Source organism: Pleurodeles waltl, chromosome 1_2 (assembly GCF_031143425.1).
Source record: "Pleurodeles waltl isolate 20211129_DDA chromosome 1_2, aPleWal1.hap1.20221129, whole genome shotgun sequence".
Taxonomy (NCBI): Eukaryota; Metazoa; Chordata; class Amphibia; order Caudata; family Salamandridae; genus Pleurodeles; species Pleurodeles waltl.
The window spans coordinates 1,233,677,290-1,233,821,468 of NC_090437.1; the positions used below are offsets into that span (position 1 = coordinate 1,233,677,290).

Below are 144,179 nucleotides of genomic sequence, written 5' to 3' on the forward strand. Positions count from 1 at the left end.
TTCGTCAATGAGTTGGGCAACTTTCATGAGGGTGTCTTGTGCCATGTGGTATTGTGGGGTCTGGGGAAAGGTTGCATTGGGCTTTACAGTCACTTTCACTGGTTCCACTCCTTTCATCAATCCCACCTCTTTCCCTGTCATATCCCACACTTCCTTTCCGACTGTTTCCCGTAATTCGGCTGGAATATCTTCTTCAGTTATCATCGGGAAAAGACAAATCAGAGGATACTCTTCATCAACAGTTTCCATCTCATCCCCCTCTACACTGTCCTCTTCTTCCCCATCACTGCTCGTCTGAATTTTAATTCCCTCGTTCGAACACATAATCGAACATCCCAACTTGCACAATAAGTCTCTCCCTAACAGTGCTATCGGGCTTGAGTCACATACCACAAATTTATGTAACCCTTGATAGTTACCGATGCTGACTGGTACCGGATCTGTAATTGGGTTTGTCAGGTGCCTGTTTGCTACTCCCACCACTTGAACTGTCCTTCCTGAGAGTGGCAAATTCGGTATTTCAATGCTCTTAACAGTTGAACGTGTGGCTCCTGTGTCAACCAAGAATGAGACACGATGACCCATTACTCTTCCTTCCACGTACGGACCCTTTTGATCAACTTCCAAGGATGCTGCAAGCACACAATCTCCTTCCTCACCTGAACTTTCACTCTCCCATACATTGTTTATTCCACTCTCACTGTGTAATGGGAACTGTTGTACGGTGCCATTTGTATTCATTACCTGACCCGAGACCTGTGGAGGAACCATCACTTGCTGCTGACTCATTGGTGCCAAAGGTATTTGCATTTGCTGATTAGGTACCATGGGAAACTGCTGTTGCATTGGCTGCATTTGCGTCATCTGCATACGGGGCATCTGCATCTGCTGCGGCTGCATAGGTTGTAATCCCTGCAACTGATTTATGGTCTGGAAATTTGGGTTTGGACCTCTCATTTTCGGTCCCCTCATTGTCTGAAATGCATTGACATCATTGTTTTGCTGACCAACACCTGCACCTTCCTGCACCACCATCGGGCACTCGCGTTTCCAATGACCGACAATTCCGCACACGTGACATGGCATCACCTTTTTCAATGCCTGCACACCATTCGGAGTCACAACAGTGTTCAAATCCGGACCATTATTCCCAAAACCTCCTCTGCCTCTGCCTCTCGCCTGTGGCTGAAACGCCATATTTCCCTGCAACTGCGGCTGCGGTTGCGGTACCTGCTGTTGGAACCCTTGCAAACCTTGCAAACCTTGCAGACCTGTCTGAGCTGCTTTAAGTTGCATCATCATCACCTTCTCTTTCAGCTTTTTCTGTTTCACTTCAATTTCGTCGCTACAGTATTTCGCATAATTCAACACCTCATCAATCGCTTTCGATTGCCAGCAAATCAAATGCGACTTTATCATCTGACTTATCTCTGGTCTCAGCCCTTCCACAAATCTAAACACAAAATGAAGCATGTCCTTCGCCTCTATTGTTTCCGTGCCACTGTAGTTCTTGAACGCCTTCAACAACCTCTCATAGTAACTATGAATCGACTCTTTAGCCTCTTGGGCAGTTCGATCAATCTTCTGCCAATCCACATTTTTCGCGGCAACCTTCGTCTTCAAATGCTCAATCACCTTATAGTACAAGCTCATCACCATAGGTGATGGTGCACCCGTATCCCTGTCTCTCTCTGGTTCACTTGTCTTCCAACCTACAGCTCTTTTGCATTCCTCCCACAAATCCGCCGGAACCACAATCTCAAAGAGGGTGTTCAGGTCTTCCCAAAGACATTTTGCAAGCTTCACAAACCTATCAGTCTGTTGATACCATTCAATCGGTTTCTCTCTCAGTTTGGGAAAATCATCCGTAAAGGATTGAATGTCGCTTCTGTGCCATGGTACATGTATTAATTTTCCCCCTGCTGTCTCCCTCATTGGTAACATGGTTACTGCATCACTACTCTGTGGTCTTTTCTCGTTGAGCTCTGGAACACTGTCTTTCCTCTTTTCCTTTCTCTTTACCCATCTGCTTTCCCATTTGTCTAAGCACCTCCACACTTGTGCACTCTGCAACAATTCTCTAAGGTGCGCCTTCATGCCTGCTGACCTCATGTGTTCAAAATCTGTGGTCCCGAAATCCAACCTATAGCTCCTGCTCAAGTGTTTCGTCTTGTCTATATCCACCCCGTTTTTGTCAGCTATTTCCTGCAAGCTTTTATGTACCTTATTCACTTCTTTCGCAATCCTTGGACATAGGTATCTCAGCTCTTCTTCCGAGTAGGACTCTAACCTATTCACACCCATAGTCCCTTCCACCAATTCTTGTGCTTCCATGTTCAACCTGACCCTATTCAGATAGTCTTCTCCCTTCCCACTGGCTGAGCTTTGTGTGGAATTCAGACTGTTGAACCACTGTGTCAGCTGTTGCGCATTCAACCCCATCAGTGTAGCGTTCACATCGACTGCCATTGATGGTTGCGGCAACTTTTCAGTATTCGATGACAGCGGTATCACCAGTGGGGGACTTGACCTCACCAGTGTTGACTGAGCACATATGGGACTAAACTCCATCAAGGACCCAGATCCATTTGGCTGAGCCGCTATCGGAGTTATCCCTGGAGTGTTTTCTATGCACCTCCTTTCTGTCCCATTCTGCAGCATTGATCCCTGACCACTCATACCTAAGTTAGGCTGACTGTACAAAGGTACCGGTGGACCTACAGTAATGGGTAGCGATATCGCATCTGGGTTCTGTCCATTTCCCATGTTCTGAGACATGTTCATTCCCAAACTATGGGTCATCATTGCCGGCATGCCCATCTGGCTCCCCGTCATCTGAGCATGTGCTGTCCCCCCCTGCATCTGCTTTTGAGGCATCAAAAACTGTGTTGATTCGGCTTGTGCCAATGTCGGGTTGTGACCATTCTGTCCTCCCATTGCGGCTGGATCTAGAATCATTCCCGTACTATTGTCACTGCTGTAGTACCTTGGGATCTGCGGCTGATAATTTTCTGCTTGTTTCAACATGGGCACATCTGGATATATTCTCCTAACCTGCGGTATCTGCGGGGTGAACAGCAAACTCGGGTCCTTAGACCCCGATGATGCTCCTGAACTCTGAGTTTCACTGTTCTGTACCGATGCCGGAGGGTACTTGGACCTTGTCTACTCTCCGCATAAGGTGGTGGACGGTCGTTCAGCAATTGCATTATTAACTCCTCATCCTCTAACTCCTCTTCTCTTCTCAACTTTTCCTCGTCCTCTCTATCCTTGGAACACCTCCTGTTTGTCTTACAGGTAGCTTTCTTACCTGTCTCCTCTTCTTCCTTAGTAATTGCGGGAAACAATTTTATCCCCTGCAATACATCTGACCTCCACACCTTCTGTGCATTATCCCACCTAGCGTCCGCTAGTGTCTTTTCTACCTTTCTTATCCTGGTCTCGAACTTATTTTGCTGTTGCTGTCTAGCCATTAGTTCCCAAATTGCTAGAGCCTCAAACTGTGCTGGCCTTGGAGGTACTTTCATGTCGTACATCGCAAATCTCAAATTCTCTAGGATCCTTATATTGAATGTCCCATGTATCGGGAACGCTACGCTCCCATGTTTCTCTGTCAGCTTGTGCCATTGCTTTAGCCAAAGGCACGGAGCTACCCCCTTTTCCTCCATTACAATGTAAGCGGGTGTGCCTTCGGGCGGCGTCTCCTCTCCTACTCTCGCTTTAATGTAAGACTCCCCCTTCATCGCACTCTTTAATGCTTTAAAAAATTTCATTTTTCTCGTCTTTTATTTCACAAAGTTTGTAATCAATAGGTGACTTTAATTCCCGGAATACTCTTCGCTTGCCTTTCCCCTTCCAATCGAGCCCCACGGACTGCGTCCAATCCGTGCGCGACCCTTCTCTGCAACCAACCTATCCCAGCGCGGCTCCTAGTGACGTCACACTCACACCCACTGCGGCTGACAAAGCCTCGCGGCTAGTCCTCCTTCACTCAGCTCCTCTCGTAACCACTTCTGGCATGTATCGCGAGCTACCAAAAATTATAAAACAGATCTGTCGGTTTACTACAGGAAGGGTAACACAATCGCTTCAGGACCTTAGGGATTTTTCACTAGCCTCGGCAGTTATTCCATCTTTCTCGGTCCCCACTTTCGCAAGTAAATCTGACCCGCAGACCTACTCTCAACTTGTCAATGATCTATTCTAGTGCACTTAGAATTTTGTCAAAGCCCGAAGTCGAAGTTTTCTTTCACTCTCTTAACACACGTACCGACTCGTTGACCACGCCCAATCAACCTACTAAACCGACCAGACCACAACATAAAACAACATACTCCGGAGTCTCTTGACCTCGCAGGGCCCGTCTCAACAACAACAACCACGTGGACCTTTTTATGCACGAAGCGCCACATGCACATGAAGTTCGACGACTTCCCTACTCTCACACTCGGAGTCGCACCTCCGCTATTTCTATGAAGTTCGACGACTTCCCTACTCCTACACTCGGAGTCGCACCTCCGCTATTCTCTAAAATCCTCGCAACCTTCTCACACAATCTGCGGCAATAAGCTGTGCAAGCGCAAAATCCTAACTTCACTCATACCATCACCAGTACCGCCAACGCCGATCTCACACCTCTATTCTCTTCATTCGCAAGCTCCGAGATCCCGGGAAAGTCGCGGTGGACTTAGCCCATCATCATTCTCTCAATCTGTTTTATCCAAGAAAAATCTAATTCAACTTCTCGAGTGGGGTCTCAAAGGGTGTAACCGTTAATTCAACACCATGTACTTTAAGAGTACGGGGTCCCAAAAGGCGAAACCGTCCTCTGCTACCATCTACTGATAGAGCGTTCCGTACTAATAGTTTACCTATTCTTTGAACGCTCTTTTGGCCGATGAATCTTTTGGCTAAGTGGGACCCTCTCCACCCTTAATCAGTCAATTTCATTAAATCAACAATCAATAACGAACATAAGCAATACCCTGATCAACATAACACTTAACAATTAATCCAGAATACATTTCGGCGAACCCTGACCTTTCAGTCAGGAATAACCACACCAGTTTATTCAAAGTTAGTGAATTTATTTCCCTATATTAACAAAGCTAGCACAATGTAGATGTGTCTCAACACCAAATGATAAACATAAATGAACATTAATAGCTGTCCATAACGGCGAAACAGGTGCAATCTATGCAGCATTTGAATAACAAGGCATTCGATAATAGCAATGCAAATCACTAATACTATAATCTGTAATGAACTAATTGCATACATTTAGTCAGCATAACAAGGTCTCAAATTGCATCGTGCAACAAAAAGAATCCTCATCTAACCACAAATTAGCATCAGCATGTGGGACTTCATGCAAAAACAATTTAGCAACATTAATTTGGAAAAACTCCTAACTAGGGATCTTATCAAAATCAGCAGTTGGTTACCTAAAAGAAACACAATGCAATTTTACAATTTCCTTTCATATTTACCAATTACGATCAGCATACAAGGAAGTCTTCGTCTCACAGGTACCGTTTCTCGATCAGCATGGGACGGGGCAAAGGGGCAGGGGTGGACGGGGCAATTGCCTCTCAGCGGCAAAAGGACAAAACTATTACTTCATGCAAAGGGACGAATCAAAGTTAAAGTCTCTAGGGCGAGAATTAATTAAAGTCTCTTTCTCTCGATTAGAGAAAGCATCAAAGTCTCTTTAAAAATGGCGTCGCAGCAAAGTGGGCCATAATAGCTGCAATGTCCTGCAAAATGGCGGGTATGGGCGATGTCCAATAATAGCTGCAATGGCTACTTTCCTCTCGTGCACCTGGTTTAAATAGACAACAGTTCAAATCCAGTAGGGTCTTCCATTGGAGGGTTCATAGGTTGGCTTCAAATTGTCCAATCAAAAACAACAGTTCTCAAGCTTTTACTTAAGCATACATTATCCTTGGAGACGGGTACGCAAGTTGCAACATTTTATACCAATTAACTCATTTTCAGAGCTTCCATTGTCCGCACCTGCAGATCGACCTTGGAGCAAAGAGAAAAATGCCAGGCTGGCACGAAACCTTAAGATAAGCATGTGAACGATCTCAGTGGAAAAGTACAGCTTCAAGCAAAAATACACGTTTATTAGCACATTGGAAAAATACGAGCATCTAAACCGTGAGACCAGGCAACTAGGCCAAAGCCTGCACTAAAGTAATGCTAAGCTAAAACATTTCAAACAAGCAAATCATAGCACATGTTTATGATTATGTCGGATTAGTGCAATTCTAATACATCACGTTATATAAAGCACGCTTATAAATATTGGCAAACTACTCTAAGGGCACATTTTGTCCCCGTACAATCTTTATTAGTTCGGTTAAAGTCACACATGATTATTTCACTCTACGTTTATGCGCTAATAAATGTAAAACCTTCATTTCAGCTTCATCACCTGCTTCAATTTATACCATCCTGCGCAGGCCGGCAGTCACCCAGCAGGGGTTCGTGTTTGTCAACTGCCGACCAGAGAAACGTACTGTGAACGTTCTTATCTCTCTTTTATATCTGTCTCTGGATAGGGCCTCGGCTGGATTTCTGCCCTACAAAATAAAGGGGGAGAAAAAAAACAGGATAAAGAACTTTATCGGATCCGGCACTCCGTAATACTGGGAGCTTTATTTTCAAGCGTCCGGACCATCCCAAAAGCCATTAAGTTGTACTATATCACCTAAGAGGTGCGACCGCGGCTTCTAGCAAGCGTGCGTGGCTCTGCATCTGATTTACATTACAACGGTAATCATTCACCACAGCGCCGCTCTGTGCTCTGGAAATTATCGTTGATCCGCACACTTTACCGGACTCTTTAATGTCTTATGGCATTGCGTGTCATTATAAAGATTGGTGACACCACACCTTTTCATCATTGGTCAGAGCGTTGTGAACCAAACAACAAATACCTTCGGTGTTCTTCGTTTATAACTCGGTCTCCACGTGTAAATAGAAATATGGAATGTAACAATATGGTGTAAACATCTAGTATTATGGCACCTTCTCTGCTAAGTGTATAGCCATAAATGAATCATCTAGGTTCCTGCTTAACATCGCCTCTCGGATCTCACAGAGAACTGTCAATACACACAACGTTATATGCAACACAAACTGTTATTGGTCCTGTAGTGCCACCTACTGTCAAATGAATGTATGTCAATGGTTAATAAGTAATGATGCAAAGTTTATATGTTTAACAAAACTAAAATAATTAGCCATGTCAAAATATGATGTCAAAATACAACTGTATTTTGCAAGTTTGCACCGCTTTTGCGTCAAAAGATGACGAAAATGTGGCGCTAAAAAAAGTATAAATATGGGCCTAAGGATGTCCAAGATACCCCACCCCAAGACCCTGGAAAGTAGGAGTAAAGTACTACTATTTCCCCAGCAACACACTAAAGTCGTGATAAAGGATTTTGCAAAGACCACAACAGATTGCAAAGCACTGAAGACGGATTCCTGGACCTGAGGACCTGCAAGGGAAGGAGACCAAGTCTAAGAGTCGTGAAAGTGTCCAGGGGGGTAGGAGCCCACTAAACACAGGATGAAGTTGCAAAATGGCTGCCTCTGGCTGGAAGAAGCTGAAGATTCTGCAACAACGAAAGGTGCTAGGAACTTCTCCTTCATGCAGAAGATGTCCAGTGGAGTGCTGGAGAATGTTTCCTTGGCAAAATACCGCAAACAAGCCTTGCTAGCTGCAAGAGTTGTGGTTGAAGAAAAAGGGTGCTGCCCGGGCCCAGGAAAGACCAGGATGTCGCCACTTGGGAGAGGAGACAGGGGGGGGGGAGGCCCTCAGCAATGTAGAGAGCCCATGCACAAGAAGGTAGCACCCGCAGAAGTCCTTGAACATGGGTTCAAGAAGTCTGAACACAGTGGTCATCTCAACACTGCACAAGAGGGTCCCACGACACCGGAGATCATCTCACGGAGCTGAGCATCGCAGGACAGAGTGCTGGGGACCTAGGCTTCGCTGTGCATGCAGGATTTTGTAGAAATGTGCATAGAAGCCCTTGTAGCTGCACTTCACGCGGTGCACAGTATTACTATCTGGAGAGGGCTTACCTCCTCCAAATTTGGACAGTTGGACCACTGGACAGTCTGGGTCACTTGGGTCTACCACCTGTGTTCCAGGGGCCACGCTCGTCAGGATGAGAGGGGTCCCAGAGTACTGGTGACGCTGAAGTTTGGTGCCTGCTGAAGCAGGGGGAAGATTCCGTCGACCCACGGGAGATTTCATCGTGGTTTCCAGTGCAGGATGAAGGCAGGCATCCCCCAAAGCATGCACGACCAGGAAACAGTTGAGAAAGCCGGCAGGATTAGGCACTACAATGTCACTGGTAGTCTTCTTGCTACTTTGTTGCAGTTTTTGCAGTCGTCCTGGAGCAGTCAGCAGTCGATCCTTGGCAGAAGTCAAAGAGAGAGGAGCAGCGGAAGTCTGGTGAATTCTTGCAAGTCGTTATCTGAGGAAAAGCCCACTGGAGAGACCCTAAATTGCCCTCAGAGGAGGATTGGCCACCTAGTCAGGTAAACACCTATCAGGAGGGGTCTCTGACGTCACCTGCTGGCACTGGCCACACAAAGTCCTCCAGAGTGCCCTCACACCTCTGGAAACAAGATGGCAGAGGTCTGGGACACACTGGAGGAGCTCTGGGCACCACCCCTGGGATGGTGATAGACAGGGGAGTGGTCACTCCCCTTTCCTTTGTCCAGTTTCGTGCCAGAGCACGGGTTCCCTAAACTGGTGTAGACTGACATATGCAAGGAGGGCACCATCTGTGCCCTTCAAAGCATTTCCACAGGCTGGGAGAGGCTACCCCTCCCCAGCCTTTAACACCTATTTCCAAAGGGATAGGGTATAACACCCTCTCTCAGAGGAAATTCTTTGTTCTGCTTTCCTGGGACTGGGCTGCCCAGACCCCAGGAGGGTAGAACCCTGTTTGTGGGGTGGCAGCAGCGGTAGCTGCAGAGAAAACCCCAGAGAGCTGGTTTGGCAGTACCCGGGTCCATAGTCCATTGGCTCCCCAATACCAGATATGGAATGGTGGGACAATTCCATGATCTTAGACATGTTACATGGCCATATTCGGAGTTACCATTGCGAAGCTACATATAGGTGTTGACCTATATGTAGTGCACACGTGTAATGGTGTGCCTGCACTCACAAAGTCCGGGGAAATGGCCCTGAACTATGTGGGGGCACCTTTGCTAGTGCAAGGGTGCCCTCACACTTAGTAACTTTGCACCTAACCTTCAGTAAATGAAGGTTAGACATATAGGTGACTTATAAGTTACTTAAGTGCAGTGAAAATTGCTGTGAAATAACATGTGCGTTATTTCACTCAGGCTGCAGTGGCAGTCCTGTGTAAAGATTTGTCTGAGCTCCCTATAGGTGGCAAATGAAATGCTGCATCCCATAGGGATCTCCTGGAACCCCAATACCCTGCATACCTAGGTACCATATTCTAGGGAATTATAAGGGTGTTCCAGTGTGCCAATTGAAATTGGTAAAAGTGGTCACTAGCCTATAGTGACAAATTTAAAGGCAGAAAGAGCATAAGCACTGAGGTTTTGGTTAGCAGAGCCTCAGTGACACAGTTAGTCACTACACAGGTATACACATTCAGGCCACAAACTATGAGCACTGGAGTCCTGGTTAGCATGATCCCAGTGAGACAGGCAAAAACAAACTGACATACATGTAAAAATGGGGGTAACATGCCAGGCAAGATGGTACTTTCCTACAACAAGGAAGAGGAATATGAAACGGTTGAATATCCCATCTTGGAAATAAACCTTTCAGCCATCTCTAACAAAGAATGGGAAGATAGCACAGCCATGGATGAGGTGTTACATCTCATAAAAAACTACATAGTGCAAGGTTGTCCTAAAAGTAATAATAACCTACACAAGGGTGTCAAACGATTTGGGGAAGTGCACCAGGAACTCAATATGAATAACAACTTGATAATGAGAAATGACAAAATAATCCCCCCAGATGCATTGAAGGAAAAAGTCATTAATCTTGTACATGAGGGCCATTTAGGCAGAAGCCTCACTAAAGCCAGACTAAGGGAGCATTATTGGTTTCCTGGCATGGACTCTGCCATCGAATATAGAGTAAAGAACTGTACCATTTGTGCTAACAGTGACAAATCCAAATCATGTCGTAAAACTCCCATATCTCCAGTGGCTGTTCCAGATAAGCCTTGGGAGAAAGTAGCCCTTGACATAATTGATCCAGTCAACCGTAAGGGGCTGTTAAAAAAATTAGCATTTGACTTAGTTGACTATCATTCTCATTGGGTAATGACAAGAATGATGAATCAGATTACCACGGACTCCCTTATATCGTTTTTGAAAGATGCGTTCACAATGCAAGGCATACCTTCAAATATTATTTCAGACAATGGAGTACAATTCACTTCCTTTGAAATGACAGAGTTTAAAAAAAAAACTTGGCATCAGGCACCTAAGGACAGCGCAGTACTGCCCCAGGGTCAATGGTATGGTGGAAAGAGTAAACAGGATGTTAAAAAAATGTATCCAATTAGCTTGCTCTAACCATATTCAAGTAGAGATTGCCATTCAAGATATGCTCTGGGCATATCACACCTCGCCCAACCAGACAACAGGGATATTCCCTTTCTCAGCTCTCAAGGGAAGAAAACCATGCACCAATTTTTTTCCCAGCTGGTTAGGAGGAGGTACAAAAGTGGGATTCAACGGAGAAGAAAGGGAGAATAAAGTCATTCAGCACCAGAACAAATACAAGGAACATTACGACATTAAACATGGAACTAAACAACAAAAATGGGAAGTTGAGTGGGTTTTGGTTAAAAAACCTCTGAAAAGAGGCAATGATGTCTCAAAGTTTTACGAACCCATGCACATTTTAAGAGTGAAACACAATGTAGTCGTAGTGGAAAATGGTCAAATGTGGAGTATGGACAGGTTGGTCAAGCAACAACTCAGGATGAACAACGCAAGTATGGACAACACACCGTCTTCCAACCAAAGATGCGGGAAGGGAAAGATCCACATCCCTCCCGTATGGCACAAGGACTATGCCATGAAATAAACTTTTATCTGTGATGTATCTAGGTGTTACATGATTTGGGGTTAAATATGAATATAGGTATATGTGTTTCTCTTTAATTAATCCTATGTTTTATTGTATGTGTATTATTCAAGGTTCGTCACATATATCAACTATCATTAAGGGGGGATGTGTTATAATCTGAATTTTATAATTAGTAGCTTTTTACATATGCCGTTTAGTCAGTTCATAAATTCATGGTAGAATAGTGGTACGACCCGTCCCACCTCCCATGTACACAGAATGGAACAATCTAAATACTTCTCACCTGAGTTGGGTTGTACGCCACGACATTGACATGTGGTCATGTTTAAAAAATAAATAAAATAAGGAGCATTTTCAATGGAAAAGAACACAGAGTTTCAGGCTAATAAAGCATGATAAACAAATCATTATAGCTGCATGGAGTATTTCCTCTAGCATGATGTTGTGTCATCATGGCATACATGACCCCATTCACCTGGAAACTCATGATTTTATAAGGCAAAAAAGACTTATTTTACCTGACTTCCTCCAGAATTTGCCTCTGCTTCCACAGAAGTCAATGGGGAAAAAACATTCCCCCCGTTTTTTTTTTTTTTACAAATTTTCTCACTTTCCTTTTATGAAATGTTGGCATGTATGCGATCGGAATTAGAGGGCCAAGTTAACTGTGGAGAAATCCATCACGAGTATTCTTTCTGTGAAACGCACACATTCTGAGGAATCAGCTGTACTTGACCTAACCATGGCTTTGGTTAAGCTACAGACCCTCACGCAGAAGTACTCCGTCTCTAAAAGCTCTTTTTCTGCGGACTACATTGTCAGTAAACATTATTTTGCTCTACTCTCCAATCCAGCCAGACCTAAAAGTCTCAGTGAAGCTGTAGATCTGCTGCACCTTTAAGAAGGGCCGAGTGTGCGGTCACGTGACACAGAGTGCAAGCAGCTGTTTCTTGCCGTGTGCTGCTTTCCTTCTGCACGGACGGTCCGGATTAAAGTAACATTAGTCTTCGTGTGCCGGTGAGTGAACAAAGCAAACTTTACGAGAAGGGTGAGAACTTCTACGACTTTTGAAGTGCGGTAAAGCTGATTGGCTAGTCGAAGAATCGTTTATACTGACGATTGTTGCTTTGGCGGTTCCCCCTTACTTTTCTTGCTTTCAGATTGTAGCTGTGGTTGGACTTTGAGAAAGCTTGAGCTTGCTGTGCACTTCGGCTACATGGAAAAGGCTTATTTTCCATGACCTTTTTTAAAACGGAGCTGGCTCAATCAGCAACTGTTTTTTGACATATTTTCTGCGGGGCAGTGCATCAACGTGACCTGATGCCAACTCGAGGAGTGCAGTGCTTTTGTTTAAAGCCTATCGAAAGCAACACTGTTTTAACTACATTGAAAACAAGCATTGCTAAAAACCAGTAGACCTATCTTTAATGTGAAAAGTTGGCAAACAGCATTAGTGAATGCCTGGGATTGGCATATTTTGATACGCTAAGGCCTATATTTATGAAAAATGGCGCACAACTGCACTAGTGCAGTTGTGCATCATTTTTTTTAACGTGAGCTAACGCCATTCCCTAATGCCATCCATGCACCATATTTAAGAAATGATGCACAATGGAGCTAAGGAGTGGCTAACGTCTCAAAAAATAGACACTAGCTGGGGAGGGATGGCTTAAGGGAAAATGGCCCTAGTGATTCCAAAATGACTGGAGGCTGATTAGTGGCAAAAAATCTGCCGCTAGTCAGCCTAGTGTCATTTTTTGACCCACAAGCAGCCAAAAAATGACTTCTGTGTAAGTATAGACAGGAGTCATTACAACTATTCCAATGCCCACCACAGTGGACCAGTGTCCCCAGGGCAAGCCCTACATACCCAGTGCCAGGCAGGGAGCCTCATGTAAGGGGCCCCCAGTGGCACATCACACACATACACAAAAACTTACCTGCAACTTACCTGGGATGGGCTCCCTTCTCCTGTAGTGTCCCTGTGGTGTGGGTGGTGGTTATGCTGGCGGTTGGGGTGGGCATCTTTGTGCCCATTCCATATGTTTCCCCATGGAAATAGACCTACCTGCACTTTTACGGCTGGTCTGACCAGGTGTTAAATATTGCCGCGAATCGGGCTTAGCGCCACTATTTAGGTACACCTCCTCATTGCGTGTGGTTTCTGCATTGGGAGTTAAATATGGCGCGGGGGAGCTAGCAACATTTTTAGGAAGGGGACGCCTACCTTGCATCTCATTGACGCAAGGTGGGTTGGCGCTACCTAGAAAGTCGCTAACTCCAATATTTTGATGCTAGATGGGTCTAGGGCCAAAATATGAATATGAAGTTAAGTTAGCGCCGCTTTAGTGTCAAAATAAATGATGGTAACCTTCCATAAATATGGGCCGCAGCTGCATTGATCTATCAACCCCTGGTACAGAATTTTGGTCAAGGTAGAGCACATATTGTGTGTGAGAGGACCTTGGCCTCTTGCAGGGTAATTTGGTCATGTTACTTCGGGAGGGGTGCACCAAACACCACCATCAAACTGGACGATGGCTATTGCCTTTGCTAAGAGTTAAGTGACAGAGGTGTGGTGGTACCAGTTTCATAAGAAACAGTAGTGTGAACTGGCCATTTTACCTTTGTCACTGGAGTGGCGCCTGCTGGCACGTTCACGTACAGTTCCGCTGCTATGCACTTAACTCACCCTTGGCCTACAAAATTACTATATGTAGTGCCAGGCAGTGAGTGATGCGTACATGTGTGTTTTGTGTTGTGTGTGTGTGTGCCTATATGTGGTACATAACATAGAGACCTGTGGTTTCCATGTTGGAAGCCAGCGCCTAGAAAGGCTGGTTCGAGATTAGGACTGCAACCCCAGACAGGTGATATGCATTGCTGACGTTCCTGGGAGTTTTGGGATGGGAAAACAAACACTGGAGATAGGGAGCAGGGTACCATCCGTTCACATTGAAGGTCTCTGATTCAAGTCCTTGGTCAGTGGGGTGTGGGCTCATTGTCAGACGAGATGGTGAGTCTGATTAGTCTGGCACTGTAAGACCAGGGAATCAATCATCTAAAGAGGAAGGCTTAGGCCTTTGAAACTTTGTGAGGCATATTGCAGTGAAGGCTGGCAGGTAGGGGTAATCCGGTTACTTCCTTGGCCTGAGTTGTGAGTCAGTCAGAATTACAGATGCTCCTGCGGTGGCAGACTGCCCCCTTGACACAGGACTGGGTCAGAGGAGTGAAGACCTCAAAGATGACACCCACAAAACTAATTTTAAACGCCCAAACTCTAAATCACATCTTTGTTTGGAAATGGGCTATAAAAGTGGGGGTATGAGTCCCACAAGCTGTTCATCAGCATGGAAAGAAGATCCACACAACCGTGAGCTGCAGCAACCAGGACTGGTGACCAATGTCTGCAAGTCTTCATGCTGGATGAGGGGCCACCACTCAGGAAATCAAGACTACTTGCCCTGAGCATGGAACAGCAGTCTTATGCCTCACTACGAATCAAATCAAATCAAAAACATTTATAAAGCGCGCTACTCACCCGTGAGGGTCTCAAGGCGCTAGGGGGAGGGGGTTACTGCTGCTCGAAGAGCCAGGTCTTGAGTTGCCTCCGGAATGCGAGGTGGTCCTGAGGTAGGTGGGGAGGGGATTCCATGTCTTGGCCGCCAGGTAGGAGAAGGATTTCCCACCTGCCGTGGTGCGGCGGATGCGAGGGACAGCGGCGAGTGCGAGGTTGGCGGAGCGAAGTTGACGGGTGGGCGTGTAGAAACTGAGGCGACGGTTGAGGTATTCGGGTCCCTTGTTGTGGAGGGCTTTGTGTGCGTGGGTGAGGAGCCGGAAGGTGATCCTTTTGTTGACAGGAAGCCAGTGCAGGTGTCTCAGGTGGGCGGAGATGTGGCTGTTGCGGGGTATGTCGATGACGAGGCGGGCGGAGGCGTTTTGTATTCGCTGCAGACGTTTCTGGAGTTTAGCGGTGGTTCCTGCGTATAGGGTGTTACCGTAGTCCAGGCGGCTCCTGACAAGGGCGTGGGTCACAGTCTTTCTGGTGTTGGCGGGGATCCAACGGAAGATCTTTCGGAGCATGCGGAGGGTGAGGAAGCAGGAGGATGATACAGCGTTGACTTGTTTGGTCATGGTGAGAAGTGGGTCCAGGATGAATCCGAGGTTGCGTGCGTGGTCTGAGGCGGTTGGTGCGGTGCCAAGGGCCGTGGGCCACCAGGAGTCGTCCCAGGCGGACGGGGTGTTTCCGACGATGAGGACTTCCGTTTTGTCTGAGTTCAGTTTCAGACGGCTGAGTTTCATCCATTCTGCGACGTCTTTCATTCCATCTTGCAGGTTGGTCTTGGAGCTGGTGGGGTCCTTGGTGAGGGAAAGTATCAGCTGAGTGTCGTCGGCGTAGGAGGTGATGTTGATGTTGTGTTTGCGTACGATGTCGGCGAGGGGGCTCATGTAGACATTGAAGAGAGTCGGGCTGAGCTAGGAGCCTTGTGGGACGCCGCAGATGATCTCGGTGGGGTCTGAGCGAAATGGTGGGAGGTAGACTCTTTGGGAGTGGTTGGAGAGGAAGGAGGTGATCCAGTCCAGGGCCTGTCCTTGGATACCGGTGGAGTGGAGGCGGGATATTAGGGTTCAGTGGCAGACGGTGTTGAAGGCAGCCGAGAGGTCGAGGAGGATGAGGGCGACTGTTTCTCCGTTGTCCATCAGAGTTCTGATGTCGCCTGTGACTGAGATGAGGGTGGTTTCTGTGCTGTGATTGGCTCGGAATCCGGACTGAGAGGGGTCGAGTAGGTTGTTGTCTTCAAGGAAGTTGGTAAGTTGCTTGTTGACGATCTTCTCTATGACTTTGGCAGGAAAGGGGAGGAGCGAGATGGGGCGGAAGTTCTTCAGGTCGCTGCGGTCCACCGTAGGTTTCTTCAGTAGGGCGTTAACTTCTGCGTGTTTCCAGCTCTCGGGGAAGGTGGCAGAAGCAAACGAGCTGTTGATGATGGTCTGGAGATGCGGGGCGATGATGTTGTCTGCTTTGTTGAAAATGAAGTGTGGGCAGGGGTCCGAGGGGGCACCGGAGTGGATAGAGTTCATGGTAGCTTTGGTCTCTTCTGTGCTGATGTGAGTCCAGGCGTTGAGGGTGATGGCTGGGGTTGTAGGTTGTGTGGTGGTTGGCTGGGTCTGGTGTCCGAAGCTGTCGTGTAGGTCGGTGATCTTACGATGGAAGAAGGTGGCGAGGGAGTTGCAGAGGTCTTGTGAGGGCGTGATGGCATTGGCGTTGGGATTGGAGAGCTCTTTGACAATGTTGAAGAGTTCTTTGCTGTTGTGAGTGTTCTTGTCCAGTCTGTCTGTGAAGGAAGTTCTTTTGGTGACGCGGATCAGTTGGTGGTGTTCGCGGGTGGCGTTTTTGAGGGCAGACATGTTTTCTGCGGTGTGGTCCTTGCACCAGGCATTCTCGAGGGTGCAGCATTTTTTTTTAGATTCCTTGAGGGTATCTGTGAACCAAAGAGGTTTCCTGGTATTGGTCTGTCTTGGAAGGCGTCTGAGTGGTGCGAGGTTGTCTGCGCAGTTGGTGATCCAATGCGTGAGGTGGAGGGCTGCGTCGTTGGGGTCAGTGGAGAAGGTGGGTTGGTTGTCGCTGAGAGTGGAGAGAAGCTGTTCCGTGGGGATTTTGTTCTAATGTCTGCGTGGGATGGATTGTGTGCGGGGGTGGCGAGTCTCGCGTCAGAAGGTGAAGTGGACACATCTGTGGTCGGTCCAGTGTATTACAGAGGAGTGGCTGAAGGATACGTGGTTGCTGGCGGAGAAGATGGGGTCGAGCGTGTGTCCGGCGATGTGGGTGGGGGTGTTCACTAGTTGCTTGAGACCGAGGTTGTCGAGCAGGGCGGTGGTGTTGGGGTCGTTGTTCTGTTCCAGGTGGAAGTTGAGGTCACCGAGGAGGATGTAGTCCGGCGAGGCAAGGGCGTGCGGGGAGATGAAGTCGCTGAAGAGGGCGCGTGGTCCAGGGGGTCTGTAGATGAGAGTTCCTCTGAGGGTGGTCCTGGGGTCGGTGTGGATCTGGAAGTGCAGGTGTTTGGCGGCGAGTGGGGTGTCTTCGGTGGAGGTGGTGACATTGATGGAGTCCTTGAAGACGATGGCGATTCCTCCACCGACATGGTTGGTGCGGTCTCTCCTGGAGATCTTGTAGCCGTCGGGGATGGCTATGGCGATGTTGGGGGCCGAAGAGGCGTTCATCCAGGTCTCAGTGATGAAGGCGACGTCCGGTGCGGTGGAGTCCAGGAGGTCCCATAGTTCAATGGCGTGCTTGTGGACGGAGCGTGCGTTGATCAGGATGCATTTGAGGTGGTTGTTGGCGCGTGGTCTGGCGGGAGGGGTGGTTACGCGGTGGAAGGTGAGTTTGCAGGTGAGGCATGCGAAGGGTCCATGGGTGCGTTTAGGGTTGGCTTGGAAGCAGGTACTGGAGCGCCCCGGGTTGAGGGCGTGGAGGGTGTTGAGGTCGTAGCGGTGCTGAGGGGTTTGGGAGTGCTGGGGGCCAGGGGTCGTGGCACTGGGCGCGGTCCAGGCGCGGACGAGCGCAGATGGGGTTGCCTTTGGCGCGCCAGCGGCGCGGGCGCGCAGCAGCTGCCATAAAAGGGAGGAGGGGGGGAGGGGTCCGCTGGGGGCGGGGGGCGGGAGGAGGGCGACGAATGGGATCAGGGAGGGTGGGCCGAGCAGGAGGTGGCGGCGGGAAAGCGGAGGGTGTGGGGGTCAGGTAGAGGGGAGGGGCGAAAAGATAGGGGAGGGGGGATTACAGAGGAGGAGGGGAGTCTGGAAGAACAGAAGAGGAGAAGAGAGAAGAGTCAAGAAGAAGAGTAAAGAAGAAGAGGAGAGAAGAGTCAAGAGAGAAGAGTCAAGAAGAAGAGGAGAAGAGTCAAGAAGAAGAGTAAAGAAGAAGAGGAGAGAAGAGTCAAGAGAGAAGAGAGAAGAGTCAAGAAGAAGAGTCAGGCAGAAGAGGAGAGACCTGAGAAGCAGAAGGGAAGCGTCCAGAAGATGAGGAGAGGCCACAGAGGAAGAAAAGGAACACGCAGAGAAAAGTACAGAAGAGGAGAAGGACACGCAGGTCGGGGTGCAGAGGAGAAAGAAGAACACAGATTAAGAAAGAAGAAAAGAACACGCAGGTCGGGGTGCAGAGGAGAAAGAAGAACACAGATGAAGAAAGAAGAAAAGGACACGCAGGTCAGGGTGCAGAGGAGACAAAAAAACACAGATGAAGAACACAGAAGAAGAAAGAACACACAGGTCGGGGTGCAGAGAAGAACACAGATGAAGAAAGAACACGCAGATCGGGGTGCAGAGGAGAAAGAAGAACACAGATGAAGAGCAAAGCAGGAAGAGAACGCGATGAGGAAGAGGAGATAGAAGAACACAGATGAAGAGCAAAGCAGGAAGAGAACGCGGTGAGGAAGAGAAGAAATGAAAAACACAGAAGAAGAACACAGAAGAAGAAAGAACACGCAGGACTGGGTGCAGAGGAGAAAGAAGAACACAGATGAAGAGAGAAGAAAGAACACGCAGGTCGGGGTGCAGAGGAGAAAGAAGAACACAGATGAAGAAAGAAGAAGGAACACGCAGCAAGTGGGCTGCAGAAGAGGAGCAGAGAGCGAAGGGAAATGGACAGCAGAGGTGCGGAGAGAGGTTGGAGGAGAGAGCGGAAGGCAGAAGACAGAAGTACAGGAAAAGAGAGGTGAGTAGTGCAGGGCTGGGCGAGGGGCGGGGCGGGGGGAGTACTTACTGTTTTAGCAGGTCTTGCTGGGAGGTGTCAGGATCCTGGGCTGGTGGAGCTGCAGCGGCAGGGGGAGTGACCTACCCTCGGGTCAAGGGTCGCTGACTCTGCCGCGCAGCGGCCGGCATAAGAGGGAGGAGGGGGGAGGAGGGGTCAGCTGGGGGCGTGGGGCGGGAGGGGGGCGACGAATGGGAGCAGGGGGGGGGGGGGCCGAGCAGGAGGTGGCAGTGGGAAAGCGGAGGGTGGGGGGGTGAGGTAGAGGGGAGGGGAGAAAGAATAGGGGAGGGGGGATTAAAGAGGAGGAGGGGAGTCTGTAAGAGGAGAAGAGAGAAGAGTCAAGAAGAAGAGTAGAGGAGAAGAGAGAAGAGTCAAGAAGAAGAGTAAAGAAGAAGAGGAGAGAAGAGTCAAGAGAGAAGAGTCGAGAGAAGAGAGAAGAGTCAAGAAGAAGAGGAGAAGAGTCAAGAAGAAGAGTAAAGAAGAAGAGGAGAGAAGAGTCAAGAGAGAAGAGTCAGGCAGAAGAGGAGAGACCTGAGAAGCAGAGGGGAAGCATCCAGAAGATGAGGAGAGGCCACAGAGGAAGAAAAGGAACACGCAGAGAAAAGTACAGAAGAGGAGAAGGACACGCAGGTCGGGGTGCAGAGGAGAAAGAAGAACACAGATGAAGAAAGAAGAAAAGAACACGCAGGTCGGGGTGCAGAGGAGAAAGAAGAACACAGATGAAGAAAGAAGAAAAGAACACGCAGGTCGGGGTGCAGAGGAGAAAGAAGAACACAGATGAAGAACACAGAAGAAGAAAGAACATGCAGGTCGGGTGCAGAGAAGAACACAGATGAAGAAATAAGAAAGAACACGCAGATCGGGGTGCAGAGGGGAAAGAAGAACACAGATGAAGAGCAAAGCAGGAAGAGAACGCGGTGAGGAAGAGGAGATAGAAGAACACAGATGAAGAGCAAAGCAGGAAGAGAACGCGGTGAGGAAGAGGAGAAATGAAGAACACAGAAGAAGAACACAGAAGAAGAAAGAACACGCAGGACGGGGTGCAGAGGAGAAAGAAGAACACAGATGAAGAGAGAAGAAAGAACACGCAGGTCGGGGTGCAGAGGAGAAAGAAGAACACAGATGAAGAAAGAAGAAGGAACACGCAGCAAGTGGGCTGCAGAAGAGGAGCAGAGTGCGAAGGGAAATGGACAGCAGAGGTGCGGAGAGAGGTTGGAGGAGAGAGCGGAAGGCAGAAGACAGAAGTACAGGAAAAGAGAGGTGAGTAGCGAGGGGCTGGGCGGGGGGAGTACTTACTGTTTTAGCAGGTCTTGCTGGGAGGTGTCAGGAGCCTGGGCTGGTGGAGCTGCAGCGGCAGGGGGAGCGACCTACCCTCGGGTCAGGGGTCTCAGCTTTCCCTGTGAGAAGGGCCCTGCTTGCCCTGTGAGAAGGAGGAGAGTGTCTGGAAGGAGAATGGCTCAGTGGGGATCCTGCTGAGTGGATCCCAATGAGTGAAATGTGAGGCATTTGGTCTGGTTGAGACCATTGCAACAGTGAGGGCTGTCTGCCCCGCTTGTGGAAAGTCAGTGACCCCCATATGCCAGTTAGGGACCATCGTGAAATTGAGCTCCAACTCCCTTCTTGTATTTAGTTGGCGACCCTTGTTTTTCATGTGGGGACCACCAAGAAGCTTTGGGCCATTGCCCTGAAACATCATACCAAGAGGATCCCTGCAGAATAATCAGTCAAGTGTGAACTATCTTGAGGCCAGTGCCTGTGGTAAAATTTACTGAATGCTGAGGAAGCTACAGAGGAGATACGTGACACTGCCGCAAACCATCCTTTAACTTTGGCGGCCTGACAAGTCATCCAGAGAAGACCTTAGTGGGCTGCAGGCCTCCTGACTGGAGAGGCTGGATGTCGAGAAGATGCACCTTGGTGCTCCTTGAACTCACTTACTGCCCTGGGACGGCTAAGTATGTCATAGGCTCTCTTGAGACTTGAATGAACTCACTACGCAGCACTGCCCCAATTGATTTTTAGGGCCAGGAGAAGACTTTATTGCATGGTGACTGCTGTGGGCTACGCATGAAAGTCGCCTCCATTATTGAATGGTAAATAACCAGCCCCTTTAGAAGGGAAGCGGAGGTCAATACCCAGGATGATGCCAGAGCACCAACCATAAGAAACTGTGGCTATAACTTAGTGTGCTGTTGATATACTTTGTTCGCTTGTATTAAATACTACTTTTATCTCAAAAATGAGTATTTGGCTGGACAATCAGCGTATTGGGTGTACTGTTTGTACTTTGAGTGTTGCGCCTGTGTATGCCTTGCACCTACCCAACACCCTCTACCACAGCTCAAGAAACCTTGGACTGCTCGACCTACGTTGCCACTAAGAGACAACTCCTGAAGGGGTAGTATTTGGCTTAGCTATCCAGAATCCATAGTTGGATACAGGACAGCAGATGGAAAAGGCCACACCCCCCACAGTTGCGCTAAGTAGCCCCAGCCTGTCTTTGGCCCCCTGAAAGGACTGACAGCATGTTAAAGCCAGACATATTGGTTTTGGCAACGCTTGTTTATCAGTGCTTATAGAACGCTCCAGTAGTCCAAATCTGAGTACTAACCAAAACAAATAACGAAAGCTGTGGCAGTTAAATTAAAAAAAAAACAATCAAGCATTGGGAGTGCTATTAGGTCTGGCTTACATTTTTAGTTCTGACTAAAACATTAAAAAATCCTGAGATAGTGAGAAACTAAACATACCAATTGACTTCTGTACACAATGCAATCAGGTACATTTAAAATGTAAAATAGGCTCCCATTCATTGCAGTGTCAGCAATTCTTTGGATGTGGAATAATAGACCATGTAGTCAATAACCTGAAGCAAAAGAAAAATACTCCTCTGCGAGGTCAATGGATTTATATTGTAAACCATTGGTAGCAATATCATTTTGCTTTCTGAGGCCTGGGGTTTCAATTTGTTTACATGACATGTAAGTGGCCATTTGTGTGTGCTTTTTCCTCCTTGTGGTGCACAGAGCTCTTCCTTCTGAAATCTGTTGAATCTGCCTTTTTTCATTCAGTGGGTTTATTGATATATTTGTTTCTTTTCTTTTGTTATAGCTTTTGCATAGCTTTATTTTTGGAGATGCTGCTGGACCATAAGCAGTCTAAAAACAATTGGCTAAAAGGAAAAATATGTTTGGTCTCAAAAGCACACTTTGACAGAGTGGTCCATCCCTGGCACTTAAGAGAACTACTAGTTATGTGGCTGTGCTCCTTGTGAAAGGACAGAGTGCTATCACACAGTTAAGGTAGCGAGTAGCTCATGTGGTTTGACACACTGCTGGAAGCTGAATGCTATAGTAGATGGAAGAAAAAATTAAATGAGACAATAACAGACCAATGAAGGAAAAGGGCTGGCTGAAAGTCCCTATAAATAAATATACTCTATATGTAGTTTTGGTAAATCAAAAGGCTTTGGCTATAGAGTTAGAGATGAGATCAGTGGGCCTAGCCTGTCATTGCCTATAGTCTCATTGAGACCTGGGCTCATATGTTTTTGTTGTGGCATGGGCCATTCACCATCCTAAAGCCACTGCTCTATCACACCCTGTCTGCCACCCTGAGCAGTGTTTCCCAGTCTCTAAGCCAGTACTCAGACCATTCAGGAAGTAGAGTTTAAATTGATACTCCTTTGGGTCATGACTCGCCTCAAGGGATGTAGTTGACTCAACAGCTAGTAGAGCGCCTGGGCTTTTGAACCAGTGGTGTCAGGGAATGTGACCTGATAGTCACAGAAGTCCTTTTATCTTTGTGGTGAGAACCATCTTCAGCATTGTGTTGTGCCTGCTCCTCAGAGGCCTTGGTTGGCCTTCTTCACCAGTGCTATCCCCTGCTCCAGGGCAAGTACCTACTGCCCTCGACCCTTGTCTTAGCTTCTCAGAACAGGTCTCTGCCCTGTCATATGCTGAATTCCGTACAGAAAACCCTGCTCAGGCATCCGCAGGAGTTGCAAAGGCTCCAGGTAGAAGCAGGAGCCCACAAAATCTCTTTCCAATCAGGATTTTGGAAGATCCTGGGTCTTGCAGGAGGATAGAGGCCATCTCATGAGTGATCTTCTGTTCAAGCTGTTCACAAGCCACAACTGCCTCTTCACTTACTAATCCTTATACGGTAGAAAGGATGTGTTGCCTCTTCTTTTTGGAGTTCCTTATTTTTGCCTCATACCAGATTTGAAGCTTTTTTGTTAACTGCTCCTCGTACACTGGTCACAGCTTTCAACAGCAAACCAACTCATCATCTCAGCATCCTGTATACACTGTTTGGGGGACAGACTACCGACCTTCCTTGTGAGAGTAAAGTCCACTTTGTGTGACACACATATCTTTGCTTGCACTTCATATGAAATGCCATACAATAGAGAAAAATATATGTAAATTATCTTATCAATGAGAACCTATATTAGTCACTGGGCAATAATCATTACTTCTGTCTGAAATACTTTCTACAATGTATTCTTGTCTCACACAATCCTACCCTTTAACCAGTATAAAATGACATATATAAAGCACAATACAATAAATAATCAACATACAAGGTATACACCTACATATAAAGACATACGTGTATATTTACAAAAAACTTATGACAAAAAAGTCCAAAGGAACAATATGGTGGAGTCACCACCGTACTCCAACCTTCCTGCGTTATTTTGCAGTATTATAAAGCACAGTTCACGTGATACTGACGTAGTTGGAACTGCAGATGGAAAAATATTCTTCCTCCGTAATCATTTGATGCGATTCAATCCCTTTTATTATGTACTATTTATTTATTACGTGGTGACTCCGCCACTTTGTTTCTTTGGACTTTTTTGTCATTAGTCATTATTTTGATATACACATATGTCTTTCTATGATGATGGATGGATACCTTGTATTCTATTCTTTATAAATTTATGTATATCGTGTATTGTGCCTTGCATGTGTAATTTTATGTAGGTTGAAGGTTAGAATTGTGTGAGACAAGAATACATTGTAGAAAGAATTCTAGACAGAAGTAATGATTATTTCCGTGTGACTAATTTAATTTCTCAATGATGTGATCATAATTTACATATATGTTTACCTATTGTATGCCATTTCATATGAAGTGTGGTTCATACCAATCCAATGTCTCTGGTGAAACTCCACATGGAATGCCTTGTTCTTTGGGGATTCGTGTTCTCGTTTACACCTGCCCTGAGAAGAGGAAGGTAGAGATGGCTGAGAGCAGGCTGTGGGCTGACAGGGGGAGCATTTCATGCTTCCTCCATGCCCAAAGGAGGGAGTTGGGCAATAGGGCCACAGGGCAGGGCAAGCTGCACTTGAAGCCCATTTTGCTGCTGTTTTTGGCTGGTAACATTGAGCTCAGTGCCCCTTTACCTGCAAGAATATGGGCCAGTCGTGATCAGACAGAGCAGTATTTCAGCAAGGAATATCGCTCTTCCTATCTCGTAACCAGTGCTTATATGGCACACATTTGCGGGAGGAGCGAAAAGTTCAGTTTTCCTGTTTCACCTCTGACTTCCATGATGCAGCAGGTCATAGTCAACTGAGAACCGTTGAAACTATTGGACCATGGCACACAGTTTCCAGATATTACATTTAGAAAAACCAGTTAGAGCATTCATTTAATCTACGTCGCCTTTGCCCCTGGAGGGTGCCAGCCAAGCCATTGTTACCAAACCCAACTGTTCTTTGAGACACAGGCCCCTAAAGTTTTGTGCCACCCATAGATGGCAACCAAATGGTCACATCCCATTTCTGAGGACCCCTTGCCACCCTATCGTTGTTGGAGACCATCTAACGCCCTACTTGGTTTCCAGGCTGTTGCTTCCATGTTCAGCACTGAAGCCCCATGGCTGCAGTACATCTTCCATACATTTCCAGCCTGTACATACCACCGGTTCATTTTACTCTGTGCTAAGCTGCAACTGTACTTTGTACTTAAATCTTCGCGAGGAAGTCTTGATGGCTCCTCCTGAAGGATGCCATTGCAGAGTCAGTTGAGCATAGGGAATACCTGGCTATTCAAGTGCAGTGCAGTACTGCCAGAGGCAGTGCAGTAACACAAAAGAGTGTGCAGTAGTACTTCAGGCAGTGCAGTAGTACTAAAGGCAGTGCAGTACTACTAAAGGCAGTGCAGTAATGCTAAAGGCAGTGCAGTAATGCTAAAGGCAGTTCAGTACTACTAAAGGCAGTGCAGTAGTGCTAAAGGCAGTGCAGTTGTGCTAAAGGCAGTGCAGTAGTGCTAGAGGCAGTGCAGTACTACAAAAGGAAGTGCAGTAGTACTTAAGGCAGTGCAATAGTACTAAAGGCAGTGCAGAAGTACAAAAGAGAGTGCAATAGTACTAAAGGTAGTGCAGTAATACTTAAGACAGTGTAATAATGCCAAAGGCAGTGCAGTTGTACTAAAGCCAATGCCATCGTGCTAAAACAGTGCAGTAGTAAAGGCAGTGCAGTAGAACTAAAGGCAGAGTAATAGTACTAAAGACAGTGCAATAGTACTAAAGATTATGCAGTAGTACTAAAGGCAGTACAGTAGTACTAAAGGTAGTGCAATAGTACAAAAGGCTGTGCAGCCATACTAAAGGCTGCACAGCCGCACTAAAGGCAGTGCAGTCGCACTAAAGGTAGTGCAATAGTGCAAAAGGCAGAGCAGTAGTACTAAAGGCAGTGCATTAGGAATAAAGGCAATGCACTAGTGCTAAAGGCGTTGTAATAGTATTCTAGGCTTTAGAGCAACCTCTGGCTGCTGTAAGATGTACAGGTAAGACCTCGCAGGTAAATGTAATGGTTCTTGGAAGCAGCTGCCACTTGAAAAAAATCACCAAAATTCTTGAGGCAGCGGAAGTTCCCTATGATCACCTGAACCCCCCAACCCCCGACCCCACCACATCAAACCGGATGTGGCACAGTAAGCACTTTGAATCCCAGTGACATCACAGGAAGGGTCTTATTGAGAGTGTCCGGTAACATGATGCAGTATTGTTGCAGAGGGGAATATTGTTGTGTTTCCTGCTGCCCATATCAAGGGGGTGGATGGGGGCAATGGCAGCAGTTGGGTTGCCACATATGACTGGGTCTATGTGCAGCGGCGAGAAAGAACCAGGCATGCACACTTGTTGGTAACTGGCCTGGAACTGCTTTTATGCAGCCCCATCCCTTTATGATATTCCCACCGCCATGTGACCTTGGGATGAACCACAACTCCATGACATCCCGGGGTCGTCGGGTTGCACACCTCTCGGTCATCGACATTACATTCCTCCTTTACTTGGAATGAAACAAAGAAAAACAAACGTTACTTAGCACTCAGACATTAAATTTTATATTGACTCTTTTTCCACAGTGGTGTAATTTGGGATGTCTCTCTCTCTCTCTAGTCACTCCATCACATTGTCCTGGAATTGCTGTGACAGAGTGGGGTTCCTCCTGATGTATTGTGGCAAACCTCGCCCTGATGCCTGCTGTGCAAGGGAATCTTATGCCTGTGGTCTGGGGATTGGTCACAGGTCTTGAGACACCTCTGGAGCTGAGAGGTGTGGGGCTCGGTTAGTTTGAGCTCTTCACCTGTCTCCTCTAGTTGTAGTTGACTCCTTTTGTGGCTGGTGGGAACGATGTAGGTGTCCTTTCTGGAAATATGAAACATTTCTAGTAACAGCTTCCTGACACCATGTAGCCGACACCATCATCCCTTTGTTGTTCGTGACTTGCCATGGTGAGCACTCAAAGGGCTGGATGGCAGTCTAGTATGAGCATCTAGTCTCTGACTTGGCTGTTCGAAACTGCGGCTCGCCTCTGTTGCAACACTTTTTGGTTTTGTCTTTGGGACGGGGCTAGGCTGTTGTGGACTGGGGCCTTCTCCCACTGAGGATAGTGTGGCATTGCATCTGCCACTCACCTCCGAAAACAGAGGATGCTGGGTGGTACTCTGGTGATGGTGTGAGGTTTTAGGCAGTAGTCCTTCAGAGAGGTATATATTGCTGTTTCAACATTTTTCTGCTCCGCTTGGCAATGTGTACTACCTTTTTGATCGTTTGCATTAACCGCTCAGCCTCCCCATTTGCCTGAAGCTAGTCCGGGTTGATTCTGTGATGCTTTGTGCTCCTTGACAGCAGTTATCTGGCAAAGTACTGGTCATTGAAGGTGTTGCTGTTGTCCTTGCATATTTCCCTAATTAGGCCATAGGTGGCCATGACCTTTTCAAGCTTTGGTATTGTTTCTTCTGCTGAAGTGGATTGCACAATTTTTACCGCTGGGTATTTCTGAAAAATCAATGATGATGACAAAGAGGTGTTGGTCATCTGGGAAGCTGCCAAAATTCATGCTGGCTTGGTGCCACAGGGTCTCTGGGATTGGCTTTGTGATGTTGGGTGGCGGGCATCTGGGCCACCGATGGTTTGTCATAACTCACACTGCCAGACGCTGCATTCAACCAGATTGTCCAGCCCAGGAAGCCTTGCTGCATAGCCTGTTCTTGGTTCTGGCGATTCCTCAGAGGGATCCATGGGTGAGATCTGCCATCTCCTGCATTAGTTGCATAAGTATTACCATCTGGGGTCTCCTTAGGAGACACTCCTCTTCAGTGACCGTGAGTTCATTCCTTACGTTGTGCAAGGATTGGAGTATGTTGTCTGCTGTTTTTTGTGCCAGGTCGGCGATTATGTTGATCTATTTCCCTGACTGGGTCGCAGTGATGGCGGAGAGGAAGCAGTCGTTGGTCCCTGTCACCTCTATGATATCTGCCAGGGAGACGGGAAGAGGGCCAGATCTTTCCATGACATTCTTGACATACTCCTCCTTATCCGCTGCTTCATGCTCTTTCTAGGGGTTGGATGGTCTTGGGTGCCATGACAGATAGTCAGCAGAATTGTGAGATCCTAGTTTATTCTCCACTGAGAAGTTATATTCTTGCAACTGGAGAATCCACTTCTCAATCAGAGGTGAGGCCTTTGTCGCGGACCATTTGAAAAGTAGCAGTAGCAGCTTGTGGTCGGTGTTCACCTGGACAGGATGACCATACAGGTACACATGGAAATGATGGCACCCCAATGGATCACAATTGCCTCTTTGTTGATGTGGAAATACCTCTGCTCAGTAGAGGTTAGTGCCCTGCTGGCATAGACAACAGTAGCTCACTCTCCACACTTGTTTCTGGGACAGGACAGCTCTGAGGCCTGTGGGTCTGGCATCCACTGAGAGTAGTGTCCTCTAGGAGTGCCTTTTTCATGATCTGGAAAGACCGGTCCTGCTCAGCAGCCATTGGCTGGTGGCCATTGCTTTAGTGAGTTCTTGGAGTGGTTCTCTGAGCTGTGAGAGGTTTGTCATGAAGCAACCACAGTAGGTTACCATCCCTAAGAAGCTCCTGACGCCACTAACTATGGTGGATGCCGGCGCTGCTTGTATGTCGCAGACTTTGGCCAAATCGGGGGTGACTCCCTTCATGGAAAAGCGGTAACTGAAGAAACAGGTTTCTTGTTGAGGAATTCTTACTTTTCTCAGTGGAGTGTGAGCCCACACTTCTTGAGGCACTTGAAGACCACTCTCAGCCTGCGGAAGTGCTCTTTGGTTGTGGGACCATGCACCAAGATATCATTGCTGACCTTTAAAACCCCTTGGAGCCCAACTAGCACCCCTCGGATGATATCCTAGAATAGCTTAGCTGAACTGGAAATGCCGAAATTGAGGCGTTTGTAACACCTTAAACCAAGGTGGGTCGAGAATGTTGTTACATGGCAGGACTCGGGTGCCAGGACAATTTGGTGGTAGCCCGACCTTAGGTCCATCTTCGAAAACCACTGGGAGTCCAATAGCTCTCCCACAGTGTTGTCGACTGTCTGAATTAGGTGTCAGTCTCTTCTTATGGCGGTGTTGGTTAGGGGCATATCTACACATATCCTCACTTCCTCCAGTTATTTGGGCTTCCTTGCAACCACAATGGGAGAGGCTCCTGGGGTTGGCCCCTCTGACTTTTTTCTATTATGCCTTCTGCTCCCAGCTTTCGAAGTTCGGCCTCGACCTTTGGACAAAGGTGGACCACCATTCCTTTGTGGATGAGCCGACTAGCTCTACGGACTGGTCAATGTGCAGGTGTACCTCTCGGTCTTTTAGATAACCTATCACTTTGAGCGGATGCTCAAACTCGCCAAGGAGGAAGTCTGTGTGCTGTCATGGATCCCAAAAGCAAAGTGGACTAACTGGAGGAATTCAGAAGTGTGGCAGCTGAGGAGCATGTTTGAACCGCACTTGGTGATGTAGATCTTTGCTTTGGTGGACCGGCTATGATGCTCAATGACAAATGTGAAGACTCCAGCAAGTAGGAGACAGGTGGAGGTGCTGAAAGCATATATCCTGAGGGTCATGGGGAGAGAGCGGGTGGTGTGAACATGGACTGGAGTATCATTAGGGGCAATACGTTGATGATGGCCACGGTATCTATGAGTGCCATGAGTGGCTTACTATCCACTGTGACTTGGCGTTGGGGCCTGAGGGGACCTCGTCTTTGGGCTGGTTTCACTGCATGCATCATGCCTTCTGGGGTGTCGTCATCCATATCGTCGTTATTGTCTGCTGGCACTGAGTTCGTGTCCACGCAGTTGGCTGCAATCTTTCTGGGATTTTTCTGAGGGGTGCAGACTTTGGCATAGTGATTCATCTTTCCATATGCTGAACACTGCTTCCCTCCACACCACTGACACGGCCTGTTGGGCTGGGACGTCTTTGGGCGATCTCGTCTGTTGTTGCTGGGCTTGTTTTTTTTCACTTGATTGACAGTCTTAGGGGGTGATTCTAAGTCTGGCGGGCGGCGGAGGCCGCCCGCCAGACTTCCCCCCTCCAGAATACCGCACCGCGGTCGGAAGACCGCTGCGGCTATTCTGTGTTTTACACTGGGCTGGCGGGCGACCGCCAAAAGGCCGCCCGCCAGCCCAGTGTAAAACTACCTTCCCACGAGGACGCCGGCTCAGAATTGAGCCGGCGGAGTGGGAAGGTGCGACGGGTGCAGTTGCACCCGTCGCGAATTTCAGTGTCTGCAAATATCATCATCCAAATTGGTTTACCTCCTTTTACGTTGTAAGTACGTCTAAGTGCACTGGCTGGAAAAATCTGCTTAATTTAATAATGAGTAAGGGGAGATTCTTATTTGAGACAGAGTGATTTGATGACAACATGGCACGTGTGATTGCAATTTCTATTTTCCATGTTAACCGAGGATGGCTGAATGAAAGGAAATCACCCGATAAATGCTGTAAAAATGCTAATGCGTGCACAAACTTTACAATCAGTCAAGGCTTTCAGCCTCTGAGCCTTACGACTCATCATTCATGACAAAAGGTTAACCCAATGATTCCTCCACTAAAATCACATTTTACTGAATACTATGGTGTCTGATCACAAGGGCACATTGGAGTGTGTAAAGTGGTCACCCTGGAGTACTGTTTTACACTCGCATACACCTTTGTGAATTAGTCGCAAATCATCTAAAATGGGAATAAAATTTGATTATTCAGGGAATATTCGTATACAGTTATCGCAATTGGAGTCGATTGTGTTCTCTTTTTACTAATAACGAGCTGGACATTTCAGGGACAGATCACAAAGGCATGTAAGAGTACATAAAAGAGTACTCCTACAGTACTATTTCCTGTACTCATAAGGCAGTATCAGACCTGCCAACTCACACCGTGCCACAGTGTGACACACAATATTGGCTCCCCTCACACGGTCTCCCGGTGAGAAGCCAATATCACAAAGCTCGTTTTTGGAGGCTTTTAACTGCAGATGTCCATTAATGGGTGTGAAAACACCCCAGGACATTGGCATCGGCAGTAGCCTCAGCAAGCTTTTTTTTTCTTTTCTTTTTTTTTAAGAGAGGCAGGAGTTTGGAACTGGGGTGGGGGTAAAAGTGCCTCTCAGGTGCTTCTCGGCATGAGACCATGCCCCCTCCCAGGCCCCGTCCCCTCCTCACATTGACATCTTTGGTAAAGTTGGCAGGGCTGCAGTATTTGTTTTCACTGTAAAATGCTGAATACATGCAACGCTGCATGATGCCCCATCACGGTTCCTGCCAGCTACTTACAAAGAGTATTTCTTAGTTCAGTTGCCACATGAGATATCCAATTTTTTAGTTTACCCCATGTTATTTTTACAACTTTTCAAAGGTTCTCAGTAGCTGGGGTAAACATTGATTGACAGCCAGCGGATGCCAGTGGTGGCTGGTGACTTTGAAAGTGATGGCGTGTAGCGTGGCGGTCCCAAATTGCACAGAGTGAGTGACTTCCCCTATGGGGGTACAGAGTGATCAACCTAAAGGACATTTTGAAGCAAATTGGGACAAATGGAACAATTCACAGCACACTTATTCAGTTACAGTTTAGTGGTAACTAAAAATCCTCCACTTTGTGTAGGCATCTGTATTTACAAAGTGGACTTCACCGTCTTTGTTTCCTCCGCCGTTCTAAGGTATGTTGAAGGAAATTCTCTTGGTGGATTCTATTATGTATGTAGAATTTCCTCTTTGAAAGTATCACTGAACTGTAATGCAGGGAACAATCACTTGACTAAGGCATGTCTGAAGGGGGCATATTATTCCAATAATCTCATGTTTGCCAGGGACTCTCAAATGGTCGTTGGAACCCATTCCCAAAAAAACCTTCAAAAACACTGTGAAAAACTGTGCATTTTTCAGCATAAGTTTCCTAGCTGTTGTTCAAATAGTCTAAGCTTGCAATATAACATGGCCTCTCACCATTTCCTAGATATAGAGGTAGGTGAGCAACTGAAAGCTTGAACCTGAAGCCTGACTCTGGCTCAGCTCGAGGTCCTGTTGGAACTTTGAGCCCATAACAAGTTGAACCTTCATGTGGCTTTTGCCTGCCTGCCTCCATCCCTCTACCCAGGATGTGACGTTACTGTCAGAGCTGCTGGCTATGTATCTGGGGAACAGGGCCAGCTTTAGGGCAGTGTGACCAGTGTAGCTGCATCTGACGCTGACTTTGGCGGGGGGAGCTGGGTTTAAAAATATCTTATAGGTTTAAAAGCACGTGACCTTCGTGAACTTTCTTTAGTGTCCAGCAGTTTTCAGGCAACAATACAAGATAACCTTGGTGATCAATGTACCTACTGGTGAAAGATTGGAATTTTGTCTAGTGGCAGTTTTGACTCATCATAAAGTAGGGGTAGGGCAGAGGGTTAATGTACCTGCTGCAAACAATGTGTACCAGGCTGTTTTGCTTGCCTTCTCTTATCTTATGACTGAGCTTACAAACCTTCTCTGGAATGCACTTCTTAGTTTAAAGAAGACATTTATTATTATTATTATTATTACTTCACCACGAGGTTCCTGAAAGACGAGATTAGTAGGTTGGAAGCACACGTTTAAAAGTAGTCGCAGCAATGAAAGCAAAATATATCAAAGTACTTCTCAGTTGCAATGTACACAGCAAATACATGTGATTATATTATAGCATAACTTCAAAGCAAAGAATAAAAGTCAAAATTGCTTCGCCGTAGGGCCTATCACTGCTTGTCAGCCTTCTCCTAGCTTCAAGTTGATGACTCCGGTTCAACTGCGAGAAAGAGACTTCCCACCCAAACGGGAGAAAGGCAGCTGATGTCTGCTCCTGCCCGAAGTCCTGAAAGAGCTCTCCTCGATGCTGCCCAGGGCCATCGTTCCAAAAACGTGCCCCTTCCTCTCAGACTCGGGAAATGAAAACAAGCCATTGGAGACAGGCCTGATCTCTTAGGCCCCTCCTCTTCCCAAGGCCGAGCAGAAAGGAAAACACAAAATATACGCTCTCTTATCACGTTAGGGTTCGTGTGAATTCAATTTGAAAAACACAGCTTGGTCAACCATGTGGAAAAACACAGCTTGGAAAAACACAACTCATCGTCAATGTCTCAACTGCAATGTCTAACTCCACGTTAAAGCCAATAGGCAGCTAACCTAAATACAGAATGTAATGTATAATGCCATGTTAATGCCAATAGGCAGCTGACCTACATACCAAATGTAATGTCTAATGCCATGTTAAAGCCAACAGGCAGCTAACCTAAATACAAATTGTAATGTCTAATGCCACGTTACAGCCAGTAGTCAGCTAAACTGAATACAACATGTAATGTGCTACTGGTGAACATTGAGCAACTAATATGCGCAGTGGTGAAACACAAAGTCATTGGTCAAACACAATTAATAGCATAACACTCCACCCTATGACCAATGAATTTTGTTTACATACCTCTTATTTCAAACAAAAACAAAAACAACAATACAAAACAAAACATTATAAGCAAATCAGATTTGAATGATAAAAGCAATCACTGTAAAGCAATGGAAGTGGATTAACATATTGATCTCATAACCTTTCACATCAGATACATCTACAATGAAAAGACTGAAGTTTATATACTCTGATTGGGATAATAACTGATTGAACAGTGTCTCAACAGCAAGTTGATGTAGCATGAGTTCTACTCATGTAAAGGTACACGGTCCACCTGAAAGGTTTGCTGGAATGTAAGTGAAAGTCAGAGTTCCACATGAAAAAACACAGACAGTTAACTGGTAAGGTTGCTTAGTTCCAGTGGAAGAATGTAACCAAACAAGTTGACAAACTTTATATTGATCCCATGTAGAACTGAAGGCGCCAGTTGCGCAAAATGGATTCATGGGGTTTGTACTTTAATTAATCAGGTTCAGGTTGGGGGGGCGGTCCCGCCCCGACCCCACACGCACACACCCAAAGGGAGACCACCCAGCACACTCATGGTCAGTGGCAAGTCGTGGTAGGATCTGCAAAAGAAAAAAGTATGACTTTTCTTCCAAATAACATTTGTCATCTGAAATGTGCCCTTCTTCTTCCTTTCCTTGTTTTATAATCAGCAGGACGTTATTGGGGCCCTTTGTTATGATTTCTGCAGGTTCTGGAGGGTCATTTGGAGATTCAACCCACACCTTAGCACTGAGGTTTTTATCTGCTGCACCACAGCTTCCCTTTCCTTGCACTGTCAGAAGTGCTGGGGCAGACTCCTTCCTTACCACACCTCCATTCACTGCACTTGTGACAAGTTGAGCAATTCTGTCTCCAATCTGTATGAATAAATCAGATTCTCTTCTAGTTATCAGAATAATTTTGATTTCTCCTTGGTAATCTGCAGCAATCAATACCCCTAAAACCTGATCAGTTTGCCATATCTGACCTGGTAACTTTTCTCTCCCCAACTGATCTTTGACTGTTTGTGGGACAGATCTCTGTTGTGCGTGCTGACAAATAGGACATTGCAAAATCACAGTTTTTATCAAATCTAAGCGAATGTGCATCTCTCTAATCTCTGCCCACCTGTAATTGGCTTTTTCTCCCAGATGTCCACATTTCTGGTGCACCCACTTAGCCATCTCCACTAAGTCAGAATTCTGGGTGGACACTTCTGTCTCTGAATTTTTCTCTTTAACATCTGCAAGGGAATTGAACCAGTTATGTACAAGCCATGTGGAAAACCAGACGGCTAATCCATTGGCAGTGAACCAAGAATCAGTATAAAAATGACACGTCTCAAGCAGATCTTGCTTTAAAGTCTGACACACATTGTACAATTCTGCATATTGGTTACTTTTTCCTTCTCCTGTGGTAGACAACAACTTTTCAATAACTGAATTGTATGACACTGCTTTCCATTGTCTGTTAGTACTCATGCATCTCAATGAATCATTAGTCAAACAAGCATGCTTTTTATCCTCCGGGGACACGAATTCAAATGGTGCACTCAATTTCACTGGTGACTCTTTTACCTGTGGTACTCCCTGCACCCTCTCCTCATCCTGTACAGGGGCTTGTGACCCCTGTTCATGTAGGGCTGCAGTGACTCTAGCCCTGTCTTGCATGTACCAGATCCAGTGTATGATACTAGCCTCCTGTGCCTGTCCTATACTGTGAGATTTAGGTGAACTCATCACCCACTGCATGCTTGATATTTCAGTTTTCAGAATTATATTATCATTTAATGTCATTTGCTCAGTATTCACTAGAGCCCAATAACAAGTCAAAAGCTTAATCCAAAGTTCCATGGGCACTTTTGTCCTCTCCTGTTTGTGCCACATATTTAAGTTGGTATATAGTCCCTGATTTACATGTAAATCAGTATTTCCCTCTTGCACTGCGCACAAATCTAAAGTCTGAATTATTTCATTTGCCAAATCAAAAGGACGCAGCTGCTCATGTTTTTTTCTAGTTACTTTGTACCAAAGTGTTAAGATTTCACTCAGATGAGGGCTATACTGTTTCCAAAAATCAAACAAGAAACTTGGTGTCTCTTGCTTAGTGCAAATAGTAAGAAACTCTAAAATCTTTTGTTTTACCTGTGACAACATCTGTCTATTTTCTGGATTCCAATGAATTCCCAAAAACTGCACATTTTGTGACAGTACTTCTGCCTTGTCTGAATTAATTTTAAACGTCGTACTTTGCAAAAGCGGTCTGAAAATAACATTCTTAACTTTGTTCTCAGTGTAATCTGTTAAGGAATGCACTCCAACTGCCAAAAACTGTGGGCTGCTCTGCGCTACGCTCTTCTCAAGCGGCTCAGACTGGCCCCCACATTTTTTAACCTTCTCATTACTGGAATGGGAAAAGCCAGAATCTTCTAAAACAGCTTTATAGATTTCAGCATTATCTTGCAATAATTTGTTATGGCTAATTTGCTCACGTAAATTCTTATTTTCATTTTCTAACTGCCTGCATCTCTCATGCATTTTTCTGTAAGCAGACAAAAGTATCCAAACCCTTCTGTCAAGAACAAAAGGAACATCATTTCTTTCAAAAGGCACATTTTCTAAATATGAAAACACTTTTGCTTTATCAAAGCACTCATCCCAAGACTCACAAAGTCCTCATAAACAAGAAAACATGTTTCTCACAGCACCATAAGGCAGTTTAACTTCACATGCATTTTCAAGCATGGTCTGCCGTGCTTCTTTAATTCTCTAAACAACAAAAACAATTACACTTTTAAATAGTGCACTTCCAATATATAATTCGACTCCCAGACTGCCGACTAACGCCAAAATGTTTTGCTTTCCTTCTCTTATCTTATGACCGAGCTTACAAAACTTCTCTGGAATGCACTTCTTAGTTTAAAGAAGACATTTATTATTATTATTACTTCAACACGAGGTTCCTGAAAGATGAGATTATTAGGTTGGAAGCACACGTTTAAAAGTAGTCGCAGCAATGAAAGCAAAATATATCAAAGTACTTCTCAGTTGCAATGTACACAGCAAATACATGTGAATATATTATAGCATAACTTCAAAGCAAAGAATAAAAGTCAAAATTGCATCACCGTAGGGCATATCACTGCTTGTCAGACTTCTCCTAGCTTCAAGTTCATGACTTAGGTTCAACTGCGAGAAAGAGACTTTCCACCCAAACGGGAGACAGACAGCTGGCGTCCGCTCCTGCCCGAAGTCCTGAAAGATCTCTCATCGCTGCTGCCCAGGGCCATCGTTCCAAAAACGTGCCCCTTCCTCTCAGACTCGGGAAATGAAAACAAGCCATTGGAGACTGGCCAGATCTCCTAGGCCCATCCTCTTCCCAAGGCTGAGCAGAAAGGAAAACACCAAATATATGCTCTCTTATCACGTTAGGGTTCGTGTGAATTCATTTTGAAAAACACAGCTTGGTCAACCATGTGGAAAAACACAGCTTGGAAAAACACAGCTCATCTGCAGTGTCTCAACTGCAATGTCTAACTCCACGTTAAAGCCAATAGGCAGCTAACCTAAATACAGAATGTAATGTATAATGCCATGTTAAAGCCAATAGGCAGCTGACCTACATACCAAATGTAATGTCTAATGCCATATCAAAGCCAATAGGCAGCTAACCTAAATACCAAATGTAATGTCTAATGCCACGTTAAAGCCAATAGGCAGCTAAACTGAATACAACATGAAATGTGCTACTGGTGAACATTGAGCAACTAATATGCGCAGTGGTGAAACACAAAGTCATTGGTCAAACACAATTAATAGCATAACACATGCTGGACCTGAGTTAGTGAATTAGGAGTAGCGAAATAAAAATGAAATGTATGTCACAGATGGTTTATGGAGTGATGAGCACTACTGGAGAGTTATAGTGAGGTAATACTTGGAGAAAAAGGTCCGGGGGGGGCCTAAAAAGACAGTCACACTGGGTGCCACCAGTGGTAAAGCCGACCCTCCTCGAAAACGAGGTTCAAGTCTCGGTGCCGGCTTAACAACCTGTGATTCTGGGCACATCACTTAATTTCTGTTGCCTATTAGCAATGTATGAGACCTTCTGTATTGTGTCTGGTGCTCATATGTTTAAAAAACTGCAGACAATGAAAAACAAAACAATATAAAGAAAGACAAATAGAGACCCATTTCCTGGCTAATTGGTACAAAGTGAAACCAGAAAACCTGGATGAATCGCAGCTTCTCCTGTTAAATTGTGTGATCTTAAGTGAATACTTAATTTCACCCAAACTCTTTTTTTCTCCATTATCACGTATGAAAGCTCTTTCAAAAATGTGAGTTTAGACTACCAGTTGTACAAAACTATCCCTTTTAATAAGTACTTCGCAGAGCAGTGCAATACTGTGCCTTATAGATGTGAAAGCTTTCACATGTTAAAGAAATACACTTTTTTGAATTTTAAGGATAATTTACAATTTTTTATGTGATGTTTGTTGTATGATTTACATAGCAAATATTTTCAGGTTGTATGATCGAACAACGCATGCTTTTACCATGCATGCCTTTACTCAGCGGTCATTACAATGACCGAAACACAACCAGGCATGTCTTTACAACAATAATTTTTACCACAAATATGTCTTTACCACGCATGCCTTAACAACAATAAATTTGTTGTAGAAGCATGTTGGGTAAAGGCATATATGTGGTAAAAGTTTAACTGTAAGTGTACTGTGTGTGTGTGTGTGTGTGTGTGTGTGTGTGTGTATATGTATATATATATATATATATATATATATATATTAGCCTAAACCCAAAACAAACTCTTACCACCCCTAAACACATACCCACCCTAAAAAACACTTACCATCCAAAGACCCATAACCACCCTAAAACCTAAAAATACCATTACCACCCAAAAACTCATACCCACCCTAAACCCTTAAAACTCAATACTTACCTGTAAAGCCTTTACAACGAATATGCCTTTAAAACGAAATTTGTTGTAATGGTATGCGTGGTAAAGGCATATTCATTGTAAAGACATGTGGTAAAGACGCCTTCATGGTTAAGCCATGCGGCGTTCAGCCTTTGTGGTAAAGACTGTCTCCCATATTTGCAGGGTTTGGCTCATGCACAGGCTCCAAGATCCGAGCCAGATCATTGGCTCTGCTCTGGCTCGGCTCTCCCTCTTAAGCGGTTGGCTTGCTCACCTCTACCTCGGTGTATAAAGCATCTTTATGCATGTTTACATTCTGTGTATTTTTATTTTTATAACTTGTTCCTTCTGTTGGGTGTTCTAAATCGGATTGTCTCAAAAAGAATCTCCCTGAACGGTGCAAGGAATGAAATGAAATGAAAAGTTAGATCACATTATCTCAGACCTCAGGGAATAGAATTATGCCTTGTTTTAGACAGATATCACAACTTGTGCTCTGGCAGCAGCAGAAACCTCACTGCTTCAGTAAGCAGGCATACTCCCTTGGGCCACACCAATCCTGCAGGCCCCAGATTAAGACAACAGTAATAATATCCTAAGCACTATGGGCCCGATTCACAAAGGTAATGTTGGACCAAAAGTCTAACTTATACCAAACATCTAACTTCACCACTTTTCGGTATTCACAAAGGTCAAGTTAGACAAAAAGTCTAACTTAGACCTGAAGTCTAAGGGCCTGATTCACAAAGGCAAACTTAGACCTGAAGCCTAACTTTAGACCTGACTTTTGGGTCTAAACTTAGACCTCAGGTCTAAACTTAGACTTTTGGTCTAAACGTAAAGACTAACTTTAGATCTGAAGTTTCAACTTAGACTTAGGGTCTAAACTTCAGGTTAAAAGTACTATATGGACATTACAAAGTACGATTCACTCATACAGAGAACATGTATAGGACTGATAGGAGCAGCACAAGCTTCACTCAAACACACTGCAGTTGCAAAAGTAGTGCATAGCACCCTCAGAAGCTGAATGCATGTATCATGTACGGCATATGTGCCAGCTCACACACTCGTGTGTGTACGTGAGAATCACCATCCTTTGGATGTATTTCACAATACTGCTGTTTTAATATCCGATTCCAACCTTATTTTATCAACGATATCAACTGCCGACATATCATCAAGGTAAGTACAAACAGGGAAGTATAGATTTACTGTTCTGAATTCCACGTCCGTGTACCTTGATAGTATATTGGTAGTCAATATTATGAATATTATATCTATAGTCATGAAACACTCTTCTATTGAATGTGGGGATTGTTACTGCGCCTCACTGACATATGTCTTATAAGTGATTCTTTCAACTGCTGGAAGTTGCAGGCAGGCAGCTGAACATAAAATGCTAAAATCCATACATTTCCACGCTGTTTTATACACCTTCCTCTCAATACTGGAGTGCACTACATTTTTTGCTGCCAAAGTTCATTACGATACAGTGCAGAAAATGTGCAGTTGTACAGTACAAAATAAAATGGTTTCGAGGCTTTAGAAATACATGAGACTTTGAAGACATGTTAAGGTTAAGTGCACTTCGGATTTGTATGAAAACGATATTGGGCCTCATTCACAAAGGTAAACTTACACCAAAAGTCTAAGTTTAGACAAAAAGTCTACACTTGAACCAAAATTCTAATTTTACTCGTAGTAAAGTTAGACTTTTGATCTAAGTTTATAATTTTGGTCTAAACTTGAACCTTAGTCAAAACTTAGACCAGAAGTCTAACTTTACTGTGAGTAAAGTTAGACTTTAAGTCTAAACTTAGACTTTTGGCCTAAACTTAGACTATTGATTTACCTTTGTGAATCGGGCCCATTAAAATTAGGTGATATAACATATAATGTTAAGGTATACACATACCATTGTGTCTTCATCATAAAGCACTAATATTAAAACACTAAATATATGATTCTGCTTTCCCTCCAGCTCAGTCGTGTTGATACTCACAGCTCATGTTGACCTATGCAGATTGGTTCATGTTGAATTGTAAATATACAGCTGCTATAAGGAAGAGACTCAGGCCCTCATTCTGACCCTGGCGGTCGGTGATAAAGCGGCGGCCAAGCCGCCAACAGGCCGGCGGTCTAAAATATGCAATTCTGACCCTGGCGGGAACCGCCAACACAGCCCGCCAACGTAACACTCCGACCGCCACAGCGGTACAAACAAACAGCGCGGCGGTTCCCGCCAACAGCCCGGCGGCAGACAATGTACCGCCCACCCTATTACGACCCACCAATCTGCCACCTTTTCCGGGGCGGGAGCACCGCCGATAAGAACACGGCGGAAACAGACTACGAACGGGAAAACGCTCACCTCTACGCACTCCACGCGAGATTCCGGCAGTATGGAGCCAGAGTTGCAGGTCATCCCCGCACTCCTATTCCTGCTCATATACCAGGAGCACGCCCGGCGGCGCGGAAGACATCGGTGAGTACTGCACCTACGACACAGGGGAGGGAAAAGATTACCGGCACACACCCACCCACCCACACCCACTACAACACACACATCAATGCATTCCCACAGATCACTGTCACAACCCACAAACCACCCCCCTCCGAAATAATGCAAAGACCAAAAGAAGAGATCATAAACGGGCAGATATATTGAAATATGGACACCAGTAATCCCAATAAATAAATAAACTATGTACAAAATATATACAGCTACTAAATGTAGTCCAACCACTGTCCGTGGATCACAGGGGTCCTGTGCAAAGGGGCAAGGCCCAGTCCCACGACAAGAACTCCACGGAGAGAACACTGCAGGGGCATCAGAAAGAAAATAGGACAGGCACCTCAGGGGGAAGGGAAGGGGGGGCACCTCAGCCACTTGAGTACACGACGCCAGATCCACGAGGGGACTCCATGACCACTGGCCCATCCTGGGGAGAGCAAAGCCACAGTCCAAACAGTCCATACAGTGGGTGGCCTGCCCACTGGGCCATCCTGGGGAGAGCAAAGCCACAGTCCAAACAGTCCATACAGTGGGTGGCCTGCCCACTGGGCCATCCGGGGGAGAGCAAAGCCACAGTCCAAACAGTCCATACAGTGGGTGGCCTGCCCACTGGGCCATCCTGGGGAGAGCAAAGCCACAGTCCAAACAGTCCATACAGTGGGTGGCCTGCCCACTGGGCCATCCTGGGGAGAGCAAAGCCACAGTCCATACAGTCCATACAGTGGGTGGCCTGCCCACTGGGCCATCCTGGGGAGAGCAAAGCCACAGTCCATACAGTCCATACAGTGGGTGGCCTGCCCACTGGGCCATCCTGGGGAGAGCAAAGCCACAGTCCATACAGTCCATACAGTGGGTGGCCTGCCCACTGGGCCATCCTGGGGAGAGCAAAGCCACAGTCCATACAGTCCATACAGTGGGTGGCCTGCCCACTGGGCCATCCTGGGGAGAGCAAAGCCACAGTCCATACAGTCCATACAGTGGGTGGCCTGCCCACTGGGCCATCCTGGGGAGAGCAAAGCCACAGTCCATACAGTGGGTGGCCTGCCCACTGGGCCATCCTGGGGAGAGCAAAGCCACAGTCCATACAGTCCATACAGTGGGTGGCCTGCCCACTGGGCCATCCTGGGGAGAGCAAAGCCACAGTCCATACAGTCCATAACAGACCCCACTGCCACTGGAGGAGGCAAGTTGGCCAGAGGACATCCTGCAGCCCTGCCCGAGATAGATCCTGCCCTGCCACGTCTGCCAAAGGGCCAGCGGTTCTTGCCCTGAAGGGCCCAGTTCAGCGGTTCTTGAGACGGCGGGGCCCAGTTCAGCGCTCCTTGCCTTGAAGGGCCCAGTTCAGCGCTCCTTGCCTTGTAGGGCCCAGTTCAGCGCTCCTTGCCTTGTAGGGCCCAGTTCAGCGGTCCTTGCCCTGAAGGGCCCAGTTCAGCGGTTCTTGAGACGGCGGGGCCCAGTTCAGCGCTCCTTGCCTTGAAGGGCCCAGTTCAGCGGTTCTTGAGACGGCGGGGCCCAGCGGAGCGGTGCGTGAGACGGCGGGGCCCAGCGGAGCGGTGCTTGAGACGGCGGGGCCCAGTTCAGCGGTTCTTGCCCTGAAGGGCCCAGTTCAGCGGTTCTTGCCCTGAAGGGCCCAGTTCAGCGGTTCTTGAGACGGCGGGGCCCAGTTCAGCGGTTCTTGCCCTGAAGGGCCCAGTTCAGCGGTTCTTGCCCTGAAGGGCCCAGTTCAGCGGTTCTCGAGACGGCGGGGCCCAGTTCAGCGCTCCTTGCCTTGAAGGGCCCAGTTCAGCGGTTCTTGAGACGGCGGGGCCCAGCGGAGCGGTGCGTGAGACGGCGGGGCCCAGCGGAGCGGTGCTTGAGACGGCGGGGCCCAGTTCAGCGGTTCTTGCCCTGAAGGGCCCAGTTCAGCGGTTCTTGCCCTGAAGGGCCCAGTTCAGCGGTTCTTGAGACGGCGGGGCCCAGTTCAGCGGTTCTTGCCCTGAAGGGCCCAGTTCAGCGGTTCTTGCCCTGAAGGGCCCAGTTCAGCGGTGCTTGAGACGGCGGGGCCCAGTTCAGCGGTTCTTGAGACGGCGGACGGTCTATGGCCAACTGCTAATTGCCTGGTGGTGCCCTCCTGGGCAGCGGGGATGGTGCTCCTTCACTGCCCACCTGGGCTGTGGGTGGTGGGGCCCTCCTGGCTAGCTGGGCTGGGTCCTCCCTGGGCAGCGGCTATGGGGGTGGTGGGCTCTCCCGGGGCAGCTGTGCCGGTTCCTCCCGGGGCAGCGGCTATGGGGGTTGTGGGCTCCTCCTGGGCAGCAGGCCTGCTGCCTGACCTCTCCGACTTGCTTCCCTTGCCCTCCTTAGTCGTGGGCCTGTGGCCCTTTCCTCCCTTTGGAGCTGTGGCTGGTGACTGTCTCTGGGTGGTGTCCGGGGGGATGTAGAAGGCGGGCTCCTGCGGCGACCCTTCCGCCTTCTGCTCCTCTTCCCAGGTGGTGGGCTGGCTGTCCCCTTGCTGCTGGGCGAAGATCCAGACATGCGGGCTGGCGGGCTCCAATACCCCTGCACCCTTGTCAAGGGGGCTGCAGGGCTGGTGGTGGCTGAGGTGCTCTTCTTACCCCGACGAGAAGGAGGGGGGGGCTCAGGGTCAGGAAAGAAGTTAGTAGTGGCGAGGAAGAGCTTCTTGGGACAATGGAGAGTGGTAGGTACAGTGGGAATGGGAGTGGAGGGAGAGGATGTGGTTGTAGGTGAGTCACGTTTGCTGTCTTTGGGTGCAGGTGCAGGAGGGATAGGCTGTCGTGAGGTGGATGGCTGTTGGGTGGGTGGGTGGCTGCGTTTGTGTGGTGTGGAAGAGGGGGTGACAGACACAGTGGGAGAGGACACAGGGGACGTGTAAATGGCAGTGGGGGTGGTGACTGCACGTGTGCGGACTGGAGTGGAGGGTGTGCTGGTGATGGAAACACTGGCTGATGGTGAGGTGAATGGAGGTGTGAGTGTAGACGTCACAGGGAGGGAGGAGGGAGACGAGGAGGTGGGGGTCACAGAGGTGGTAGTGACTGTTGGCATGTCTGCATCGGAATGTTGCGTGTGTGAATGTCTGCGTGATCTGTGGTGCTTATGTTTGGATGAGCTTCTCTTGGGTGTTGAGGTGTGTGCAGGCTGGTCTGATGGTGTGGGTGGGACAGGCAGAGGAACAGGAGACTGGGAGGAGGGAGTTAGTAGAGGCAGGCAGGAGACAGGGACAATGGCTGCCGTCAGTGCTGAGGCCAAAGCCTGGAACGATCGCTGATGGGCAGCCTGACCCGAATGAATGCCCTCCAGGTACGCATTGCTGCGATGAACCTCCCTCTCCACCCCCTGGATGGCATTCAAAAGGGTAGTCTGCCCAACAATGAGCGTCCTCACGAGGTCAATGAGCTCCGCACTGAGGGCAGCGGGGTAACAGGGGCAGGGCCTGAGGTGCCTGGGGCGAAGGAGATGCCCGGCTTCCTGGCAGAGCGGGCACGGGGCGAACGCTGAGGGGCTGCTGGGAGGGCGGAGATGGTGCGCTGGGTGGCGGCTGTACCTGTAATGGCGGGGGGCACGGATGGTGCCACCCCCGCAAGGGAGCCCCCTTCCGAGGACGTGTCCGTGTCGCTGCAGGGTCCAGTCGTCCCCGTCGTGGTGCTCCCCTCGCCCTCCGTCTCACTGGTCCAGTCTGACTCTGTGGCATGGCCCTCCTGGGCCATGTGAGATGCAGCTCCCTCCTGCCCCGATGCCACTTCTCCTCCGCCTGATGATGCTGATGCACACAAGCACAGAAAGACAAACAAAAAGGGGGGGGAGAGAGAAATAAAGGGATATTGAGTACATGGATCTCCGGTACAGTTAGCGGACATGACAGACACAGATGCCCCCTGCACTAAGTTGCGCACTTGGGGTCCGCTACGCATTCCGTGAAACATGCCCTACACGCCTAGAGTTGACAACTGCACCCATGGATGACACGGCCCAGGGATGGCTGTACTGACAAACTACTGAGGGTGGTGGCTGGGGACACAGGGGCTTACGGGGGTGCCCAGCCTACAGATATCGCCCTGGCCTAGGGGGACCCCCAGCCCTCCTCCCCCACCCAGACACCTCCACTGCGCGACAACAGAGTAGATAATGCTTGTACTCACCCCCTTGTGTCTGCTGTGCTGCCCTCACGCGCCCATCCAATTCAGGGTAGGCCACCGCCAGGATCCGGAACATCAGGGGGCTCAGTTGACGGCAGGCACCCCGCCTACGTTGGGAGGCCATCCCCAGCAGAGACTCGGCGGTCTTCTTGGTCCCGCGGCGGATGTCCTCCCACCTCTTGCGGCAGTGGGTGCCCCGTCGATGGTGGACCCCCAGGGTCCGGACTTCCTTGGCGATGGCACGCCAAATCCCGATCTTCTCATGGGCGCGGACCTATGTGACACGTACAGGGAGGGAGAAATACCACGTTCAAGTTTCTCAGCATTTTCCTTTCCAGTGGCCCAACGCCCCCCATCCCCGCCAGGCCCCCCGCCAGGCCCAACATGCCCCCCATCCCCGCCATGCCCCCCGCCAGGCCCAACATGCCCCCCATCCCCGCCAGGCCCCCCGCCATGCCCCCGCCAGGCCCAACATGCCCCCCATCCCCGCCAGGCCCCCCGCCATGCCCCCCGCCAGGCCCAACATGCCCCCCATCCCCGCCAGGTCCCCCGCCATGCCCCCCGCCAGGCCCAACATGCCCCCCATCCCCGCCAGGCCCCCCGCCATGCCCCCCGCCAGGGCCAACATGCCCCCCATCCCCGCCAGGCCCCCCGCCATGCCCCCCGCCAGGCCCCCAAGCCAGCCAGTGGCCCCAAATCCATATTGAATTAAACTCACTTGTTGGTCTGGAGGACCGTAGAGTAGGGCATACTGGGGGAGGACCCCATCCACAAGTTTCTCCAACTCCTCTCCAGTGAAGGCAGGGGCCCTTTCCCCAGCCGCAGCAGCCATTGTCCCTTCCAGACCGAGGTCACAGCAACACTTGCAGTATAGGTCCTCTCCTGTGAAAGTTCAAGTCGCAAGTGGATAAGTAGATAGAAAATGGCGGTGACGTCCGCGGCGGTGCGTACCGCGGCGGTGCGTCCCGCCACCGCCGGCGCCCTTCGCCATTGGCTCCTGAAACCCATAGGCTTCAATGTTAACCAATGCGGCTTTGCGCCGCGGTCTTCGCCCGCCGCGGTGTGCCACGCCAGCGCATTGACCTCACATCCCATTGTCACACTTCACAGGTCAGGCAGCCGCCATTTCCAGGGCCCACATGGCTCAATTTCAACAGCGTCACACAGGCCTAGGCCTTGCATAGCCACTCAGACACGCCATTCACTGCATAGAGAATCGTTTACTGTGCTAGCTGTGAGTACGTACCTGTGGGTTGCTTGACTGTGTGCTCCATGTTGTCCTTCCTAGGCACCGTCCGCTGGGTTGGGCGAGGAGACGGATGAATCCTCCCGTGTACCGACCGCTGGTGGACCTGTCGACAATGGAAGAACGCCACATTATCCTGACCTACCGTCTTAACCGTGCCACTATCCATGAACTGTGTGCCCAGCTGGAGCCCGACCTGATGTCCCCCATCCGCCAACCCACAGGGATTCCCCCTCTGGTGCAGGTCATGTCAGTACTCCATTTCTTGGCAAGTGGGTCATTTCAGACAACCGTGGGAATTGCTTCTGGGATGTCTCAGCCCATGTTTTCGAAGGTGTTATCCAGAGTGTTGTCTGCCCTGATGAAATCCGTGAGGAGCTACATCATTTTCCCTGAGGTGGGCGAATTGGCTACAGTGAAGGGTGATTTCTACGCCCTTGGACATATTCCCAACGTAATTGGTGCCATTGATGGGACCCATGTGGCTTTGGTTCCCCCAAGAGACAGGGAGCAGGTGTACAGGAACAGAAAAAATTACCATTCAATGAACATCCAGGTGGTGTGTTTGGCTGACCAGTACATCTCGCATGTAAATGCCAAATTCCCAGGGTCAGTGCATGACGCCTACATCCTCAGGAATAGCAGCGTCCCTTACGTGATGGAACAGCTACAGAGACACCGTGTATGGCTAGTGGGGGACTCTGGGTACCCCAACCTGTCGTGGCTACTGACCCCAGTAAGGAATCCCCGGACCAGGGCAGAGGAACGGTACAATGAGGCCCATGGGCGTACTAGGAGGGTGATCGAACGCACCTTTGGCCTCCTAAAGGCCAGGTTTCGGTGCCTGCATATGACAGGTGGATCCCTAATGTACTCACCTAAGAAGGTGTGTCACATCATCGTGGCCTGCTGCATGCTTCACAACCTGGCTTTGCGCCGCCAGGTGCCTTTCCTGCAGGAGGATGGTCGAGACGGTGGTGTTGTGGCAGCGGTGGAACCTGAGGAGAGTGACGAGGAGGAAGACGACGGGGCTGAAACAGACAACAGGGACAGAATCATTGAACAGTACTTCCAATAGGACACAGGTAACATTTCAAAGATAATTTAGTAAATGTTAACTACTCTCCAGCATCTCTGCTGCCTGTCTATTTCCCCCAGTGTATGATGACTGAGTTTTGGCTTTTCCCTCCCTATTTCAGATCTGGGGTCCCCACTACGAGTCCTGTGCTTCGTTTCCCCATGGACTACAGCTTTGTGGCAGCTGTTTGTTGACTTCACCATGTACAAGGACATATTTGCACTGTCATGTCAATTACAATCTATTGAAATCACAGCCAGACTCCAGATATTTTGGTGCAAAATAGGTGTTTATTTAAGTGCTCAAAATGGGATGGGTGGTTTCAAGTGGGTGGGGGCTATGGTGAAGGAATGTCCATGGCAGAGTCCAGAGTAACAGTCACACAGGTGCATTGTCCAGAGGCCTGTGGAGAGATGGAGCATGGGCAGTTCAAGGATGGACAGGGTGACAATGTGGGACAGTGGGATGACATCAGGTGGTATCCGTTGCTGGCGGGGGTCTTGACATCCTACTCTGTCTTCTTGCGAGATCTCAGGGCCCTCTTGCGGGGTGGTTCTTCTCCTGCAGGAGGTGGGGGTCTGGTGGGCTGCTGCTGTGCGGGGGCCTCCTGTCCACTAGCGCCGGCGGAGGTGGTTGGCTGTTCTTGGTCCAGGCTAGTGGCAGGGGCCCTTGGGTGTTGTTCAGTGTCCGCCCTGTTGTTGACGAGGTCCTGCAGCAGCCCTACCATGGTAACCAGGGTGGTGTTGATGGCTCTGATGTCCTCCCTGTACCCCCGATAGTGTTCCTCCTGCAGCACCTGGATCTCCTGGAACCGGGCCAGTACCGTCGCCATCGTCTCCTGGGAGCGGTTGTATGCTCCCATGATGGTGGTGAGGACCTCGTGGAGAGTGGGTTCCCTGGGCCTCTCCTCCCCCCCCTGTCGCACAGCTGCCCTCCGAGTTCCCCTGTTTCCCTGGGCCTCTGCCCCCTGGCCGGTGTGCCCACTACCACTGCCCCCAGGTCCCTGTTGTTGTTGGGGTGGTGGGTTATCCTGGGTGCCCTGTAGTGGTAGACACACCGCAGATTGACGCGCCCTGGAGATAGAGGCATGGGCCCGCTGGGTGGGAGCTGTGCTGGTGTTCCCAGAGGGGTTTGGGTCTGTAGTGGCCTGGGCCTGTGTGAGGGGAACCGACTGTCCAGAGGTCCCCGATGGTCCGGGCTGGTCATCGGTGTCCAGGTCGACAGAGCTGCTGTCATCGCTGACGGCCTCTTGGGTGGGGGGTGTGGAGAATTCTGGCCCCTCCGCCGCGGTGTGTTGACGGTCGGGTCCTGCAGGGGTATAGAGGTATGGTTATAGTTTCAATGTGTGGCATATGGGTGTATCTGTGGGTTCTCGTGTCCCCAAGTGCTGGCATTCGTGTGTGGGGGCTTTGGTGAGGGTGGCTTGTGGGGGGGATGTGTATATGCATTGGGCATGCTTTGGTGATGGGTGTCCATGCTTAGTGGACGCATGCAGGCCTAGGTTTTGGGATGTGTGGGTTGTGATGGTGAGACATTGGCGGGGAATAGGTGTGCTGGGGGTGGGGGTGAGGATGGTGGTGGGGGTGAGGATGGTGGTGGGGGTGAGGGTGGGGGTGAGGATGGGGGTGGGGGTGAGGGTGGGGTTCGAGGATGGGGGTGAGGGTTGGGGTCTGATTTGGCATGCAGGTGGGGGGGAAGCAGTATTGAAGCTTCAACTTACCAGTATCCATTCCTCCGCCGACTCCTGCGAGGCCGTCAGGATGCAGGATGTTCAAGACTTCCTCCTCCCATGATGTGAATTGTGGGGGTTGAGGTGGGGGTCCTCCGCCAGTCTTCTGCACGGCGATGTTGTGCCTGGATACCATGGAACGCACCTTCCCCCGTAGGTCGTTCCATCGCTTCCTGATGTCTTCCCGATTTCTGGGGTGCTGTCCCACTGCGTTCACCCTGTCGACAATCCTCTGCCATAGCTCCGTCCTCCGGGCAATGCTGGTGTATTGTATCTGTGTGCCGAACAGCTGGGGCTCTACCCGAACGATTTCCTCCACCATGACCCTGAGTTCTTCATCTGTGAAGCGGGGTTGTCTTTGGGGTGCCATGGGGTGGTGTGTATGATGTGTGGGGTGGAGTATGTGTATTTAAGTGAGTTGAGTGTGGTGGTGTGTGTTGTTTTGTGTGTGGATAGTGTGTGGGTGATGGTGTTGAGTGGCTGTGGCTGTTATTTTTTGGATGCTGGTGTCTCGCTCTTGCCTTCTTGACGAATTTTTTAGCGTAGGGGTTTGTGGGTGATGTGGGTGTGTGTTTTATATTGTATTGTGTGTGTGGGAGTGGTGTGTGTATGTGTATCAGGTGTGTGGGATTCAAATCGTCCAATGTGGCTGAGTTTTGTTCGTTTGTGTGTATTCTGACCGCGGCGGTGTGTCCCGCCAATGGAATACCGCGTTTGAATGACCGCCGCGTGGATTCGTGGGTCGTAATGGGATGGGCGTATTTCTGTTGGCGTGACGGTGGAGGTTTGGTCACCTCCACCTTTCCGCCGACCGCTGGTCTGGCGGTCTGTTGTGGCGGTCGGATTTTCGGAGGTTTGCCTTCTGCGGGTCAGAATGACCGTGGCGGGTTTCCGCGACCGCGGCGGGATTATGGAGGATTTCTGACCGGCGGTAGGCGCCTTTTACCGCCGAGGTCAGAATGACCCCCTCAGTGTCTCGATCCATCTCACATCTTCTTCCACCTTTGAGATGCGTACATTGAGTCAAAACCTTTAAATTAGCAGAACAGGTTCAGGAGCAATGTATAATGTATAACACTGTCTCACTCAATTGCACATGTTGACTTCAAATTGTTTTAAAGCAATGCTACGAATCCCATACAGATCATTCCCTGCCATATTCATAATAAATGTCTTATTACCTAAGAAGTGTGCTTTTAACACAGAGAATGTCAAACATTGAATATCTTATTTTCTTTACAGCACATTTGGCGCCATGAAGTATACCAGCACCCAGGGAGGAGTCAGTGGGGTGGACTTTGAGGCGGTCCTTTTTTCTGGATTCGCTCCAGATGGCGGCCTCTTCATGCCTGAAGATATCCCTAAACTGGACAGCCCCACTCTGCAGAAATGGAGCAGCTTTTCCTACACAGAGCTGGTGAAGGAAGTGTGTGCAGTCTTCATCCCTCCTGAGATCATTCCAAGGCAAGAGCTGAACGGTACAATCTGCGGCAAAAACCCTGACAGAGAGTATCACTGTTTGAATGTATGAAACTCCAGGAGTTTTATCTAGCGATTCCCAATGGCCCGCAAATCAACCTACCTCATTAATATTCATGTGGTAGGTTGCAATTTGCGACCCACTGTGAATGGCTACAATCACAGGGATGGTGGCCTGCTGGGCTCAGGAGACCACCATCTCTGCGAATCTTTTTTTTAAATGCAGTCCATTTTCCTTTCCTTAAAGGAAAACGGGATGAGTTTAAAAAAGAAAAATGAAAAGTTTTCTTTTCATTTTTCAAGAGTAGACACTGGTCCGTGGGACCAATGCCCGCTCTTAAAAAATGTTTTCTCATAGATTCACAAAGGGGAAGGGGTCCCCCCTTGGGGACCCCTTCCCGTTTGCGAATGGGTTGCCACCTACTTCAAGTAGGTGGTAAAATGCAAATGTTTTGCAACCGCATTTCGGTCACAAAACATTCCCACATACCACTGTGAATCGGTATTAGGAAGGGTCTTGACACGCCCCTTCCTAATACCGAATCGATATGTAATCGCAAATTGGGATTCATACATACCAAAATGCATTTTTGAGATCGCAAATGGCCCAATCGGGCTGATACATCTGGCCTTAAATTCTCAAAATCTGTTTAGTAGCAAATATGGACAGTTCCTTGTTCCGGTAATGGAGACAAGCTCTGGGCTGATAGGGATTTCTTAATTTGCGTGGACTCTGTCCTCTTGCAAATGAAAAAGGCTTTTTTGGGAATTTATCTTTGCTGAGACATGGCCTGATTATCTTGTGTTGCAGGACAGAAAGCAAGGAGTTTTCTGCATTTTGAAATTGCACAGCCTCTTCTCAAAACATCAGACTTAAGCTAAACGCAGCCACGCCACTGTAGAAGGTAGTGAGGTGTGTGACTCGCGGGACAAATATTTTATTGTATTTTCTAGTAAATAAACAGACTTTTGAACAGAAGGACCTTTGTTCCCTGAAGCGCTGTTTTAAAACTGTCCAACGGTTTTATTTATCTTTCTATCTTTATTATTGTTCTTGTTATTAGTAGTAAGAATATCGTAATTTCTATATAGCGCTTCATACCACACTTCTGCCATTTCTAGGCTCTGTCTTTCCTTGCCCTGGCCCCATAAACTTTGCTGTTATTCAATCTAGGGTTATTTAATCCACGGCGTCCAGAAGAACCCAAGGCTAAGTCCGCCCTGCCAGAGTTTCAGCCTGAGACTTGCAGATGGCAGGTGTCAGCGGTGGGTATTTAACTCAGTGAGCCAGGTTTCCATCTTTCTTGACGGGTGTTTTGCCACACATTGTGGACTCTTTGGCCGGTACAATGTAGCGTGATGGGGCTTAGATCCTCGGGTAATGTTTTAAACAGATTTAAATAGATGCTTATCTTTAGTCTAGGATGGACACAGCAGGAAACCTCGCGGTTTGCAGAGATGTGCATGCCAGTTAGCAGTGAGGTGTCATTGATAAACTGATAGAGAGTGATGAAGGGAGCCTGTACTTCCACATATTAGGAACTTAAATCTTTGGACCTTACATGAGTTTGCCCAGGAGGAGCCCACTCTGGGTTTGAAATCCGGCCATGAAAGTGGCAACCAGAATAGCGCTGTTTGATGAGAGGTTTGATTGACAGATTGTCAGAGCCATGCCAGCGTTTCTGGTCTTTCAAAATACATGGCAGCATTGTGGCGGTATCACAGACAGGTTACAGACAGATATTTGTAGAAATAATCTAGAGTTGCCACAAATCTCTTTTCGCTGGTTGTGTTAAGCATTTGTCTTTGTATGGCTGTGACTTGCTACTGTGACTTTGTTTTTAATATATGGGTAACATTCAAGGTGTCCATATCACTCAGCACTCATGAGCACGTTCACTTCCCTAGCCCCTCGTCCTGAAAAGCTTAAAAAAGTGGCCACGCGATGGGCCTGGTTTCCACATATTGCACCCACACCTCACGACTTTCACAGATGGTGGATGGAAGGACCTCTTCATAATATTAACTGTGACCCAAACCCAAGTCTACTGCATTCCATCACCTCCCTATCCAGCTGTAAGTGTGACTTTACTGACTTTTGTGCTCAGACGACTCTTCTTCATGGCTTCCTGCGAACAATTGTCTGGGCCTTGTGCAGGTGATCTGAACAGGGCACGTGTGCCGAGATATTTTCTACAATCATCACAGCCCCAATATCCCATTTATTTCCTGGTCTAATCACCTTCACTAGTTCCCCTGCACCTCCCTTGTCTTGGCCAGTACTGAAACAGTGACTCTTGGGTGAATCCACCATTTCTCTGCAGCTGTTAGCCTCTACCTTCTTTGAAACTCCAGAGCAAGTATGTCTTATGTTTTGACATCAGAAGGTGTCTCAGTGAACCTGCTGAGCCTTCTAAGGTGCAGTTAGGCAAATTTATATCCTCACCCATGGACATACTTGAGTTATGTCTATGGAATGTCTGCAGCATCCTTGCGTGCAACTTCCAGATCCACCTGACAGACTTTTTTTTCAAACAACGTTCTAGGAAAATTCAACAAACAATTGAAAGGCCGTAGAATAGACGCCAATGTTCTCATACAGAAAGTCTTGAATTGGTACATCCAGGAGGAAACACGTGTTAAATATTGCCTATCTACATACAACATTGTTAACAAACATGGTTAAGGCAATCCCCTTATTGAATTTCAAGTGCCCAGGTAGGGGCCTACAGTTCAATTACTTCTTCACGTACCCTCCATGATGAACCTCAACTCAATCATGTAGGATCCAAGGGTTACCTTCAGGCTACTGAATACCACCCAGACACCAACATGCAACTCATGCACAGGAGATCCTCCCACTTTACTCTCCCTCTCCAGGAGAATCCGCCATCTTAAGAATTCTTGAGGCTCAGTCGATATGTGTTGAGGAGTCCTGTTGCTTTATAAACGTTAAAGATGGGTACCTGATTTTTCAGACCACAACAGCGTGTTATGGACTGAGGCTGTAAGTCTTTTCATGGAGTTGGGATTTCATACTTTATTAACAGGCGGCTACAGTGGGAGTTTCTAGCCTCTTATTTTTTTGTGCAGCAGACATTCTAGCTGCAAGTAGTAATTGGGAAATAAGTTTCCCAGCAGCTGAGTTAAGAGGAAAAAGGCCCCCATTGTCCACTGCAACCAAAGGATCTGTGTCCAACCCAACTCCTGTAATACTCTGGTTCTGGGCCAGCACTGCCTCCCAAAAGTGTCAGGAGTTGAGATACTCCCACCAAAAGTGTAAGTTTGTCCCTTGGGTTTCAGAACCCCCCACACCCTAGCAAGTGTTGGTGCCCTTGTGAATATGTGCTAACTGAATTGGAGTCAAGTACCTCTGAAGCATTATTGTGTAGGCACTTTCTTCGTACTAAGCTCAAATGAAGGACTTAGCTGTCCTGGCCCAGACTGTTATCCATTGACCCTTGGGTATTCCATCATCCAGCTCGGTTCTCCACTTGAAAATGTAATGTATTTCTTGTAGTGGGGTAGAAGTTTCCAGTGCACTATGTGTGTATATATATATATATATATATATATATATATGTATATATATATATATATATATATATATTTCCGATGGCATGTGTAGCTGCAGATACGCATGCTGTGCATTATCCTGCCATCTAGTGTTGGACTCGGAGTGTTACAAGTTGTTTTTCTTCGGAGAAGTCTTTTCGAGTCACGAGACCGAGGGACTCCTCCCTTTCGGCTCCATTGCGCATGGGCATCAACTCCATCTTAGATTGTTTTCTTTCCACCATCGGGTTCGGACGTGTTCCCCTTCGCTCCGTGTTTCGATTCGGGAAAGTTAGTTAGTTATCGGAAAATTCAACGGTATTGTTCGCGCTCGGTACCCGTTTAGTATTAGCATCGACACTGAAGAAAGAAGCGCTCTGGCAGCCCTTCGGGGCTTCCACTCTCCGGCGGGGCCTGGTTGGCCCGACTGCATCCATCTTCAAACCTCATGGACCGGACCCCCTTCCGCTTCTGCCCCAACTGCCACGCAAAGTATCCTTAAACAGACCAACACTTGGTCTGTAATCTGTGTTTATCCCCCGAACACAGGGAGGATACTTGCGAGGCCTGTTGGGCATTTCGATCCAAGAAAACACTACGAGATCGAAGAGCTCGAAGACTCCAGATGGCGTCGTCACCGGCCGAGCAGATCGACGTCGAGGAAGAGGAGAGGTTCTCCATTCGGGATTCGGACTCGGACGAGTCTGAAAGTGAGCAGCCGAAGACACAGCAAGAAACTGTGAGTAAACCAGCCCCGGAAAAGACTCACTCAAAGATAATGAAGACCAAGGGGATGCCACCGCCAACAGGCCATGGCTTAACCTGAAAACACAGTGACCAAACATCGGCACCGAAAAAGGCCTCCCAGCAGCCGAAGACATCCGACTCCGGTCGAGATACCGGCTCCGAACCATCTCGGCACCGAGAGTTCGGCACCGCTAAAGTCAAGAAGGTTTCCTCGGAGCCGAAAAAGACTGTACAAAAATCTTTGGTGCCGAAACATGCAGCCTCGGAGCCGAAACCAAGCTCCTATACAGAAGAGCAAGGCCTTTCAGCTCAGTTACAAGGGCACAGATTTGAACAAGAACTGGGCATGGCAGAGCCAGACCATACCCAGAGGAGGTTGCATATACAAAAAGAAACCGGGAAAATTCTAACTCTTCTTCCAATAAAAATCAAGAGGAAGCTCGCATTCCATGAGACGGAAATGCAGCCAAAATCAAAAGTGGCTAAAGAGAAAACACCACCAAGTTTCTCGCCACAGCAATCTCCGTTACATTTGCCACAACTGTCCCCGGTAGCAACGCCACCAATGATGCAGTCGCCAACACACACGGGGATGACCCAGGATGACCCGGATGCATGGGACTTGTAGATGCACCGGTCTCAGATAATAGTCCTGATTGTTACCCGTCAAGGCCGTCACCACCTGAGGACCGCACTGCATATATGCAGGTGGTTTCAAGGGCAGCTACATGTCATAATGTAACGATGCATGCAGAGCCCATAGAGGATGACTTTTTGTTCAACACCTTGTCATCTACTCACAGCTCATACCAAAGCTTGCCAATGCTGCCAGGCATGTTAAAACACGCCAAACAAGTGTTCCAGGATCCAGTAAAAGGCAGAGCCATCACGCCTAGGGTGGAGAAGAAATATAAACCTCCCCCAACGGACCCTGTGTTTATCACTCAACAATTAACTCCTGATTCGGTGGTAGTGGGAGCAGCCTGAAAGCGGGCAAACTCCCAATCCTCAGGAGACGCACCACCGCCCGACAAGGAAAGTCGTAAATTCGATGCAGCAGGCAAGAGGGTGGCAGCACAGGCAGCCAATCAATGGCGGATTGCCAGTTCTCAGGCTCTACTGGCTTGATACGACAGGGCATATTGGGATGAAATGCAACATCTCATTCAACACCTTCCCAAAGAGTACCAAAAACGTGCCCAACAGGTTGTTGAGGAAGGTCAAACTATTTCCAACAACCAAATAAGGTCGGCTATGGACTCAGCAGACACTGCGGCGAGGACAGTGAACACTGCAGTAACCATTCGTAGGCACGCATGGTTACGGAGCTCCGGATTTAAGCCAGAGATACAGCAGGCTGTGCTGAATATGCCGTTCAACCAACAACAGTTGTTTGGGCTGGAGGTCGATACGGCAATAGAAAAACTCAAAAAAGATACGGACACAGCCAAAGCCAAGGGCGCGCTCTACTCACCACAAAGCAAAGGCACTTTTAGAAGGCCACACTTTAGGGGGGGGTTTCGTTCCCAGACCACAGAGCCTTCCACCTCACAAGTCAGACCCACATATCAGGGCCAATATCAGAGAGGAGGTTTTCGAGGACAATATAGGGGTGGACAATTCCCTAAACCAAGAGGGAAATTCCAGTGCCCAAAAACCCCACAAACCAAACAGTGACTTCAATGTCACAAACCCCTACCACACAACACCAGTAGGGGGAGACTTACGGCATATTACCACAACTGGGAACACATAACTACGGATGCATGGGTCCTAGCCATTATCCAACATGGTTATTGCATAGAATTCCTACAATTACCACCAGATGTGCCTCCAAGAGCACACAATATGTCCAAACAACACTTAGACCTGTTACAACTAGAAGTCCAAGCATTGTAACAAAAACAAGCAATAGAACTAGTGCCCAACTATCAAAAAGGAACAGGTGTCTACTCCCTGTATTTCCTAATTCCAAAGAAAGACAAGACTCTGAGACCCATATTAGACCTCAGAACACTGAATCTTTACATCAAATCAGATCACTTTCACATGGTGACACTTCAAGACGCGATTCCCTTGCTCAAAAAACAAGACTACATGTCAACATTAGATCTCAAGGATGCGTATTTCCACATACCCATACATCCTTCCCACAGGAAATACTTAAGGTTTGTAATCCAAGGCGTGCATTACCAATTCAAAGTGTTACCAAAATGTCTTGCAGTAGTAGCCGCTCACATCAGGAGACAGCACATGCACGTATTCCCTTACTTAGACGATTGGTTAATAAAAACCAGCACTCAACAACAGTGTCTGATTCACACACAATACGTTATAGAAACTCTACACAAACTAGGGTTCTCTATAAATTACCAAAAATCACATCTACAACCATCCCAAATACAACAATACTTGGGAGCAACACTCAACACACAAAAGGCCATTGCCACTCCAAGTCCACAAAGAGTACAAGCCTTCCAAAATATAATATTAAACATGCAACCAAACCAACACTACCAAGTAAGGTTTGTCATGAAACTTCTAGGCATGATGTCTTCATGCATAGCCATTGTCCCAAACGCAAGACTGCACATGCGGCCCTTACAACAGTGCCTAGCAAAACAATGGACACAAGCACAGGGTCAACTCCAAGATCTAGTGTTGTTAGACCGCCAGACACACTTCTCGCTTCAATGGTGGAAACCTATAAATTTAAACCAAGGGCGGCCATTCCAAGACCCAGTGCCTCACTACATAATTACAACAGATACTTCTATGATGGGGTGGGGAGCACACCTCAACCAGCACAGAATACAGGGACAATGGGACGTTCAACAAAAACAACTGCATATAAATCATTTAGAACTGTTAGCAGTGTATCTAGCATTAAAAGCATTTCAACCACTAATAACCCACAAACACATTCTTGTCAAAACAGACAACATGACAACAAGGTATTACCTAAACAAACAAGGAGGGACACACTCATCACAACTGTGTCTCTTAGCACAAAAGATTTGGCATTGGGCGATTCACAATCACATTCGCCTAATAGCACAATACATCCCAGGAATTCAAAACCAGTTGGCCGACAATCTCAGTTGAGCACGCCAACAAACACACGAGTGGGAAATTCATCCCCAGATCCTACTGATTTACTTTCTACAATGGGGAACACCAGAAATAGACCTCTTCGCAACAAAAGAAAACGCAAAATGCCAAGACTTCGTGTACAGGTATCCACACCCTGAGTCCAGGGGCAATGCGTTATGGATGAGTTGGTCAGGGATATTTGCTTACGCTTTTCCCCCTCTCCCACTCCTTCCTTATCTGGTAAACAAACTGAGTCAAAACAGACTAAAACTAATAATAACAGCACCAACCTGGGCTCACCAACCATGGTACACAACACTAGTTGACGTAGTAGTACCTCATGTCAAACTACCAAACAGACCAGATCTGTTAACTCAACACAAACAACAGATCAGACACCCGAATCCAGCATCGCTCAATCTAGCAATCTGGCTCCTGAAGTCTTAGAATTTGGACATTTAGACCTTACACAAGAATGTATGGAGGTCCTTAAACAAGCTAGAAAACCTACTACAAGACATTGTTACGCAAACAAATGGAAAAGATTTGTTTATTACTGCCATAATAATCAAATTCAACCACTACAGGCTTCCGCAAAAAACATTGTAAGCTACTTATTACACTTACAAAAATCTAAACTAGCCTTTTCTTCTATTAAAATACATCTCACAGCAATATCTGCCTATCTGCAGATTACACATTCAACTTCACTTTTTAGAATCCCAGTCATCAAAGCATTTATGGAGGGTTTAAAAAGAATCATACCCCGAGAACACCACCAGTCCCCTCGTGGAACCTCAATATTGTATTAACACGACTCATGGGTCCACCATTTGAACCAATGCACTCTTGTGAGATGCAATACTTAACTTGGAAAGTAGCCTTCCTAATAGCTATCACATCCCTTAGAAGAGTAAGTGAAATACAGGCATTTACTATACAAGAACCCTTTATACAAATACATAAACATAAAGTGGTTCTCCGTACAAATCCCAAGTTCTTACCAAAAGTTATATCACTGTTCCACCTAAACCAAACAGTGGAACTCCCAGTCTTTTTTCCACAACCAGACTCAGTAGCCGAAAGAGCCTTACATACATTAGACATTAAAAGAGCACTAATGTATTACCTTGATAGAACAAAACAGTTTCGCAAAACAAAACAATTGTTTGTAGCCTTCCAAAAACCTCATGCAGGAAATCCAATATCAAAAAAAGGCATCGCCAGGTGGATAGTGAAATGTATTCAAACCTGCTATATCAAGGCAAAAAGAGATCTACCTATTACGCCAAAGGCGCACTCCACTAGGAAGAAAGGCGCCACAATGGCTTTTTTTAGGAAACATACCTATGACGGAAATCTGTAAGGCAGCCACATGGTCTACGCCTCATACATTCACAAAACATTACTGTGTAGATGTGTTAACAACACAACAAGCCACAGCAGGCCAGGCTGTACTACGAACATTATTTCAAACAACTTCAACTCCTACAGGCTAAGCCACAGCTTTTGGGGAGATTTTGTAAATACTTATAATTTTTATACACATTATGTACACATATACTTACTCCATTGCATGGGCACCTTTACTATATACACAACTCCTACCTCACCCTCTGCGGGTTAAACAATCTAAGATGGAGTTGACGCCCATGCGCAATGGAGCTGAAAGGGAGGAGTCCCTCGGTCTCGTGACTCAAAAAGACTTCTTCGAAGAAAAACAACTTGTAACACTCAGAGTCCAACACTAGATGGCAGGATAATGCACAGCATGTGAATCTGCAGCGTCCCATGCCACGAACAGATGTACACTGGGTAAGTGACATTTTCCATATATATATATATATATATATATATATATATATATATATGGTACAGCTTTTTTAGTCTTGCCTTCTACAAACAAATGCTAAATATTAGTAGTAAGCCTTGTCCTTCCTTCCCACATCACTGGTTGATGGGGCCAGTGAAGTAGTGTTGGACCTGGCCCTTTTTGCAGGGTTATTCCAGACTTTTTGCCTTCTTCATCTTCTTTTTTCTGACCGGTTTTTGTTGGCTTTAGGACTCTGGGCACTTTACCACTGCTAACCAGTGCTAAAGTGCAAGTGCTCTCTGTCTAAATTGTATTGGTGATTGGTTTATCCATGATTGGTGTATGTGATTTACTAGTAAGTTCCTAGTACAGTGCACCAGGTGTGCCCAGGGCCTGTAAACCAAATGCTACTAGTGGGCTTGCAGTACTGACCCACACAAGTAGCCCTGTAAACATGTCTCAGACCTGTCACTGCAGTGTCTGTGTGTGCAGTTTTAAACTGCCATTTCAACCTGGCAAGTGCAGCCACTTGTTAGGCCCAAACCGTCCCTTTTAATATTTATAAGTCACCCTTAAAGTAGGCCCAAGGCAGCAACATGGGCAAGGCGCCGTGTATTCAAAAGGTAGGGCATGTACTGATATGCTTTATTGTCCTGATAGTGAAATACTGTTAAATTCGATGTTCACTATTGCAAGGCATATCTTTCCCATAGGATAACATGGGCATTGCCTTGAAATGTCTTTTAAGTGTAGTTCTCTTTGGGAGTAGATAGAGATATGGAGCTTGGGGGTCTCTGAACTCACAATTTTAAAATACATCTTTTGGTGAAGTTGGTTTTTGAATTGTAAGTTTGAAAATGACACTTTTAGAAAGTGTGCATTTTGTTGCTTAACCATTCTGTAGCTCTGCCGGTCTGCTGAAAACATGTCTGGGTCAGGATGACAGTTGGGCTGTTTGTGCATTCACTGTAGACAGTCACACAAAGGGAGCTGAGGTGTGCCCTGCATATCCTGATGACCCATCACCAGGCTGATGGTTTTTCCTGAGCTAGAGTGGTGGGAGGAGCTGACACTTGGACCTTAATAGGGATGTGCCTGTACACACACAATGCAGTCTCAAACCTCCTAGAAAGTGTCTGGGGCCAGGGCAGGGAAAGACAGGGTATTGTGCCCTACAAAGACCTCTCTGTGAAGTTTGCCATCTTCAAAGACAGAAAGGGGTATAACTACTGGACCCCTGATACCACATAGTTAGAACACTTCTAGACTGAGGACATTCTGCCAGGAAGAAAAGCTAGATGCTGTAGGAGGGACTGCCACTCTGCCTGCTTCTTGTTTTTGTGCTGGCTTGCTGCTTCTATCCTGGGAGTGAAACAACTGGACTTTGCTTTCTACATCCTGCTGTCTGAGGTTCTTCAAGAACTTGAACTGAGCTTGCCTCCTGTTAAGAAGTCTCAGGGACGTGAAAGACTTCATCTGCAGTGCCTGGGCTCTTCTTCTGAGAGTCCTGACTTGACGAGTGGTGCCAACTCCAGTCCCTGGGCCCTTGGAAGTGTAATCTGGTGACCTGATGGAGAAAATCCACACACCGGCACACCGCGGCTAAAAAATCGATGCTACGCCTGCAAAATCAACGCAGCGCCTGTTTCACAGTTGAAAAATCAGTGCAGCATCTGCAGAATCAAGGCAGTGCCTGTTTCAATGCGGTTCCATCATCACAGTGCATCTGGATTTTCTATGCATCATCCATGGGCATCAGTTTCACATCAACCCCACACTGCAATAAGGAACCGAGGCTGTGGTCTGGGAATCAATGTATTGCCTTTCCTGCGAGGAAAGAATCAATGGATCACCTCCCCTACCAGTAAGGAACCGAAGCATCGCCTCACCTGCCAGGAAAGAATTGACACATCACCTCCCCTGCGCAGTAAGGTACTGAAGCATCGCTTTGCTTTTTTGGCACATCACCTCCCCTGTGGCCCGCATTATTGTTGTTTTTGACGCATCCCAGGTACTTTGTGCTAAAAAGATACAACCTTTATTTCTATGGTCTAAGAATCATTGAAACCTTTAAAAAGTGATATATTTACTTGTGTATGTTGTATTTTTGTTGTTTTGGTCTTGTTTTACTCGGATAAATATTGGATATTTTTCTAAACTGCTGTGGAGTACTTTTGTGGTGTTTTCATTCTGTTACTGTGTGTGTACAAGTAGTTTACACATTGCCTCTGAGATAAACCTGACTGCTCATGCCAAGCTACCAAGGGGGTGAGCAGGGGTTATCTTAGCTGTGTGGCTCCCTTACGCTGACTAGAGTAAAGTTCCCTACTTGGACAGGCTGCAAACCACCGCCAACTACAGACCCCATTTCTAACATTGGTGATCAGCGGTGAGGGTAGGACTTGTATTTATACTTGGCATACAGTGATTGGAGTACACTACTTCCATATCGTAGACCATTACACTCCAACATACTGGTTTTGGCCACAATCATGTCTCAGTCTGGTGAGCCCTGCAGATTTGGTGTTTGAGCAGGAGAGATTGGAAACCTATACCGTGCCTCAGCTCATAAAGTTCTGCTGGGAGTTCAAAAGTTCTTTTAGAGACCTCACTAGGAAAGAGGAGCTGCAAAAGGTGCCTGAGGGTCTGGTTGGCAGCCAGGAAGGCAGGTGGAAACACAGAGAATGAGAATAATGTAGTGGAGGAGGAGGAACAAAGTCTGCACCTGGGATGGCTGGAGGAACCAGCATCGCCTGTTGGGTGGGGGAGCCAGCCTGCATGGTGGAAGAGCTCCCTCAAGAGCTGGCAGCAGTGGTTCCTCTCCAGGTCTGTCTCCAGATGAGCTGGATAATAGACAGAGAGCTGGGAAGCTCGAGTTGGAGCTGGTGAAGCTCAGTCTAAAGCAGGACAAGGAAAAAGCTGTGGAGGAAAAGAGATTGGCCCTTAAGGAGAAGAAAGCTCTTCTAGCTTGGGAACTCAGTCTGATGGCGCTGGAAGCAAGGAAGGCTGAGTTCAGCTCAGATGGTGGCAGTGAAAGCACCATGTCCAGTAATGAAAAAATGGTTTGCATTCCCAGCGACTTTTTTTCTAAGGCAGGGGGTGACATACTCCAGTGGGCTCAGGCATGTGATGTAGCTCCAGAGGTGCACAGGGTCCCTGAGGTGAATTGGGGAACTGACATGGGGAGTCATATTCTTGGTGGTGAGAGGGACACTCTACTAGCTCTAGAAGGGATTGACAGGGAGAGGTGTACCCCCTATGGAGGAAGCCCTGGTATGGTAGTATGGAGTCACCCCAGAGGAGGGCAGGTTTAGTTTTAGGGCAGTTTTAGTTTTAGGGGCAGTCGGACACTGTCTAACCAGATGAGGGATGATGTGGGGTACTTTTTCATCGCACTGGATGGTTGAGTGTAGGGTAGTATGGTGAGGGGCTGCACAATTTGATTTCTGTAGAGCATATGTCCAGTAACGGTTTGCCAGAGCTATGCCAACACCTGTTGCATTGTAGGTTCTCTGACCCCAGAGAACTTGCACTGAAGGTAGACCTCTGGGTGAGTTCCAGAGGGTCTGAAGAGGCATTGAGGAGTAATTCTAAGGGGAGTGGCTCAGGTTTTCCCCATAAGAGTGAGGGGGATACTTGCAGCACCGCAGGCTTGTCCCAGTGTAGTATGGGAAGAAGGATCCCACGTCCTTTCCAAGAGTAGGAGAAGGGGTAGGAATGGGCAGAGTCCCGGGTGCCCTGTCTCCAGCCCCAGTGCTTGTATTGCCCTAAAGGGGGCACAGGCAGGGGGATCTGGTCCATACCAGGAGACCATCCACTGATGGAAGTCTCATAGAGTCAGGAGAACGTGGGCGGGTGGCTGTCACAAGTGTCCCACCAGTTCTGGTGTCTGGCAGCACCACTTCGGAGAGGAGGGTGCACAAGTAGAGATTGAGGGGTGGGGCAGTCCTCAGAGGAAGAACTGGTGGGTCAGGGGTTGCCCGCTCCAAGGTCAGAGTACCCCAGGAATGACCCTGGTGATGCCACATTTGCCTTGGAAGGGGTTGATGCCCTATCAGATGGACAGGGGTCAGGAGACCATTGCCAGACAGACTCTCACACAATACATGGAGGATGTGTTTCCCTTGGAAGGGGGCGGTGTACTCCCATGGAAGTCCTAGTTTGCCAGGCACATGCTCAGCCTATGGGTACAGATCGTGGGTTGGGGGACAAGTTGCAGGAGCACTCCTGAAATGATGGGAGAATTGTGCAGGATGGCAGCCAGAAACCCCCTGACAGTTCTCAATTCTGGGGGTACCACTCCCAAAAGGAGGGTACAGAGCCCCGAGAAAGGGTTTGTGGGGGGCAGGTGGGGAGTCCCCATTAACTCCTGTCCGTCCTAGGGGACTAGTCTCAGGATACCACCCCTGAACCTGTGGAAGAGAGATTGGACAAAGAGCGCTATTTACCTGGGATTACGGGGTTTAGAGAGCCCTGGATGGACTGAGCCCTGGCTTTCGTCACTGACAGCTGTCAGTGGCCACTGTGGGTTGCTGTCCTTGTGGTTGGGGACAGGAGTCACACCCTGAGGGTTGAATGGGCCACACCACTACACTGGCAATGGTGGTACTTTCTGCCTACTTGAATACATCTGTGAGCAAAATAAAATTAGGTGTGGCGCAGATGGGGTACGCAGATGATGAGAAGGATTCCCCATCGGTTATCTTAGTGGGCCTTGAGACTATGGATTGTGAACTTGCAGCATGGCATTTCATTGTACTGAAAGAATGTGTTAAGTTAGTGAGTATTTTCAGTCCTTTCTTTATGCAGCTGGTTGTAAGAGTTGGGCTCCATTACTCATTTTTGTGGAGTCTGACATATGTTTGATCATTAGACTTTGACAAGTGCAAGAGAGAGAAAAGCATACAGGGGGTGTGTAATTCCTATCTCCCTATGCCTCTTTTTGGCATGGTTACCCCCACTTTTTGCCTGCTGTCAGTGTGTTTTGACTGTGTTAACTGGGATCCTGCTAACTAGGACCCAAGTGACTGTGCTCTCTCCCTCTAAATGTGGTTGCTTAGGACTTAACACACCCCACTGTTGGCATTCTGGTGCCCCCATATAAGTCCCTAGTATATGGTACCTAAGTACCCAGGGCATTGGAGCATCAGGGGTTCCCCATGGGCTGCAGCATGTATTGTGCCACCCATGGGAGCCCATGTCAAATGTGTCTGCAGGCCTGCCATTGCAGCCTGAGTGAAAAGGTGCATGCACCCTTTCACTTCATGGCACTGCACCAGGTCACTGTAAGCCACCCCTAAGGCAGGCCCTCCTAGCCCAGAGGGCAGGGTGCAGGTACCTGTGTGTGTGAGGGCACCTCTGCATGAGCAGAGGTGCCCCTATGAACTCCAGCTCCATTTTACTGGACTTCGTAAGTGCAGGGAAGCCCTTTAACCCATGTACTGGACACAGGGTAAAATGTGTCCAGCTACATAATGATAACTCCGAACCTGGATTATCATTACCCCAATACTGTTGCCAGTATTAGTTGTATGATTTCATGGACTCTGGGGGGGTCCTTAGACAACCCCCAGCATTGCATCTACCAGTCTTCTGGGGTTTTCCGGCAGCCCATGCTGCTGCCACCCCTCAGACAGGTTTCTGCCCTCCTGCTGCTTGACCAGCTCAAGCAAAGGAAGGCGAAACAAAGGATTTCCTGTGGGAGAGGGAGGCAACACCCTCTCTCTTGGAAATAGGTGTTACATGGCTTGGGAGGGATAGTCTCCCCAAGCCACTGGTATGCTTTGAAGGGCATATTTGGTGCCCTCCTTGCATAAACCGGTTTGCACCAGTCCAAAGACCCCTGGTCCCTGCTCTGGCGTGAAACTGGACAATGGAAATGGGAGTCACCACTCCCCTGTCCATAACCACCCCAGGGGGCCCACTTGATTCTACCATCTTGAATCCAAGGATGGCAGAGGCCTCTGAGAGCATCTGAGTGGCCAGGACAGGCAGGTGACATCACAGTCCCGTCCTGATAGGTGGTCCCCCTCCTAGGTGGCCATCCCCCTTCCTGGACTATTTAGTGTCTCCCTCTTGGGTGGGGCCTCAGATTCAACGTGCAAGATTCCAGCAGGACTTATCTGCACTGTTTACTTCACCTTCTGGCCACTGGAACTGCAACTGGACCCTCCAGGAACAGACTATTTGGAACTACAGCGACGACTCTGCTCTGCAGCATTGTTTCTCCGGCTCCTTCCAGCAACTGAAACATTTCCCCGGCTATGCATTCTCTGTGGGCGACAAGTCTTCAACCTGCAGAAGAAGCAAGATTGAATCTCCCTTGGAGTGAAGGAGTCACTCCCCTGCATCCGCAGGCAGCAACTGCAACAAGACCGACTGCGTGGATCTCCTCTCCTCCAGAGCTATGTGGATCCTGCATCATGGGTGGTGGTCTGGACTGGTCCCCATGGACCTCTCTACCAGCTGTCCAACTTGGCAGACGTGTGTAAGTGCTTCGTAACTACAGAGGTATTGCATAAGCTTTGCATGTCTCCTAGATAGGCCTTAGCTGCTCATCCACAGCTACCTTTAGAGAGCCCTGGCTTCCTAGACACTGCCTACACCTCACTTATAGGGGATACCTGGACCTGGTGTAATGTAATAACACCATAGGACAAGTGGGCTAAACTCCCTGTAGCACAAACCTTTTGGCTGCCACACTATAGCTCAGTGAAAGAGGACTGTCTACCACTAAAACAAGTTTTTATCCATGTGTATAAGTTGTTCAAACTTATATGTGTATTTCATGAATGAAAATCTTTACACGTTGGACAAGCGCTGTAAGGAAATGCATTGAAGGCACGAGCTCAGCTTGAATTACTGACAGTGGTTCTAGTATTAAACCGTGTGCATGCATATGCAAATTTGAACAATTTGGGGCCCCTTTTAATGATGCCTAACCATAGGCAAATGCATGCAGAAGCCAGAAGGTAAGGATGGTGACTGCTTTCAAAATAAAGTGTACGCATAAAAAATGTTCAGCTTAAAACATGGTTGTAGTACCATTTCTTGGGCACATCTTCGAGTAAAATGTGATCGTTGTGTGCATTGACACTGGGCAGAAGCCACATGAAAGCTCATCTTGTTTTTGCCGCGAGTATAGGAAGACTTTCCGATGAGCCAGGACAGGCATCTGGCTTGAGCAATCTGTGACGTGCCCATCTTCAAATTCCCGAATACACCTTCCATGTGCCATAAGAATGTTATTGTCAGTATCTACACATATGTATTGCGACAAATTCTCATTGAGAATTTCTTGTGTATTCCATTTAATTCTCGATCCCTCCTCAATGTTAAGTGCCTCCAGAAGTTTAATTTTTGACTAGAACATTCAGGGTATTTCATTATAACGAGGGAATGTGAATATTCTGAGTATTTTTAGTCCTTTCTTTATGGTTGTAAGAGTTGGGCTCCATTAGTCATCTTTAGGGGTCTGACTTATTTTGATCATCAGACTGACCCAGTGCGAGCGAGAGAAAAACACATGGGTGTGGAATTCCTATCTCCCTACGCCCAGGACATGCTGCTTAACTTCAAAGATAACGAGATCTTATGTTTATTTTCCCCACAGGACAAGTGGACTAAGCACAACCCTTTTAGCTGCCAACCTATAGCCCGAGAAAGAGGACTGTCTGCCACTAAAGCATGTTGTTATCCACGTGTATAAGTTGTTCAAACATATGTGTATTTCAATAATGAAAATCTTTATTGTATGGTCGAGCGCACTAAGGAAATGCATTGAAGCTGTGAGCTCAGCTTGAATTACTGACATTGGTTCCAGTATTAAACCTTGTAGATGCTTATGCAAAATGTAACAATTTGGGCCACTTTTAATGATGCCTGAATACTCCGGAAGCCTAACTATATGCAAACTCATGCAGAAGGAAGGATGGTGACTGATTTCAAAATAAAGTTTGCGCATAAACAATGTTCGACTTAAAACACGGTTTTGCTATTATTCTGTGGTACCATTTCTTGGGCACATATTTTAGTAAAATGTGTTCGATATGTGCTAATATTTAAAACATATTGATTCAAGGTGCTCCCAAATGTGATTATCAAGGAAAGGGAACCACAGTGAAGTAAAGTAATCTTCTAGGAGCACCCAGTTTAGTCATGTAGTGATGCCGGGATTATATCCCTGTTTCCTGGTTTCACTCTGTGCAGTTCAGATAATGGATGGGTATCTTCATCTCTATCCCTTTTAACACCAAACACCTGTCGTAGCTTCTTCCGCAGTTGCAATCCCGTACTTGGAAAAGATGTATAACTCTAGACCGCCAGCAGGTGGCAGCAAAAGAACAGGAATATGCATAGGATATAAACGTAGTGAAATGCAACATATTAATAAAAAAAAGTAATAAATGAGATAATGGCGATGCTTTAGGTCTTTAAATTGCCTCTCAGACAATAAATGTCAGGTTGATGTATCGAAGGCCTTCTTATATAGAATTAGATTAGTGAAGCCAAGTACTCCTTGGAATGTACAATGTGCCTGGATTTTAAAGTGTAGCTGTGGCTGTTTTTTTTTTTTAATTCCTCAAAAAAAATCGCAGATCTACTCGCATTGTAAGAGTAAACCCACCACGAGTTGTTTTAGAATTATAGAAATAGTTTTGTGATACGATCACTCAGTTTCTGCATTAAATGTTTCTTTGGCAAGACCTGGCTGTTCGAGCAGTAGCAGCACCTCCTTCCCTTTCCTCCCCCCCGCCACCCCCCCCCCCCAGCGCCTTGAGACCCTCACGGGTGAGTAGTGCGCTCTACAAATTCCTGATTGATTGTCCACTTTTCATAAAACATCACACCAGACGCTGCAGGGAGGCCACGACTTGATGCTAGTGGACTGTGCAGAAGCTTTGAGCACCAGCTGCATTACACACCGACACAACTTTTTTTTAAAGCGGTAGCCGCCTATATTTTTTCAGCTTGGAACCTTCAACTATAAGAGGCTGTTTTACAGTGCAGCACAACTTTCCTTGTGCCCCTTACCACCCCCCTACTTTCACCATGTGTGCGCTATATTTAAAATACAGCGCACCATAGCGCAGGGTAGGGAGCAATAGCATCATTATTTTTTACGATATTGATGTACTTTGCAGGAGTAGTGCCAAAATGTTGTTCCATTGTATTCAATGGCATGCCCCCTTTTAGCGTTAAAAGTGCCCAAAAAATGGCGCAAGGAAATCTCCTAGATTTCCTTCCGCCATTATTTCAGCCCTCCTAACGGGGGAATATGTCTTTGCATATATCATGTCTGGCGCAGGCATAATGTAGCGCAAAGGGTTACAAAGTTGCGTAATGCATGCATTGCGCCACTTTGTAAATATGGCGTGGTGGTTTTGGCCATCTAACGCCACATTAGTGATGCTAATGTGTCGTTAGGTTGGCACTAGGGGCTCTTAAATTAGCCCCTAACTTTTTAAAACTGATTTTATTTCAATGTTCAACTTATGAAAGGAACCTGGCGTCCGTGTTGCTTTAATGAAATACCTTTGAGCATTGACACATTTTTAACTGCAGTATTTTGTATCGCTTGTTCTCATTTATATGGCCTGTTTCATCTGAGACAAATATATTTGAACCACATCTGATTTGTTTTACAAAAAGTAGACAATATGGATAAAATAGGGAGGTTTATATCCTAAACCAGCTTCACGCTCCCGGTAACATTTTTCCCTTATCCAGGCCCCTCAAGGACTTCAAGGCACACTAAATTACAGAAAGCTGAAAGTGAAGGTGTTTGGCGATTAATTGATTACTGCCAATGAATTGATAAGGTTATGTGGATAGTAAGACGTCATGATGAGGATTCCTGTAAAGGGGAATGTGAGTGGAACCGGTATGTAATAAATGTATCTGATGGGGCAGTTTATTCCCTAAAACAATAAAATCCACGATTTGAAAATATATTTATTCAGTAACACAGCAAGCACTTTAAGCCCCAATTTCCCTTCATCTCAAGTACATTTGAAGTCTAGTTCTGTAAACCCTGAACGTACAAACTCTTGGAGCAGCATATTACCATTATGGCTAATTACTTACACTGATAAATCAATCTCTCCCAGTAGTTATCAATTTTATGGGGTGAACATCCTCATTAGAAGACCTGTTTTAATCCAAATGGTTATTTTCTGCAGCAGAAAAACGACCTGCATCTTGTCGACTGTCTGACATTCATTGTTAAGGTAATTGTGTTACCTTTCTGAACTGTTTACAAACTTTAGTAACCTGAGTTGTAAACAATATAATAAGTAATGCATTTGTTAAAAACACATGACAACTCATTGGCATCTCCTGATTCTTCTCAAGTCCCAGCAGGATTTCACAGATACACCATTGTGTCCCTGCAAGGGCATGACATGCTTGGCTGAGTGTCATGGAGAGAGTTAAACTGGGAGGAAACTAGAGTAGGGACTCTGCCATGCTTACCGCCTCACTGCACATGTGTGTGCACATCTGTGGAATACATTAAAATGCTCTTAGGATGATCTAGGACCAGGTTGTTCTAGTCTTGCCTCAGAGATTCAGATTCATGCAAGGAATTCTGGATATCTAAACAAGGTCATTTTGCATACAAGGGGTCCAAATCTTAAAGGAAGTTGTGAATTTGCACGTATAGCATTCAGCTTTGCATACAGTTGGACATGTCAAGAATTTCAAAGGTTTCTCAGGGTACACCTACAATACTTCAACAGCTGCATGTTTACAGGCATACTCGTGGAAAACGTTTGTGTGTTTGTGACTAGACAGCTGCACTATCAAACAAAATACTATACATGGTGCACACTGGCACATGGGGAAATGCCTTCATTATCTGGGCAATGCCATTGCTCTTTCTTTTGTTTTGTTCTACAAAGGAACATATTTTTTTCACTGGGAGAAATCCCTTCCCTTATGCCAACATCAATTTTGGGCATGTTCATACTGTGGAATGAGATTTACTCCTGCCCCTGACGGTTGTAAATCTCCTAACGTTTCCAGGGTGAGAATGAGTCATAGAAAATCTCTCAGGTTAGTGAGTGTACCCAAATCACCCCTCCTCCTAAACTGTAATTTACCAACTTGCAATATCACACCTTCATGGGATAATAGTGTTCATGAGTAAAACAACTTGCGAGTTCAAGGTCACTTTTTGTGAATGGCCTACAGTTGTAAACCGAGCCATTTGTACCTGTAAGTCAGGTTTACAAAGGCAAATGTCTTTGCGAATCATGCCCAAGGAGTCCAGAGGACCATCTTTACGTTGTCTGTGGTTGTTCAGAAAACCTCGCATGACTCCAGCATCTTTGAGACCTGCCTTTGCGGTTCCACAGTCTGGCATACAAGTGATTTGTACAAGGCCCTTTCACAAGCAGCAACATCCACAATGAAAAGTTTAAGATTAATATTGATTTTTAATTAAACAGTTAACTGCTTTTAGATGCAGTCATCCAGCACACCTCTTTGCAGGTTCTTCTCATTCCTTCCAGGGGCACTGTTGACCGAAGAGATTAGTTTAGAGTAATTATTTGAATGACATGTTCATGGACATGTTTGACCACCTATATTCCTAAGGATGAATTTTTCATATTCCTAGGTCTGATTGACAATGCTTTCAAGAGGTTCCGACACAAAGATATTGTCCACCTGTCACAGCTGAGGGATGGACTAAACGTGCTCGAGATGTGGCATGGGGCCACGCACGCCTTCAAGGATTTGGCGATGTCCTGTGTGGGGCAGTTTCTACAGCACTTCCTAAAGAAAAGGAACAAGCATGTCACTATTGTGGTGGGTAAGTCACAGTCATATAGTCAATGACTTTAAAATGGTAAGGATGCTTTCTCAATATTTATTTCTTGCAAAGATGAAAGAGCAGGCTGGACATTGTGCTGAGAACAAGTTGGTTCATAAAACTGTGCTGTGTTTTTTGGTATGATTTTCTCAATTAAATTTTCCAAAGGTAGTATATAATGCTGGTGCTACACAATCAAAATTGAATAAGATTACTGGTGAAGATCTTGTTACGTGTGAGATATTTCCTTATCATTCTTCAGCGGTCTTGAAAAGGCTGCAAGCAATTCTTAGAAACTTCAGAGGGCTCAGAGAGCCCCCTGCTCTCGCCACTAAACCACTGCAAGGTTTGTCTTTCATTGCAGGGAAGATGCTTGTGCAAACCAAAGAGACACTTGATATGACCTGTTTCAAGTAAGATAGAGAGAGACTTGCGTTGGTAGATTAGAAAGCTTGCAAGTGTGTGAGCTCTGCTAAAAGGGAGGAGAATGAGCCAGTAAGGGGTCAGTCCGTGTCAAAAAGACTTTGGACAATGCACCATGGATGAGGAAGAATTTTACAGGAGTCAAAATCTGGGTTCTGCGCGATTTCCAGGAGGAAATCCACCTACAGAAAGATGCACATAGCTCGGCTTTCTTTTCCGCAGGCGTAAATGGTTGGTAGGACAAGGGAAGTAGGTTAGTACTGTGATTAAGATGTAAATTGCAGACTGCACACAAAGTGATGCATCTCGTCCAAGTGTACACTGTGGTTTCCAGGGCTTCAAGCCTCACTACTGTGTGTACATTCGTGAGAGACGTAGGTTATCACTGCCTAAGCCTGGGCAGTTTATGAACAAGCACCAGCAGGTATCCCAGCAGGAGGAGACGCGGACTCGCTCCTGCCCGGATTTCCGACTGCTTATGAATCGGACCTAATGTGGCTCCACTAATGTCCTCAGAGTTTGAAAACACTCGCTCTCAATGGAACCAAGATGGCGGCAGAAAGAAGGCAGTAGACAGGCAGATTTGTGGCTCAGTGTGACTGTGTTTGTTGTCCGTGTGTGCATGTATGTACATTCGCTATTGGCGTGCCCTGCCTGTTGTTGTACTGGAATATTAAGTATTGTGCTACAGGAATATCGATGACCAAAATATCAACATGGTGAATATATATATATATATATATATATATATATATATATATATATATATATAATAGGTTTACTATACTTAACTCGATATATCTATGTACCCGGACTATCTATCTATCTATCTCTCTCTCTCTCTCTCTCTCTCTCTCTCTATATATATATATATATATATATATATATATATATATATATATATATATATATATATATATATATACACACACACATACACACATATATATAGGTAAGGTGAAGGTGGCAAGATACGTAGACGTACCATTAAAAATAGTAGATCTATTGTTGCCATTATATACTTACCTTCACAATGTTTTGATTGTTATTTATGCTAATATATGCTGATATTGCTGTAGTCAATATACTGACTTCCTGCCACATGCCTGTGGTGTTGTCTTTCCATGTGTATGTAAATGCACTTTATTCCACCTCTACCATCCGTGAGTACCTCCAAACTGACATGCGTTGCTGTTTTGTGTTGATGAACAAACCTTGATTTCTTCGTCCCTTTTGATGGGTGCTCGCACAACTGTCTTTTTAAATCTTGCAATTTCAAATTGTACATTTTTCGGTTTGTCTCACATGCCTGTACTTTTTTTTAACTTATAAAACTGTTGTAATTTAAAGATGACATTCTTTTGGCCATTACAAATGGCGTTACAAATAATAAAGAGAACATTTTGAAGGCTTTTATTTGAGACTTAAAGTCCTTCGAATCAGAAATCATGTTTTTCTGACTTAGATGGGGAGCCAAGATCCATGTGGACAAGGACTTTTCAGTAGGTAAACCAGGTGGTAAAAGACGGTGAGTCTGTAGACTGAGTTGGTGTTTCAGGCATTTCTTTATTCATATCAATCATGTTTTGCCCTTTACTAAGGATTGTTCAAGGGTATATTGGTGTGTTATTTCACAGCGACTTCAGGGGATACCGGGAGCTCTGCTATCGAGAGCGTCCGAGGGTTGACGGACATAGACATCATCGTTCTCCTTCCGAGAGGCCGCTGTACCCCAGTACAGGAACTACAGATGACCACTGTCATTGAAGACAACGTACATGTCTTTGCAGGTTTGTACTTTCACTCATCGGTGCACATCCATGTATCTGGCTCATGATATGAAATAATACACCAACAAAACATATTGGCCAGCTTTGCCAGACCTGCATTAATAATGCATATCGGAAGATGAGGCGGCATGTTCTAAAATGGTTATAGTGCTTGCCACGGTGAATATTAAGACAAATGAGCCGATAGCACAGACATCACCCCCAGGAAAGGTGGCAGAAGAGACATGATGGGAGAGACCCTTCTTGTTCTTATTTTGTTCTGTGTTCCATCCTTGGACCTCAAATTAAATTAAATTCTAAGAATTATGCTCCCATCCTCAGACCTGATGAATGTGTAATTTACATGCATGTTCAAGCAATGTCTGTTATCTAAGGGCCTGATTTAGATCACGGCTGTCACAATGGCGATGGATCTCTCATCCGCCGAAATATAAATCCCATTACACTCTATAGCAGGTGTCTCCAACCAGTCGATCACGAGCTACCAGTAGATCTCTGACCATTTCAGAGTAGCTCACAGCCTGGAGTTCATTTTTAAATAAACACAGGTTCAGATTTTTCCTTTTAAAATTATGGTAAAGCAGTGTTTATTTAGCCTTATTATCAACATGCCGCAGATAGCAGGGCCTAATGAGGAGCAGTGCTGGAGTTAGACTTATGGCATCCCTGCGTTTTGAAAATGACAGTGCGTGACGCTGCCAAATTTGGCACAGCGACGCGCACTGTCATTTTCTCTTAAATCTGGCCCTATATCTGAATAAGTTGCCAGACCTGTGCTGCCTGGTTTCCCACTTGTTTTTATTGCTGGAGAACCCCGGAGAACTACTGAGGGGAGCTGGTTGCAAGGAGAGGCGATGTGCGGTAGTAAGTTGGAGACACTTGTTTATAGTAGAAGGCGTCAGTCAAACATAGCTGTGTACCTCTTTGTTATTACACCTTTACACAACTACCTTAATTGTTCACCAAAGCGAACTCACAGTAGAGCACTGCTCCTTTTAGTACTGCTTCTGCTGAAAGAATAATACCCCATATTGCATGAATTTATGGCTGTGAATGCAGTGCGAAACTATAGCTCTGGCTGAGACCTGCTGGCCTATACTGTGGTCCTGCAGGACCTCATCTAGCCTGGGAGAGGAGGCCACAGGGGCAGGGTGGTGGGGCAGCCCACACACTACACCATAATTATACCTGAGACATGTGCATGCAGGGTGCCTGTAGAGAGGTCTGATATACAAAGGATCGTAAGTATGTAGGAATTCGATGCTGAGATCCTTGCTGCCTTAAAGAGTTTCCATTGCTGGCCAGTATCTCCAGCTGTAATTCCGCCTATTGCATGTTAGACTCCTTGGAATGAGAAATAACTGTGGGAGCATGGAATTACTATCTGGAAATCTGCACCTTATCCCCTATACCAAGCAAAAAGGCGCATAGAGATCTCAGCAGGGTGGGGGCATGGTGGGGCTGGTACGGTGGGGCAGGGGAAAAAGTTCTGTTGCAAATAGAAGCACTCCAAAGTAGTTATATGTAAGATTTATTAGAGGCAGCACAGCATCCACAGACCTGCAGTCTGAGCAGCTCAAAGAGTTGTGTCTTGGAAGATTCCAAATTCTAAGTAGTTACCAACATTACAGTTACAAAGTTATTTAAGAATAAACAAACTTGCATATACAATAAATATATACTTAAAGAATAAAGCTAACCATGAGCACATTAAAACAAAGCATGTAACATGTTTCCTTGCAGAGCTTAGCATTGCATTCTCCCCCACTGCCATAGAAAGAGACCACCTGGAAACAGGAATAGAGGCGTGTCTGCCCTTGAAGCCAAAGCCTCGTGCAATTTTACTGGCCAGGGTTTCTGGCCGAGAAATCAGGTCCAATGTTCCTGTACTTGGAAAAACAAAAGTGCAAAATTTACTGGGCAGTTTGTGATCTGGCAGAGTTGAATTTCATATGTAATTCTGCTCCTCTCGACTCATAATGGGGCCTTTAATTGAATCTCTGCCTGCCTGGGCATTACTACTCAGTAAAGTTAAGTTGCTGTCCACACAGGAGGAAGTTATTCTACGTGAACTTCTGTACAACATTTCCATTGTTTGCTATGTCCCACGTCTCCTGCTTCTACCTCATTGGACATGCCAGCACTTATCTGTTAACACATAAATCACGCGCCCTAACTTTGGGGTCTTGGTCATTTTGGACAATACAGTACCACTCCGCGGTGCAGTGGATGTTGTATTATGCCAGCGACAAATTTCTTCTTTTCCTTTTTCCCTACAGCGGATGGTACCTCGGATGACCTGGATGTCCCCATCAAAAAGCTGTTCGCAGACCATGACTTTGTAGCAAAGCATAACCTAATGAGCTTGAATTCTGTTAACTGGTCTCGCATTCTGATCCAGGTCTCCCACTTCTTCTATGCTTACTTCCAGTGCGCTCCATCCATGGGTCCCGGCCCGCTGCCTGTTGTAGAAGTTGTTGTGCCCACAGGCGGAGCGGGAAATATTGCCGGTAGGAACAATTGTTACTTCACATTAACTTAAAGAAAACTAAGTAGTAGGGAACAATAATAATAGTACTTTAAGTTAGGCGCGCACACCATCTCTTTGTCTCTCTCGCTGTCTTGTGCACTCTTTCTCTCTCTGTCTCTCTCTCACTCTCTAAAAAAAATGTTAATATTCTTATTTAATTAAAAAAGAGCCTTGCACTGATGTTTTCTTTATTTATATATTGTTTACAATACTCTTTTTTGGCACACCTGGTCTGAGAGTCCTCAGAAGCAGAAATGCCCTCCAAATTGATGTACCAAAATTCAGAACATTTGTCGAGAGGCAATCTTTCACTTGGGCAGTTACTACCAACGGGAACCACCTTTCTCCTGACATTAGGAAGAATTACATCCTTCTTACCAAAATGAGGAAATATACAGACTCCTATTTTCCAATCGTTCCTGAACTAATGCCCCTATTATTTATAATGTAGTGTACATAATTAGTCCAGCTACTGAAGGAGATACAGAGGTCCATAAATGTGTTCTTACTTCCAGCTGGATGCATTGCCCAGAAGATGGGGCTTCCAATCCATATTGTCGTTGGAGTGAATAACAATGACATTGTCCACAGGACCGTTCAACATGGTGATTTCTCACTGGCAGACAGTGTTCGGTCAACCTTGGCTTCTGCAATGGATATCCAGGTATGCACATTTGGGAAGCAGCAAAAAGAAGTCTAAATCATTAAGCACGTTATGTTACATGATTTTTGGATATGTCAGTCTGAGCAGTGGTCATTTTCAGTGAATTCAGTGTTCTGTTGGGATGCATAAGGCCAATCCAAGGTGCGCGTGAATTTGGCAATTTTTGCAGACAGAAAAAGGGTGTCCTGTCATCTGACCCGGTTATGAGAGATTGCCTAGAGATCATGTTATAGGTAATCCCATTGGGGACCTCGGAAAAGGAACATGTCATTGTGGAAGAGTAATCTGTGTGTCTAGACTTATCTGAAAGAGGTGGTGTGGTGTTATTACATATTTTTTTAATTGGTTATTATGATTATGGTAACATGCTGTTCAAAATAGAATTAATTAGGCCAACTGAAGTCCATTTTTGTTCCATGGCTTATGACGGTATTACCCTTTATTTCTTGCGGCAGTTTTCCCAACCTTTTGACATCTGTAGAGCCCCACTTTATCATTACTGGAAACCAGGGATCCCCACTGAATCATTAGGGCAGGGAGACAGGAAATGCCAAGCACCTCTGAGGGGGTGGAATCCTTTGGAAATTTCTAGCACTTCAAAGTGGGTGCCAGGTATACATTTTGGACCTCAGACACCAACTCTTCAATGCGCTTCTAGACCTTTGTACTCAACCAGGAAGAAGGACTGCTGTGCCGCTGAAAGGACTGCTGCTCTGAAGTACTGTTTCCATGCTGTGCTGACCTGCTGCCCTCTTGTCTGGGTGAGAGGGACTGGACGCGCATCTCTAAACCCAGGATCCCTGAGTGACTCCAAGGGCTGGCCTCCTGATCAGAAGCCTCAGGGACATAACAGGCTGCCAAAAACCTTGAACCCAGCACCTGGGCTCTACCCTCTGTGAGTCCTACCACGCCAAGTGGTGCCACCCCAGTCCTGAAGATGCTTGGCCAGACCGTCTGTGGCCCCAGCAGAACCAACGCATCTCCTCAGCTGTGTGTAGCAACCCTGAGAAGGATAGACCCATCACCTCTGCTGCGTGGGCCTTCCTGGTTGAAAGACTTTGCATCACCCTCTCAGCCTGCAGCCTCATCAGAAAAGCTGCTGCATGATGCATCCCAGGTGCAGGACTCCGCATCGCAGCCCCTCAGCTTCTTCGGAACCAACTGGTGAGTGACAAATCCTCGATGCAGTACCTCGCATTGCAGCCTTGCAGCTACTCGGAGCCTACACTGTGTGATGCATCTCTGACCAGGAGCTTGCATCGCCTGGGCTGCGTGATGCCTCTTCAACACAGGACTCCACAAACTCTTCGCAACCAGGATTTAAGGTACTCTTTTTCAGTGAGCCTAACTGGGTCCTTGCAGCTGGCTCATGCTTCATCCAGGTCTCCTGGCACTTATGACTTTGTCCCAGTCTAGCATGTCCAGATATCCACAGTTTATGTGCTTTTCGGTGCTATTTTCACTTAAATCTTCAAAACTGCATGTCTTCAGTTCTACTGATTGGATTTTTAGTATTTTGGTTTTAAATTATAAATTTAATTTTACTCTATTTTCCTAAATTGGGGTGGAAATGTTCTTGTGTTGTGTGACTTGGACCCTTTATGATTTATGAGGGTAGGCAACTTTTTCACTTCTTCTGCAAAGCTCTTCTGTTTTAGTTTCAACCCAATTTATCCCACTGATGCAGTTTCTGACTGTGACAGTGGTATACAATCTGTCCACTATACACCTATATACCATGCTGATGTTTGCTGCTTTCAATCAATGATTTGCCTATGGTCACCATAACGACACCCCGTGAGCAGTGCAGTTGCTACAGACTACTCATGGTAAAGACAGTTGGGAGCCCTTGTGGAGAATTTCTATAGAATTTTGTGTAGTACCGAGTCAAAATGGCACGCATAATCCACACGGAACAACATATACTGGTTTCCTTTTGAGGATGGCCCCAGTGGGCGTAGTAAAAGGAATACCGGAATTGGTTGTGAATAAGTCTCCCAGGTTTACATTTTTACTGATTTGTACAGATAAATACAAACAGGAAATGATATATTTCCTGTCTGTATTTAAATTTAAATGTGGATGAATACAGAAAACAGGATTCATTCTGGACGATTCTCGCTACTGTCAATCATGGGTGCTAGGCCAATAGCTATGCAGATTGACAGGCAGGGGAGTTTAAAAAGCCACAATGTTTTCTTAATGAAGCTAAAATAACTGCAGAAGTAAGGTGGCTTAAGCTGTTGTGCAATGCAAACTGTTTCAGCTGACTGTATTATACTGTAACTGGCTAAAATTCATTGACATTCAAACAAGAGTAAATGTTTGTTGATTGAATAAGTGTGAAAATATAGCTGTTTAACCGAATTCTCAAGGGTTATTGGGTGAGACACAGTAGTGGCACCAAAATCCCTCTTCTGACATTAGGCATCCCAGCCAATAACACTGCACTTGAGTTGGATTTCAGGAATCAAACTGACATTTGTGGGCTATGTGCACCACCAAATACAAGTATCTAAGTCTTTCCAAGGAATACTTAGCCTTTCCCCCAAAGTTTGCTCCTTTGAACCTTTCCTGTTCACTGCCAGGCAACCTCTGGGATCCCTCCATGTCCTTCCTTGTTCAGTGGCTACTCTCAGGAGTTGTCCTTTTGCATCCCTTGGAGCAAATGAAAAACTCAGTATTTACTATGTTATGAGTTTTTTACTGTGACCATCACATCAAATGTCAACATGTTGGTACTGCCCTTCTGCCCGTGAAGCTTCCAAGTGATGTTAGTTGTGAAAATGAGTGCTTTCTTTCCCCAACCATTGATTACCATGCACCTCCAATGAACTGTGGAATCCAGAGCCCCCGCGCCTCTCTCCTTGGGGTGGCTGGGTTCTCGCTGTCTTGTCAGGGCTGTCCCTGGCTGTTGGCATATTTGCGTCTTTGGGACTGACTGCATTGCTTCCTGCCTCCTTCGGTTGCAGTCCACTTCCTCTGTGATCTTCCTCCTCAGGTAACCTCCTCATTTCATTGTTCCAGCCTAGACCTTCTTCGTCTTTCCAGGCGCTGGCCTCCTCGCTGTCTCTGGAAGATAAATCCATCCCAGGATTACATCCAGTTCTGTCCCCTCCTGTTTCTTGTCCCCAGCCACTTTGAGCTGCTTCATTTTGTTTTCTTTCACTCTCTTCCCCTCACAAGTTCCTTAAAAGAAAGAACATCATGTCATCCGCCCTGCATATCTCACCGTCCATCATGACACACTTTAAACTTCACCTTTACTTTATCATGTCCTAACTTGAACAGATTTATTTAAAATGTTGAAGACTTTTTCTTGCTTCCATTATACAGATACACTTATCATTTGCTGCTGCTATCCAACTGTGGCCTTCACTTGCAAGTTCTTGTTTCTTGCTGCCACAAAGAGCCTCCCTTCTTCTATAAACTGTAGCATAAACATGTTTTGTTGACATTGTCTGCCAAGGGAAAAAATCATTTTCCAGGGGCTCAATTTCAAGTTCTCAATATTCGCTTCATCTTTTTCTCTCTATTGAGAATTTGTGAATGCTGTTTTGCTTTTTTTCTAATGGTAGTATTCGACAGTGACCCAAAACTGGACTTGGGTGGTGATTGCCTGAATTTCCAATATATTCACTATCTTATCACACTTTCTTCTCTAGCAAACACCTATGTGTATTATCAGCATCTAACCACAAGACTGTTCTTTTGTGAATTATGCCTTTTTGGGAGGTAATAAATATGACTTAAATGTACCCTTGTCTGTATAGAGGTATAAGTTAGATTGCCTCATAATTGCCTTATTGCCTTATAATGCTACTCTAGGAGTAGCTAGTGAGACCAGTAATAGTTGTTTCCACAGCCTCCTTTTAAACTTCCCTATTCTGTCAGAGGTTCTTTCTGACAGTTCTGACCCATACAATATGAATCCTCCTGTTATGGCATCACTAGCTTTGTCTAAAAAGAGGTCAGTATTGTAGCCTCCAGTTCAGGCAACCTTACTGATGGGCTGCCTAGCTTGTTCGGCCTTGCCTAGGACCTTTTTTTATATGTGATGTTATGACCCTCTACAAGGACCCCAGATATAGGTATGCTAAAGCTTCTTCCAAATATTTGTTGTTTAACTGGTTCTTCCAGTTTTCACAGCTTTATTAAACCTCCCTTTCAAAGTGCTTCCTGATTTTGCATCAGACTTTTAGGTTCATGTCTATTTATTGGTGATTATCCACAAAAGACCAAAAGGTACACTTCCGTAAATCACAATATTACTAGTTGAACTTCACTGCTGCCAGTGCTGCTCACCTCCCTTACAGCACTCCCTGCAGCACCCCTTCCTCAGGGCTGACGCCTCCTCTTTGGCTCCCAGACATGCACGGAAGGAAGCTGCCATATAGGACATGCAGCAGAAAATAAAAGTAAGCACACCAGTACTGCTTAATGAAACCTTCCCCTGTAAAGAACACTCATTATCCAAATATATGTCTCAACAGAGCCCTACAAGGGGAGAGGAAATGAAGAGACACAACAGAGGGAAAAAAAATCTTCATAATGCTCCTAAGTCACCTCAGTGTCCCCAGATGCCCATCTTGCCACAGGACCATCATCCACCTCACTCCACCTCACTTCCTGGGCCAACCCTAACAGTGCCTCATTGCTACCCACCAAACTAAAACTCATCCTGAACATGGACCTAAACTTGCAAAAAAAGATGTGGAAAAACAGAAGTGTATTTCTTTTACCCATCACTACAATCTTCCTCTGGTTCACCTCTCAGAAGGTAGCCCTTCAGTTACTTAGATCCTACCACATCATTACTGTGCCATCCACTCCTACACTTTGTTTGGAGGTGAGTCTGCACATCTTTTTCAGTACGCCATGCATCTTGTTCGGTTGTAGCCCAGTCGTCCAGCCAGCACCTCCTCCGTTTTTGTCAGGGAAATCATCCAATCGAGGCACCGCTAGAACTCCCAACACTCAAATATAAATGCCTGTTCTCTGGTGACCTCTCGCTTTGATTCTTCCATCCAGTTTTAGCATTGCATCACGCTGCCTGAAAGATTTAGAATCCTCCAGTACAAGCTCTCCAGATTGTCCCTTCAAAGTATTCACCCTGAACTCAGCTTCTCTGATGTTTGTTCTATCAGAAAAACTCTCCCTGTCAATCCTGCCAAGTTCCCCTTTGTGGTTGCCTCCCTTTCCTCTGTGTTTCCCTTGATCAAGTGCAAGGAGTTAATGGATTGACGAAGAGTCCTTTTAGAAGTTAACTCAGAGTCTTCCAGAGGCTCAACCGGTTGCTCCTTTCTCCTAGCCTATTCATGTTGCCCCCTAGGCCTGAAGATCCTTTTTGCATTTCTTCTTCACTTCCATAGTAATAACTAGGAGCAGAATGGTGGAGTGATCGAAACCCAAAATAGATCTTGTTAGAGGCTTCTTTCCCCAACACACTGTATATAATGACTACTGGAGCCCCAAGCACACCATCAAATGGACCCGAAGTAGGCCTCATGTTCCAGGCTGTGCGGCCCCTTCTGGCAGGGCCTTACCGGTCTCAGGCGAAATATAACACTCCCCTGACTCGTTCCTTCCTGTTGGGCTCCCATTGGACACAAATAGGCAGACCACAGCCTCACTTCTGCCGGAGCTCTCAGTGCTCCTCCCCTCCCTTGTAGCACCTGCTCTTCTGCAGGGCTGATGCCTCCTCATTTGCTCCCAGACATGCACTTAAGGAAGCTACCACATAGGACATGCCATCTTCAACAGCATCCCCTCTTGCGCCTCGGTTCAACTCTGCAGTCTGGTTAGGCCTAGGAGGCCGCAGACACAGTGCCACCTGCATCAAACCACTTGTTTAACCACTCAAACCACCTCACTGTATTCATACACTGGCACAATCACTGCAGCGGTATCACGGCACCCAGGGTACTAGGCACCTGCAAGGAAATGGAGGCCGAACCAGGAGCACCATTAGATCATGGCTATTGCCTTCCAGCGACTGACGTAAGCATTTGTATGTATATTATATGAGTGAATGCTTAATTTTATACTTGTATGTTGTGGGGTAACCATCAGAGCTATGGTACGCCTCCTATTTATTCAAAGGATTTGAAATGTGCCATTACGTGTGATTGTCACAGACTGATATCTGCATGAGGGACACTCCATAAGCATTACTCTACAGTTTTACCAAGTATTAAAATCATAGGTTGGTTCCCTAAGAGAAGTTTGTAGCCCCACTCCTCTGACTGGCACAGCACCTGACCCAAAAGAGGTTGTTATGAGCCAAAGTTAGACACCTTGGCCCTGATTCTGACCCCGGCGGTCTGAGACCGCCGGGGCCAGGGTCGGCGGGAGCACCGCCGAGAGGCCGGCGGTGCCCCGCAGGGCATTCTGACCGCGGCGCTTTGGCCGCGGTCAGATTTGGAAAACCGGCGGTCTCCCGCCGGTTTTCCGCTGCCCTTGAGAATCCTCCATGGCGGCGGAGGAACAGGATGGCGGTAGGGGGTGCCGCGGGGCCCCCGTAAGAGGGCCCCACTTAGTATTTCAGTGTCTGCTATGCAGACACTGAAATACGCGATGGGTGCCACTGCACCCGTCGCACCTTCCCACTCCGCCGGCTCAATTCTGAGCCGGCGTCCTCGTGGGAATGAAGATTTGCCCTGGGCTGGCGGGCGGCCTTTTGGCGGTTGCCCGCCAGCCCAGGGCAAATCCCAAAATACCCTCAGCGGTCTTTCGACCGCGGAGCGGTATTTTGGTGGGGGAACTCTGGCGGGCGGCCTCAGCCGCCCGTCAGGGTCAGAATGACCCCCCTTATCTTAAAGTAACCTCATGAGGCTCACAGTCCCAACATGTATTAGGTAGGAACAGCCCTTAACGTGTGAAGAACTATGGGCAGTTTAGGATTAGCTGTAATGTGAGTGGGAGCCAAAGGCTAGACACACATCAAATCATGACATAATAACAGTGCACAAGACCAACTCCACTGGTATGTTTATTGTCTTTCTCTGCCTCTAGCGTGGCCCTGAGGTGGTGTTAACTCACCCTCTGCAGCATGGAGGAGCACACAGGTATGGACGAGAAGAGGGTTGGTATTGTAGCCCAGGTGTAGATAACAGGGCATCGTTTCGGTGCTTAATGGAGAAATGTTCCAGTCATGTGGATGAAAATATGTCGCTGCATAGCGTGGAAGATGCATTTGAAGCAAACTGGGCAGTGGAGGTTTAAGCATGGTTGTTTGGAGGCTGCTATCCTGTTAGTACGGTATGCTGAGGAGGGCTAATTCCATACGTAGATTACACATCTAAGGGCCAGAGATGAGCTCTGATGGTGGCGCAGTGGGCAGCTTGTACGTACATTGGGTTGGAGTTGTGTATATATTTTTTTGCACATTGATGCAGTGGTGGGGAAGAGGGAAAAAGCGCATATTTAGGTGCTGTTTCTGAGGGCCTGAGCTATGTTGAGGTTGAGGTGTTACAGTCACTGACTGCATCTAACATAAGGGATAGAACATTTTCATTCATATCCATCCAAAGTATCTGGTATCAGCTGCTAGACATTTGTGCTGGTTGAGTTTGCACTTCAGAGGTCTTGCCACTCAAGGTGTTACAGGCATATGGGTCAACTGTGTTTCTGCCGGGTACCCGTTGGTTTACAATTATGTAGTCTTTTATACAGGTAATGCTGCTCCGACGCTTGTCAGATACATTTTATATAGGACATTCAGGTGTATGCATTACTACCATTAGTAATGCTGGCACTTTCAGAAAGAGAGAGAAATACAGGATCACTCGCTCACTTAAAAACTCATTTTGTTATTTGCCAAGACCAAATGTGACCAGATTTATCCGGATTTTGGACTTGTGGTGGAGGAAAATTCAAGGAGGGGTTATTGCATATCTCAAGAGACATTCTGTGTCTCGTGAGCAATCTGGGACATGATGGAGGTGGTTATATTATGAAAGAGACGTATAGCGTCTGGTTTTATTTTGGTCTTTGGTAATTTATCTATAAGGGGACGCATTAGAGGTTCGATGGACCTTTTGACTCCGCTAACAGTGTTCCACCATGGACACAAATTTTACTCGTGATATAACCGGCAACGATACAACTTGTTTAACAAGGCATTATCAGAAATCTTTGAGTCAGTAAACTTTACACACCATGGCCCATGTGACCATGAATAACCACACCTTTGGTAAAATTAGAAATTTTATTTCCCTGGATTAACAATGCCAATATCACATAAAGTCATCTTAAAACCAAATTATAAACATATGTACAACACAGGTTGAACAAAACGGCGGATAAACTTCAATTCAACCAAAGCATTTAACATTAAACATTCAAAAGTTACCGTACAAATTAATAACAACAATAACTGAACAGTAGGGATGGCATACATCTACACTTGACAAGTGAATAAAATCAATCCTTTGTTAATAACATTTGTTTGAACACGGACACATTATCTATCCATCTAATTCAAATTCCATATGTGGCTTTCATGCAAAAGAAAATTAGACGAAAGTTAATTTGGAAAACATCTAGCTATGGCTCTAAAAAATAGCGGTTGGTACCTAAAAAAAATAACAAAAATCTATAATAGAGACAATTTCATTTTGTTATACCTCTCCTGAATGGATCAGCAAACAGAGACTTCTTCATCACTTGGACATCCGTCTGGTCAGAGTTGGCAGGGGGAAGTGAAGGGGATTGGCTCAGCCACGATTGGGCTCTAGGTTAACTGAACCAACTTAGAAGGGGCATCAAACTAAGGAAACAGCATCAATAGCATTAACAATCAATAATAGCTATAACCACGCGTGAGACTAAAAGCTAGGAAGAAAGGGCATCTGGAGACTGCTCTGTTGCTGGTAAGTGAAGTCGGGTTAAGTCAAATCCACAAAGTAATTTCTTGAGCCGTCATTGGTCAGAACATCGGATGTTCACAGTAGAACCAATAAATATTATTTCTTAAATTTGTGATATGTTAGACAGTCTTTCACACGTCAATGAGTGGCTCCTCTTCTCCCGTTCCCATCACCAGTTTTCGCCAGGTAACTTTTAGTTGCAGTCATTACTCCAGTCAGTGAAGCCATTCTCATGTCCTGGAACGTTAGCTTCTCACGCACCAAAGATACACATGTATCTGTAGCTAGTACATTGCATTACAGCAGACAGTTCTCACAAGAAAGTTTAAGACATCATCTAGGTTAACGTTGCAACATTACAAATCTACTTGGTCAGCACTGTGTGAACAAAGAACAAGTGTAAATTCAGCTTGAGACAGAAAGCATTTACGAACATTTATTTATGCTATGAAGCTTAACATGCGGCTTTGCCGAGTAGGCCCATAATTTCACAATAACTTTATGCCTGGTAAAATTAAGCAATTACATTTCATTAACACGTTAGTATGGTCCACTAATACCTTCAATTCTATATGTGCATATTATTTCAAAACAGTTAATATTATTTCTTTATTAATGTCATACACGTTATGGTTGCCACCTAGGTAGGCACATTTTCCACACACTTGATTTCTCTATTTTAGTATAATTCATGTCAATTCTTAGCTATGCAGATTTATAATTAATTAGTTCAGCTTTCACAATACTTGTTGGTGCATGGTTTAGTAGTTGTCATCTGTGGTGGTCCAGATGAGTCAATCATCCTACTGAATGAAAATAATTCTGCCATTGAAGATGTGATCGTGTTGACTGTTTCGGGGTGCGTAGGGTAGGTGCGGATATAAAAACTGACTTCTCACCATCTTGGCCAGATTCTTTGCATATATAATATAATATTTTAATTATAATATATTATCTGTAGTATCTATTAAATATAAAAAACATTGTGCTTCAAAATGAATAATGATTAAAATGCAAGATCAGGGTGAGTCCCAAAAATAGAATTTAATGTCTTGTTATGATATTTTATTGGGATTTGTATAATGTGCAGGGTATTCAGGAGAGATATGCACTGTCTGAGAGAGATGGCAGTCCCAATGGATGGGGGGGAGCTCGCACGAAGTCTTAGGGGTGAAGTGGGAGAAGGCTGGAACTTCCATTTTAGTGTCCCAGATGTGGGTGAGGAGTCATGCAGTCAATCTGAGGTGCATTTTAGGTGTGTGGAAATGGATAGAGTGCTTGGTAGGTGATGGAGAGGAGCTTGAAGGTGGCATGTTTCTGTATGGGGAGCCAGTAGAGGTCTCTGAGGGTGTTTGGAGATGTGTTTATGCATTTTATGTGGGGAGGTCAAGTGTAAGTCTAGCAGCCATGTTTCGAACCATTTGAAGTCTGATGGTGAGCGTGGTGGCAATGCCTACGTATAGGGTTTTAGTGTGTCGGCCCATCAGGCAGGGGTACATAGAGAGCTGTGCTTGGTTAATAGTACCATTTCAGTTTTGTTGCCATTTGGCTTGAGGCACCTTCTTTTCATACAGTCTGCTATGTTGAACATGCATGTTGGGAAGTTGGATTGCGTGATTGGTGCATCTTTTGAGAGGGAAAGTATACGTTGTGAGTCATCTGCGTGTGAGACAACTCAGAGGCCATGTGACCATCCAGTGGTTGCAAAGGGAGTCATGTGGACTCTATAGAGGGTGGGTCTAAAGCAACTCCACAGATCGGTTTAGTGGCATCTGGGTGGAAGGGGGCAAAAGTGACAGTCTGAGAGTGTCCGGTGATGAAGTGGATCTATTGCGGGGTGAAGCCCTGTGTTCTAGCCTTGTTGAGTCTCTGGATGAGGATAGGGTGGGAGATGGTCTGTCATCTGTGGCTGCAGTGAGAGGTGTCTTAGTGCCAAGGTTGGTTCTGAATCGGACTGAAAGGGGTCGAGAAGATATAGCTACTGAGGTGAGTGTTGACCAGTTTTTCCAAGACTTTGGGGGGGTCTGGTAGAAGAGAGATGGGCCTCTAGTTACCGATGGTCGTCAAGTCAGCTGAGGGTTTCTTGGGTAGTTGGGTGGCTTGTTTCTAAGTGTCTAGAAAGGTGGTGGTTGAGAGCAAGAGGGTGAGTATTGATGTGACCACCTAGCAAACGGGTCCAGTCTTTTTACGAAGATTCAGTGGGGGGAGAGACCTGAGGATTTAATGACTCACATGGTATTGACTGTTTCTCTGGTGGAGATTTCTACCAAGAGTAATAGCTTGAGTTCTGGTGTGGGGCTCGTAGTTGAGTCATGGGGAATGAGGGATACAGGATTCTGTTGGGGTTTGAAGTTGTCATAGATGGTCCTGAGTTTTTCAGAGAGGTGGATGGGCATTTAATTGCACAGGCCATGGGAGGGATGACCACCATGGAGCTGGCATGTGGCATGTAAATTCCCTGACAATGACGAATACCTTTTTGAATGAGTTCATGATGGTTGGAATGAGGGATGAGAGGGTAGAGTTCACACTGCTCTGAATACCGGATGATAGGGCTGGTCATTTGGCCATTTTGAGGCATTGATAATAGATGATGGAATGTGTCCTTGAAAACTGCCTGCTGTATGACTGTTGTGAGGTCAGTAGGAGGTCAGTAGCAGCATATTATTGGCAGATTTTGCAGCCAGAGTTTAGTACAAATATGATGCTATAATGAGGGTTTGGACCCAAGTCACCTTTAAGATGAAATAGATGCTATTAAAGGATCTTAAATGTCCTGACATGAATACTTGTGCTTTTGTTCTCTGTATCACAGTTGGAGTTTCTGTATTATGGTTTCTTTCTCTCTCCCTTGTGAACAGGAACCTTACAACATGGAGAGGATCTTCTGGTTGCTTATGGACTCGGATAGCAGTTTCATCAGGAAAATAATGGAAGAGTTCCAAAGGACCAAAAAGCTTAAACTTCCAGAAAGTCTTCACAAGAAGGTCTGGCAAGTTTACTTATTTTAATGAAAGTTCACACCATGAACCAGATTAACATAAATATATGAGTCCTGGTTCCAGTGGCGTCAGGCCATACTGGGTATGTCCACAATTTACTAAAGGAGTTGATGAGGTTTAGACACTGAAAACACCATAAAACGCAACACGCTTACATGCATGGAAGTGAAAGACCATCTAAAAGGAGACTCACAGAACCCTGAGGAAGACCTCGCACAAAGTCCTTCTCTGGTTGCCAGATGGGTGTAATACAAGATGGATTCCACCAAGCACTCTTGAGAACATGTACAGAGTCCTTACACACAACTCACATCACACATAAGGTGTACACACAATATAGACACAACTCCCATATGCATGGCAGTGAAAGACCCTGGTTAGGGATATCTTTTGTACTGCTGGCTCCATTGGGAACACTTCTGAACTCCACTCCAGACAGTACAGAAATCTGCCGAACTTGCGGATTGTAACTTGCATACAGATTTCCAGAATCCATTGTTGGGCAAATGCACAATTCCTCTTCCCTTAGCCCCACTTTTGTCTCTCTGCCTTAAATTGTGATGATTATCTGCATCACATTTACGAAGCACTTTTATCAATGACTAGAAACATTTTCAGGCACCTACTTGCACTGTCTGACCACTTTGTAGGGTGAAAGATGTAAGGAGTTGATGACTAAGGACCGGATGTTCTCACATATTGAATTTACAGTGGTGGCTTAGGCACGAGCTAAATATGCTCAGAGGACATCCTGGTGCCTGCTAGAAGGGTTGCGCTGGTCCAAATGATGTCTGTAAGTGGGATTCACATTCGTCTCAAGGTTTGTCTTAGGGCTTTATCAATAGCTGGTTGGGTTGTTTCTTTACATCTTGGTCTTTCTTGGGTTACAGATTTGGTTTCCCAGTACTCTGTTCATTCACCCACATTCTGGTTACATCTGGTTTGGATGAGCAGATTTGCATTGCCTGGCCTAAGATTGTGGCCAGCTATAGAATGCAGTATCAACTTCAGATGACCTTGAGGGCCGTAGCCTCCAAATGTTTGAAAATTATCCTGATAATTTTGAATTTAATGTGCTAAGCCATTTTGGAGCAATAGTAGCTCTTTCAGATCTAGGCAAGTGTTTTAAGGGTATGCAGAGACTTGCCAATAGACTTTACACCCTTAAAAGATCCCCTCTTTCCTCTTGGGGCTACTGTCTAAATCATTTTACAGTAATCCATTTAAGACTAGGTTAAGGATTTGTGGTTTGATGCAGTCGTCCATCTGTAGGAACAGTAGGATCCTTTTCAGAACTACGAGTTGGTGATTGTGTTATTTACAACTACAGCGATCTACGCAAATCCTAAACTGGAAACAGTCAACTATTTGCTTCAGATTGGGCATGTGTAAATAATGTCGAAGGGCCAGCATGAAGAGAACATTTGCAAAAACTTGGGGGTTAAGGATTTCATGATGGGCAAAGCGAAACACAATTTAACAATCCAATTCCATAGGCATTTTAGCATTCACAGTTGTAGTCTATGTATAGTTAGGTAAGCACAACTGCTTTTACATAGACATAATGGGTAACTCACAATCGTTTTCCAGGAGCACTGAGGGAAATCTGCGACTGACGCTGGGGTCTCAGGTACTCTTGAAAACGTTTGTGAATTCAAAAAAGTTGTAAATCTGCGCTGAACCAGAGGAGTAAACCAATGGATGCAGATTTATGAATTTCTGTACATGAGGCATCTGTTTTCAGCTTTTTGAGTAATGGGGAATTAATGCTGCAATTAAACAGAATGTAAGAAGGGAACCTACACCTTGAACTTCAAATCCAGGACCCTTATGTTGGTATACTGCAGCCTAAAATAGGTTATTTTCCTGTGGGGTTATTTTGGATTAATCATGCAATCCGTTAGTGTGTTTAATATTCTCTTCTAATTGCAGATCACCGAAGGGATGACTTCCTTTTCTGCCTCTGATGAGGACATTATTCAAACAATGTCCCGATGCTGGGAGGAAAATCAGTACCTGCTGTGCCCTCATTCTGCTGTGGCTGTGCATTATCACTACAGGCAGGCTGACAATCAGATTCACAGGTACCAAACATTGGGGCTCATTTAAGATCATTTGTGTCAATAGTGAAACATGTTCTCGCCTGTCCTTCTCTACTGGACTTCAAATGTCTACTAGACTGCATTTTCCAGGTAGGGCCAGTGTTTTTATGTCTAGGCCAGAGAAAAGTGGTAGAAACAGCAAAGTTTGTTATTTCTCCCCTTTAGCATATAAATTGAAAATAGCGTATACAAGAAAAATCGCTTATAAATAATTTAGGGCTTTCTAAATTATTCCTAAATGCAGTGGCGGCTGGTGACATTTGAAAGTGGTGGGGCGTAAAAATCTGGGTACGACTTTTATGCAGCGAGTGGAGCGAGCAAGCTCAATGGACAAACATGGGGTCCAGTTTGGGTCCTCCTCACAAGAAAAAATTGAAAACAGATTGACAAATGGTGGGCTTGAAAGGAAATAAAGTTAGAAAGCAAGGTTTATAAAGCAGTGGGAATGTATAGTCTTGGAATATTAAACACATTAAAAACTGCCCCTTATCTTACTCCATTAATATGTTCACCCTTGACTTTAATATGCAAATTGTACACTGCAACAACTTCAAGCCCTCTAAAGTGTGTGCTTACCCAGTGTCTTGCACTGCATGCTGCATCAACTTTGGAAGAAAATTCTCTAACCAGGCATCAGGAATACCCACAGCTACTGGGTGTAATTAGTCATACAGAAATATGTGCAGACAGGTCTTTCAGTGGGATGGAAAAAGTGGGAGCTCTCTAAAAGAGAACATGCAAAATAAATGTCAGTGATTCTCATAGTGTGCCACCTGGCCTGTATTTTGGTTTCTCTCTCAGATGTTATTGCATCCAAAAATATAACACAACAGCTGCCATACACCTAAAACCTGTCAGTACTGTTGGCTTTGTCAGTAGTTGTTAGCTCTTTAAGATAAATGAGTAACAACAATGATTAGTTATAATTATTTAACATTGGAAATGTTTCAATTCTGAAATTAAGACTGTGCATTAAATAATGTTGTGGACTGTGGAAGGAGTAGGGCCTTCAGTTCTGTGTGCTTTATTTTAGATGTTTGACCTTTTTCTCTTCACATCTCTTCTATCTGCACATTTTCAACCTCTTCTCTCGTCTTCAGCAACCTTTTTTCACTCTTGCCTGAATTCACTTCCTTGCATCTCCCTCATTTTACCACCCCAAACATACACTGCACTCATTCACATTTAAGCACTAATTTTCCTTTTGCTTTCTAAATATTTTGACCACTGTGCACCCCTATTACACACATTTACACTGAATTTCAATTGTAACTGGAATACGTGACTTGTTTTGAGTGCTCTGCAGAGACGCCGACACACTGACAGGCACTTTGCTTTACTTTCAGCCTCAGCACCAGTGCTCTCATTCAAAGCCTCTCACAAACACCTGGCACGAGTCAAAGTATGCACTATGCAAAAATGCACGTAAAAAAATACAGAAACAGAGCTTGATGAAACAGCTAATTCTTGGCGAATGCAACATTAAGTGAAACGCGAAATAAGAGATTAACTAAATTGCTTTTTAACGTTCATTGTTTGCATATCAATCTATGTTTTTGGCATTATTGCTAAGGACATGACGATCGGGCCAGTTTTAAAGCCGTACAGCAGTTAACTGCCTTTACTGCAAGCACATATTTCTCCTTTTGCTCTTGACTCTGATATTTGGATCAATTTCACAAGGGAAGAAGAAGCCAGCTTATCTTTTGGATCATTTTTATGTGGGAGCAAATACAGCAGCTCCACTTCTATAAGAGCCAGCTATTTGCAGCCAAGGCCTCGGATATCATAGTGAGGGAGGTTAGTGTGACAAGGGGTCTCAGTACAAAAAAATAACTCAAGATTAGCATTATAACACTTGCCATTACCGAAGCCAAGGCACTAAATCACATGGGCTTGCATCCACTCCCACTGAATGATGAATGGGCAAAGGATGGGATCTATGTCTGTGAATGCCAGGCGACCTCCCTCACGCAGGGATGGAGACTCTGACACCCAAAATCATGATGCAAAAAGCATCACTGGCCTTTAGTGAATAGTGCCATAGACCACAATCGAAATGGAGGGCTTTAGAGCTGTCAGCACTGCTTGTGCGTCACAGTGTAGAAAGCTGATTTACTGCCTGGCTTCTGTCTCGTGCTTCAAAGTGAAGCGGGCCAGGCAGCCGGGGACAGGGAGCCCAGACTTAAATGCATCGATTTGTTTAGCGTTACGATCGCATCTCTGAACAAATCAATCTGCTTATTATTTTTTGCTATAAATGTGTAGGAAGTTCAGAGGGGTGCAGCACCTCAGCCCTAAAGGAGAACCCACCCCTGCCTAAATGATTATTAAAGCAAACAGAAGTACAATTGCATGTTGAAAAAGAATGCCCCATACCACCCAGTGTAACCGTAGTGCTTTCTATGTAAGAATCACAATTTAGGTCAGTGTCTTATGATGCGGTGCTGTACATATAAGGGTTTGGTATATTTATGCTAGTTTTCTCCCTTGTGTTTCCAGGGTGTATGTCATGTGTGACAGCCCGGTTGTTTTAGTAGCGCTTTGCCATTCTGTATGGCTTTTGTGCTGTGTCTTTGCTGTATCTGAACAGAGCCATTTGTAACTGAGACTGAAACAATGGCTTGTGGTGTAATTGCTGGTCATAGAGTGATGTTGGATGTCTGATCAGAACAGAAATATGGGATATGTTGGTGGTGTGCTGGGCGCAAGTGGTATTGTCTGTCTATTATGCATTGATTACTGAACCAAATTTTGCTTTATATTTGTATGATGTGTGGTGTGTTTTTGGACACAATTAGTTATGCCTATAGAAGAGAACCAAGGAGACATCTCTTGCAGATATTTTGTCAGCTGAAAATAGCAATAGATTATGAATAAGTTTCCTGGCAATTGCTTGACCTTCCCTTGACCATGGTGCTTTCAAAGTGAGAAAACCCAACATATGGCACCAAGCAGAAGGCAGGGGTGCACAAGACCAGAGGTTCTGTAGCTCTTTGTCTCCATCTACAGCATGGCATCAGGAGGGCTGGCAGCCCACATACTGGTTTGAAGGGTTGTTGGCATACAGGGTGTTGGGTTCGGGTTCTGGGTTCGGCCAGGGCATACAGAGGCCACATCAGGAGACAGATAAGTTGTCACCCATAGTCAGATGCCTGAGTGAGGAAGCCCTAACAAACCAGCCTGTGAAAGATGGTGTCTTGTATGCATGAAAAAAGACCACCCATGCTTCAAGTAGGGTATAGGGAGGTGAGTGAGGAGTGACGCAAGACTAGCCAGGGGCAACGAGGGGTCAAAGTGAGTAGAGGGGCATATTGAGCATATTAACAAATAAATCATTTAACTCTTGAATTATAAGCATATCACATGTGTACATGAGCAATGGGAGAGAGTGAGTAATGTCTCATTTTGTTGATTGGTAGGGCCAACGCTATATGCCAAGAAATCCAAGGCAGTTGGCTCGGATCTGTGGAGCGCGTGCATCGGAGTGCCAGTTGACACATTGTAGCATCTTTATCTCTCTCATCTTTGAGTGGAGCTAGAAAGGCTTACGAACCAGGTGAAGCGTCCAACGCCTTCCTGCAATGGCCTGGATCACCTGATGGTCACTTACCACCCGCAGCAATGCATTGTGGTTACTCACCACTGCAGCCTCCGCTGGTGCATAGTCTGGGAAGTGGAGTGTGATTCTTCCTGTTGGGGTTGCCTTACAAAACCTGTGTTTGCTTTTTTTCAACCCAGGGCTTTGTGAATGAATGTCACCTCTAGCCAACTGTGACTTCTCTCATAATGCAGAATCGGCCTAACCCCTTGATCCGCATTGATCTTCTGCCATGACCTGTTACTACTCGCATTTCACAAGAAAAGGCTACTTATCAAAATATTTTCAAATCATTCTCTATATGTAAGGCTGCTTTCTTTGACAGACACAGTTTAGGTGTTCAAAGCAGAAAAAGGACAGATACATCAATAGTTGAATTAAATTTGACAGTTGTTTTTGAGCACGTAAAAGGAACTACCAAAGCTGTCCCTGCCAGGATGTTTCTGGGTGTGGCTGATCATGGAGGCCATACTGTCAATGAGCCTAGAGGAAGAACACCAGGGGGAATCTGTCAATATCCAAAGAGTATGTGAAATCCAGCCAAACATGGGGAGAATGAAGCATTGAACATCTGCAGCTGTGTTCCTAGTAATTATAAAACAATAGTGTACTTAGACTGTGCATAGCTTTGATTCTGCAGTCTGGAAACTTGATCCGAATGTAGAGTTGCAATGCTGTAGATTCACTTACAACTCCTACAGAACTAAGGACCATAGTGTGGCCTAAATTACTTGAGGAGTGTAAATGTTCACCCACAGGGTTGTCAGTTTTACTTCTACAATTAACACAAACTTCAAAGTCTCTCACAGCAGTTTTCAAGACAACCACATAATTTATTTATCTGCTGTGTGTAATACTTTGCTTGGATTCACAAAGAATGCCCTACAGTATTTCCTACAGTATTTAATAGATATATTTCTACTAACTTGTTATTGAAGGAGGTTGCTCAGTTTCCTTTTTTCATTAATTGGCCATAGAACTCACCAGGTAAGCAGATATTTGAAAGTCTACATTGTGTTACATGATCAAGATGTGAGCCTTAGTCCATATGGCTGATGAAATCGTACCTGGGAATTGTGTATTTTTTGTGGGATGCTATAGTCTTCTTCCAATCCCTGACTGTGTGTGTGTTAATGGCACAGTTGGCTGTCGAATTGGGGGCTGTATGTCACAATATCAGTAACATAAATATTGTCTGACATAAATATGTGGCCTAAATATAATTTCCAGAAAATATTGCTACTTTGGGCCTGATTCACAAAAGTAAACTTACACTTTTGTGTAAGTGTACAATTATTTGCTATTCAAAAAGGTACTTTACAAGTAGTATCTTTATGACTGTGGCATCTTAGTTCCTTAAAAAGTTAGGACAGTCATATCTTTTTATGTGCGGACACTCTGCAGTTGTAAAGATACCACTAGTAAAATACCTTTGTGAATAGCAAACAATTGTAAACTTACACAGTAGTATAGTTTACCTTTGTGAATCAGGCCCATTATGTGTAAATTGTTTTATTGTTAGCAGATATAGGGCATTATTTTTTTTAGTTCTTTATTAACTGCAGAATCTTAAAGGGCAAAACCTCAAGCCCACATTAAAAGGGAAATAGCTTGTCGTTGCACTTAGAAGCCTAATTACTAAACACAGTATTTTGCTATTGTGACAGCATCTAAACAAGCTTTTCCAGTAAAATTCAACTGACCACAGATTTGGGCCCTGCACACTTTAGGCCCACTGCCCATACAACAATGCACTATGCTGTCGTCTCCCTCATGAATGCGCAACCCATCCTCAAGTCATGGTAGTGTACTTCTGCGTGTAGTTTGTGCAGATCAGCCGAGCGTACCTTTGAGTTGCACGCACTTGCACAAACCTTTGAGTCGTATACTTGTATTTATGTTAGTTGAAGGCGATGTTTGCTCTTACTTTTAAACACAGTTTTGCGTATAACACACAATACAAGGGTGGTGAATCTTTTCCCTGTTTTACGGTGAGGTGTAGGAGATGAAATGAAGTACGTGTAGAAGGAGAGACTGAGAAGACAGTGATGGAGAGTGAGATGAAGTGTGAGACCTGCAGATGAAACGACTTTAGAAATAGAGGTGAGGAGAAGCTGGGCATAAGTAACTAACCAAGAGAGAGAGAGAGAGTGATATTGTGGAGTAAAAGCGGTGTGAACAGAAGAATGGAAGATGTTACTCATTTAGCTGATATTGAAAAAATGAGTGCTAACAAGCACTGGTAAACCCAATAGGCCTGGCTTGTTTTTGGTGCTTGTGTTAGTTGTTACATCACGTATTTGTTTTCATTAGATGCACCCAAATAAGAGGTCATGTGGCACACTGTGACAAGTGCAGGATTCGATTCTAGTTCACATATTATTGTATTGTATTGTAATAGTATTTATATAGCGCTTACTACCCCTGACGAGGCGTCGAATCAGGGGTACGCTACTCTGGAACCCAAAAGGAATTAGTGGTGGATTAGTATAGGAAAATATGATGGGTCAATCCCATAATTTAATCGACCATGACTTGCTTAAGGATCGCTAATTACGCTTCTGTGGCCACTCTCTTATAGAGACCCCTGACTTTTTTCATGCCACTTAAAGCACTGCACCCGTACATACATAAACCATGACCAGTGCACAGCAGACGTGTTCTGGTTTGTTACCACTTCGACACCTTGTGAATCGGGCAGGGCAGCATTTTCCATAATTCTGTCTTGGCAGAAGCTGCCCAGCCTTTTTCGAGTTAATGCAGCTGTGCCCCTTAAAGGAGTAGTGAGTGCAAAAATGCTAGTTAGGCTACTGCTCTGCACAACGGGTACACAAAATAGCAATGAATACTTTTTTTTGCTGCCATCAATATTTGTCATAAATACTTTTAAAAAATACAAATATGCCACAAAGGTCTTTGCATTTCTGGTTTTGCATGAAAATCAGGCCTTGCACATATCATTAAATATTGCATACTCACAATATTCACAAAATTGTGAGGAAAATATAGCAAGCACTGCACACTTCCGGTTTCACAGTAAACTCCTGAGAAAACGGCACATCCAGTTTCATCCCCATACTAATTCTTGCAAAAAACTGTTGCACCTATATGTTTTTTAAAACATAAAGCCTGCGTAGGTCAGAAAAGGACCACATATTAAGGGCCCTTATTACTAGTTGCCCGGTGTAGTGTCCCCACAATTGGTCAGGTATTCCGGGGCCCAAAATTATCGGGTCTGGAACAGTGTGCAGACCCGTACTGTGAAAAACCACAGCTGTGGGCGGCAGGGGATGTAGGCAGAAGTGCTTCTCAAACCCCTCCACTCTCTCCAGGACCAGGGGGGAGCATACTAATCTCCCCTCAACCAGTCCACTGTCTGGACAACTGAGATTTGCCACGTGCTCAGGAGGTGGGAGCTCTGTGGCCTGCAGGTGCGGCCCTTGTGCTGGCTCTCAATGAGTGGCCGGCCAATGCAGTGAGTAAGGCTCCTTTCACACAGTTGCATATGTGCAGTAGAGGCTGTGATCATTACCACTGCCGGCTATTCACTTGCATTGAGTACCGCATGTCTGAGTTGTGTTTGGCTCCAGCGCGGCTGGTGACAGTAACCTGTGGTGTGGCTGGCCAAGAGGTTGACCATGGCATGTGGGAGTATGCCTCCCAGCGCTTTGCCAGATTGCCACCTTAGCCAGTTCATCCTCTAAAGTAGGTATCCCTTGAAGGGATTATGCATACCTGGATCTATAATTTTAGTATGTTAAGTGTCTGCGCAGTTCTAGCATGGCCACAGCATGGCAGAATATGAAGTGGTAGATAGTGTTGGGAGATCTGCATTTGCCCTAGGGAATGACTATTTTTAATTGGTATTTATGGCCGTTTGCTGACTGATTCTTCTGTTTTCTTCTCTTCCAGTCCCACGTGCTGCCTGGCACCGGCTTCAGCAGCCAAATTCCAGGATGTGGTGCGGCGGGCCAAGCTGACCCCGGAAGTGCCCCCAGAGATCAAAGCACTGGAAAACATGGAGACAAGATCCATCCCACTGGAGAGAGAGGATGACTGGGAGCAAATGCTAAGAGACAAAATAGAAGATATTTATCAGAAAAGACAGGCATAATCAGCTCATATTGGTCTTCAACAGGAAAAATGATCAAAAGCCTTTCCTAAAATAGAACCATCTCAGATTAAAGCACGCACACTGAACAATGAAGACATAATGATTTTATGTGATGAATAATAATGTTTTATATAGTGTCTCATGCTAAAATTCATTTTATTTCTAGAGGCTATAAATAATATGTTACAATTGCCACATTTATTTACCAAACTCAGAAGGATGGATGTCTGAGTCAAGAATGGGTAGATTCATGACGAAGGGACTTGGTGAATTAACATTTATAATTTTATATACTTGCAATGCTTCCATGTCAAGTTCTGCTTCTAAGGGAATAAACTCTGGGAGGGCCTTCAGAATACCCCATTCGTCCCAAGTGCAAGCCTAAGCTGTATATATTATAGAAGTGGGACTTTTGAGCTCTGTAGTTGACTTGGTCTGGTCCCCCCCAAGCCTATTTTTCCTTTTCATAAAGAAGGGGAAAATTTGTATAACAAATGCCTTATGGAAGCACAGGTTGTTCTGCCAGGTGTATGTGCATTTTTTACTTCTTTTTTATTCTGGGTGCCATGCCGCTGATACATGCGCCCAGAGAGTTCAGTGATCGCATGCGAAAAAATGTGTTTAACATGACTGCCAACCTTGGTGTTGAAAAACACCTTGGCTCTCCCATCTTTTTCAGAAAGAGGTTGTTATAAACTTTTTAAAACCAGGCAAACCAGCAATGGAACCCTCCTAAGACCGATCAAACTGTTAAGCATGGACTACAAAACGGACACTATAGTAGTAGCTAATCGTGTTAATAACATTACCTCCTTGTTACGTTTTTTCCCTCATTAATTACCTAATGAGGCCGCCGCGCCTCACAGACACACCCAGTTCCCCTTCCAAAAGTTGAAAAGCCCTTCTCCCCCTCACAGCCTCCTGCTTTAGTGCAGTGTTGTCCAACCTTTTTATCGCCGCGGACCGGTAAATGTTGGATAATTTTTCCGTGGCCCGCTTGGGAGGGCGCAATGCTCTGCGCCTCGGCCACCCGCCACAGTGAAATGAAGTTGAAGTTCCTCGGGCGGCCCGGTGCCGATTGATCCACGGACCGGCACCGGTCCGCGGCCCGGGGGTTGGGGAACACTGCTTTAGTGTGTCTTGGAGACCCCCAGGAGGTCGCCACTTAGTTGCAGCTGCAGCACTATTTTTGCTTGAACATCTGACCTTTTCTTCATTGTGGAAAGCCGCAGGACACTTTTGGCTCCTTCTTCATTTCTCTTGCCGCACACCAAGTTTGTTTGTGGTGGGTGTGCTGCTTTATTGGAAATTTGTGGTGACATGCCCACAGCACGCTGCGGAGTGCCTGCAATGGGGAGGTGCAGGAGTCTACGTGTGTTCTAGGACATAGCGCGCTAAGGAGATTTGCAGGTGGGCTTCTGTTCAGCAATGCTTGGCCCCAGGGAGTGCCTCACAGCCGGGGTAAGGTCCTCCTGAGTCCGGACGGGGTGACGTTAGGACTCTGTGGAATGGAAGCACTGAGGAAGACTGAAAGGTAGGGGCAGATGTCTCCTGAGCTCATGGGGCGTAAGCTGGCAATTCATTTTTGCACATGAAGGGTCGCAGGGCGGCTCATAGTCAATGTTGTCCTTTATCTACGCAGCTGGGCTGTTTGAGCTTGATTACAGTGGGGTTGCAGTAGCGCCTTGAATATTGGAAACCCCTGAATGCACTTTTATTCTAATGTTTCATTTATTGCATTATGCTTGGCAGAACAGGGGTATTGAAGGATCCCTAGTTTCTGTCATTTGTGAATTTGCTTCCATGGTGCACGGCATGTTTTTATGCTATGGAGAGCAAGAAGTGTGTGTAGAGGAGGGAGATGATTTCCTTCTCTTCTGACTCTGAGGGGAGCCTGCCTGGGGCACAGAGACCTAAGAACCCCTGGGATAAGTCCCCTACCAGTCCGGTGTGTTTGACTGAGGCCCAGGTCCAGTCCATGACTGAGGTGGCAGTTGCTAAGGCCTTGGCTGCCAAGCATAAGAAGAAGAAAAAAAAGTGGGGTCTTCCAGACTAAGGCCCTCATTCTGACCTTGGCGGTCTTTTCGCAAGACCGCCGAGTTACCGCCGCGGTAAAGACCGCCGACCGCGGCGGTATGCCGCTGCGCGTATTCCGACCGCTGGGAGCGTTCCGCCGGAATACCGCCAGCAGCCACACTGGCGGTCGGCGGGAAAGTGGAGACTGGTCAACCTCCACCGCCACGCCAGCAGAACACCGCCCCCAGAATTACGACCCACATTTCTGTGTGGCGGTCTTCTGTTGGCGGTCTTCTGTTGGCGGTCACGTCCCTATGGCTCCCGTCGCCTCCCGGAGGACCAACGCACAAGGTAAGTTGATCGTCCGTGAGGGGAGGGGGTGGGGGGGTGTTGTGTGATGTGTGCGTGCATGGGGGTGTGCGTGTGAGTGTGTAGAGGGGGTGTGTGAGTGCGTGCATGCGGGCGGGGATTGCTGCTGTGCCTATGGGCAATGTGTGTAGTTCGGCGGGTGCGCATGTCGGCATGTATGTGTGCGGGTATGTGTCCCCGTTGTGTATGTGTGTGTGTAGGGGGTGTGTATATGTGCATGTTGGGGGTGTGTGCATGTCGGGGTGCATGTATGTGCATGTCGGGGTGGGGGTGGGGAGGGGGTTCGTACCACCTCTGGGGGGTGGCAGGGGGGTGGAGGGTGTGGGGGGAGGACTCGGGGGGGCAGTGGGGGGTGGGGGAGACCCCTATCAGTGCCAGGGAAGGAATTCCCTGGCCCCGATAGTGCCTACCGCCATGGTTCGCATGGCGGTTCCCGAACGCAAGAAACCGCGGCGGTAAGCAGGGTCATGATAGCGTTGGCGGTCTTGGGTCGACCGCCGGACCGGAGTGCGCAGACTCCAGCCCGTCGGTCATGACCGCCGTGGCTGTCGGAGTGGGGAAGTGGCGGTCGGTCGCGGCGGTGACCGCCGCGGTCAGAATGCCATTTTTAATACCGCCGGTCTGTTCGCGGTCCGACCGCCGCCTCTCCGCCGACCGCCAAGGTCAGAATGAGGGCCTAAGTGGAGAGATTCAGGGTACTTCCTCAGATTCAGTGCAGAAGGGTCATAATACGTCGATTTATGGGAAGTACATTTCAAGAGAGGAATGGGTCCAGATTTTGGATCATGTTAGAAGAACATAAACCATATATGATTGAGTTCATTCAAAAACCTCTGGTTTCGGCACTCTCCCTACCTCTGTTCCCAGGGATCCAGTAAAAAGAGAGGCTTTGTGGTCTGGTGTTCTGTCCCTCTTGAAGAAAAGGGCAATTGTTGTGGTTCCGGCACCAGAAAGGGGTGAAGGAGTTTGCTCTATTCTGTTTCTGGTGGACCTAAGAGGAGTGAACTGAAGGGTAAAGACCGTCCATTTCAGAATGCTATCCTTGCAGCAAGTTATTCCTTTGGTGTCAAAAGGTGACTTTCTGACCACCATCGATTTGCAGAATGTCACCTTCAAGTCCCCATTTACAGACTTCACTAGAGATTTCTGCGGTTTGCACTTTCAGGTGCTGCCCTTCGGTCGAATGTCAGCACCAAGGGTCTTTGCAAAAGTCCTGGCTCCTCTGGTGGGGGTTCTGTGTCAGGAGGGCATCACATTCCTTCCATATCTCAACGACTGTCTGGTGTTCTCATCCTCCCCGGAGACCTCTGTAGCTCATGACAGGAGAGTACTTGAAGTACTGGAACATCATGGGTTTCTGGTGAATCAGAAGAAGTCCCATCTGGTGTCTGTTCAGGACCAGGCTTTCATTGGCGCAAGGTTTCTAGCCAGCACAGGATTGATTTTGCTGACAGAAAAGAGGATCAACAATATTCACTCACATTTGTTGGCGTTGATGGTGCAGGACAACCCAACTACAGCAGACTGGATGCAGATGCAGGTGCAGGGCGATCTTGCAGTGACAATTTTTCTGGTACCATGGGTCAGGTTCTATCTGAACAGGGTGGTGAGCCACATTCTGGACCATTGGTCCCCGGTATATCAGGATTTGACTGTAAGGGTTCCGATGATAACGGTAATGAGATAGGAGCTTTCTTGGTGGGTGACGTCTTCTGACATTAGGAAGGAGTTCAGCTTAATGCACTAGAAAACTGATCATCTTGACAACTGGTGCAGGCACAGCGGGTTGGGGAGCTTGGATTGGTGCGCAGCAAGTACATGGCCCGTGATCCAGGGTGCAGCAGTTGAGGTCCTTCAACTGGAGGGAGCTGGAAGTGATTCATGTGGCTCTGCTTGCATTTGCTCCCATGTTGAGGCGCAAAAGTGTCCTGGTATGGACAGAAAACAACACAGCCAACTCTTATATGAACAAACAAGGGGTACAAGATCTCCAGCACTGTTGAGGATCTCTGATCAGATCTTTCTGTGGGCACAGGACATCTTACTGGAGATGAGAGCGAGCGATTTACATTCAGGAGAAGCTGAATGTCAGACCAGATAGAATGAGTGGGAAATTCCCTCCTCTCAACACTTTTGTCTGTCCAGGCAAACATTTAGCAGGATTTGTCAGCAGTGGGGGGCCCCAGTCGCAGATTTTTTCACAACAGCCCAGAATGCCTTTCTTCCCCGGTTCTGTTCGAGGGTTAGGGAGGAAGGATGTCCTGTCTTGCCTTGGACAGGATCCTATCCATCTTTCCCTCATCTTCTGAGGTTCTTGATCAGGTTGGAGCAGGAGGAATTAGTTGTGATACTTGTAGCTTCAGCTCTGCCTGGTACCATCTGATAATGACAATGAGGATCAGCGAGGAGTTCCATCTTGCAGTAGTCCCTTCCCCTTAGCACTTCCTTGCCTTCAGGACCCTCAAGCTGAAGGCTCGAAGATTGAAAGGGCAGGGCTAAAGGTAAAGGCGGTCTCTTAGAGGGTGGCTTCCATTCAGGTCTCCAGGAGAACCTCCACTCTTTCTTCTTATTCTAGACATTGGGTCACTTTTTAGAAATGGTGTACAACTATTTAGTCCCACAATCAGTTGAGCTGGTGAAGGTGTTGGATTTCCTGCGGGATGATTTTGCCCTGCAATTAAAGGTTGGCAGACATTAGGGCTTTTCGGATGTCTTGTGGTATTTTATATGGGCTAGCCCAAAGGATTTTTAAGGGATTTCTGAATCTCGAACCTCCAGCAAGGCCGGTGTGCCCGCCTTAGGATCTTTCTTTATTCATGAAGGTGTTTCAGAAGTCTCCTTCTGAACCTCTTGAGAGGGTGCATTTGAGATTACTTACCTTAAAAAGTGTCTTCCTGGTTGCAGTTATTTCAGGGAGGAGGTTAGGGATTGGGTTTCTTATCAGTAAGGCATCCCTTCTTTAAGGTGTTCGAGGACAGGGTAATTTTACGTCCTGGCCCTTCTTTCATCCTTAAAGTAAATTCAGTATTTCACAGAGAGAAGGGGGTTATTTTACCAGTGTTTCAGCCTAATCCTTCTCCCCGGAGGGGGTGGAGTTGCATTCTTTGGATGTTAAGTGGGCTATTCTGATTTATTTGGATAGAATTTCTGATTTCAGGATTTCTTCTTCTTTGTTTGTGAATTTTGGGCCTGCTGGGAAGCGTTCTAAACCTTCCATTTAGACTCTGAGTAGGTGAATCAGGTCTCTGGTTGCTTTGGCATATAGAGAGGTAGGAACTCCATGTCCAGTTGTGGTGAAAGATAGATCTACTCTAGCCATGTCTACTTCCTTTGCAGAGGCTCAGGGTGCATCTTTGGTTTGTAAGGCTGCAACTTGGGATATACTTTCTATGTTTGTGCAACATTACAGATTGATGCAGGAAATTGACCTGGAGGAGGTTTTGAGGTCAAAAGTGCTGTCTTCTATGAAGTAATAGGAGGTTTGGTTCCAGGATTAAATAAACTGTGTGGTGGTTGAAAAATCAGCTGTCCTGATCGATGAAAGATGTCCTTAATGAAAAAAGGGTAAAGAAGGACTAAGTTGCACATATGTATTAAATATGTATTTCAAATTTTAATGTGAACCTTGTTTAATTGATTGAAGAGATAAAGTGATATATTCTTTTAACAGGCTATAAAATTAATGTGTGAATTGATTTGTTAATAACTACGTATCTGATAGCTGTAAAAAAGGTTGAATTATTATTATTTTTTTTTTTTAAAACATCACATACGTCACCCAGCTTCAATTTACCAGTCAGGTTCCACCATTGAAAGCCTTGCAGTGTTGATACTTGGTGCAAAATGTGGTCACTTAACTTTGGATCCTTAATTTTCCAGTACAGTTATTTTAGATTTAAAATGGGTGAGTATAGAAGTAGGGTATTGAGATTATATATATATGTGTATATATAATAATGAAGTTATAGGTAGGTGACTATCTTAGTGACGTTAACGTTGGAAACAAAAAAAAAAAGAAATTCACCAGTTATAGTTAGCAGAACTATCACATGCGCCCCCGCCATGCCCTGTTTATGACCTCACATATTGCATCACCCATGACATGTTATATGACATCATTGATGACATCATTGATGATATCTCAAATGGCATCATTGATTACATCATCCAATGAGTGTATTCGTTGGTTTGATAGTTTACATAGTGGCTGGTAACTACCATATTACTTTTCTACCTAATTTTGTACTAACTGTGTCCTTCTAATGGGTGTAATTGTACAAAACAAACATGCTCGGTTATAAATTGGGTCGCTGGTTGGCCGAGGTATGCATCCTATCCAAGTAGGGACCACAATCCTAGTCAGGGTAAGTCACAACACAACCTAAATTACTCCAGTATTGGAATCTTTCATAGATTCACATGCTTGAATCATTCCCCGTCGTCGAGATGGGAGTCCCCGGTATAATTTTCACAAGTAATGTCAAGATATGTTGACAGAGAAAAAAGGCCTTAGGCCTCTTCAATTTGACAGTCAATCAGAGTCATTTTGTGAAAAGGACCAAACCTGAGCCTCCACCAATCAGGCGACAGCACCCTTCAGAACACTCCTGAGGGAAGCTCCAGCACCTCAGATTTTCTACCACACGTCGTGCTAGGGAGTCTCCTCAGAGCTCTGCTCTGTCTTCACACCTTTTTTCAACTATTTTCTCTCTGAGAAACTGATTTAACTTGATTTGTCAGCTATTTTTCAACTATGTCTGACAAAGAGAAGACTTGTGGAAAGAAAAGGCTTCATTCTGAAGACCCTCACCAGGACTGCATTTACTGCCTTTACCCAGATCATTCAGCTAAAGACTGTAAGATTTGCCGTACTTTTTCTTCTAAAACCTTAAAAGACAGGGAAGGCAGATTAATAATATGGCTTCAGAAACTAAAACATAGGAAGGATCCAGTTTCTGATTCTGAGAGTGAGGAATCATCAACATCTAAGAGATCATCTAAAAGGGCGAGATCACGCTCTAGATCTCCCTCACAACTCTCAAGGAAGGCCCTCAAAAAGACTACTTCACGGTCTTATAAGGGTCGCAGCCCATCTTCTTCCCCAAAGCAAGTTTCCAGTAAAGAGGGGAAAAGCCATTCTTCCAGTTCTGAGAGGCACAGGAAGTCTTCATCTGTTCCACCATCTGTGCCTTTCAAGAAGCCATCCTCTGTGACTGGAAAAAAGGCTTCCGTCGACGGTACCTTCGGTGAGTGCCTTTACGGCGACGACATCTGCTTCTGGCTTTACACCGTTGACGGCTCCACCGGCAACATCGTCGACGAGAACAAGTACCCCACCGTCGACGAGAACTGCAGCGACGACATCAGCGTCGTCGACAGTCTACACCTCGTCATCGTCGACGGCGCTGATGTCAGTGTCAGCCCTACCGTCGTCGACGACTTCGTCGACGGTAGACTCGTCGGCGAGACTTTCTGCTATTAAAATAACCGTGCGTCCAGCGTCGACGGCACCGTCCATGACGGAGTATATTTATACGTCATCGACGACATCGTCGACGACACCGTCGACGAGGGAAAAACATCTGAAAAGTGTAGAAAAGCTGACGCCAACCCACACATCACCTAGTAAGGTGTCCTCCCTTGTGCCAGTACGTCTTTTGGAGGGAGACGAAGACTCAGATGACGAGGGGCCATTTGGAACAGTCCATCCCAGCTGAATGTAAAGTACCAGGAAGAAGAGGAATATGAAGACGTTTATGATCCCCAGCTTTACTCAGATCAACAGCAATATCAACAGGGAGCGTTTATTCCTTCCTCCCTGCTAACTGACCTCAGAGCGATGTTAGTGGATTACAACAGAAGGTTTCCTCCTCAAGGAGAACAACCTCCTCCATCGCCTATTTCTGGTGTTTCTACTCCGCATCAGAGGCCAACGTCCTTACATCTCACAAATGTGGCCACTCTGGACATGACAATTCCTCAGGACACTGACATTTCAGAAGGGGATCAGGAAGAAGGGGAGCTCATGGACACTCACTCAGAGTGGGATGAATACATTATCCCTGCTCCTCCTTCTCCTTCTCAATCGAAGGTGAAATCCCCACTAGAAGATATTGGAGGATTTCACAATCTTCTAGAGAGAGCAGCCAAGCGTTTTGCATTACCATTACCTACAAAGCAAACAGACTGTTTCCTGTATGATTTTAAAGAGCCCTTTCAGAAGTCTGTGCGCTCTATTCCGATGGTAAACTGCCTGTGGGAGGAGGGCCTTAAAGTCATGAATAATCCAGCTACAGTCACGGCAGTGCTGCCGCGCCTGGATAAAAAATACAAAGCTCCTGATGATGCACCAACATGCTTAACAGGACATCCTCCTCCGGATTCAGTGGTAGCTCAGGCAGCTCAAAGAAGATCGAAGAATCCTTCTGCCCCGATTTCCGCACCCCCAGGCAAGGAGGGTAGACAGCTAGATAACATAGGGAAAAGGTTTTCTTCTATGGCTAGCCTAATAGTTAGAGCTGCCAACTCATTGGCTATTCTAGCTAGGTTCGACAGACAGCTTTGGGCGGACATTGCACCTTATATTACCCAACTGCCGGAAGATGCGAGATCGGAGGCAAATAAAACGGTACAAGAAGGTCAACGCACGTCTGCAGAGCTTATAGACTGTGCAATGGATATAGCGACCACTGCTTTTAGACAACTCGCAGGTGCAGCAGTGCTAAGAAGGCAAGGCTGGCTTAAAGCCACCTCGTTTCGCCCAGAAGTTCAAAATAAAATCTTGGACTTACCTTTTGATGGCCAGGCGCTATTTGGGAAACATGTGGATGAAGCCCTACAATCCATCAAAATGGACACGGACACGGCAAGGTCATTAGGGACCCTGCAATACCGAAAACCGTCCTTTCGTCCTAGAGGGCGTGGCCAACCCTCATATAGAGGAGGATATCAACAACACAGGTATTCCACCTATCCATCATCTTCACAGCAATATCGTCCATACTACTCGCAAAGGCAGCCACCACAACCAGCCTATAGTAGATCTGGCGGCCGGGGAAGTTCAACCCGCCCGGCCAAAGATTCGGCTCGTAGAACCTGATGCTCTCAAGGCTCCGGCTACGTCCAGTCCGCCTCCTGTCACTCTGGGCGGGAGGATATCTTTATTCCTCAATCAATGGCAAACCATTACGTCAGACAAGTGGGTTCTACAATTAGTGAAACAGGGCCATACTTTAGAATTTATCCAGATACCTCCCTCCAACCCCCCCCACAGGACTCCTTCAAGATACCCTCAACAACTCAAAAAGGAGATCGACAAGATGCTTCTCAAGGGAGCTATAGAGAAGGTCCCTCGGGCTCAACGAGGAACAGGATTTTATTCCAGGTTCTTCCTCATTCGGAAAAAGTGGAAGGATTGGAAGCCGATCCTCGATTTAAGGGAACTAAATGTCTACCTAAAAAAGCAATTGTTCCGAATGATCAGCTTGCAAGATGTCCTTCTGCATCTCAATCCGGGAGATTTTATGTCTTCACTAGACCTGAAAGACGCATACTTCCACATACCCATCCACCCTGCCCACAGAAAATACTTGAGATTCACCGTAGCCGGGAGCCATTATCAATACCGTGTCCTTCCTTTCGGACTGAAATCAGCCCCAAGAATATTTACCAAATGTCTAGCACCAATCGCAGCCTTTCTCAGAAGGAGAAAGCACCAGGTTTTTCCATACTTAGACTATTGGTTGATAAAGGCTAAGACTTACGCAGGAGCGCAGAAGTCAACAAAAAAGTGCGTTTCCTTACTAACCAATCTCGGATTCCCAATCAACTGGGAGAAGTCCAACCATCTACCAGCACGCAATATTATCTTTCTAGGAGCAAGACTGAACACAGAATCCACCATGGCATGTCCCACGTTAGAGAGGCAACAAAGATTACTGACTCTAGTAAGTTCCATACAGAGAAGAAGAAAGGTTACTGTCCGTCTGTTCAAGTCGCTGTTGGGCATGATGTCTTCATGCATACCTCTGGTACCTCTGTGTCGGCTGAAGATGCGCCCCTTACAAGAGCAACTAAATCGTCAATGGCTCCAAGTATCAGGCACTTTCGAAGACCAGATACGAATAACTCCGATAATGCTCAGAACTCTGAGATGGTAGTCTCAAAGGCATCATCTATCAATCGGCCTTTCGTTTCTACAGCAACCAGCCCCGTGGACCATAACAACGGATGCCTCACTGGAAGGCTGGGGAGCGGTGTTACAGGATCTGCAAATAAATGCAAATGGCCACCGCATCTGGCATCAATGCATATCAATTGGCTGGAGCTCAGAGCAGTGCACCTGGCCTTACAAGCGTTTCTCCCCAGGATCTCAGGATCGCAAGTGGTAATAAGAACGGACAAAACCACTACGATGCACTATCTCAACAAACAAGGAGGCACAAGATTTCTCACTCTCTCCAGGGAAGCCCAAGCGATCTGGAACTGGGCCTCGCACCAAGGCATCACACTATCAGCGGTACACTTGCCTGGAATAAACAACAAGACAGCAGATGCACTCAGCAGGCAGAAATCGGACTGCCACGAGTGGGAGCTAGACCAGACAGTACTGAACCATATTTTTTCCCTGTGGGGAACACCAACGGTAGACCTGTTTGCGAACAAAGACAATGCCAAATGCCGGTTCTTCGCAAGTTGGCATCACCAGAAGGGATCTTGGGGGAATGCGTTTTCCATAGTCTGGTCAGACATCTTTGCTTACGCCTTTCCTCCCATTCCGTTGATCCCAAGGGTCCTCACGAAGATGAAAACGGAGCCGTGCACTCTGATACTGATAGCTCCATACTGGCCACGTCAACATTGGTTCGCGGAACTTCTCCTTCTGTCAATCAAGCCTCATATTCTGCTGGAACCATCACCTCAATTACTGACAATGAACAACGGCCAGGTTTGGCACCCCGATCCGCAGTCAATGTGTTGATCAGCCTGGCTCCTCACCACAGAGAATTCGCGCATTTGAATATCCCGCAGGACTGCAGGGATATTTTGTCAAAAGCCAGAGCGGATAGCACTAACAAGACGTATCAGTGTAAATGGAAAAGATTCTGTGCTTGGTGTCATCATCGACAGATTGACCCTCTAGTCTCACCACCAGAGGAAATACTACTGTATCTGTTACAGCTAGCTCAATCTGGCATAGCACACTTGTCCATTAAAGTTTACTTAGCAGCTATAGCTGCATACAGACGTTCAGATGACACACCCTCACTCTTCTCTTCTCGGCTGATTAAGAGATTTTTGAAGGGGCTTTTCAGGGTTTACCCTCCTTTCAGACCACCACCTCCTTCGTGGAATCTGAATATTGTCTTAGCACAACTGATGAAGCATCCGTTTGAGCCGATCCATTGTGCTTCCCTCAAGTTCTTGTCTTGGAAGGTTGCCTTATTGGTAGCTCTTACATCAGCTAGGCGGGTCAGCGAGGTGCAAGCGCTTTCCATCCAAGAGCCATTCCTACAGCTTAAACACGACAGACTGCTAATGCGCACTAACCCGCATGTTATTCCAAAGGTTCCGTCAGACTTTCACATGAACGAACCTTTAGTCTTCAAATCTTTTATTCCTCAACCATCTACTCCGGCTGAGAGGGCATTACACTCCTTAGACGTTAAAAGATGTGTTCAATTTTATTAGGACAGGACTAAGGGGGTTATTCCAACTTTGGAGGAAGTGGTAATCCGTCCCAAAAGTGACGGTAAAGTGACGGATATACCACCAGCCGTATTACGAGTCCATTATATCCTATGGAACTCGTAATACGGCTGGTGGTAAATCCGTCACATTTGGGACGGATTACCACCTCCTCCAAAGTTGGAATAACCCCCTAAAACTTTTCGACGCTCTAATCAGTTATTTGTAGCATACAGTGCTCCTAGGAAGGGGTACCCACTATCCAAGCAGAGTATTTCCAGATGGATCGCCTCAGCCATTCGCTTCTGCCATCAAGCAGCGGGCAAACCTTTGCAATCACCTGTGCATGCTCATTCTACAAGAGCAGTGTCATCGTCAGCGGCACTGTTTGCCGGAGTACCACTACAAGACATTTGTAGGGCAGCAACATGGAAGAGCTGTCATACTTTCACGAAGCACTACTGCTTGGAATCTCTATCTCAGGGAGAGGTAGCAGTAGGCCAGGCGGTTCTCCGGAATCTCTTCAGGTGAAGGTGAGCCATCTCTCCTACATCCCTCCATCCTAGAACAGGTATGCACATTGTTTATATTAAAAAAAAAAAAAAATACAGAAAGGTATACAAAGATAACAGAATATTATGACAAACACATAAATGGTCGGGTTTGAAGACAACAGTCATGTTACAGTAGTGTCTTATAATAATTTTTTACTGTGTCTCTTGGTATTTCGTCATGTATCTGTACATGTATATCTTTATATATATATATATGTATATATGGTGTATACTTATATAGTTGCATATATATATATGCAGGATGATAATAAGATTTTGTGTGTCAAAGTGTTTTTCCATTGAAGATGTTGTCATATTGCAATGTGCATAGCTATTGCTCTCTACTCTGATTCAAGCATGTGAATCTATGAAAGTTCCAATACTGGAGGAAGAAAATAAGTTACTTACCTGTAACTGTAGTTCTCCAGTATTGGAATCTTTCATAGATTCACATGCGACCCACCCGCCTCCCCGGAGAAGCTCACTTCACCTCTTTCTGTCTTTCTTTTTCTGTTTAATATATTGTACGCACTTGTGCTTGGAAAATCTGAGGTGCTGGAGCTTCTCTCAGGAGTGTTCTGAAGGGTGCTGTCGCCTGATTGGTGGAGGCTCAGGTTTGGTCCTTTTCACAAAATGACTCTGATAGACTGTCAAATTTTTTCTTTTCCAACATATCTTGACATTACTTGTGAAAATTATACCGGGGACTCCCATCTCGACGACGGGGAATGATTCAAGCATGTGAATCTATGAAAGATTCCAATACTGGAGAACTACAATTACAGGTAAGTAACTTATTTTCTTATCCTGTGCTCACCCTCCAGTAGCTTGGCACAGAGCAGACAGGCTTAACTTAGAAGGTAATGTGTAAATGATTTGTGCAATAACTCATACAGTAACACTGTGAAAACACCACAAAAAGACTAGACACCAGGTTAGAAAAATAGATTATGATTTTATAAATAAAACAAGACCAAAATGACAAAAGTCCAATATGTAGATCCTGAGATATGCAATTTGAAAGATTTAGGTGAAAATAGCACATACAAGCTCAGAGCACCTAGTGTGGTCATCTGGTTACGCTGGTTTTGGACAAAGTCATAATTTCAGACTGACCTTAATGGAGTGTGGGCCAGCTACAGGGACCCTCTTGGGCCCGCTGAACATATGGGCATATTTACAATAAAGTGGTGCAGCGCCTAAATTGGCAGCGCCGCGATGCGTCACTTTAGAAATGCAGGGATGCACTGTATTAACAAGAATACGGCGTGCCCCTGTGTTTCCCGGTGCGCTGGCGCTAAATTTGCTGCCGAGCACCAACGCAGTCACCCTTGCGCAATGGTACAAGGATTGCTGCATAGTGGGGGGATTGTTTATGTGGAAGAAGGCAAACCTTCCTGCACAAAAACAATCTTCAAATGTGATTTGCTTTCTTTAAGCATGCTGCAAAATGCAGCACACATAGAGCCAAAGGCAAGTAGAAATTAACCCATTTCTCCTTGTGGCGCCATGCTAGCGCCAGGGGTGGCATAAGATTTTGGCGCTGGCTAAGATTTACGAAATATCGTAAATCTTGGGCAGCGTCAAAAGGCAATAGGTGTTGCTGTGGAACACCCACAGCAACACCCGTCGCACACCCCTTCCACGCTGCATGTGAAGGGGCCGTATTTACAAGGTGGCGTTCTCACAGTAGTAAAAAATGAAATAGCCTGTTTGTCACTACCAGGACATGTAAAACATAGAGGTATGTCCTACCTTTTACTTACATAGCACCCTGCTCTCTGGGCTACCTAGGGCTGACCTTACGAGTGACATATGTAATAGAAGGAGAGTTTGAGACTTGGCAAGTAGTTTTAAATGGCAAGTTGAAATGGCAGTGAAAGAGCACACACAGACCTTGCAATGGCAGGCCTGAGTCATGGTAAGGGTCTACTTATGTGGGTGGCACAATCAGTGCTGCAGTCCCACTAGTAGCATTTAATTTACAGGCCCTGGGCATATGTAGTGCACTTTACCAGGGACTTACAAGTAAATAAATATACCAATTGGGTATGAGCCCATGTTACAATGTTTTAGGGAGAAAACACATGTACTTTGGCACTGGTTATCAGCAGTACAGTGCCCAGAGCCCTAGCCAACAACAAACAGGTCAGAAAAATAGGAGGAGGAACACAAAATGTTTGGGGTGACACTTAGAGAAGGTCATTTTCCAACAAATATTCCCTCCAGCCTAAAGCCACGGTAGACTAATCAATACCTTGATGGACTTCCCTGCTTAGGGCGATAGAATGTAGACAGTGGCCCACTACTGCAGGGGCACTTGCTAGTTCTATGCATTTCTGAACTCAGTTGGATCCCTTTGTCTATACTCTCTTGGGCCACTGCATTTACCCATGGGCAACTCTTCTCTTTATCTGTGGACCTCATCTGTGAAGCACTTAACCTTAATTTGTTCACATATGCATCCCAATAGGCAGACAGTACCACCATGGCCAACAACATGATGTGCCCTGTTCCACCCCTTGGGTCTGACTTCTGTCCCTAACTCAGGAAAAACTCTGTGTGTAAAGACAGAAACCAACAGTTAAGAGTCAGGCCCCCGGCCATGCAGGGCTTTCTGACCTCTGAGGTTTCACAGAATGGGGGGCAGTAGCCCCAGGTGACTTGCAACCTTTCTCCACTCTACCTCCCACCAGTTCAGGGGTGGGATACTGCAACTGGTCCTCTAACCTAGGGTCTGTACCCTTGGGATAAACAGGGGGGCAAGGGTGAGTCCTCCCTCACCTTGCCCCTTTATTAGGGCTCCCATACCCTCCTCTGGGGAGTGGTACTTCCAGACAACTGAACTGTCAGAGCACCCTTATGGGACACCCCTGCCAGGTCTGCCATGGTGGTTACTCATTCCCCAGAATGCAGTGTATGGGAATCTGGGGACTAACTATGACCCTTCTCTGGGTCACTTCATCATCCCTCCAGGGACACGACGGCATAAGGTGGAAATAATCCTCCCCATGGGCTGGAGTCACCCTACACACCTGGCAGGAGTACTGCGCCAGGGAAACTAGTCTCTCCTCATGGTATGACTAGCCCCAGTGTCCCTCAGAGCATTGTCTGAGACCTCATGTACTCCCACTTGGTGGAAGTGATGACTCTCAGCTTCAGGGATCACCAGATCACTGTCTCTCTCCCAACTGAGGGAGAGTATGGCATGGTCTATTACCTGCTGATGGGGACTACTTGTCCCTAAGGCCAAAATGACTTCCCCTGTAGAGGTCCCACCAGTGGGTGATTTCTTTGGACAGAGTTCCCCTGCTTGTGTTTTAGCTGGGAGCACTCAAAGTAGCTGGGTTGGAAATGGGATGCCCTGGGCCACCGCCCACAAGAACCACCACAGTGTGTCTCAGATGGGGCATGGGAACCCTTTCCTCCTTCTTACTCTGGGACTTGTCTGGGTCGTCTGTAACCTTCCCCTCACTCTCTTGGGAGAATCCTGAACCACCCTTCTTGGGGTCACTCCCAGGTACCTTCTCAGCCAGCTTACTGTCATCTAAGTGCTGGCGCAACTCTAAAACAGATGCTGAGCATGTGCTCTCAAGATTAAATTGTAGAACCCAACATAATTATTGACTTTGCTGCCCCGCACCCAGCCATTCAGTGCCTTACTGGAGTAATCAATGAAATCTACCCAGGATTGGTTGAGGAGCTTCTGGCTGTCCCATAATCTTTGGTGATACTTCTCAGGAGTCAGTCCAAATTTGGCAAGTGAGATGGCTTTCATAGGGGTGTGCTTGGTATGGTTCCCAGCCTCTAATGTTAGAACTCTATCCCTCCCAAGTGTTGGCATTTGTTTCCACCGACCTGTCCCCTCAGTGCTCTTCAGGAACCCTGTGTACCTTCAGTGGAACTTCATAAGCAGAAAACCACTTACAAATATCCTTTCGCACCACATAACTGGGCCCCAAATCATTGGGTATACAAACCTTCTTGTCTCCATCAGGTACTGTATGTATGCTGCCGCCATCACTGCTGGAATCCACCTGCCTGTACTTGAGTTCCAGCTCTTTTAGACTCAGTTCATGAGCCAGAAGTAGTTTCTTTTCTGCTAAGGCTCTTTTGCCATGCCTTTCAGCTCTTGCAGCTTGGCTTCCGTCTCTGCCTCTATTTTTAATTTTGCCAACTGCAGCTGGAATTCTCTCTCCTCTCACCTTTCCTCTGGAGTCAGGCCATGACTAGAGACACTGCTTCCTGCCCTCACAGATAGCACAAATCCAGGGGTGTCCCACTGAACTGCTGCAGGTAGCTCCTCAGAAGAGCCATTCACAGGCTCCCCCAATTCATCATCCTCTTGTGAGTGGAACTTCGCCCAGGCTCTCAGCACCATTTGAAACTCCACCTTCTTGGTCGCTACTTGGGCAGGTACCCCATCCCTTTACAAAAGCTTTTCAACTGGTTAACTGTGTACTTCTCCAGCTTACCCATGGCTCCAATTGTAGAACTAGTGAGAGACATTATGTATAGGATGTATTAAAAATCCAAAGCAGGGAAAGCAGGGAAATTGCAGAAGAAGAAAAAAAATCAAAATGGTCTTTAAATGTGGATGGGTAGTGTACACGTAGCTGTTGTATGGCACTGCACAAACACAGGTCCTGTCCTCTTTGCTGATCACCAATGTTAGAAATTAGGTCTCTAGTTGGCAGAGGTATGCACTCTGTTCAAGTAGGGACCACAATCCTAGTCAGGGTAAGTCAAACACAACCTAAACTACCTTGTGGTAGCTTGGCACAGAGCAGGATGGCTTAACTTAAAAGGCAATGTGTAAATGATTTGTTCAACAATTTCTACAGTAACACAGTGAAAACATACTAGGTTAGAAAAATAGATGATGATTTTATAAATAAAACAAGACCGAAATGACAAACATCCAATAGGTAGAACCTAAGATATGCAATTTTAAAGATTTATGTGAAAATATAATATAGAATTGCAAAGAGCCAACTGAGGTTATTTGGTCGTGCTTGACCGAGACAAAATCACAAGTTCAGGCCGACCACGATGGAGGTCGGGCAGCAATTAAAGCATATTGGGGCCTGAAGTTGAGTGTGTCTCTTTTTCTCCAGGGCAAAAGAGTAGCTTTGCAACAATCACGGCGAGGCAAGCCATTTGGGAATGCACCACCTCATCTAAAGTCGGTGCCGTACCGCCTGTGAGAAATGTAAGGTGGCAGCAGCTAACCCAGACTGTCTGCGTTACGAGGGTCATTTTGCCTTTGAAAGTAAGGCTATGAATGGGACAATAGGCGGGCGAATATTAAAAGTGAACATGATCGATGTGCACCCATTGGAGGGTTTAAATCAGATCAATGGTGACTAGTATGACCAGCTTTATTTATTCAGATTTGGAAGCTCACTGAAGGGCCAAGAGACATTACAAATAACTACTGAGACCACAATGCATCACAAATGGTTCCAATTGGATGGCTCATTGGTATAAATTCTTCTTCAGCCACCATACCAGATTGAAGGATTGCTATTTGAACCCATGATTAAGGGCAGGAGACTAAAACGTGTAGGGGAGGCACACATCGTTTCATGTTCTGAAAGTAATTAAAATATACTGGAGCTTGCAGTCGAGTGTCTCTTTTTCTCTAGGGCAACAGAGAAGTTTTGCAATATATACATATCATGATCATGACAATTGCTGAATTCTTTTGTACTGCTGCCTCCCCTGCCCTCTTATATTATTGTTATTTTGTAAAAAAAAATTAGAACAAAGAGTTGAGATCCCGAGCCTTGTAATGGATGCCAGCAACACTTTTCTCATGTTGCCGGCAGACAGTCAGAGCGCTTGTTCTTAAGGGAGTGTGTCTCCCATGGGAGCAAAGTGGCCAAAGTTAAAAAACACCCTGGGCCAAATAGATCGCTCTATTTTTTAAAATTGGGTTGAAGGACTCTCATGAAAGCCCCTTGAACCCAACCGTCCAGATATACAAACATTTTGTAACTTTAATTTCTCAAAAACTACTCTGCGGATTGTCACCAAATCACAGATAGCACACTTTCTGGACCAAGATGTAGCTTCCAGCCTAATTTGGTGTAATTCCGTTCAGCAGTTTTTAACAGTAGCCCTGTCTAAAGAAGTCTATCGAAACTGCTTGGAAATTTTGTGTTCGGGCCCTCCTTTTTTTTCTCAGCACCCTCTTGACAGATCACTCCAAAACTTTCCAGGCACAAACTAGGTAAAAAAAAGAGCACTTATTTTGAAAGTTTCTTGAAGATTCATCAAACAGTGCCAAGGTTATGAAAAAAAAGGCATTTCCTATGAAAACACTGACGTAATTTAGGGACTGATTTAAGAAAAGTAGCACTGCACCCAGTACAGCACCACTTTTCTTGCACCCCTTAATGCCCCCTCCTAATGCCACCATGTGTGCGCCGTATCTAAGATACGGTGCACCATGGCGGTAGTTAGGGAACTAGCGTCAGAATTTTTGACAATAGTTCGGAGCTTTACAGGATTAGCATCAAAAATGTTGACGCTAATCCTGCAAAGCCCATTGAGGCCCATTGTAAACAATGGTGTGGCTCCTTTTAACACCTGCTCTAAGCAGGCGTTAAAAGTGCTAAAAAAAAAAAATAGGCAAAGAAATCTCCTAGATTTCTTTGTGCCATTTGTTCGCCCCCACCAACGGGGGAACGGCTTCTTTACATACATTATGCCTGGCACAGGCATAATGTAGTGCAATGGGTTACAAAGTGGCGCAATGCATGCATTGCACCACTTTGTAAATTTGGCATGGCGATTTTGGCCTCGTAGGGCCACATTAGCAAAAAAAAAAAACGCTAATGTGGCACAAGCAGGCCCTAGGGGCTCTTAAATCTGCCCCTTAGTATTTTATAGGGGTTCTGATTCCATCATAAACCACAAGGTCAAAGGCCAAGGGATTTATAAATGTTACCCGAACCCTGACCATTATATGACCATATTACACATGTTTTTTATATTACATTATTTATTAATTTATTTTAGTACTCTTTAGAGAGATTTGGAGCATTTGAGCACCATTTGTGTATAATACGTTGTTTGCTGGTGACTGCAAGTATACCTGTCAAAGTTGTGAGATATGTGTGTTATTGTTGGGGATAATGTGCTAGTATTTAAAATGTGTTTTCATACAGCAATTTTAAATAATTTAATTTAGTTTAAATTTATTTCCAATGGTGTTTTATTTTAAGTCCTTACCTCCATTATGTTTTATGGGAGGGTGTTCCATTATCAGTGGCTGGCCATGTGTAGTGGGTCTTATGATGCCATCTCGGGGTTCAGGTGGCATTTCTAAACCCTTCAGCCTTCTAGTTTGTAACTGTGACCAGAACCTTTCGTCAGCAGTATAGAACCATATTACACAGTTACTGGTCTCTCCCTGTGTGTGTGTGTGTGTGTGTGTATATATATATATATATATATATATATATATATATATAACATTTAGTTATGATTCAGAGTCACCTAAGGTAACTATAACTCGCACCCCCGCCATACACAGTTTTTTGTTCAATAATTTGGCTGCTAATGTTTCATTGATATTTTCGTTGACCTTGTAAAAGTTGTCAAGAGTGCTGTAAAATCTGGGGTAATTAGCAGTGCATGGTGGGGATGTGAGTTATAGTTACCTTAGGGCGCAAATTATAGTTACTTGAAATAACTCTAACCATAACTGCTGAATTTGTAAGGTGTTGTGTGTGTAAATTCAGAAGCTAATTATAACATCCCTGATACCTTTGTTTTTTAAGTGAATTTCTATGTTTTTTAATTCTATTTCCTAACTATAATGTCCCTTGTTTTTTCAGTGAATATCTTTTTTTTTAATGTAAAGTCATTTTAATTACTATACGTTAATCCAACCAACGCCACGCTTGGCTTTGGCCAGGCCCTGAGGCCAAACCCCCTATAACAACCCAACCCAGCATAAATCCCTGAGTGGGTCTGTGAGTGTGTGCATGAGTACCTCAGTGAGTTTGTCAGTGGGTGCATGGGTCTCATAAGTGGGTTTGTGAATGGGTGTGTTAGGGTCTGAGTTGGTCTGTGAGTAGGTGGCTGAGTCTCTTGAGTGGGTGCATGAATATGTGAGTGGGTGTATGAGTGTCTAACCAGGTCTGAGTGGGTGCCCCTATTGTCTGGGTGGGTCTGTGAGTGGGTGCGTGAATACCTGAGTGAGTCTGTGAATGGGTGCATGAGTGTCTGAGTGCGACTGTGAGTGGGTGTGTGAGTATCTGAGTGAGTGTGTTAGTAGCTGTGTGAATGACTCGGGCACAAAGGAGCCTCACCTGCCCTTTTATCCAACAAGATTCCTCAGCTTTGCACAAAATATCTACCCAAGTGGAGTTCTTTCTGCCTCCTTGGATAAATGTCTAGTGGTATTCTACACTACAGCTGTGTAATGCACCACGAGGAAATGTCACTAGTGACTTTATGGGCATTTTGGCAACATGATTGTTCCTGTTGCCCCTTTTTCTAGAATTCTGTGACAACATGAATCCTCCGATAGAGAAGCCAACAAGACTACAAAGACATGAATCTCCACCAAACCAGGGTCCTTCCTCCTATCTATAGGAAGTAAGTGCTTCTTTGTTTTGTGGATATGACCTCATATTCCTCGGCATCAAGAACACACCATCAAAACTGGCAGGAAACGCACTGGGGGGACCTTTGGGAAGCTGTTCATCATTCTGGTAAAATGCAGGAAGACCATTGCATACTACTAAGGTGGACAATGCGGAGCAAAGCGGGCGTAGCTTCCAGGTGATTTACATATTTGTACTCGTAGCAATTTAAAGGGAGAACCATGTATTCGAGGGGAGGGGAGGGCACCAGTCAGCTACCAGGCTCCTGCTGGAGCCAGCATTGCTCTTGCACACAGGGCTAAACATGCTGCTCCCTGTGATCAAGAACAAACATTTCATCCCTTTCTCTGCCTGCACGTCTGTAGGCAGGGAAAGAGGTGAAACCTCCGCTTCCAGCAGGTGAGAGCACTTTGACAGCTCTCACCCGCTGAAAGTGTTTGCTCTGACTTGGCGGGAGTCTCAAAGCTCCTGCCAAATCAGAGCTAACTGCTATATCCAGGGGGTGGGCACCCCGGGACATAGCAGGAGCCGGCCCTGGGGGGGTGGCGGTCCCCAGGGCCATTATTGGCTCCACGAAGGGGGACACGCAGCCCCCCTCTAATGTTTAAGTTAGCCCCCGGAGGTGGTGGTCCCCGGGGTCAGGGGTCCGCGACAGACCACCTTCATCATGTTATTTCAGCCCCGGGGAGATAAAGGTCCCTGGAGCTGCCAGGGGGCTATGCCCCCCTCTAATTTCAATAAATTGCCCTGGGGAGGTGGCGGTCAATGGGGCTGTGGGGGGGGCATGCGGAAATTTCATATTCAGTCCTAGGAGGTGGCGGTCCCTGGGGCTATGGGGAAGGCCATACAGGCCTTCCCCATTACAAATAAACATTTTCCCCCAGGAAGGTGGTGGTCACTGGGGCTAATACAAGCCCTAGGAGGGGATCTCCCTACACCTCCCTTCTTTTTTCACCCCCATATGCTCCCAGGCCCACCCGGGGCACGGGAAACAGTGTTTTTTTTTTAAATCACAGCAAAATTTGTGGATCTGACGCTATTTCTGCAGTGATTTAAAAAAATAAATAGTTTTAAGCCTTGACTCTGGCACCAAGGCTAGAGGGTAGAGTTACAGTACCGTACCCCCTTTTAATTTTTTTGTTTTTGCTGAAGCCGAGTCTGAAAATGGCTGCCAACACTTCCTGGTTGAAGTGTTGGCAGCCAATCAGAACTCTGCCCGAGATCAGGAGTATTTTCAAAGCCTTCGCGTCTCCAGATTTCTATATTTAGTTTTCTTTTAATATCTCAAAAACTACTGGATGGATTTACACCAAATAACAGACAGCTTCTTTCTGGACCAAAAGCTACCTTTCTGCCAAATGTGGTGTACTTCCGTCCAGCAGTTCCTGTAGTCGTGTTCAAAATCCCTATGGGAATTATAATGGGAAACACACTTTTTTGCACCCTCCCCCCTTTTTTCTTGGCCCCCACTTGACGGATCACCCGAAGCTTCCAATGTACAACAAGATTCTTGGGAATACATTTTTTTCGAAATGTTCCTAAAGATTCGTCAACCGGTCCCAAAAATGTAGGCAAGTCCAAAAACACTTTTTCTATGGAAACTAATTCCTAAATATAACTACCTACTGGTGACCGCCTGTAGGTAATATTATGACATAATAATATCAGAAGTGTTGGATGGAATTAATTAAAAGTAATTTCATTTTTTATACTGACTAATGTTACATTATTTTTTAATTCAAAATAGTTTATTGAATATTGTCAAATAATATTGTAAAGGTTTTTTTATTTTTAGAACCTTTTTAACATTATATCATATTTATTTATATCTTTAACTAGTTTTAAATAATTAGTTTAATTTACCAATATCTCCTGTGGGGTTGTACTTTTGTTCCCTAACTCCGTTATTTTCAATAGGAGTGTGTGCTGTACCAATGGTTGACCATGTGTGGTGCTGGACTCACTCCTCCTGTGAGCTGGAGTACATTTATCTCTATTTTATGTTAGTTTTGGCTGTAGTAACTTTAGAAGTGCACATTGTGAATAGGAATGGGCTTTACTCTTTTTGGGTTGTCATCACATCCCTTCTTTAACACCAACCTAACCGTCCCTAAACCCCTCCTTCCTCCTGTCTAAACCCCTCCCATTTAAGTGTAAATATGCCCCTTTTCCAGCCAATCCTCCTGGTCCCTCTCACTTTAACTTCTAAGTAGTAAACTTACATGTGTGCAGAGGTTGATGTGGAAGAGATCTGTGGGGCATGACATGCCCATACTTTTTTTTATTCAACAAAAATGCAGCCCCTTCTTTTTGTTAAAAGACAACCGTCTTAAGTCTGTTTACTCTGACAGCTGAGATGCCTCATCTGAAGTGTAAGGGAGCGTCGCCTGTGCTGTGAAACAGAGGAGGAACAGACAGCTAATCGAGAAACTAGCTTCCTTGGCAGGGTGCCTGCTGCCCGAAAGAAATTAAAATGTTTGCAACTGGTTTATCTGCAAATGCAAAGTCTGCTTGGAATCTGGTATTGGCTTTAATTGATGAAGTTCACTTGAAGATCTGTGATAAGAAAGAAGTATTCTTTTTGAGGGGTATTGTAAGGGTTCAACCAGCTGAGCTGTGGAGTGTGTGCTAAATGCATGAGGTACAGTCTGTACTACTGAAATCTGTTTTGGAAGCACTGTTTTTAATCTTAAACCTAAATCTTTGCACACATTTTGCGGCAACCTATTTTATACTTTGAGCAATGCATATTTAAAATACCGTGTTGCATATTCATAGTGTTTTCTATTACAGACTGGGACTTCGTGGCACAAAAAATGCACAAGTCACTAGTACCCACTGCACCAACCAAGATTCATTTCTGTGGCTCTCTGGTTAAACACTCCAACAGCTACAGTGATCACATTAACCAACAGAAGTTTCAAAATGTAAAATAGTGCATTTCCAACTGATTCATGTTTAATGTAAGGTGTGCGTTATTATTTTAAATGCAGTTATCTGAAGGTGAAAGACCAGCAAAATAGTTACAGAATATTTTGTTCTTTTGCCACGCCTTTGGCTCTGGCCCCACGTTCACTACCCCGCCCCCATTAAACTCAAGGTCTCAGTTCCTATATATATATATTTTTTAATGCACTTCGATCGCTGCATATATGAAGCAGGAGCGGCTCTCGGTGCTGAATAGGGGCGGCACGCGTGCGGGGGGGGATTAATTTAGTTTTTTTTTTAACTTACCTGTATCGTCGCCGCTGCCATCACCACCACGCCGCTCCTCTGCTGCAGGCAAAGGCTCCCAGCCTGTCCTGTGGCCAATTCTGACACTGCTCAGAGCAGCGTTAGGATTGGATGGGAGAGCCCAGCCAGGCCACTCCCAGGCAGACTGGGAGCCTGTGCATGCTCTCTCCAGTCCGGCAACACAGTGCCGGGCTGGAGAGCGCCTACTGCACATGTGTGTTTACCCGGCCCAAGATGGCCAGCCTAACACATGCGCCATGAGGGGGAGTGCTATGCACTCGTCCTCAGTGCTCGTTACAGGCCGTGGCCCCGTCCCTTTTACTAAAAAACGATAATGACCATAGCTTATTATCGTTTTTTAGTAAAAGGTTTGCAGCTGCTGCTGGTGGGGGCGACGCTCCTCCACCCTAGCGGAGGACCCACACCGGATGTGAAGATCTTCTTTTAGAAAACAAAGGAGAGGTGGAGGTGGAGGTTTACAATTAAAGGTGAGCAAGCAGTACTACTGTACACAGTGCAAACAAAATGCAGTTTGTCAGTCAGGTCACGTAAAAATGGATTATGAACTTCATAAAATTAAAAAAATATGGACGTTCACTTTACCAATTTGAAAGATATAAATCGATGTGAGTATGAACGTATCACAAAAGTATTTCCTACATTTAAAAGTGGGTTGCTGCATGAGTAGCAGCAAACGCCTTTCACTGAAACTCTATGTATGACAAGCAATCTATTCTAGACCGACTTCGTGTTCAGTGTTTGTTTCACACATTTTCCAAATCTATTAGCTAATGGTCCGCTAGGTGGCAGAGTAGCCTACATTTTTAACATGTTTTAGTCATGCTCCTATGAAGTACCACTTAGTTGCCAAGTGGTGTGCGAAAGTGAAAAATTGACTTTTGGCTGGTTAATAGTCTGGAAATAACATGTTATAAAGCTTAACAATAAATAGTTGTTTCTCTTTGCCCATAAGCATTTGTAACACGCTCGAGGCCACTTTGGCGTTTTGTTATACGTGATTCAACAGAAAACCACACGAGATTGTAATGTAGATGACAGGGAAAGGGACTCAATCTATTTTGTCAACCATTGTATTTTGTATTTTTAATACAAATATAAACCTCTGCTTGAGAAGATGAATAATGCAAGACGTGCATTGATCCTATCTGGCCCACACAGACCACTGTATGTGATTGTGCTGTATACTTTATTTTGTGATACATAGTTTATTCGTCATCCTTTGTATCCCTTAAAGAAAGAAATGCATGATATGTAAATTTTTAAGGTTAAATGCTAACAGACAGGAAACTGTAGCATGAAAGATTGTTATGTCGAAGAGTAAGTGCAGGTTCGTGTTGGCATAGATGGTTGTGTGTCAATGGGTAAATCTCTGTGTGCGTGCAAATGTATGCCAGTGTGGACCTGCACACTCGTAGGTGTCTAGGCATATGTATTTGTGTAAGTATGTATTTTTGTGCATAACTGCATGTGTGTGCATGTCTCCTGTGGCGGCTGTGGGTGTGTTCTTTTTTTCGTCTGATTAGTAATGCATGACTGTACATCTGTATGAGAAACCTGCACTGGCTCCCAATCAACAAGAGGATCACCTTCAAACTCCTCACCCACGCTCACAAAGCACTGCACAACACCGGACCAGAATACCTCAACAGACGGCTCTCCTTCTACACTCCGACCCGGCATCTCCGCTCCGCCGACCTCGCAACCGTCCCACGCGTCCACAGAACTACAACCGGCGGTAGATCATTCTTGCAACTCAACGCCAAAATGTAGAACACTCTTCCCACCCACCTGCGCCAGACCAAAGACCTCCTTACCTTCAGGAAACTTCTAAAGACCTGGCTGTTCGAGCAGTAGAAGCACTTCCCCACCCCTTTCCCCTTCTCACCCTTCCCCTCCTCAGCACCTTAAGACCCTCATGGGTGAGTAGTGCGCTTTACAAATTCCTGATTGGTTGATTGATTGATTGCTCATTGTTTAAAACTGTTGCAAAACTGGATAAACAACATAGGTTTGTGTGAATGTCAGCAGTTGCGCGTGTATGCCTATGTCTGCGTGTACATGGGCATACTTGTATGTGCACATGCAAACTGTGTTTTTATGTGCATATCTGTGTGCATGTGCAAGGGAGGGCATGCGCATTTTAATGTGCCTCTGTACATGCACATATGTATATTTTTTAGGTGTTGGCATAATTCTCGTACACCAGCAAATATGTATACATGTGTGCATGCATTTCTGTATGGGTATGTGCTTTTGTTTGTGTTTATGCAGATTCCATATCTGCATATGTGTGCACAGTTGTTGCATCTTGTGTGTGGCTGTTTCTATACATTTGTGTGTACTTGTGTACATGTGTTTGTGTGTGCGAGTTTGTATTTATGCAGGGAGCATAAATTTTGTTAGCGGGATCAGGCCATCAGATGCTTTGTACAGCCAAATGTACAACAGATTGAAAAATGTATTAATTGGTGAGAGCGCAGACAGTTTAAAGCCTAATTTCGTGAGGATGAGTTTCTTCCAATGTGTGTAGCTGGCATTAGTTCTTGAAATTATGAGTAAACAAATTAAGGTGGGAGTCTCTCCAGTAGATAGGCTTGTTCCAAGTTATTATGATAATTCCATGTGGGGCAATTCTTAAATAGCCTTCCCTGGGAAAATAGATTGAAAGAGAAGCCTTATCAAAGACCTGCAACTTCCTTGAAGAAAATAGTGACCAGGGTTAGATTTTTGGTGCATTCGGCCTTCCCACCAAAAACACAATTTACCAATCCGCTGCCTTGGATGTGCATCTGTCGCATGTAGAGTATGGCGTCTGCCGCCTTTGCTACATTTTTCTTTCTGTGTCAACTGTTATACCCAAAACGCATTAGATGGAACAGCAGAAAACCACTATTCTGTCCACTGCATTTACAGTATAATTTCTGTTGAGATATAGTGGTTCACGCTCCACACTTCTGTTGGAGGAAAGGAGCATGCACACATAGCCAAATCCTGCCCTCAACAACCACAAACTCTACTTTGACAACATGTAGGTCGTTCCACCTCTTTCAGATGTCATCCCTTGTGCGTGGGTATGGTCCCACAGAGTTCACCCTGTCTACGATCCTCCGGCATAGGTCCATCTTCCTGGCAGTAGATATCTGCTGGACCTGTGCACCAAACAACTGTGGCTCTACCCTGATGATTTCCTCCACCATTACCCGCAAGTCCTCATCTGTGAAACGGGGGTGGTTTTGTGGGGACATGCCTATTGTGTGTTGTGTGTTGTACACAGGGTGTTCAGTGTTGTGGTGGGGTGTGTGGTGTGTGATGCGTGACCGATGTATAGGTGGTTATGGTGTGTGTGTGCAGATCTATAAGGATTTGGCTGGCAAGGTTTGGCAGTCTTTTTGTGTTTGCAAGGGATTGTGGGTTATGTGGGGGTGTGTTTTATAGTGCTGATGGTGGGTATGTAGGGTGTGTGTTAATGTGTCAGGTGTGGGCTTTTTGAACTGGCTAATGTTGGATGGTAGTGGTGATGGGTGCTCATTTCCACCGCGGCTGGATGCACCACCAATGGTTGACTGCCGTTAAATGTCCGCTGTGGTGATTTGAGGATCATAATTTGGAGGGCGGGGTTTTGCTGGCGTAGCGGTGTGGGTGGTGGGTCCGAAAGCTTTTTGTCTTCGTTGGGTCTGGCAGACTTGTGGTTGTGGCAGTTTTCTGTCAGTTTTAGTGTTTGTATGTCATAGTCTGACAGGCGGATTGCCGCCTCCGTGGCGGTCTGTTGGCGGACGTCACCACAGCGGTTTTTGGAATAGACCGCCAATGTCATAATGACCACCATAATGTGATGGACATCAAGTTCCGGTATACCCCAGTCTTGCGCTCGCTGCCGCAAGTGGCAGGCCAATGGTTCCATCGTAACCGCCAACAATAAAGGGGACAGCGGGCACCCTTGTCTTGTGCCCCTCAGGATGGAAAAAACTGTCTGATATTAACTAACCCGTGCTTACTCTGGCCACTGGTTCCGTATAAAGGGTACGTACCCATCCTATGAATCCCTCCCCAAAGCCCATGTGTTGCAACATTCCTAGCAGGTAGTCCCAACCCATGGTGTCAAAAGCTTTTTCGATATCGAGAGATACCTCAACCCGATCATATTATCCTGGGGGTGAATAATTCTTCAGGATGACGGATGTTCAGAAAAGTACCACGACACAGTATGAAACCAGATTGATCCTCAGGGAACAGGGAATGAATTACTGGGAGTAACCTGTTAGCCAGCACTTTGCCAAGTACCTTCCAGTCTAAGTTTAAGAGGACAGTGGACAGCAGGAGCGGACATCCAGAAGGTCCCGACCCCATGTGGGGAGAACAACTATTTATGTTTCCCATTGCGAGTCCGACAGGCGGCCTCGGGAACGGGCCTCATTGAGCACTTCTAGAAGTGGTTGGATGACATGTGCAGAAAATGTAGCATAGTATTCTATGGGCAAGCCATTGGTGTACGGGGTCTTATTTCTGGCTATCTGGGCAATAGCTGTCTTGACCACCTCAAGTTGGAGCAGTTTATCTAAATCTGCCTTGTGGAGCGGGGACAGTCTGGACAACTGGATTCCAGACAAGGAGCCCTGCAGGAAGGCAGGGTCAGTGTGGAGCACATCCCCGTAAAATGTACAGTAATAATCGTGGAACGTATCTTTAATATTCGCTTGCGTTATTGCCAAAGAGCTATTCACATAGCGCACAGCACCAATTGGTATATGTTGCGGAACAGCCATGGCAATAGTTTACCAGAATGGTCACCCTCTGCGTGTTGCCTAGTGATGCAGTATTTATAGTCATGTCGGCTGAGCCATGTATCTGCCTCCCTGTGGCGTGTTCGCAGGTGTTTAAGTTGATCAATATTCATATTTTGTAGGGCACTACCCTTTCAAGTGGTTGTAGTTCTGCTTCTATTCTCGGTAAATCATTATGATATGTACAACTGACCCCTCATGTAGCAGACATACAGGGGGTCATTACCGCCGTGCGCCCGCCAATGCGGCCGCACTCCCGCCGCCCCCATCACGCCATCCCCGCTGGGCCGGCGGGCGCAAACCAAGTTTGCGCCCGCCGGCCCAGCAGGGATGAGGCCGCAACATAGGAGCCGGCTCCCAATGGAGCCGGCGGTGTTGCGGCCGTGCGACGGGTGCAGTTGCACCCGTCGCGCTTTTCACAGTCTGCTATGCAGACAGTGAAAAGCTGGCCGGGGCCCTGTTAGGGGGCCCCTGCACTGCCCATGCCAGTGGCCCCAGGACACCCCTTACCGCCAGCCTCTTCCTGGCGGTGCAAACCGCCAGAAACAGGCTGGCGGTAGGGATGTCATAATCCCCAGGGCAGCGCTGCCCTGGCAGATTACATCCGCCGGGGCCATTGTGGCGGTAAACCGCCGGCCCCGGCGGTGCGACCGCGGCGCTACCGCCGCGGTAAAAATACGCCGGGAGGCACCGCCAGCCTGTTCGGGGTGCTCCCGTCGTTTTGGCCCTGCGGTTATAATACCGCCAGGGTCATAATGACCACCACAGTGTCCCCGTACCACCATCGTGTGTGCATCCCATTCCGTGGTTCAGTGCTGAGTAGAACCCTTGTTCAAGTTGAAATATTGAGGTATGCATTGTAGGAAAGTACCATCTTGCCTGGCATATTACCCCCATTTTTACTGTTTGTATGTTTGTTTTTGCCTGTGTCACTGGGATCCTGCTAGCCAGGACCCCAGTGATCATAAAGTGTGCCCTATATGTGTTCCCTGTGTGGTGCCTAACTGTATCACTGAGGCTCTGCTAACCAGAACCTCAGTGTTTATGCTCTCTCTGCTTTTAAAATTGCCACTGCAGGCTACTGACTAATTTTACCAATTCTGATTGGCACACTGGAAAAACCCTTATAATTCCCTAGTATATGGTACCTAGGTACCCAGGGTATTGGGGTTCCAGGAGATCCCTATGGGCTGCAGCATTTCTTTTGTCACCCATAGGGAGCTAAGACAATTCTTACACAGGACTGCCACTGCAGCCTGAGTGAAATAACGTCCACGTTATTTCACAGCCATTTTACACTACACTTAAGTAACTTATAAGTCACCTATATGTCTAACCCTCACTTAGTGAAGGTTAGGTGTAAAGTTACGTAGTGTGAGGGCACCCTGGCATTAGCCAAGGTGCCCCAACACTGTTCAGGGTAAATTACCCACACTTTGTGAGTGCGGGGACACCATTACACGTGTGCACTGTACTTAGGTCACTACCTATGTACAGCGTCACAATGGTAACTCCGAACATGGCCATGTAACATGTCTAAGATCATGGAATTGTCTCCCCAGACCAATGCCATGGTCTCTAGCACAGAACCTGGGTGCTGCCAAACTGCCTTTTCAGGGTTTACACTGCAGCTACTGCTGCTGCCAACCCCTCAGACAGGTTTCTGCCCCCCTGGGGTCCAGGCAGCCCTGGCCCAGGAAGGCAGAACAAAGGATTTCCTCTGAGAGAGGGTGTGACACCCTCTCTCTTTGGAAATAGGTGTGAAGGCTGGGGAGGAGTAGCCTCCCCCAGCCTCTGGAAATGCTTTGATGGGCACAGATGGTGCCCATCTCTGCATAAGCCAGTCTACACCGGTTCAGGGATCCCCCAGCCCTGCTCTGGCGCGAAACTGGACAAAGGAGAGGGGAGTGACCACTCCCCTGACCTGCACCTCCCAGGGGAGGTGCCCAGAGCTCCTCCAGTGTGTCCCAGACCTCTGCCATCTTGGAAACAGAGGTGTTGCTGGCACACTGGACTGCTCTGAGTGGCCAGTGCCAGCAGGTGACATCAGAGACTCCTTCTGATAGGCTCTTACCTCTCTTAGTAGCCAATCCTCCTTCCTAGGTAGCCAAACCTCCTTTTCTGGCTATTTAGGGTCTCTACTTTGGGGAATTCTTCAGATACCGAATGCAAGAGCTCACCAGAGTTTCTCTGCATCTCCCTCTTCTCCTTCTGCCAAAGGATCGACCGCTGACTGCTCAGGACGCCTGCAAAACCGCAACAAAGTAGCAAAGACGACTACTGGAACCTTGTATCGCTTCATCCTGCCGGCTTTCTCGACTGTTTCCTGGTGGTGCATGCTCTGGGGGTAGCCTGCCTCCTTTCTGCACCAGGAGCTCTGAAGAAATCTCCCGTGGGTCGACGGAATCTTCCCCCTGCAACCGCAGGCAACAAAAGACTGCATCACCGGTCCTCTTGGTCCCCTCTCAGCACGACGAGCGTGGTCCCTGGAACTCAGCAACTCTGTCCAAGTGACTCCCACAGTCCAGTGACTCTTCAGTCCAAGTTTGGTGGAGGTAAGTCCTTGCCTCCCCACGCTAGACTGCATTGCTGGGTACCGCGTGATTTGCAGCTGCTCCGGCTCCTGTGCACTCTTCCAGGCTTTCCTTCGTGCACAGCCAAGCCTGGGTCCCCGACACTCTAACCTGCAGTGCACAACCTTCTGAGTTGTCCTCCGGAGTCGTGGGACTCCCTTTTCTGACTTCGGGTGGACTCCGGTTCACTCCTCTTCTAAGTGCCTGTTCCGGTACTTCTGTGGGTGCTAGGCCTAAAGCGAAAACAAGGGTAGTATGGGTGAAAAGGTGCCGCACATCTAGGCAGTAAAACAATATAGTTGACAGACGTAGATGTAGACAGAATCTGGTGCAAAATGGCCAAGTGCCTTACTACCCAGTAGGCACGAAATAGGGTACTAGAGTACCCAGAGACAAACAGGACAAGATGACCACAGCACACAGAAATGAATAGTCCAATCGTGTAGCAAGGATAGGTATCCCTGATGGTGTATTTGAGGTCAGAGAAAGCAAAAGATGTAGAAGTTCCAATCCTTGTTTGTGGAAAGTGTCTTTATTTGTAGGTACTAATGGTCAAAGGATTGTGCCTTCATCGAGATACAGCCAACACGTGTTTCGTCACTCAGGTGACTTCATCAAGGCTGAGCCATCCGGCCAGAGAGGTAAGTTGCGAAAGTCGTGATTTGCAGCTGCTCCGGCTCCTGTGCACTCTTCCAGGATTTCCTTCGTGCCCAGCCAAGCCTGGGTCCCCGACACTCTAACCTGCAGTGCACAACCTTCTGAGTTGTCCACCGGCGTCGTGGGACTCCCATTTCTGACTTCGGGAGGACTCCGGTTCACTCCTCTTCTAAGTGCCTGTTCCGGTACTTCTGCGGGTGCTGCCTGCTTCTGTGAGAGCTCCCTACGTTGCTTGGCGCCCCCTCTGTCTCCTCATCCAAGTGGCGACATCCTGGTCCCTCCTGGGCCACAGCAGCATCCAAAAACCCTAACCGCGACCCTTGCAGCTAGCAAGGCTTGTTTGCGGTCTTTCTGCGTGGGAACACCTCTGCAAGCTTCTTCACGACGTGGGACATCCATCCTCCAAAGGGGAAGTTCCTAGTCCTCTTCGTTCTTGCAAACCACCAAGCTTCTTCCATCCGGTGGCAGCTTCCTTGCACCCTCAGCTGGCATTTCCTGGGCTCCTGCCCACTCTCGACACTGTTGCGACTCTTGGACTTGGTCCCCTTATCTTACAGGTACTCAGGTCCGGAAATCCACTGTTGTTGCATTGCTGGTGTTGGTTTTCCTTGCAGAATCCCCCTATAACGACTTCTGTGCTCTCTGGGGGTTGTAGGTGCACTTTACACCTACCTTACAGGGTCTTGGGGTGGGTTATTTTTCTAACCCTCACTGTTTTCTCACAGCCCCAGCGACCCACTACAAGCTCACATAGGTTTGGGGTCCATTCGTGGTTCGCATTCCACTTTTGGAGTATATGGTTTGTGTTGCCCCTATACCTATGTGCTCCTATTACAATCTATTGTAACTTTACACTGCTTGCATTACTTCCTTTTGCTATTACTGCATATTTTTGGTATTGTGTACATATATCTTGTGTATATTTGGCATCCTCATACTGAGGGTACTCACTGAGATACTTTTGGCATATTGTCATAAAAAATAAAGTACCTTTATTTTTAGTATATCTGTGTATTGTGTTTTCTTATGAAATTGTGCATATGACACCAGTGGTATAATAGGAGCTTTACGTGTCTCCTAGTTCAGCCTAAGCTGCTCTGCTGTAGCTACCTTCTGTCAGCCTAAGCTGCTACAAACACCTCTTCTACACTAATAAGGGATAACTGGACCTGGCACAAGGTGTAAGTACCTCTGGTACCCACTACAAGCCAGGCCAGCCTCCTACATTGGTTGTGCAGAGGTGGGATAAGTACTTGTAACTACTTACCACTTTGTCATTGTGTACTTTTCATAAGAGAATAATATACAAAACAAGTTCAGTGTATGTACACCTAACCAAAAAGTTTTGCTTTTCTTCTCTTACACTTTCTACTAAGTGCTGAAAAGTACTCCTAAACTTTTTTAACGTTTCCAAAAAGTTTGAAAAAGTTTTTTTCCTGTTCTTTAAAAAGTCCTGACACTTTTTCTCTCTTCTCACTGTCCCTAAACCTTCTCCTATCATGTCTGATGTAGGAACTTCTCTTAAAATTGTCAATACTACTTATGACAATCTAAACTTTAAGAGCCTAAGGAGTCTCTGCATTGATAGAGGTTTAGTGGTAGGAAAGAACCCTTCTAGAGAATTTCTATTTAACATGCTCATTGAGAATGATAAGTCCCTGGCTGGCACTTCATCTGAGAAGTTAGTAGATAGCTCACACTCTGACTCAGGGGAGCCCCTTGAGGGAGGTGTACAGGGTTCTCTTCCAAATCTGCCCCTTAGCAGACCTCCTAGCAATGCTGGTAGTAATAGAAGCTCCCATCACAGTAGGGATGTTTTTGTTCTTGAAGGCCAGGTTGTTAGAGTCCAAACTGTTAGAGGCAGATCTTCCTCTGTTAATTCCAACATATCCTCAGTGTCCAAGCATTTCCAACCCACCCACCCTGAAGACAACATGTTAGAAAGGGAACTCAAAAAGTTGAGAGTGTAAGAGACCAGACTGAAGCTTAAACAGCAACAGCTGGCTCTAGACAGGGAATCCCTAGACCTGGAGAAGGAAAGACAGAGATTGGGGTTAGGACCCCATTATGGCAGCAGCAGTATTCCTGATAGTAATCCTGTGAGAGAGCATGATTCCAGGAATCTGCACAAGATAGTTCCCCCTTACAAGGAGGGGGATGACATTAACAAGTGGTTTGCTGCACTTGAGAGGGTCTGTATGGTACAGAGGGTCCCTCAAATGCAGTGGGCTGCTATTCTATGGCTATCTTTCAATGGAAAGGGTAGGGATAGGCTCCTTACTGTCAGAGAAAGTGATGCCAATAATTTTGCAGTTTTGAAGGATGCACTCTTGGATGGATTTGGCTGAGAGATCTCTGAATTGAACGTGGAACTTACTTGAATGAGGTTATTTAATTGTAGTGTATAAGGGCGAAATTCATCTGGCATATAAAACAAAAAATTAAAAATATATATTTTTAAGGAATTCGAAGAAGTAATTGGGAATTGAGGTGACAAATGCACCCCCTAGGAAATGATATAATATAGGTGAGAGTATTTGGAATGAGGTTTTTACAATACATGATCTACTGATGGAAGGATATCAGATAAGACAAGTCTGTTAATAATTCTTTTAGAACTGTGAAAGTTTGGGGGAACAGTTGGAAGAGTCCCATACTGGAAGCAGGCGTTGATATCTCTCTATAGAAGGAATTACATGGGTGAGTTAAAATATAGAGAACATGCAGCACATAAGATATATTCTAGCGCCTTAGTATCAAGGTAGGATATTTATGTCCATATTTTTGATTATAGATCTTCCCTACCTATGAGTCCTGATGTAGACCTGCTTGGGAGCATGGAATTGGCCCTTGTGTTGTTATGGGGTCCAAACGTCGACGATATTGTTGAAGCCTGGATTGGTTTATCGAGTCAAGTTGAGGACAGTAGAGATTATGGGAATATGACCCAGATGAAATGATTTTGACTTGTTTCTACAAATGGTCAACCAACAGGCTCCTTAAATTGAAGTTTTTTGTAGATATAACGTGGATTGGTTGTGTATTCTATATTTTCTAGTCACAAGCTCTTTTCTTTTGCACAATTTTTCTGTCCTCTTTTCTCTCTTGATATGGTAGGATTTTTATAATCATGTAATGAATAACTGAAAGTAAAACATTTTTATAATGTGTTTTTTTTATTACCTTTTGTAATGGTATGCTGCAGGTTTACAATTTAATTTTTATTGTGCATGGATCGTTAAGTGTATAGCAAAGATGTTAAATAATCTCCGGATAGACCATTGTAGTTCTGCATTATGATCAACCCAGGTCCTTCGGGACACTATCGGGTTATCCTGTGTGTATTATAACATGGCATGGCATGGGCAGTGCAGGGCTCCCCCCTGCCCAGCATCGTCAGAATGCACAATGTCTGCTTTAAGGGAGCCAAGGCCAATGCTGTAGCACTGTTCACAACAGTCAGCCTGGCGGGAACATTGTAATACAATGGGAAGACATGCAGCAGACATAGAAAGAGGAAAAAACTGGGAGAAATAATGTTGTTTTTCCCCGTTGCGCATCCCTAAGCATCCCCTGGGAGGCATAAGATTTTGATGCATTTCCAGGTTTACAAAAAAGGCCTTCTAAATCTGGGAATGCATCAAAATCCATGGGGGTTGTGTGAGAACACCCACTGCAACACCTAGGGAAGGCCTCTTTGATGCAATGCAGAGTAAGGCAATGCAGCAACTTGCACTGCGTTGCCTTACTCCATATCTACAAGGCCATGAAAAGCCATGCAAAGTGGCTTTGCGTGGCCTTCTAGATATAGCTCTGCAGCTTGCGCCGTTGGTACTTTACAAAAAGTGATGCATCGGCGGCGCAGGTCGCTTGAAAATATGGTCTTTAGTTTCTGAAGCCATGCCGGCAAAGCAGCTTCTTCCTCTGTCAGCCCTGGCAAAAACACGTTAGGCAAAAACCTTCTTCAGGGACTGTTGAGCTTTGTCTAAAGAGGCAAATGTGGTGACGTATTTGCTCAGCTCCTTAATGAAATAGTCTCTGAACAGAAGACCAGAAGGCTGTCAGCTTTGACCCCAGGGTGCAAAGCTGCCAGGTTAGCTAACTTCGGGTCCAGTTTCAAGAGGAGGCCTTTCCTCCTGGCATGTGTGATGGAGGAGTTAGCGTTAAACCTAAAAGATGAAAGGCTCTTTCAATCCACATAGATAACTCCTCAGCATCAACTGTGGTATTGTCCAGCTCAGCGACTCTGCCAGATCAAAAATATGGGACAAACGACTGACAATGTCAAACAATTTATCTTGGCATTTTGACCAAACCTTATCAACACCCTTCCTGGGATCCTTCCCGAATTTGTAAAAGATTGTTAACATATTCAGGTCTATACCCTGTGTTGCAGTGATATTAAAACTTAAAGAGGGTCTGGGACATTCAGATTTAATCTTGGCTCTAGCTTCTTTGTTCCAGGGTAGGCGTAATGTACCTGAGATGTAATCTCCTACATGTTCGGAGTATGTGGCTTGGCAGTTCAGGCTTGTTGTTTCCATGGGGAGCAGGGTCAAGCCTGATTTGCATATAGCTGGGTCCAACCTGGGGTGGCGTGGTGGGCAAAAAAAAACGATGGATTAAACCCAGATCTTTGTGACTGGGGGTGCATGTATTGTTCAGCATTCTGTACGTCATCTGTTCTTTTTCCTTTTGTAGTACCAAGTGGGAAAGGTATGCCTGGACGTGGGTCCTGTGCTCACTGGATTCAAGCTAGCCTGGCTGATGAGGGATGATAACCTGAAATTGGTCCTAGGATGCTTGATTCTGGTCCAGGGAGGATGTGGCTTGGCATTTCAGGTTGGACTGTTCCCATGGGGAGCAGGGGCAAGACTGATTTGCATATGGCTGCGTCCCAACTGTGGTGACATGGTGGGCAAAAAAATTATGGATTAAACCCAGATCTTTGTGACTGGGGGTGAATGTTTGCATTGTTCAGCATTCTGTCCATCATCTGTTCTTTTTCCTTTTGCTAACACACTTGTGGCATTTGATTTACAGGCCACAGGTACAGATAGTGCCACTTTACTAGGGACTTATAAGTAAATTAAATGTTTCAAGGTTACCATGTTTTAGGGAGAGTGCACATGCACTTTAGCACTAGTTAGAAGTGGTAAAGTGCACAGAGTCCTAAGGCCAACAAAAACGAGAACAGCAAAATAGAGGAGTAAGGCAAAAAGTGTGGGAAGAACACCCTAAAGCCGACAGGTCTAACACTCACACGTGGTATTTGCACTACCAATATAGGCAATATGATTCAAACAGCCTTCCATCCATTACATTCCTTAGGAGGAGAATGCTTCCAGTCCGTAACCACACACTCAGTGCCTCAGAGGGGTATGAAGCGCTATGTAAATGGAACTTCAATACAATACAATGTGTGTAAATGTACATTCTTCTGCTATCATCCGATTAGGGATACAGGGATGTAAAGAATTCATCTCCTAACAGTGTATGTATAGTATTTTTTCTGCCTTTCTACTCAAACCATTCTCTGCGGAAAAAAGTATTATCAGTACGATTGAAACTCTTACGGTGCAATGCGCTTTCTGTGTTTATGCCTTCATGTACAGAGCAGCCTCGCTCCAATATAAACACCCTGACATCCACTGACGTGCTCCGCGCTATACAGAATTCCAAATAAAGATATTAAAAACATAAATAAATGTAAGGCTTCGGCACCCATGTCCACTTGAATACTTGCGTGCTTTCTTACTTTGCAGCATACAATACAACGCAAAGGAAGCGCTAACAAAGGCAACTCTGAGTGAACTCTCAAACGTGACCCCTCCAACAGCCCTCTCCGGGCTATTTGCAAAGCTGTTGAGCTGAGGTGACCGGCAGAAGCAGCCGATGAGTGCCCTGTCCCCGTCACTCCGCAGTGGTGCGGTCCCCTCCGCGCGCTCCCTTTGTCCTCCGGTGTCATTGAGTGATCACCAGGCCGGGCCTCGTCTTCCGCTGTGAGACCGGCCGCTCACGTACGGGCCTCTTCCGGGGCACGCTGAGCCCAGAGAGGTGCTGTCCTCACCTCTCCACGGTGCCATGGCCCGGGCACACCCTGCCAGCTGATTGCAATCAGGGGCTGAGGTGAGGGGGTCGGGCGCGAAGGTCAGGGTGCTGAAGGACAGAAGAACAGGTCAGGGCCCTTTGGTATAAAATGCTTCTCAGTTAATCAGGGCAAACGGCAGTCTAATATACAATGTATTGTTAAAATTAATTTGGTGACAAAGTCCACTAAATATACACTCGCAACAATAAAACATAGCTAATCAGTGCAAACTACAAGCAGCAAGAGAACATACTCGAAAAGGGCGAATTAAAGGTCAATTGTGAACTACATTTCACAGTCTTTTTTTTCCTATTTCTAGGTTTTCGAGTGTACAAATTGTGCACATAAGTGCACAACAGCACATTACAGTGTACGTAAACGACAATCGACAAAATAAGGCAATAACACATACCCACGAAACCACATACACATTTTTAAAAGAGAAATCTCATTATACACAGATTTTGTTTTAATTGTGGGACACCTGCACAAAGTAGAGAACCTACCAAAAATATACCAAACTTATATTTTCTTGTCACATAAACCAGTTCTGTTATGATCACAGTTCGTTGCAAAAAGACAATTATAATATATGCATATTTTTAATATTTTATTCCAGGTGTTCGATGTGGCACAAAGTGAGAATAGAGTAAGTCAGAGAACATTTTTATGGTAGCATTTTTCGAACATGAGGTGCTAAACGCAGAACACTGGGTATGCTGAGACTGGGAAGGAGAACCTAGGCACTGATAGCACATAAGAACTGCAAGGTCAAGCAACACAACCTTGCTTACAATTCCAAAAATGTAGAAGCCCAGAGATGTTGCTGTCTTGGAGACTTAAGCCTTGAATGATCTCAAACTTGAAAGAAAATATTGACAACGACTCACTTCTGATTAAGGCCTTCAGCTGTGCACTTGAGTTTATAGCGTTATTTAAGGTGATGATGATCGTGACACTGCAGAACACTCACTGCACAGCTGGTGTTAGGCCTATTTACAATTTGATGCACAGGAAGATGTCATTTGCACATAATTCGAAGATTTATGGGGCAAGTATATAAACCGTGATTGGAACCAAAACACATTTATAAGAGGGTAGTAAACGGTAGGAGCCTCAGTAATGGGATATAATCCTGACACGCAGCCAGGCATTCAAATCTGGTAATACCACGACTTTTCCTGCCCCTACTTTATTTGGTTGCGTCCTCTTGTCTGATGCTAAGCCGTTTCTCCTCCTGCAGTGGCAGCTAAGACCAAGGACCAGATGTACAAAGGGATTTTGCGGAAGATAAGGCTCAAATTCGCAAATTCTGATGGATACAACTACCTGTGGATTCCTCACCTAATGAATTCTCCCATGGCGCCAGCATTCGACGGAAATCTTCTTCCTAGTCTCTGCACGTCGACGAGGACGTCACTCTAGCCCACGCGACGCCGTCTGACGTCATACAGGCAATAAGAGGTCCTCGACGACGTGCCGACGTCAGTTCCCTTTTTTCCGTGCATTCGAAACGGTTATCTTCGAGGGAGCAACTGTTACTTTTGTGGTTACAGTGTATTTTTGCTGCGTAGTCTTTCGCTGTGGTAATAATGTCGCAGAGAAAGTCTGGATTCAAGCCTTGTCGTGAGTGTGGAGGCAAGATGTCAGTGACGGATCCTCATTCCGACTGCCTTTGGTGTTTGAGCTCCGACCACGACGTCTCGACTTGTGATTCATGCCAGCACATGAATCCAAAGGCCCTCAAGGAACGTGAGGCGAAGCTGTTTATGGTGAAATCGAAAAAAGAAAAGCATCACAAGAAGTCTTCTTCGCCAAGACATCTGCGTCATCGAGACTCCCGGCGCCGTAGAGAATCTCGGCGTCATTCAAGCAAGGAGACTCGTTCCAGGTCTTCGGATCGGCGCCGAAGGACATGGGAGATCAGTCCCACGGTTACGCCGCATCCTTCGACGCCGTTGCCCTCCCCGGCGTCTCCGACTTCACCTGGACAGGCGTCGGTGATTGAGGTATTGGAGCCTCAGGTGTTCTCTCCGGCGTCGCAGACGTCGAGGCCGGCGTCGGGGTCGCCTCCGAGACAGGCACCCCAGTATCCGGCTTTTCCCACCCCTGGAGCCGATAGTTCCGCATTCTTGAATGCGATGTATGCCATCTTCCAACAGATGGCTCCAGGGGGTGCTCCGGCTGGGCCTTTGGCCTTTTCATTGGGTGATCCTGCGCCTCTTCGGCCGGCACCCTTTATGCCCTTTCTCCCTTTTGGGAACGTGGGCTCGGCGCCGGTGTCGGCGCCAGTGGCCGCTCCGGTGGCTTCAGAGGGATTGGCCCCAGGGATTTCCATCCCGTCGACGTCGGGATTTCGGCCTGTGACTCCGGTGGGTCCATCTGCTTCGACTGCTCTTTCGTCGGCGCCGAAGTTACCTGTGGCGCCGGACGCGGCGTCGGTGGCTTCTGAAGATCGGCGCCGATCTTCGACTTCGGCGGAGGCATTGTCGACTCCGCGTATTGAGCAACGGCTTCATTCGAGGAGACGTGCTCTACGTGTGTTAGAGGAGCAGGAGTACCAACGAGCCCTGGAGGAAGGAGAGCTAGAGGACTCAGGTGATGGGCTGCGTGGTCTGGAGTCGGCCAGTGGGCTGGACACTTCCCCTGAGTGGGATCTTTCGTCCCCGGGAGAATATACTGAGGAGGCTGCTTCCTTTCACGCAGTGGTACGGAAGGCAGCTAGTTTTTTGGACCTGCCTTTGCCGGTGGTGGAGGCAAAACAAAACCTTCTAACAGAGGTGCTACATCCGGCCTCAGCTGCGGCGGAGCCTCTTTTGCCATTTAATGACGCTCTGCTGGATCCGGTGTTAGAGGTGTGGAAGAGGCCGGCATCTTCCCCAGCAGTTCACAGAGCCGTGGCCAGGAGGTATCGGGCGGCTCCAACTGACCCTGGTTTTCTGTCTAGGCACCCTACGCCGGAGAGCTTGGTGGTGCAGGCCTCCTGTTCATCCAAGTCAGCGCCTGGTTCTTTCCCGACGGTGCCTGGGGACAGAGATTCAAAGAAACTGGAGGCGAAGTCCAAGAAGATTTTTTCGTCCTGCAGTCTGGCGTTGAAGGCCACCAACGCAACCTGTATCCTGGGGAGGTATATTCATGCTCTGATGGATGACATTTCCTCATCATTTACAGAGCTTCCCCAGGGTCTTTTGGATGTTGTTTCAAATGCCCAGGTTGCTGCGACCCAGATTATCCAGACTGGACTGGATACGACCGACTCGGTGGCCAGAGCAATGGGCACAACTGTGGTGGCAAGGAGGCAGGCCTGGCTCCGTAACTCGGGCTTTTCTGCGGATGTACAGTCCACATTGTTGGATCTCCCGTTTGATGGGGACAAACTGTTTGGAGCCAAGGCTGATTCGGCCTTGGAACGTTTTAAGGAGAGCAGGGCCACGGCTAAGTCGTTAGGGCTCCAAGCTCCTTCTTCCACGGCCTCTTCCAGATTTTTCAGGAGGTTTCGTGGATTTGGGCGTGGCTCTTCCTCCTCTTCCTTTCGGGGAAGATATCAGCAACCTGCCTCTTCCCATCCCTATAGATCTTTTAGAGGGAGAGGTAGGGTCCGCACCAGAGGAGCCTCTCTGCAGCAATCTGCCTCTTCCTCATCCTCTGGCGGCGTGCAGCAGGGGAAGCAGCCTTAGGCTTCCACCATTTCCCACTCACTCCTCTCCTGTAGGGGGAAGATTACAGCATTTACTCAACAAATGGAAGACTGTTACAACGGACACTTGGGTTCTCAGTATTGTGGGAAAAGGCTACACCCTTCCCTTTCTGGAGTTCCCGCCCCTCATCCCGCCCCGCCCTTCTTATTGTTCAGAAGAACACCTCCTGTTGCTAGAACAGGGGGTACAAGCCCTCCTTTCAAAGGGCGCGGTGGAGTTGGTCCCAGAGCAGGAAAGGGGTCGAGGATGTTACTCAAGGTATTTCCTGATTCCCAAGAAGGATGGTCGTTTGAGACCAATCCTGGACCTGAGGATCTTGAATTGGTTCCTCAAGCAGGAAAAGTTCAAGATGCTGACCCTAGCACAGGTGCTTTTGGCGTTGAACAAGGAAGACTGGATGGTGTCTGTCGACTTGCAGGATGCTTACTTTCATATCCCGATACTCAAGTCACACAGGAAGTATCTCCGGTTTGTGGTGGGATCGCAGCACTATCAGTTTGCGGTCCTTCCGTTCGGTCTTACTTCAGCACCTCGAGTCTTCACGAAGGTGATGTCGGTGGTTGCGGCAGAACTCAGAAGGAAGGGGATAGCAGTATTCCCTTACTTGGACGACTGGTTGATCAAAGCCAAGTCCCCGGAGCTTGTGCCGCATCATCTGCAGTCAACAACCCAGTTGTTGTTCGACCTGGGTTTTTCGGTGAACGAGCCCAAATCTCACCTAGAGCCCTCTCAGCGCCTCCTGTTCATAGGGGCAGTACTGGATACAACATTGGGTCGGGCCTTTCCTCCGCCTCAGCGGATTCAAGATATTCAGAATTTGGTTCCAATGTTTCGAAATGGAGCGGTAGTTCCAGTCCTCAAGGTCCTTCGTCTGCTCGGTCTGTTTGCCTCCTGCATTCTGTTGGTCACGCATGCTCGCTGGCACATGAGGGCTCTTCAGTGGTGCCTCCGAAGGCAGTGGTCTCAACACAAAGGGGATCTAGAGAGTACTGTCAAGATCTCCAGAGATGCTGCTGTGGATTTGAAGTGGTGGATTGCAAGCAACTATCTTTCGCAAGGAAAGCCGTTCGAGCAGTCGCCACCAGTGGCCACAGTCATAACGGATGCTTCCACTCTAGGGTGGGGAGCTCATCTGGGGGATCTGGAGATCAAAGGCCTTTGGTCTCCAGAGGAACAGATGTTTCACATCAATCTGTTAGAGTTACGGGCTGTACGTCTGGCTCTCAAGGCCTTCCTCCCTTCCCTTCGTGGTCAGTCGGTACAGGTCCTAACGGACAATACTACCACGATGTGGTACATAAACAAGCAGGGAGGAGTGGGGTCGTACCTTCTCTGCAGAGAAGCTCTTCGACTATGGTCCTGGGCAAAGGACCATCAGATTTGCTTGATAGCAAACCATCTGGCCGGAGTCTTAAACGTGCGTGCGGACAGTCTCAGTCGCCAATTCTCGGCAGACCACGAGTGGCGTCTCCATCCAGATCAAGTCCGTTTAATCTTCCAGAGGTGGGGGTTTCCTCGGGTAGATCTGTTTGCCACTCGAGAGAACGCGCATTGTCCGTTATTCTGCAGCCTCCAGTATCCGATGCAGGGAGCGTTGGGGGACACGTTTCAAATAACCTGGTGCGGCCAGTTGCTTTACGCGTTTCCTCCCATACCCTTGATTCCTCGAGTATTGAGGAAGATTCGCCAGGACCGGGCTCTAGTCATCCTAATAGCTCCGGATTGGCCAAGGAGGGTATGGTACTCCGACCTTCTCCAACTCTCAATGTGCCCTCCGCTCCGTCTCCCTCTCAGGGCAGACCTCCTCTCGCTGTCGCAGGGGCAGGTTTTACACCCCAACCTCCAGAGTCTGCACCTACATGCCTGGAGATTGAACGGGGCAACCTGAGTTCTTTCTCTCTCCCGCCTGAGGTAGTGGATGTTATATTAGCGGCCAGGCGACACTCCACTAAATCTATCTACGCTAATAGATGGTCTAAATTTGTTGAGTGGTGTGGAGAGAGGCAGATTGATCCCTTACATGCTCATCTATCGGACGTTTTGTCTTTTGCTCTGTCTCTAGCGCAGAAAGGTTGTGCAGTGGCTACCATTAAGGGTTATTTATCGGCCTTGTCAGCCTTCATATGTCTTCCAGACCAACCATCTTTATTTAAATCCCCTATTGTTATCAGATTCTTGAAAGGTCTTCTAAATAAATATCCTCCAAAACCATTCGTTATGCCGCAATGGGATTTGTCCTTGGTTCTGACTTTCCTTATGGGGTCCCCTTTTGAACCTATGCATTCTTGCCCCTTAAGGTATTTGTTTTTAAAAACAGTCTTCCTGATAGCTATAACATCAGCAAGGAGAGTGAGTGAGTTGCAGGCCTTATCAGTAAAGCCCCCTTATACAACTTTTTATGGGGATAAGGTGGTGTTGAGGACCAAGGCTGCTTTCCTCCCGAAGGTTGTTTCACCTTTCCATTTGGCTCAGGCAATTACTTTGTCCACGTTCTATCCTCCGCCTCATCCTTCCAAAGAGGAAGAAAGACTGCACCGTCTGGACCCAAAGAGGGCGTTGAGCTTCTTTATTGATAGAACAAAGGATTTCAGGCTGGAGGATCAGCTGTTTATTGGATACGTGGGCAAGAGGAGAGGAAAGGCAGTCCACAAGAGAACACTATCCAGGTGGGTTGTTCTTTGCATTAAAATCTGTTACTCTTTGGCAAAGAAGGATCCTCCTGAGGGCATTAGAGCTCATTCCACCAGAGCTAAGTCGGCCACTTCGGCCTTGGCCAGAGGTGTTCCTGTGGTTGACATCTGCAAGGCCGCAACTTGGTCGTCCCTTCACACTTTTGCAAAACATTACTGTTTGGATTCTGAGGTTAGAAGGGACGGCCATTTTGCACGGTCAGTGCTGCAGGATTTCTTGGTTTGACCATTTAGGCACCCACCGCCAGGCGTGGTACTGCTTTGGGACTCTATTCATTAGGTGAGGAATCCACAGGTAGTTGTATCCATCAGAAGAACGAGTTACTTACCTTAGGTAACGACTTTTCTGGTGGATACATTAGCTACCTGTGGATTCCTCACGGTCCCACCCGCCTCCCCGTTGCCTTTCTGGTCTTACCAAGTAATCCTTGAGTGCGCTCCTCTTGGTCTTCGAGGGTGCAATAGATGATATTTATATATGTATATATGTATATATCTTTGTGTATATACTTGATGTGTATATATATTTTTTTTTAAAAGAGAGAGTTATATATATATAAAAGATTTACAGCTATTCATGCAATGTTGTGTATTTTACAATGTTATGGGATGTTGCCTTGCTCTTTCATTGCATTGCCTGGTTGTTCTCATGCACGTAAAAAATGATTTGTACTGACGTCGGCACGTCGTCGAGGACCTCTTATTGCCTGTATGACGTCAGACGGCGTCGCGTGGGCTAGAGTGACGTCCTCGTCGACGTGCAGAGACTAGGAAGAAGATTTCCGTCGAATGCTGGCGCCATGGGAGAATTCATTAGGTGAGGAATCCACAGGTAG

General features: G+C 46.4%; 1 protein-coding gene across 2 annotated transcripts; it reads left to right on the forward strand.

Moving 5' to 3' along the window:
* The first annotated feature begins 12,048 nt into the window (after positions 1–12,048).
* On the forward strand, positions 12,049–99,301 carry THNSL2 (threonine synthase like 2). Of its 2 annotated transcripts, XM_069204515.1 has the most exons (9): positions 12,049–12,136; positions 49,996–50,231; positions 71,061–71,255; positions 73,316–73,468; positions 75,748–75,978; positions 76,514–76,662; positions 88,394–88,519; positions 90,467–90,618; positions 98,150–99,301. In XM_069204515.1, the coding sequence occupies exons 2-9, from the start codon at positions 50,009–50,011 to the stop codon at positions 98,349–98,351; spliced, it is 1,431 nt and encodes a 476-aa protein (XP_069060616.1). In that variant the 5' UTR covers positions 12,049–12,136; positions 49,996–50,008; the 3' UTR covers positions 98,352–99,301. The 2 variants fall into 2 exon arrangements, with proteins under 2 accessions (XP_069060616.1, XP_069060626.1); XM_069204525.1 differs by lacking the exon at positions 49,996–50,231 and having other exon boundaries at positions 12,059–12,136.
* Positions 99,302–144,179: the final 44,878 nt, after the last annotated feature.

Coding starts and splice junctions, on each gene's coding strand:
- THNSL2 (XM_069204515.1), top strand. CDS start 50,009: ATGAAGTATACCAGCACCCAGGGAGGAGTCAGTGGGGTGGACTTTGAG. Junction 50,232..71,060: donor TCCAAGGCAAGAGCTGAACG/GTACAATCTGCG, acceptor TCATATTCCTAG/GTCTGATTGACAATGCTTTC. Junction 90,619..98,149: donor GCTGACAATCAGATTCACAG/GTACCAAACATT, acceptor CTTCTCTTCCAG/TCCCACGTGCTGCCTGGCAC.